Raw genomic sequence first — 121,896 nt, 5'->3', positions numbered from 1 at the left:
TTTATCTTATCCTCACAAGAATTGTGGAAGATAAGTATTATTACTAGCCCTTTTTGAAAAGATAAAGAAGTAGTAACATCTAGGATCACACAGCTATTAAGTGTTCAAAGCAGGGTTTGAATTCATGTGTCCCTGATTTGGAGTCGGTAGGTGGTCAATGGATAGAGCCAGGTGGGTGGAATCAGGAGGATTCATCTTCATGACTTCCAATCTTGCTTCAAATATTTACTATGTGTGACAATGGGTAAGTCATTTAAACTTATTTTTCTCAGTTTCTCATCTGTGAACTAGAGAAGGAAATGGCAAACCACTCTAGTATCTTTGCCAAGAAAACCCCAAATAGAGTCACAGAGAATAGGACATGACTGAAAAATATCTTAACAATAACAACTTCCTGATATTAAGTCCAATGTTCCTTGCCACCTAGCCCAAAAAGCCAAGAATTAGAAGTATCCCCAAGAGTGATCCAGGTGCCTATAAATTTCAACCAATTGAATTACAGCCGAGGTAGGAGAGATTGTTTTTTATGCTTCAGAAATAAATTGAGGGACAAAGATGGAATTTAGATAAGATTTAGGATAAGAACAGCAGGTGCTGAGGACTGAATGGCTTAAAAGAAGAGGAAATTAAGCAGGGTCTGATGAAGATAATGCATACTTTTTGGAAGACAGCCTAATGTCATTTGGAAAGCTGATAGTGAACTCAACAGATTTGTGACCAGTGCTTTCTAACTGTAAGTCAAAGCCATTAAAAGAGACTGAGTTTATCAAAAGTGGTCTTCAATAAGGTTATTTTTATGTATCCACTCCCTGTATTGTGTAGTTTGTATGTGGCAGCTGAGGAAAACCAAGATGGAAAGTTAAAAGGTTTGTAAGTCATATTCTTGGAGCAACATTCACATTTTGCAATTTGAAGGTGTTGTTCTGGAATTCTCCCATTCCTGTTCTCCCTCCTGTAAAGCACTCAAACCCTGGGCCCTAGATTAGCTTATAAAAATTACTAACATAAACATTTTCTAAAGTCATTAAGGTATGTGTAGATTTGCTAAGCCCACAGAAGGATCATTTGCCCAGTAAACTGTTCCTTGAACCCAGGTAACCAAGTTGCTATTTAAGCTGTTTTTAACAGATCCTGTGGCTATGATGAGATCTAGATATGATGTACCTAAATGAAATTAGGGCTTATTTGAGGTCTAGTGGCAGGTTCGGGGTACAGGGAGTCAAATAGAGTTCCCCTGCAACCCCCTTGGGTTCAGTGCAAGGATACTGAGTTAAATGTAGTAGTGGTGCAAGTCCCCAATAAAAGCATTTATTGGCCCGAAAAGCTAGATTGATAAAAGAGGTTTATTATGGGGTGTGGAAGTAAGGTTAAAGTATAGTTAAGGAAATAGGTGAAGGTAGAGATAAGAAGGGCACCAGACACAGAGTTCCAATGGACAGAGGGGGTCCCAGTGTGACCCTTTTATAATGGGAGATTTAGCTAGAGGGGCCTGTGGATGTAGCCCCAAGTTGGCTCAGACCTGGTGGAGCTGGGGCAGATTCAGATCTTCTATTGGAATTCAAAGAGACCAGGATTTGTGAATCAAAAGGTCCTTCATTGATAATTATATCAACTAGGAGGGGTTGGAAATCAGAAAGAAAGGAATGTCAATTCTTAAAGGGACCACACTGGCATCAGCTAAGCTATTGTTTTCAAAGATTCTGATTTTAGCAACTTCAGAATTCTGAACATGGCAGAGTCAGAATTAGGCATGGAAGCTTTCTTCCATCCATTCTAATTGCCCATTAGTTACCCATGTTATTTGGCCTGCTTTTCCTGGCAAAATAAAGCTTCAACTTAAAGCAAATCCTATATGAGTGTTCAAAACCACAGTGCTCTCCCATAGCACTCCTAGTTAAGGATGATATTTACATATATACAGGAGGTTCCAAGACTTACTCTAATATCACTTAAACACTTTGAAAGTATTTTGCAAGGAATGGAAGTAAGAAGCACGAGATTATCCCCATTTTATAACTGAATAAAGTTCAAAAGTTTACATGATTTATCCATGGGCACACAGCTAGTATGTGTCAGAGATGAAACTTGAAACTCAGATTTCCTAACTCCTAGTCTATTTATTGCTCATTACACTATAAGTCCCAGATAATTAATCACGGATGGCCTGGCACATGATAGACATTTAAAAAATATTTGTTCGTCTTGAAAATTCTAGGAGATGTAGGAGTGGGTAGTACTTCAGTGATGATCTTTGTTGGTTTGGACTTTTTAGGGCACTAGAATCTTAGTTTCTTTCCAAACTAAGCTCAATGTTCCTGAGGCCTTTTCTTATTCCCACAGATGCTACAGAACCAACCTGAAATCACCTTATTCAGGATATCACCTGTATTTAGAATTAGGATTGGACTTGTGCTTTGTTTGGCATCTGGGGCTGTGCTGATGAATATTTAGCTCTCCAGGAAGGTGGTGGAATATATGCAAGATATATATTTTTTAATTTAATTGCATAATCAACATTTTTCTCTACTACTTTAAGTCTAAACAGACAATAAATCAAGCCCTTATTTGTAGAGTTTGTAGAACATCGAATATGTTCTGGCTCCAGCACAACTCTTCAAGCACAGCCATTCTCAGGCTTTTTGGATTTAGGAGTCCTTTATACTTAATAATTATTGAGGGCCCTTTGAAAAGCTTTCATTTATATGTATTATATCTATCAGCATTTACTGTTTTAAAAATTAAAATTTCTTCTTATTATTATGTTACTATTATTATTAGTAGTAGTATTATGTTACAATTGTTTGGACCTTTCAGACCCTCTGAAAGATTTTGAGGATCTCCAGGGGTTCACCCTGTGAGAACCACTGCTATTTAGAATTCCCAGGTGAAGAAACTCCCCCATTATGGAATATAGCACCATCTCTACATTTTAAGATTTTCAAAGTACTATCATATTAAACATATTTCCACTTGAGTTATATTGTGAAAGAAGAAGCAGGAAAAAAGGGGGAACCATGAAAAAGAAAAAAAAAAGAAGTGAAAATAGTATGCTTTGATCTGCATTTAGACACTATAGTTTTTCCTCTGGATAAGAATAGCATTTTTCATCAAAAATCATTTCTTAAACTGCGGTCTATGAATGTATTAAAAATTATTTTTAAATTAAATAACTATTTCATTATAATTGGTTATCTTTGTAATTCTATGTATTTTATTTTGTGATTTAAAAACATTATTTTGAGAATATTGTTCAGCAGATTCCCTAATGAATTCATGACTTTCAAAAAGAGTTTAAGAACTTCTGTTCCTTTGAAGAAAGAAGTAAAGGGTCTATATGGACAAAATAATGATAGCAGCTCCTTTTGTGATAGCAAAGAAGGTTTTGAGGAGGTGCCCATGGATTAGGAAAAAGTTTGGGTCCAGGAATATGATGGAAAACCATTGTGCTGTATAAAATGATGAAAGGGACAATTTAAGAGAGATCTGGGAAGGCTTATGTGAACTGATGCAGAGTGAAATAAATAGAACCAGAAGAATGCTGTATATAACAACATTATTTTTTTAAAAACTGGGAAAGATTTAAAAACTCATATTAAGACAATGACCAATCATGATTTTAGAGTACCCACACCCTCCTACCATTTTCAGATGGAAAGATTATACATAGTCTCAGAGTGTATATTGAGATACATATATATGTATTCACAAACACACACACACAGACATACACACAGAGGCAACTAGGTAGCCCAGCAGATAGAATGATGGACCTGTGACTCACTTACTAGCTGTGTGACCCTGGGCAAGTGACTTTACCTTGTCTGTCTCGGTTTCGCCATCTGTAAAATAAGCTGGAGAAAGAAATGCTAAATTACTCCAATATCTTTGCCAAGAAAACCCCAAATGGAGTCACAAATAGGACATGATTGAAAGGAATGAACAATAGCACACACATATGCATACACACATAAATATTTGGATACAGTAGGAATTTATTTTGCTTCCCTATATGTGCGTGTGTATTTGTTAAAGGGGCTTTGTTTTTGTTTTTTTTTCATCGCAAGTAGAAAGATTTTGCTTAATTAAAAACATAAAATTTAATTTAAAAAAATTATTCATTAGAGAACCTGAAAATCACCAAGAGATGAATGCAAGAAATAGGAAGATGTAGAACAAGAATCTCTCCCACCTCTTACATTTCACCAAATTGAGCAGGATTATTCTAGGAATTATGATTAAAGTGAATTTTAGTGATTGAGAGAACATCTAATATCTAGAAGAATAATCTGGGTAAATGTTGTGCCACAGTTCCTTTTTGATGTCCTGACCTAGTTTCCCCATTGTCCTATCTGCCTCTGATTATAATTTTTCCCTCTTAATGTTTGATAGGATAAAAGTCTTATATCTTAGACCTTAGACTATACTTATTCCCTCTTAATGTTTAATGGGATAAAGGTCTTTATTCATTTACATCATTAGAATATCAGGAGCCTTTCCAGCTACTTATGAAACTTCATACTATTTTTCTGATAAGGATCCTATTAAACCAGGAAGTGGACTTATTGAAGTGGAATGGATATGTGATGGGTACTTAATATGGTTTTATCTATTAAAAGTATGAGTACCTTAGGTTTTTCTTTGCTTTTAACATAGTTCTTTTTGTTGTATATCCTGAGTTACCAAGAAATAAGTTAATATGATATTCATTATTATCACCTCTTTTTGTACTTGAGGAAATCTAGGCTGAGACTGATTACTGACACGCCCAAGTTACCCACCTAATAAGTCTGTGAGATAGAATTTGTTTTCTTGTTCCAAGTCCAGTGCTCTAGCCACTAGGTTTCATAGCTGACTTTTATTTTTTTAATAGTATTTTATTTTTCCAAATACACATATAGTTTTCAACATTCATTTTTGTAAAACTTTATGTTCCAAAATTTTCTCCCTTCTTCCCTTCTTCCTTCTTCCCTCTTCTTCCCCATGACAGCAAGCAATCTGATAAAGGTTAAATATGCAATTCTTTTAAAACATTTCCCTCTTTGTCATGTTGTACTAGAAAAATCAGATCAAAAAAACCCAAAAATACAAGAAAGAAAAAAAAGCAAACAAATGACAAGAAATAACAGTGAAAACACCACGCTTCAATCCACAGTCAATCTCCATATTTCTGTCTCTAGATGTGGATGGCATTTTCCGCCTGAAATCTATTGGAATTGTCTTGAATCACTTCATTGTTGAAAAGAGTCAAGTCCATAACAGTTGATTATCATATAATTTTGTACACAATGTTTTCTTGGTTCTGCTCATTTCACTCAGCATTAGTTCATGTAAGTCTTTCCAGATTTTTCTGAAATCAGCTTGCTTGTCATTTCTTATAGAACTATAATATTCCATAACATTTAAATTCCATAACTTATTCAGCCATTCCCCAACTGATGGGCATCCCCTCAGTTTCCAGTTCATTGCCACTACATAAAGAGTTGCTACAAACATTTTTGTATATGTGGGTCCTCCAGATGTCTTTTAAAGGGTTGCCCTGGACATGAAGAGAGAGCTGGAGCAAGTTCAGCAGGTGGACCCTGAGAGGAAGGAATAAATGAGACAGGATTCTAGGGATTGTGGTCCAGGACAGGTCAGCAGAGAGTTGTGAGAGTCAGAAAAGGTAAGTGGAGAGAATTTAGTTTCCTTATCCAGGGACCCACAGTTTTTATGTGTCTGAGGATTGAATCTAGTTCCTCCTGACTCCAATTATTCAATCAACAAGCATTTATGAAGCACCTATTATGTGCCAGGCTCTATGTCAAGGGCTGTTGCTGTTGTTTGTCCCTCATTCTCGAGAATGACCATGACATCAGGAGGTGATGCTATAACATGCAAGGGACTTGGGATTTCATTGAGGGAGAGCTGTGCAAGGTCACCTGCCTCGCTTTCTCCTCGAGCCATCTGGGTCCAGGGGCTAGATATAGACCAGGATGATTGAAGATGGCCCTGGATGTAGTGGAAGACCTTAGACTTTTTAAGTTAAGATCATTTGGGGGGGAGGAAGGGGAAAGAGATCACCCTGGATAATCAAAGGAGAAACTGAGCCAAAAGTCACACTTTATTAGAGGAATCTGACTTCCCTCCAACCAAGCAGCCCTTTTGAGGCTTTATTTTGACAGGGTTACAAGTATGCTTAAAAAATAGAACATTTCATTGGTTATCATATAATGCACCCTCTGGGTTGAGCATTCCAGTGATCATGAGATGGATAAGCCATTCTTTAGATTGGACAAGCAGAAATAGTGCACCCCCAAGAACACTTCTGGGGGATTTAGGGGCTTTCCATCATATCAGCATGGAATGCTACTAAGCAGGATAAAGATACTTCCTGTCAGTGTTCTTTTGGTGCTGTAGCTGGGCTTCACGTCTGATACATAAATAACATGTAGGTCTGCAAAAAGTCTATCAGAATCTATATTTTTATACAAACTATGAATTACTTATTCTTGTTCTTATTATTGGATGATTGACTAGATAAATATTACTAAATGAATAAGTATTAAGAATCATTGCCTCCCCCCCAAAAAAAATCATAATGGATTAATTAATACTCATTAGAATTTGATCATCAAGTATCTGTTTCATTGAAACCACACCCATTCAGTAATTTAGGGAGCAAATGAGGCAAAGAATGGCTTTTTTCATCTAGTCCAAAAAAAAAAAAAAAAAAAAAGGAATCAGTTTGGAAGGGAAAGACAGGATACCAAGAAAGGCAAAAAACACAAAAGCAGTTCCTACCTTCAAGGATCTTACTTTGTGAGGACATAGGAGGCAATAGATATACAACAACAACAGAAGTTGTCCTTGGAGAATAAGGAACTGGGAGAAGAAGGGAAGGAACCAGGAAAGGCTTTCTGCACAAAGAGGCATTTGAACTGACTTAGGAAGAGAGCTGCAGATTCTAAAAATTGAGGATGATGTGAAAAGAATGTTCCAGGCATGGGGGGGGGGGGGGGGAGAGAAGAATATTACAAAGTGCAGAGAAGCGCTACTACAAATATTTTTGCACAGAGGAAAGGACCTCTCTATTATAATCTCTTTCGGATATAGACTCAGTAGTGACACTGCTAGATCAAATACTATGCATAGTTTTATAGCCTTTTGGGCGACTGGATCAGTTCACAACTCCATCAACAATGTTTTCCCCGTCCCCTCCAACATTCATCATTATCTTTTCCTGTCATCTTAGTGTGTGTATATAAATCAGAAGAAATCATATCCATGATTGTCCTTCTTTTCTTTACTTCTTTGTATGTAAATTGTTTTTTGTTCTCTGCTATTCACCTTATTTATTTTATTCTTTTTTCCCCCTTTCATCTCCTCCGTCTCCCAAAAGGCTATAATTAAGAAAAGACATATTAATGTCTACATATGTAGATTTATACATATATCAACATACATATCTCCATACATTTATCTTTCTTCTCCCTGCTGACCCTTTGCTTTAATTCTGCTCCTAACTTGCTTTGCTATTACTTAAACTCTCCCCATGCATGGATCCCTCCCCTTTCTTCTTCCCTTACCCTTTGCTTCCCCATTTACCCATCCTCCCTTGTGATACAGGAGCCACCGGCCAGCGGCTGCCGGAGGTCTGACTCAGACCTGTAGAATGGATCTCTTCATGTGAGCAGATGATGATGATACAAGGAGAGGCTATTGTGTTCTCTGATCTCTCAACTGAGAGGCTGTTGCATTGTCTGACCTCTTCCCTCTTCCCTTCAATTTATTTCGTTCCCAATTCACAAGGAATATATGCTAAAGCTGCTTTGCAGTGCCTTCAAGTTTATGATTCACAACTGTGGAGGCTCTAGGAGAACTGACCTGCCCCTTCTCCTAGGCATAGTCCTTAACATTCCCTTATTTCTTTATAGATTTTGGAGGGTGCTATACCTTTCATAGTGTAAATGTAGTGTTGCCAATTTAACCCATGTCAATGTGAGGTTTTCAGAACTATAAGCTCTCCTTTCCCCTCTAATGCCTCTGTCTATTCTTCCTCTGAACCTCCTTTGTATGACATGATTGCTATCTTTAACTCTGCCGCAATCTGTCTTTTGAGCTATACATATAAAGAAAAAAAAAAGCATAACAATTTGTCCATGTTGAGTTCCTTGAAATTGATCGTTGATATTGACTCTTATATGTTAAATTTTCTATTAAGCTAGATTTTGGTTGATAGAAAATCCTGAAAATCTGCAAGTTCATTGAATGTCCATTTTTTCTCATTCAAGATTATAGATAATTTTGCTGGATATGGTTTCTTTGGCTGCAGGCCTAGTTCTTTTGATGGTTGATAGATATGATTGCAGGACCTACAGTCTTTTATAATTCTAATTATAGCTCCAGCATATTTGAATTTTTCTCCTTGTTTCTTGCAACTTTGATCTTCTCTTTGATCTAGGAGTTTTGAAATTTGGCAATAATGCTCCTATGTACTTTTTTTTCATTCTTTAGAATCTGTTTTGTTATTTCTTGGTCTTTCATAGCTTTACTGGTACCTCCTTGCCTAATTCTAATTTTTAAAGAGTTATTTTTGTCTTTGAGACTCTGTATCACTTTTTCTAGTTGATTAACTTTTTTTCCCTCATAATCTTGTTTTTCTTGGATGGTTTTAATTTTCTTTTTAAGTTTTTCTTCAATGTCTCTCATTTAATTTTTAAGTTCTTCTATAAATTCTCTCTGGACAGGGAGCCATTTCACATTGCTCTTTGCGGTAGAAGCTTTTTTTATTTCAGTGTCCTCTGTTACCACAGTATGTTTCTATAGTCATTTTTTTCCTTCTTTGCCAGTTTATTATTATTTTTTTTTAATAAGAGGCATTTGTGTAAGCATCTCTAATCCTGGGGTGGTGGGATGGTGCCTCAAGCTTCCCTTCAGCTCTCCCCTCTGATCTGGAACCCCATAGCAAGAGTTCCACTCTCCTGCAAGTGTCCACAGTCAGCAGTGCCCTTGCCCCACTGCCCCTGCACTTCTGGTGTGCTGGTTCCTTCTCACCCAGGGCATAGCTGGGCCTGGACTTCTCCATCAACAGAGGTTCCCTTAGTCTTCCTGGAGCAACCTGACTGGACAAACAATTTGGGAGGTGGTTCCTGCTGAAGCTCCAGCCACCCCCAGCTTGCCCCTTGGCGTTTCTGAGGAGCTAGCCTGAGATGTGTGTATTTCATATGGATTAATCTTGGCCCTGGGTGGTCCTGGATCTTTCTTCAGATTTTCTTGGGTTGTATCAGGAGGACTCCTATTCTGCTCCAAATCTTGATTTTTCAGCAGTATATGTTCACCCTGAGGGGCAAATTTGTTCTGTTTATAGGAGAAATCTGGAAAGCTTGAAATTTACCAACCTACTTCACAATCTTCCCGGAATCCTCCTTTTATTTTTAAAATAATTTTTTATATAATAGCTTTTTATTTTTCAAAATATATGCAAAGATAGTTTTCAACATTCGCTCTTGCAAAACCTTATGTTCCAAATTTTTTCTCTCTCCTTTCCCCTCATTCCTTTCCATAAATAGCAAATAATTTTTTTAAATAACTTTTTATCGATAGAACCCATGCCAGGATAATTTTTTACAGCATTATCCCTTGCATTCACTTCTATTCCAATTTTTCCCCTCCTTCCTTCCACCCCTCCCCGAGATGGCAAGCAGTCCTTTACATGTTGAATAGGTTACAGTATATGCTAGATACAATATATGTGTGTGCAGAACCAAACAGTTTTCTTATTGCACAGGGAGAAATGGATTCAGAAGGTATAAATAACCTGAGAAGAAAAACAAAAATGCAAGCAGTATATATTCATTTCCCAGTGTTCTTTCTTTGAATGTCCATCTTTGATCAATTGAAACTGAATTAGCTCTCTTTATCGAAGAGATCCACTTCCATCAGAATACATCCTCAAACAAGTATCATTGTTGAGGTATATAATGATCTCCTGATTCTGCTCATTTCACTTAGCATCAGTTCATGTAAGTCTCTCCAAGCCTCTCTGTATTCATCCCACTGGTCATTCCTTACAGAACAATGATATTCCATAACGTACATATACCACAATTTACTCAACCATTCTCCAATTGATGGGCATCCTTTCATTTTTCAGCTTCTAGCCACTACAAACAGGGCTGCCACAAACATTTTGGCACATAAAGGTCCCTTTCCCTTCTTTAGTATCTCTTTGGGGTATAAGCCCAGTAGAAACACTGCTGGATCAAAGGGTATGCACAGTTTGGTAACTTTTTGAGCATAGTTCCAAACTGCTCTCCAGAACGGCTGGATGTGTTCACAATTCTACCAACAATGTATCAGTGTCCCTGTTTTCCCACATCCCCTCCAACCTTCCGCATTATCTTTCTCTGTCACTCTAGCCAATCTGACAGGTGTGTAGTGGTATCTCAGAGTTGTCTTCATTTGCATTTCTCTAATTAATAATGATCTGGAGCATATTTTCATATGTCTATAAATAGCTTCAATTTCTTCATCTGAGAATTGTCTGTTCATATCCTTTGACAATAATCGTTAAACATGTTAAATGTTAAACATGAGCAGTTCTTCTAGATATATTTATATAATTATTTTGCTGCACAAGAAAAATCAAATCAAAAAGGAAAAAAAATGAGAAAGAAAACAAAAAGCAAGCAAACAATAACAAAAAAGGTAAAAATACTATTGTGTGATCCACATTCAGTCCCATAGTCCTCTCTTTGGTTGTAGATGGCTCTCTCTTTCACAAGACCATTGGAACCAGTCTGAATAACTTCAATGTTAGAAAGAGCCACATCCATCAGGATAATCTTGTTGTTGCTGTGTACAACATTCTCTTGGTTCTACTCACTTCATTTAGCATCAGTTCATGTAAGTCTCTCCAGGCCTTTCTGAAATCATCCTGCTGATTATTTCTTACAGAAAAATAATATTTCATAATATTCATATACCATAATTTATTTAGCCATTCTCCAACTGATAGACATGCACTCAGTTTCCAATTTCTTGCCACTTCAAAAAGGGCTGTCACATTTTTGTACATCAATATTCATTTTTGTAAGATTTTGAGATCCATATTCCCTTGTCCTTTCCCTTCTCTCTCCCCAAGACAGAAATATAAGTTATACATGTGCACATGTTAAACAGATTTCCATACTAGATACACTTCATATCCTAAACTAGTCAAGTTGTAAAAGAAAAATCAGAACAAAAGGGAAAGACCAAAGAAAAAGATGAAACTAGTATTCTTCAATCTGCATTCACTATCCAGAGTTTTCTCTTGATGTGGATGGCATTTTCCATCACAAATATTTTGGAATTGTCTTATATCACTGTATTGCTGAGAAGAGCTAAGACTATCATAGTTGATCATCACACACTGTTGCTATTATTGTGTACAATGTTCTCTTAACTCTAGGGTCATGGCTCTCCCCTTGGCAGTGCTGTAGACTCCTTTCCAAATAATGTTTTTACATGTATCAACTAAAACATATAGGATTACCAAGGGAACTAATATTTTGAAAAACACTGTCAAAAACAAACCCTTGATAAATTCTTCATTCATTCATCAATGTATTAAAAACACAAGCTCATAGACCCCAATTTAAGGATTTTTGCTAAAACGTGGTTCATAGTTGTGGACTCCAGAATTTATACACTTGGATGTGACTCTGCCAGTCTCTTCACTTTTAGGTGTCCAGGTTTTCTCACTTAGAAAATGAGAAATTGGATTTGATGACCTCTGGGACTTTTTATGGCTATAAATGTTTGGTTCTCTGACTCAAGGATAATAATATAATAATTAAAACCATAGATTAACTGATGATGAAACATAGTGTGGTGGTAAAAGGCTTGAGTTAGGAAATAGAAACTTGGTTAAGATTCTGCCAATTGCTAACCATATGACCTTGGGGTCTACAACTGGCAAACCACTCATTTAAAATTTTTTGAGTATCTATTTCCTCATCTGGAAAATGAGTACAATAAAACTTGCTTCATCAGTTTCATGGGGTTTTTAAAGAGCAAAAGAAGCAAGGGATACGAAAACATTTCATAATCTATAAAATGTTATATTAAAATGACAGGAATAAAAACTTGTAGGGTGAGGTGGGGCAGACTTTGGGCTCTGGGATTCTATCCTCCCTTTAGCTTGTACCACAGAGAGCTAAGACTACATTTTCCATAAAGTGCCCATTTCAGATTAGCCTCATATGGAGTGCCTGCAACAATCCAAGCTGAAGACCAAAAAACGTAGATTGGAAGGGAATTGGTGGTATCTTCTGAGATCCTTAGAAGATTCATACCCTCAAATTCCAATTCCATTTAAGCTTTGCAGTTTCCCCCCATAATTCCTATTTATCTTGTTATGAAGGAGATATGGAGTTATTGAGCTCCTGGTCTCCTGATTCTTATTTCAGGGTGCTAACCACTGGACTGCTGACTCTCATAAAATCAAGATAATGCTATTCTTTGAATCAATCATGGGACTGATAGAAAGCCCCATATGAGGCTACTCATTTGCTGTAGGAAGAAGATTGCTCAAGTCTTACATGTGAGTCTAGCCCAAGGTTTTCAGATCCATAAATCTTTGTAGCCTTTCCCAATGTCACCATAACCTGTTATTTTACTAATCCCCAAGTTCTGTTTTTAGAGTTATCTTGGGACCAATGCCTAAGGTCACACAGATAGCATATGGTAGATAGTATATGGCAAGATCTTTTAGTTCCAGTCATTTGAACCAACAATCATTCCTGAAGCACTTGCAATACTGCAGGCATTGTCATGGGCTCCAATATATTCTCAAATGGATTTTTGAGTTCATCCATTTGGTAGTAGTTGCTTATCAAGACAAAAATGAGACAGGCCTTTCACCCAGGATCCTACAAAGAGAATACAATCTGTCCCCAAAAAAACTTAAGCAGTATATTTCCAAAATAAATACACAGTGACTTGGTGGACACACTAATCGCTATGGGAATAAGGAGGAGCTTCCTGAAAGAAGAGGCCTTGGAGTCAAATTTTAATGGGAACTAGAGGTGCCAAGAGGCAGAGATGGGGAGATAAGACATTCTAGAAACGGAGAACAGTGCCAGTCACAGAGGCAAGACATAGAATCTTGGTTATGGGGAACACCAAAAGGACCATTTTATTGGGAAAGAAGAATACTCCAGAGGGAATAATGTGTGATCATGCTGAAACATTACAGAGAACACTAAATACTTGAGATGTTATTTTGTTCTAAAGGTACTGTGTAGCCACTGATATTTCTTAAGCTTAGCCTTGATTGATTCCAAGACTACTCTTTATCCTGTCAAGCTTCATACTATAATGATATGGATTCTCCATTTAAAAATAAAGAAATAGAAGCAAGAAGAGGAATAGTTGATTTATTGAGTGAAATTCTGAAATCTTGCCTCTGACAAGTATTGGCTCTAGGATTCTGAGCAAGTTTCTTAACTTTCAAGTACCCTAGGCAATTCTTTTATTCTATAATTAAAAACTAGTTCAGTTATTTCCTGGGAGAGATACCCTCTATAAATTTTTTTCCTGATTTATTTTTTCACTTAATTAAAAAAAATTTCCAATCAAATGTAAAGATAGTTTTCAAAATTCACTTTTAAATGTTGAATTGAATGTTAAAGATTTTGAGTTTCAAATTTTTTTCTCTCTCCTGTCCTTCTTTTCCTTCCTCCTCAAGACAGCAAGCAATCTGATATAGATTATATATGTACAATCATTTAAAATATATTTCTATATTAGTCACGTTGGAAAGAAAAATTAAAACAAAAGGGAAAAACAAAAAAAAAAATGTGAAAATACTTACTTCGATTCATATTCAGTCCCCATAGTTTTTTCTCTGGATGTTGATGGCATTTTCCATACCAAGTTTTTCAAATTATTTTGGGTAAATGAGAAGAGCTAATTTATCACAGCTGATCATCATGCAATCTTGTTGTTACTCCTATTACAATGTTCTCCTGGTTCTGTTCATTTCACTTAGCATCAGTACATTAAAAAAATTTTTTTTACATAGTAATGGGTTGAAATGGTTAATGGGTGGCATTAAATCACCACTACCTGAACCTCATTTGACTGTACATTGGCTTTGTATAATGGTTGCAAAATTGTAAAAAAGCTGAGGCAGCTGGAGGCACAGTGGATAGAAATTATACTTGGACACAGAATTCAAATCTTGTTACTTGACCTCTTTTGGCCTCAATTTCCTAATAAAACAGCTTCTTATAGGGTGGTTGGGAATATCAAGATCATGTATATATGCTACTCTAAAGCTTTACATAAATGCTAGCTGCTATTATTATTAATTCCTGCAATGATTTAACTCTGAATCTAATTTTTGTAAGTAAAATCCTATTTTTAATGCTTGGGGAGGGGGAGATGTTGTTAGTTAATAAATCCCATCCTAAATCAATTTGTAAAATAACCGTCCTTTTGTAAAGCAAATAACAGATTCTTCATTTTCTCTTTTGTTAAAACCAGACTTTTTGGGGGGAGGGGAGGGGGTAGAATCAAACATATAATGCCTTGGTTATTCTTCTGGGTTTTGGCAGGGAGATGATACTGTTAGGTTTGAAAATTAAGATAAACTGAGAGACAAAGGTCCAAGCATGATCAATTTATATTAGACTAGCTATAAGCAATAAATTATGTCAATGGCCTCTCTCAATGACCAAATTTCCCAAGAGGCAGGGCTCACTAGTCTTCATATGGTTTGGGGAAATACAAGAGAACAAGAGCATAAAACAATATGACTGGTTACAAAGTCTGAAGTATCATAGTTGATGGAAAACAATATAACTGGATGGAAATTTAACAACTAGCAACAATCCCTCCTTCCATCTTGTTACAGAAAGATCCTTAGTGGTGTCCATCTGCATGGCTAACAGTCCAGACTTTTTTGAAGAACAGCCAGTCTCGTAGAGATAACAGACTTCCTGGTGCCCACCTGCTTCTTACAAGGCTTGTTAGAGATAAGAGTTCTCCCTTCATTGTACCTGGGGCAGAAAAATGTGTAGAAACAATATATTCCTTTGATTGATTCCTTTGATTCTTTTAAATTTATTTCAGAGAGGAAAGCAGTTTCTGAATTTAACTCAGAGATAAAGAAATGGGCTTAAGCAATTTTACAGTATGGTGGATTCCATGACAAAATGGCATCAAAATCAATGTCAATTGCTCAATAGGAAAGAAGGGAAGTTTATGATCTCTGTCCTCGTGACTACATTCTCACTGAGAACATACTTGGAAAAAAAGGACAAATGGAAAAGTAAATAGGGACAACTCAAAATTACAAGCAATGATAGTAGCCAGCATTTACGTGGCATTTTAAGCTTTACAAATATCTAGATTGTCATCACAATGATCTTGGAAGGTAGATATTATTTATTCTAATTTTACAGGGTAAGAAATTGAGGCAAAAATGAAGGGTCACAAAGCTAATAAATATTTAAAGCTGGATTTAAAGTCAGGCCTTCCTGACTCCAAGTTCTAACACTTCATCTACTTTGCCACTCAGCTTCCTCAATGAGAAATGAAAATAGTACCAGTAACTTGGGGGTGAATACTCGATCTGCTGAAACATTTAGCTGCTCAATAGCAAGTGACTGAATTTGTCAGGTGAGGGAGTGTCAAGAGCTGAGATTAATGCCAATAGATTCAGAAGGACAATGGTACTCTCAAGAGAAATTTCGATATAATCGGTTCAGTTTCGTCCAATTTTGTGACCTGATTTGGGGAATTTCTTGGCAAAGATAATGGGGTAGTTTGCCATTTCCTTCTCTGGCTCATTTTACAGATGAGGAACTGAGGCAAACAAGTTTGGGTGACTTGCCCAGGTGATATAGCTAGTGTCTGGAGCCAGATTTGAACTTGGGTAAATAAGCTTTAATTCACTGTGCCATCTATATGCCCTTCTCAATAGAAATAGAGAAGTTCAAGGAATAGGTTTGAGAAGGGAAGAAAGGGGGCACATAATGACTTTGGCTTTAGATATGTTGAGTTTGAGATGTCTATAGAATATTCTTTTGACATTTTGACATGTCCAACAGGCAGTGACTGTAGCTTAAGAAAGAGACAGCAGGGGCTGTTAGATGTCCAAGTGGACAGGTCACCAGCCTTGAAGTCAGGAGGACCTGAGTTCAAGTCTGACCTCAGACACTTAACAGTTCCGAGCTGTGTGACCCTGAGCAAGTCACTTAACCCCAATTGGCTACGCAAAAAAAAAGACAGCAAAAGTCCCTGTAACTAAAAGGTAATAAAATAATAATATGAAGACTATCAATATATGCAAAATATCTAGAAAATCCAAGGTAATTTCAGGGAGGGGACATTTAGTCTTGGAGAGTGGGGGAAGAGGGTTATGTTCTATGTAGCAAGCATAGAATGATTTAGTAAGTAAGTGGATATGGTAAATTAGATTATTGTGAGATTCATCTCATAAACAGCACGTCTTACTGGATAAGGCCATAGACCTGAAGTAAAAAACACCAAGGTTCAAATCCAGCATGTCTGGACTGTGATTCTGGTCAAGTAATTTGTTCATTTCCTATCTTTAAAATAGGGAAGGGAGGTGGTGGTGGTGGTTAGACTTTATGATCTCTTGAATCTCTACTGACTCCAAATCTATGATCTGTTGAGCTTTTCAGGAAAAAAAACAATAAAACAACCAGAGGCTTCACATAAGTGTCTCATAGTAAGAAGCTAGTAGCTAGATAAAATGATTTACTTGGCTAGTCTGTACTGGTATTGACCAGCTTCCCTCTTAACAATATTGGAATTACTGACTTTTTGTCCTCTCAGTCAAGTTCCTTTTGAGATACTGTGGGATTCTTAACATGGAGTTTACGAACTTAAAAAATATATATATTTTTTGATGACTTGTTCAGCTGTGCCCTACTTTTAATGACCCCACTTGGGGTTTTCTTGGCAAAAAAAACTGGAATGATTTGCATTTCCTTCTCCAGATCTTTTTTACAGGCTGGGAAACTGAGGCAAACAGGATTGAGTTTCTGAAGCCGGGTCTGAAGTCTTCCTGACTCCACGCTCAGTGCTCTATCCACTGGGCTACCTAACTGCTATATTTTAACTATTTCAATTTAGTTTCCTTTGCAATCTTATATATTTCATGCATTAAAAAAAGGAAACAAAACCGACCTTCTTCTGAGAAAGGGTCCCTAAGTTCAGACACTGCGTAAGAGGTCCCCGCTATCAGAGAAGTGAAAAACCCCGTTCTAGCTCCATTTCTCCCTCCACATCCTCCGTCTCACGATAGCCCACAACGCCACATCCACACTCCCTGACAAGACTGCCTGGAAGGTTCTGAAGAGACAGTAGTAGCCAAGACATGTTTTAGAAGGAGTAGATAGAAACGCCAAGTGCTATAATAACCCAGCCGTTTACATGGAAAAGAGACTGGTTTAATTGGGGAAAGAGAGGCCCAGGGATCAGCCGGGCTACAAGCATTTATGAAGTGCCTACTGCGTGCCAGTTGTGCTGCGTCCAGGACCGTCTGGACAAGAAGCCCAGTTCTGGACTTTTCTTTTGGCAAGTGAAAGAGTTATCTAGACCCCCAACATTCGCCCTTCTCTCAGCTTTAACCTTGCTGTGCAAGGGTGGAGCCCGAGTGACTAAGATCTCTGAAGATGAGGAGCGCGCTGGATAAGCAAAGCAGGGAGCCCCCAGGAAACATTTTACAGGCGCGCTTTCCCCTGGGGAGGGTGTCACATGTCCCACGTGCAGCTCCACAGGGGACAAGAGAACAATCCCCTCCCAGCCCCCTCCCGCCGCCAGCCCCTGGGCCTGCGGGGCTCGCCTGATGATGCAAGGTCGGCTGACTGGGGCCGGGGGTATGTAAGCAGCCTGGCTCGGGGCGGCCGCGGGGACTGGGTCAGAGGAGGAGGAGGAGACTCGCCAGGAGAGGCCGACCGCAGTCAGCGAGCACTCAGGGAGTCGCAGCGGGCACTGCCGCCCTAGCGGACTGCGCGCACCACCGGGCCCGCGTGGCCGGGGCCGGGGCTCGGACATGGCTCACCGGGCGCTGCTGTGCTTCCTGCTTCTGCAGCCGCTGCTCTCCGCGGCGGAGCTGGGCGTGCAGGTAGAGAGCTCGGAGGGAGGGGCCGCGGGGGCCGGGACTGGGGCGGCGGCGGCTCGTGCCCGCCGAGCAGCCCCCTCCTACTCGCCGGTAGGTGTTCCGGGACCCCACGCGAAGGGTCGGTCTGTCGCGACGTTCGTGCGTGCTTGGCCAGGACGCAGCGTTCTCCTAGCCGGGGGTGTATGGCACGGGTTGGTTGGTGTTGGCGTGGGGCTGCCAGCAGATGCTGTAGCCGGGTGCAGAGGACTGGCTCGCTGCTACCGGCTGCTTCTGGAGACGCGGCGCTCCCAGGTGAGCTGCCTGCTGGGGGCTGGGCCCTGGCCACTCTCCCCCCCCCCTCGGAAAGCTAGCGGGCCCCCACTTCCCCCGACTCTCCGCCGCTTGGTCCCCGGCCGAGGAGGGTTTTGTTTTCTCCCCGCACTCTCCTGCGCCACGGGCAGCAGTTGGGGTGGGGGTGGGGAGATGAGGGCGCGCTCTCCCGCCTGGGGCCTGGAGGAGCTTTGGGGGGCTTCCTGGGCAGAGCTTCCCCTCCGCTTTTCTTTCTTTTCGGTGGGATAGGGCGGGCTATCCAGCCCGGGGATGGTCCTTATAGTGTTTATATTTGCGGAGTTCAGCGCGGGCTTTTCTCTTACGTAGGAAAGATCAGTCAGTTTCCTGGTTGGTCCCTGGGGCGGCTGGGCTGGGAAAAGGAAGTGGGGGTCCCTGTAGCATCTTAGGCTCCCCGAGCCTTTGCGGAAGTCGGTGGCTGGGGCCCCCGCAGGAAATTCTCATCTCCTAGCTCATGGACTAGTCAGTGCTACCCCAGGGCCAGCGTCTCCTTTTACAGATGGGGAAACTGAGGCCGGAAGCCCGCCTATTTCCGCCCAGGCCCCGCTTGGGCTTGCTCGTTTCCCTAGTGGGTCCTGCCCATCTTTGTCCCAGAACTTCCCTGACAAGTGTTCGAAGTCCCTAATCCCACCTCCCATGGCTTAGTTCTTTCAGTTTAGGAGCAGAGTAGCCGGCCTCGCTCGCCATGGTTGGAGCAGGAGTTTTTAGGCGGGTGACCAGATGTGGGCCAGCCTCACCCAGAGGATGCTAGGATAGGCTGCGAGGGCGTGTCTGCTGTGAAAAAGTGGGGGTGAGGGGGATCCGAGGCCCCTTGAAAGCACAGGCAGCAGCCAGCGGCTACTTGGGCTTGTTAAACGCCTTGGTCGTTGAGTCATCAGGTGGGAGATGAAATGCATTACTGCTTGTGGATGACCGACTGCAGGCCTCTGGGATGGAGGCTGGGGAGGAGAGCGTTATCCGCCCACCTCTTGTTGGAGGATGAGTGGGTGAAGCACAAACTCCCCCAGGCTTTGCTTACTGTCTTTTCTGGGGGAGAAGGTGGAAGAATTCCTTAGCCTGCAAGAAATGGGATTTTTACTTTGAATAAAATTCACCCTTTGATAATTATTCAGGACATCTCTCATACTCAGTTTAAAATGTTTAATTAAAAGCACAGAACTCTAAAAAGGCAGTCAGTATTGTTGGGTTTAAAAAAATGGGCATGTTTTGTAAAATATTCCAATTGTTTAAAAAAACTTTTAAACCCTGGAGTCACATACCCAACATCTGAGTTCAAAAACGTGAAGCCTTCTTGATTCCAGGGCAAGTGCTCTATCTGCTTTTCTACCTGGCTTCCCCTAACATTCTTTTTTTAGAATTTTGAATTCCAAATTCTCTCTCTCCCTTTGCTTCCTCTCCCACCCATTAGTTAAGGCAATGAATATGTTATTGGTTATACAGACGGCAGGGATATTGAGAGAATTTTTTTTTAGACTGAAAAAATCTGGAAAATATTCAAGAATTATTTTCCAAGTAATGGAGTTATTAATTTGGTGTCCTTGGATAGATTTTTAGCGAGAACATGGATGTATTTTGCATAAGGAAAAAAGTTACACGTTTATTTTCACTGATTTCGAATAGAAATTTAATATTTCTTTGAATTATTTAAAAACATTGTGAGAAGGGGTCCATAGGCTCCCTCAGAATGCCAAAGGGGTCCGTATCTTTGGCTAAGGGAAGAGTAATTTAAAAGTTGTTTGCCCAAATAAAATCAAGTGAGATAATAGTTATAAAGGTATATGCCTGGCATATACATTTTTAAAATATACATATTTTTGTTTATAAAATTGGGTACCTAGCTTGGTAGATACATGTGTATATACATATACACGTATATACCCACACTTATTTATAAAAGCATATGCCTGGCACTATAAATTTACATATATTTATAAAAGCAGGTGCCTAGATTAGTAGATGTGATATGTAGAAATACACACACACACACGTGTATATTTATGAAAGCACATGCCTGGCACTTTAAATATATATATGAGTACATACCTGATACTATAAATGTGCATTATATATATTTATAAAAGTACATAACTGATACTGTAAATTTACTTATATATATATGTTTATGAAAGTAGGTACCCAGCTTGGCAGATGTGATATGTGTGTATACACACACATACATACACATAACTACATACCCACACATTTATTTATAAAAGCACATGCCTGGCACTGAAAATAATTTATATATAAAAGCATGTGTGTGTGTGTGTGTGTGTGTGTGTGTGTGTGTGTGTGTGTGTATGTATATATATAATTTATAAAGCCATATCTTGGCACTGAATTTTCTTTTTATATTTTTATAAGAGTATATACCTGGTACTATAGATGTGTGTGTGTGTGTATGTACCTGGCAATAAATGTGCATATATATTTATAAAAGCACATGCCTGGCACTTTAAACGTGTGTCTATTTTAATTTTATATGCACATTTATTTGTTTATATGTACATCTATATTTATAAAAGCACATGCTTGGCACTTTAAATGTATGTATGTATCTGTTTTATATACATTTATTTATAAGAGTGCATACCTGGCTTGTAAGTGTACATCTATATTTATAAAAGCACCTGCCTGGCACTGTAACTGTCCCCTTGGACAGGCTTATCTGGGGGCCGATGTCTGTGTGTATGGACACACACATATGTTTATGGAAGTAGGTACCCAGCTTGGCAGGTGTGATGTATGTATACACACACGTACATACACATAACTACATACCCACACATTTATTTATAAAAGCACATGCCTGGCACTGTGCGCTTATGCCCTTGCCCCCCATAAATCCCCATGTAGCCAGCTCAGGCAGGTGAGGCTCCTGGAAGGTGTCTTGGGTTTCAAGGTACAAGAGAGTGATTAATTCTAAGGTCCAAGGCACTTTTGCTATCAGCAAACCCGCAGGCCCTGTGAGTACAGGTCATGTGACTGCTGGGAGTTGGCTCCTTAATTCAAGTTTTCCTTTTTTATCTCTTCTTTCCAGATCACAATCACTCCCTCCCTCTTCCCCATTTCTGTCCATTCACATATAACTCCTTATGATTTCAGTATAGGAAAATCTTGAGAACCGATGGTCCAATTTTTTCCTTGGAATACTCCCGTTTACTTTGGGGACATCACGGGAGCAGCATAGTGGTGGAGGGGAACCCTCCTCTAATACAAAAAATGTATTTTACAGATGAGGAAACTGAGGTACAATCAGGAAGTGTTAAGTGCCTGCTCTAGGTGAGAGAATATGCAAGTTGCCCAAGAGCAGATGGGTTATAAGGTCATAGATTTAGATCAGAGAGGGTGTTTAAAAGGCCGTCTAGTCCATCCCCTTCAGTTTACAAGGAATTAACTGACATCTGAGAGTCATCAGTAGTGTCTGAGGTGGGATTTGAACTCTGCTGCTCCCAATTCCAAGCGCTGCATTCTGTCTCTTCTCCCAAGTAACTGATGGCAGGTTGGAGCTGAATGATCCGATTCCAAATCCATGGCTTTTCTCTCTGTACATGAGGGAAAAGATTTAGGTCCTTATTCCTTGAGGTGCTAATAGACCATAGGAGGCAAGTGTAGAGAGCCCTGTATCATTGGTAACTTTTAAGGTATCACCCTTGCTTTGAATTTTAATCAGTAATAGTAATAGAAGATTTTTTAAATTGGAGCAGTTGGGGTTACGTGACTTGCCCAGGGTCACATAGCTAGGAAGTGATAAGTGTCTGTGACCCCATGTCTTGGAACTCTATCCACTGCGCCACCTCGCTGTCTCAATAGAAGGCTTTTTAAAGGAGGTTTACAAATCACTTTTAATTACTGTTTTTTCCTTTCAGCGACCTTGTAGGGAAGGGTGTGTAGTGAGTTCTCTGAGCTGAGAGAATTGAAGAGATGTGTCCAGGGTCATACAGGTAGCAAATAGCTGAGGTAGGATTTGAATCCGAGTCATAGTAATTTTAAGTATAATATCCTCTCTCAGCCAGCTATCCATCTTCCCAAAGGGTCTGTGAGCCTCCTGGGGAGCCAGCAGGGCAGTACAGGAGTCATTCTGACTTTGATTCTAGTAGGCCTCACAGGGCTCCTTGTACTCCCGCAGCCTTTCTGCTGTGTGTGTGTGGGTGTGTGTCTGTGTGTCTGTGTGTGTCTGTGTGTGTGTGTATGTGTGTCTGTATGTGTGTGTGTCTCTGTGTGTGTCTGTGTGTGTCTGTGTGTCTGTGTGTCTGTGTGTCTGTGTGTGTGTGCATGTGTGTCTGTATGTGTGTGTGTGTCTGTGTGTGTGTGTGTGTGTCTCTGTGTGTGTGTCTGTGTGTGTGTGTCTGTGTCTCTGTGTGTGTATCTGTGTGTGTGTGTGTGTGTCTGTGTGTGTGTGTCTTGTGTGTGTCTGTGTGTGTGTCTGTGTGTGTGTGTGTGTCTGTGTCTGTGTCTCTGTGTGTGTGTCTGTGTGTGTGTGTGTGTCTGTGTGTGTGTGTGTCTGTGTGTGTGTGTGTGCCTGTGTGTGTGTGTCTGTGTCTGTGTCTCTGTGTGTGTCTCTGTGTGTGTGTGTGTGTTGTGTGTGTGTGTCTGTGTGTGTGTGTGTGTCTGTGTGTGTGTGTCTGTGTCTGTGTCTCTGTGTGTGTCTCTGTGTGTGTGTGTGTGTCTGTGTGTGTGTGTCTGTGTGTGTGTGTGTGTCTGTGTGTGTGTGTCTGTGTCTCTGTGTGTGTGTGTGTGTGTGTGTGTGTGTGTGTGTGTGTGATTTTTCACTGAAAGTTCTCTGCCTGCTGCCTCTGTAAGTTAGGTAGGGGAGGGTAGGACCTGGGCAGATTTCCTACCCTGTAGGGGAAAGGGATACTTGGATGTTGAAAAATAGCTGACGCAGGTTCCTGGTTGCAGGCAAACCCGACCTGAAGGCATCTCGGCTGGACTCGAGCTTAAAGGACCTGCTGTCGTAAGGGAAAGTCGAGACAGACTTGGAGCAGAAACAATGATTGCCCTCAGACAGCTGTCCCTGGAAGCAAAGGCCGCTTTGGCGGCGGCCGCGGTCTTCTTCTCCATGATGGTCTCCCGCACCTACCTGTCGGGGAACCTGGAGATCGGGGCCCGGCGCTGGCTGTTCAGGCTGCAGTTGGCCCTGTTCGCCAACGCGCTGATGCTGATCGGCTCCTTGTACATCTGGAGGAGCACGGTCACTGCCCTCTACCGCTCCCCTGCCGCCGAGGGGGTCTGCTTTTGGCCCTGGAAGGCGGCTATCTTGACCTTCCTGGGCCTGGCGCACGCCAGTTTCTTCACAATGCTCTTCCTCGTGGCCGAGGAGCCCTACTTTTTCTCCATGGCGGCCTACTCTAGTCTCGGCGCTTATATCATTATGATTTTCTTTCTCTTCATCCTGGGCTGCATGGAGCAGGGTTACCAGCTCTTGGCCTGGAGGGGGGGCAGGGCCGGCGGAAGCCTCGACAAGAGCAGGAAGTCGCTGCTGAAGCCGGTCCTGGCTGTGCTCGTGACCGCCGTGCTCAGTGTGATGGGGCTCCTCAACGCCGCCCAGCCTCCGGCCGTGAAGACCGTGGAGGTGCCCGTTCCCCGGCTGCCCCCGGCCATGAACAATCTGAAGATCGCGCTGCTCTCGGACATCCACCTGGGCCCCACGGTGGGCAGGACCAAGATGGAGACGTTTGTGCGGATGGTGGGGGCCCTCGAGCCGGACATCACGGTGATCGTGGGGGACCTCTCGGACTCCGAGGCCTCCGTCCTCAGGACGGCCGTCGAGCCCTTGGGGCGGCTCCGTTCCCGCCTGGGCACCTACTTCGTCACGGGGAACCACGAGTACTACACGTCCGACGTCAACAACTGGTTTGAGCTTCTCAAGTCCCTGAAAGTCCAGCCCCTTCACAACGAGAACGTGAAGGTGACCGCCTCGGGGACCGCGGCAGCCGGGGGAGGGGGGGACTGGCTCTGCCTGGCCGGCGTGGATGACATCGAGGCGGACGTCTTGCATTACTCCGGCCACGGCATGGACCTGAACAAGGCTTTGGACGGCTGTAGCCCCGACCACGTCACCGTCTTGCTGGCTCACCAGCCCCTGGCGGCCAAGTGGGCCCTGCAGGCCCGGCCGGACATTAACCTGATCCTTTCCGGCCACACCCACGGGGGGCAGATCTTCCCGCTGAACGTGGGCGCTTACTTGCTGAACCCCTTCTTTGTGGGGCTGTACAAAGTGGGGCAGAGTACCTTTGTGTATGTCAGCCCGGGAACGGCCTATTACGGGATCCCAATGAGACTGGGAAGCCGGGCAGAAATTACAGAGATCATCCTTCGCTCTCCCTGAACGGAGACCTTCCTCTGCACTTCTGCCTCCATCCCCATTTCGGAGTATTTTGTCTGCCTTAACCTGTGCTAGTCTACCCCTTTAGCTTTGCAAATAGACACTGGGCTGCTTGCCCAGGTGGAATTAGAATTTATAATGGATGTGATGTGAAGAAATCAGATTTCTTATTTTTCTACGTAAGTGGGGAGAGGCATTTTGGTGAAATGTTTATACGGGAAAGTCATCTTTTCTTATTTATTTGTTCAGCTGGTAATATAATTTATATGGGGTTTGTTAAATTTATTAGGGGGAGGGAGCTTGGAGTTCGGAACAGACTACTATGGTGTTTTACAGAGATTTCTCGGTGATAGGGGAATGTTGAACACTTGGCAATATTTTATTTTTTCTCTCAGGACTTTGCTTTCAGCATTTAGCTCAGGCAGGTTTCCAAGGACTTTTTGATTCAGGAGCTTTTTTAGAAAGGCAGTAGGAAGGCAAGTTAAAGAGGAAATAAATGTTCTCTCTTTTCAGTTCCATCTATGTTTCTCTCAGCCACTCTGGAGATACTTTCAACTAATGCATCCTTATTTTCCATTAAAATCCTGACAGCATCAGATTCTGAATTCTGCCATAGAGACCTAGATCTCGTAATCCTTTGATGTACTTGGCTGAAGTAATTAATCACTAGCCACCTGTCCTAGAGAGATGTCACCTATTTGACCCTTATCCTTTCTGCTTTTGAAGAAAAAATACATATAACCTTGAGTATTGCATTTGAAGTCTGTTAATAATAATAATAATACATTTGTAGAGCACTTAGTTTATGTAATGGTTTTGCATGACCTTTATGGGTTTGGTGGATGGTAGTCTCTGCATTTTAAAATGTCACCTACCTTCCAGAATTGGTTGTTAGGCAGATAAAATGAAATAATATTCATAAAATTCTTTGCAAACCTTAAAGCACTTTGTAGATCCTAGTTATTATTATTATTATTGTTTTGCAGAAAGAGACTGAGGCTCAAAGAGGCTCAGATACCCAACCAGGGTCACATGCCTGGAACAGAAAAAGCAGAACTTGGGCACATTGGTGGATATTGCTGGGAGCTCTTTCCATGATCTCGAGCTGCTTTGGGACACCTGGTTAATTCCTATGTAGTATTTGATTTTAGGCTTCCTTCCTTGGGACACCCTTTAAAGGTACCAACAAGCTGATTGATCTTGCCATAGCTTATATATTCATTAGTTCCAGGATCCAGAAGTAGGTAGATATCTCGTTTTTCAGGGGCATGGCAATCTGAGGAAGGTGACCTCTTTTACCTTCTCTCCCCCCTTAGCCTTCCAATGATTATTAAATCAATTCTTGAATATGGTCCTTAGTCATTAGACTTACAGCTAGAAGGGAATTTGGGACATGGAGTAGGCCATTACTCTCTTTACAGATGAGGAAACAGGTGCAGGAAATTTAATCATCAGAAATGGGATTTGAACCCAGGACCTTGGACTCCGGAATCAGTGTCATGCTTCCATTCTGGCCACTCATGTTAACCTGTACTGCCCAGTATGGTCTCTGAATCACCCAGTAGCAACTCTGCACATGCCATTCATGGGGCCTTTGCCTGCAAAAGCACCCCAAAAGGGTATGCTGTGAGCTTGGAAGAGCCCTCTGCAGTGATCCTCTGCCAGAGGGAGTCTTTGCCAATACTACTCATATAAGAAATAGCTAGTTAAGGGTCCTTGCAGTTCTAAAATACTATGATCGCATCCTTTCTCCTTGTTTGCATTTAGTAGGCACTTAATAAAGGCAGATTATTTATGGGGTGAAGATTCAGACATGACTGAACAACACACAACAATTAATCGGTGGACAGTTAAGTATTGAAATGAATAGAAACTAGCCACGCAATCCTGGACAAACCATTTAACCCTGTTTGCCTCAGTTTCTGCCTCTGTAAAATGAATTGGACAAGGAAATTGTAAACCATGTTAGTATTTTTGCCAGGAAAACTCCAGATGAGGTTAGGAAGAGTTGGACGTGACTGAAGTGACTCAACAGAACAGCAAATTAATTGATCTATATGGCTGTCATCCTTCCAAAATGGCTAGAATGACATTATTCTCACTTGAACTTGGCAGTAAAAATGATTACTTGCAGGGCAAACTTGACACTATCCATGTCCTTGTAGAGATAACTCTTTCAAAGGGAGATTGGATCTACAAAAGGATATATATATACTAAACATAAGTGATTTTAGCTATAAATACATTTATCCATGTGGATTTTTTTAAAAAGATAAAGGGATTTATTACTTGGTTCTTTTGGGATGATCTTGTCTGGCAACTTCCTGTTAGAAATAATGAAATGGAGAACTAAAGAGATAAAACTAATAGTGATAGTGTTGGCACCTTATCCTTATTTTTTATCTATTCTCCCTCATAGGTTGTTCCTTTCCAAGCTTCAGTGCCTGATTCAGTGTCCTAGGAGTGCTCAGTTAATTGTGTCTCTGCTACTTCCTTATCTGTTCATGAATCATGGTTTTACATGTGGAAGGACACCAGGTCTTTTAGTTCATCTTTATACATTCAGGACAAAAACTCACCCCCCAGTCCAGTGGTCAGCTCAGTATTCTGCCTACTACTTTTTAAAAAATTATTAAAAAAAAAATTTTAAGTCTAAATTCTCTCCCTTCCCTTCCTCCACTTAATGAGAAGGCAAGCAATGTGATACCCATGATTCAGGAGAAATCATGCAAGATATGTATATTACTCACCGCTTCCAAGGTCTAGTCATTGTACGCTTGCCATCTGGCCTTTACAAGATCACCGAATTTCAGAATTGTGAGGGACACATAGTCCAACCCACACTTGAATGATAATTCATTCTCTGTCACCCCAATACACCTAAGGAATCTCACCTGACAAGTGCTCCTGATGCATTCCCTCAGAGATCTCCAGGGAACAGGAACTCTAGCTCCCTAAGCTGCTTTTTCAGTGCTGGACAGCTCTCATTATTAGGAAGCTGTTTCTCACATTTCACTTACTTTACACTTTTTTTTTTTAAACTATGTCCTCACATGGACTGTCTCCTGGGACCAAGTGGAAGAATATTTGAAAATGGCTCTTGTTCTCTCTCCCCCCGAATTCCCCATTTAAATACATTTGGTTGTGAATGCTCTTTCACTATTGCTGGTTCATCTTGTTCATCATTATAGCTTTTGTCCCCTGTCCTGAAAGGAGAAACATTAACCCATTTTCTTTGATCTTGATTCTGCTGCTTCCTTGTGCTCACAGTATAATTTGTTCTTTGCCTTTCAAATTTCTCTACAATCCTGGATTTAATCAATTTATCATTTCCCCAGTCATTACTATGTATATTGAAATGGGTTTTAGATGTTCACCTCAAGAGACCTCGGGAGTCTCTCATTGGTGGTCATCCCTTCAGCTGCATTAGAACATTTGCTCTGTACCTAATGGATTCAGTCTGATGGTACTCACTTCTTGGCTTTTGAATTTGTTTAGTAGTCGTGGGGAAATGCCTTTTGTCTGTGTCTTAGATCTGTGAGCCACATAATCTTGGCATGAATTCATTCCCTTCTGGGTCTTTGTGAAATTTCTACTAAGTTTAATACTGCCATCCTCCCTCCCTGGCTCTGCCCACTGAAATTCTATTCATCCATCGATGACCATCTTAAATCCTACTGCTCTAACAAGCCTCCCCACAAGGGTCAGCTTGATTTCTTCCTCCTTGGTGGTTCTTCTGACTCCCCTGTCCCCACCTTTTGAGTACTTGTAGAGTAGTGCCTTGCATATAGTTGGTGCTTAATATTTATTGACTGACACTTCATATTTTCCTTATTGGTGAACTGGTTTTATCTTCCTTTCTATCAGCTTCTGGGGGACAAGTGTCTTGTTTTAATCTTTGCCTATCTCTCGGTATTTCCCTTGGGTATTTTCCAATATACTTCTCATAAATTGGAGGAATTATGGGATCATAATCTTACTAGATTTAGATCTGAAAGTACCCCAGCGGCCATCAAGCCCTACCTCTTCAATTTATAAAGGAACTGCTACTGAGTTTTAGAGAAGCGGTGGGGTCCTATAGGAGTAGGGGAACATCCTACCAGAAGTGGGCTCACTGTGGGGAAAAGGTAGAGATGGGATCATTGATCTGGAACCATCTTTTCCAACAAATAGGGAAACAGATCACGTATTAAGTCTCAGGTGAGATTCGAACCTTTATCCCTCCTTAAACTCCCTTCTGGCCTTCCTTAGCCTTAATGCCTTCCTTCTGAGACTACTCCTGATTTATTCTGTTTTTGTCTTGTTTGTTACCTCAAGTGGAATCGCAAAGAGCGAACAATTGAGCAGCAGGAACAGTTTTACCCATATTCTCTCCCTGTATTAGACTGAGAACAGGGACTGGATTTTTTTTTCTCCTTTTTCTTTGCCTTTTTTGATATCCCCATCACTTGGCATGGTGCTTGGTACATAGTTGGTGCTTAATAAATGTTGGTTGCTTGGAGTGACTTTAGAGTCAATGCTCCTTTTCCTGCACTTGATTCCTTCTTGGCTCCATTGTGAAGGGATCTTTGGGATCACTTGACATATCCTGATGGTTTTGAACCCCTTGTGAAACCCTAACACCCCCCCAAATCTTTACTCTGGAGTATTGAGGTGGAAGCTAAAGGTTGTTGGGGAGATTAGGGAAGCCAAATATGGGAATATGCACAATCGGCATGTTGGCCAGTAGGTGTCAGTGTTTTGTAGCTAGTGGTGTTTGAATTACATCCCCATTGCTGGCTGCTTTATGATTCCTCATCTGTGAAATGGGAATAATGGGAAGAGCAAGAAATAGGTAATAGGTTATCTCCTAGGGTTCTTACAAAGGTTCATTGAGATGACATATGTAACACACTTTGCCACCCTCAAAAAATGCTACTAGGGGTTCATGACTAAACCAACTCATATAGCTTTTTCTTGTTAGAATAGTAACCCATCAGCAAGCTTACTGTGTACGAGGTCCTAGTTTTTTTTTGTTAGAGTAGTAGCCCAGGTTCTCTATCATCAGTAAGCATTTAGTGAGTACCTGCTGTGTACCAGGCGCTAGGTTCTTTTTTATTAGAGCTAGTAGCCCAGGTTCTCTATCACATCAGCCATATACCAGGCACTTAATACTCTTTTTTTTTTTTTTTTTGGTTAGAATTGGCAGCCCAGGCTCTCCATCGATCATCAGCAAGCATTTAGTGAGGGTCTACTATATACAGCCACTCATTCTTTTTTTTGTTAGTGTTAGTAGCTCAAGTTCTTTATCAGTGATCAGCAAGCATTTAGTAAGTGGTTACTATGTATTATGTGTGCCGGGGAGGGAGGGGTAAGTCATAAAGGAAAAAAAAGACTGCCCCTCTCCCTTCAAGGAGCTTCCATTCCAAAGGTTTCTTCAAAATCTTACAGCTGAGAAGGTCATTCATATGAGGAACTCTTACTGCAGTCCCAAGGCCGTGGGAAAGGGCATTTATCTAGTACATAATTGTGGAATTTAAGGATGAGGAGGTTCCTCATTCCATTAAAGAAGCCAAAGTTGCTGCTATTAATATTGTTCATATATGCTCTAGAAAATATCTGTCGTCATGATATTGTGCTATAAACTGTTCAGTTCCTGTTCCGTTTTTTCCTAATCCTGAAATGTACACAAATAATGTAATAAGAACGCGAATTGGTATGAAGGGAAGGAAAGCAAAGGGAACGAATCTTCACAGATCCCTTTATGTGAATTGAATGTTATATGCAATATTTTGAGTCAATTTCAATGACCATAGGAATGTTTCAGTAGGAGAGAGAATTTTGAAAAAGACAAGAGCAGTTAATAAGCATTTATTTCAAGTCTGTGCACTGTGAATTTCCCATCTTCCCTTAAGCAATATTTGTATTATATCCATGTGAGTGATAGTGATGGGGGCCATGGTATTTATGTGGTTTACTTTGAATTGAATTATTTTTGTATCCAATTAGCTTTTCTAAGATCACTTAAGTTGTAAACACATATTTCAGCAGCACCCACACAACTGCATTCTGATTATGAAATAAAAATATCACACTTGGATATCATTTCAGTGCTTGTGCCAATTTATTAGAATAATATTTGCCCAGGGCAAACAGTCTGCAGGGGAACATTCTGTTGCACCGAGCCAAATTCATCATCTGCTGGTCTAAATCCCTACCACCTCTCCTTGAGTTATTTCTGACCTTCACACCTTTTTTTTCCCCACCCATAACCCAGACTTGGAGTGGATTGGTCATTTTTTTAATGCTCTTTCTCTTTCCATCTCATTCCTGATGTGTCATAATTAATACCATACTGTATGTAGACCTGTAAGACTTGGCTTCAAATCCTCACCTTGGCCAGTCACTTAAATTGTGTAAACCTCAATTTCTTCACCTGTGAAATGGTTGTGCTAGGTTCTATCTTACAGGTTTGTTATATAAAGAGTTCTGCGAACTGTGTGTGTGTGTGTGTGTGTGTGTGTGTGTGTATGTGTGAATTATTTTATTAGTCATTTGAGATTTTATATATGTCTTCCCTTCCTATTATCACCATCCTTTTCTACCATCCAGTTCACCCAGTATTTAGAGTATTTAATCCAGAGTCCCAGCTTCCATTATCTCTTATTCAGAAATGAGTGGCTCCCTTTCAGCAAGGGACAGATCCCTTTGCTTGATATCCAGACTCCTTCCCCTTCTCCCTCTGCCCCTAAACTAGCAGGATTCTCCATTCATTCCAATTTCCATAGTGGGAGCCCCTCCTTCCATCTGGCACCTCTGTTCATTTCTCAAACACACTTAATTCCCATTAGATCTGGATTTCAGTCCTCTGGGCCCTTTTTCAGTCCAAATATTGCTCATCTTGAGGTCCTGTGGTGAAGAATAAAGGACATTTTGATCTACCCTTTGTGGTTACGAAGCATTTTATAGATGTTAGCACAGCTGATCCTCAAGAGCACGTTCAAGGTAATGGGTGCTGCAAACAACCTTATTTTTATACTCAGAGATCACCTCTTCTAGGAAGATCTCACCTTTTTTGTGGCCTGCTTCCTTAATATCTGTAACTCTGAGCACATCTTCTTAACCTTTGCTTTCCTCATTTGTCAAATGTTATTGTCAAATTTTAATTTGTTATATCCAATTGTAAATGTCACTTATCAAATCATTAGGTTAGATAGAACTTTTTGGAAATTTGGTGAATGGAGCCTGTGGATTCCTTCTTAGAATAATGTTTTTAAATACATAGGATTACACAAGAAAACAAAGATATTGAAAAGGCAGTTATCAAAATATTTTGAAAAATAAGTTCATGGTCCCCAGCTTAAGAACCCTTGATGGGATGACAGCAAAGTGGTCCAGTGGATGGAGCACTGGTCTTGGAGTCAGGAGGACCTGAGTTCAAATGCAGCTTTAAAAGACAATTAATAGTTGTGTGACCTTGGGCAAGTATTTAAGCCACATTGCCTCCAAAAAAAAGGGGGAAAAAAAAGAGAATTAACTCTTGATGTAGCCAATACCTTTATTTTATAGGTAGAGAAACTGAGGCCCTGAGAGAAAAAACAACCTGCCCAAGATCATAGTAAGTAGCCCAGATGGAGTTTGAACCCAAGTCTTCTGACTTTCTTCAAGGGACTGACTAGAGCACAACATCACTTGCTCTGTGGACCAAGTATTCCTTCAGCACTTAGCAATATATTTTGAGTTCTTCCATCTTCATGTGTGAAGTGTAAATACTCCAGAGCCGAAGTCACATCTTATACTTCTCTCTTTGTCTCTGTCTCTTTGAATGTCTGTCTCTCTGTGTTTCTTCCTCTCCCTCTCCCTCCCTTTCTCTCACTCTCTCTCTGCCTCCCTCCCATCATCCTTTCCTCTCCTCTTTCTCTGTCTCTCTCCTCTGTCTTTTTCTATCTCTGTCTCACTGTCTCTGTCTCTGTGTTTCTTTGTTCTCTCTGTCCATCTCTCTGTTTCTGTTTCTGATTCTCCCTCTTTCCCTCTCTCTCATTCTCTTTCCCTCTTCCTGTCATTCCTCCCTCCCCTTTCTCTGTATCTCCTCTCTCTCTATCTGTCTTTTTGTCTCTGTCTCTGCCTCTCTTTCTCTGTCTCCATCTCTGGCGAGCACTTAAAGCCCACCAAACCCTGGTGCACATAGTCATTCGGGAACGGCGCAAGGAAATCTCTGCAGCCCACTGCATTGTGTCCCCATAAGTTGTCAGGCTTGGGGAAATACAGCCACCCCCACCCAGACCCAGCAAGGCCTCCAGGTAGCCTGCCGTTGTCAGAGGCAATATTGTGGCTTTATAAGGGAGGTAGAACACACCAGTCTGGGCTTACATGAGTCCTAGTATTTGTCTCATTACAGTCATAAGTAGGTAAAATGAAGGATGAGTAGGATTCCTTTGGAGGTGGGGGCTGCACTCAGGGGCAATTCTGCTCTTCACGTCCCCCCTGTTCACCATCCCAGGGCAGTTGCCCAGTCCAGCCAGCCCACAAGGTTATGAATTTTATTGTCCCTCATGTTATGGTGGCTTGGAAGCCAGAGCACATGTGTCCGAATTCTACTTATTAAAAACCTGTTAATACGTGTGGTACATCAACTGTGCTGCGGGTGTAATTTGGAAGTGATATAACATCCCCAGTCTAATGCAGGCCAAACATGTGCTCCTCTATGGCCAAAGCTCAGAGAAATAAGGTCATATTGCCTTTTTTGGGGGGAGGGGTTTAAAAATCTACAAACATCCCAGGGATACTCCTCTAAGTGGTAGAATGCAGGAACAACTTTGAAAAATCATTGCCGTTTGTCAAAGGGTTTGATGGTTTTTGACTCCTCCTCTTGGTCTAATCGACCATTCTTGGAACAAACACAGATACTGAGACATCATCTAGTTCCTTCTCTGTAGGATGTGGCAGCCAAGAAAGTTATCTGATCTGGACTGAAGTTGAGAGGTGCATTTGATCCTCTTAAATTTAATATATTTTAAATAATAAATGTAACATTCAATATATTCAATAGTTATAGACAAGCTTCTTTTTCTTGTTATGGAAATGTTGAGGTCTCTTGATTTAAGTTCATAATTTTAAAAGGGGAAAATAGAAAGTAAAAATTAATTTCCAAGAATAAAAAGGTGATCACTTTCCTGAGCTTTTTGACTCGTGTCGTGTTCTGGGGGCCATAATTTAGGAAGAACATTGACAAGCTTCTAGAATAGGGTTACAAGCATGGTGAAGGGTCTCTGTTTCATGCCGTATAAAAATTGAACAGAGGGAAGACTGGGTGGACAAGGATATTGTGGCGGTCTTCAATTGTTTGAAGGGCTCTGATGGCAAAAAGGAGTCAGATCTGTTTATTTTGGTCCCAGACAGCAAGAGCCAGAAATGGGGTAGAGTGGGAAGTTGCCAAGAGGTTTGAAATAAGGCCTCTCAAATACCTAAGGCACAGACATAGCCAGGAATGGAATGGGGCAATTAGGGGAGGAAGTCTGGGGTTCCCTTCCTTTTGAGGTCTTTGAAACAAAAGTTAGATGACATTGGTTACGTAGGGGACAGGGGATTCATGTTTGGTTATGGATTAGACTGGAATTGGGGGACTCATAACCTCTGGTCTGTGAACTTTAAAAAATAATGAGTATTTCAATAATTGAGTTTCCTTGGTAATGTTGTGTGTTTTATGTTGTGCATTTTAAAATCGCCAGGCTGACTGTTCTAGGACTTAAGAAATACTCAGAACTCTTTTGGGGCCTCAGGTTTTGGGGATTCTGCAATTCTGCTTTTCTCCATTGGAAGTCGATGATAGCTTGATTGTATTCCCTTGATTTTAGGGGGAGCAACAGGGTATATCTCTTTCATTGTCATCATTTTCTCCTTGGGCAATGAGAGCTGTTCAGTGGAAGTCTTAACCTTGTATGACAAATATATTTGCACATAACTTTCTTCTCATAGGTTATATAAGATTTGAAGTTGGAAAGGATCTTAAGAGATGAAGAAATAGAAGATTTGAGTTCATATCTTGCCAGTTTCTACTGTTCTCCACCTGCAAAATGAAGGGGTTAAACCAAAGTCTAGTCAAATTTAAATAGGAATAGATCTCCACAGGCAACACATCGACCTAGAAAACCACAAATTAACTTTGTGTTGGGTTGTATTTTTATTTATTTTATTAAACATCTCCCGGTTATATTTTAATCTGGTTCCTTTCACTGTCTGAGGTCCCTTCCAACAAGAAATCTCTGATCCTATGACCTGCTGTCCTTTTTATAGCTCCTTACATGCCCGAGATGGAATTTGAACTCACATCACTTGATCCTAAGTGCATATTATGTGCCTCTCTGTCTGCAGATAGATCCCACAAAGGATGAGAAACCTTTTTGTGCTTTGGTCTCCTTTTACTGTCTTATCATTCTAGTTTTGTATTGGTGGCAATGGGAAGAAGCTATAGAGGGAAAAAATCCTATTGTTTAGCTAATTATTTGTATTGGTGGCAATGGGAAGAAGCTATAGGGGGAAAAAATCCTATTGTTTAGCTAATTAGGCTTGTTGTAAATCACATAAATTTAATATTTTTATTTATTTTTTTCCTGAGACATTTGGGGTTAAGTGACTCGCCCAGGGTCACACAGCTTGGAAGTATTAAGTGTCTGAGGCCAGATTTGAACTCGAGTCTTCTTGACTTCAGGGCTGGTACTCTATCCATTACACTAACCAGCTGCCCCTAAATTTAGTATTTTTAAGTAAAGGTCCCTATATGTTTTTATTCTAAGCTGCCAGTGGCTTCTGTCAACTCCAGAAAGTTGAGCAGCAAGCAGCGGGGCAATTTTGACAGAATTTTGTTTTAGAATGACTGCAGATTCACAATGCGTTCTTTTGTTTTGTACAGCCCAACAGAACATTTAAGATAGACTATGAAGGGGACCAGTTCCTCAAGGATGGCAAGCCATTCCGATACATCTCTGGGAGCATCCATTACTTCCGCATACCTCGGTTCTACTGGAAAGATCGTCTTTTAAAGATGAAGATGGCAGGCCTCAACACCATCCAAATGTGAGTCACAGGGATTTCCGAGGTTGGAATTGGGAGTGACGGCTGGCCTTGGGATCCCATCCCACTAGCAGTCAGCACTCTGGAAGTTACCCCATCAGTGCTTGAAAAGAAAAGAGTTAATTGGTCAAGATACAAATAGGGATAGTGTTTTGGGGCGAGGTACGTTTTATTTTTTGTCAGCCCTCTCTCCTTATCTCAAACTTTAATAACTAGACTTAAATAATAATGGTTATTATTGTTTTGGTCCGGACTTGATGGTCATCACCTCTGGAGAAGACTACTGTGAAGATATTGTAGATGTTGCTTTCATCCCCATTAATTACTCTTCCTCCTCTTAGAATGGTGTTTAATGGGGCAGGAAGCTCAGCTGAAGCACCTGCCCTGGCTTTTGCAGTGCTGATTATCAGCATCTATGATTTTTGAGGATATGACGTATCCTCAACCAGAGGATGTTGGTAATTCACTGAGCAGAATTCGCTGGGGAAAGCCCTCCATCTGATCCTTGTACAGAGGCAAAAGGCTGAATGACCTCACTTTCTATCACCATAGGGTGCTATGTGGTTTAGGCATTTCTTGGCCAGTCTCTGCATCCCTTAAAATACATGTGCTTGAGAGGTGGAAACACAACAGAAACAGTTCTCTGAAGTGCACAGAAATCCTAATGTTCTTATCCTCATTATTAGTAGGTAGGGAAACTATAAAAAAAAAGATTTAGTCTGTGGCACAAAACTTTAAAAAATGTGATTTCAGTAGTTCAATTCACCATTTATTTATTTGGCACTGTACTGAGTTCTGAGAATACAGATAGTAGCAGAAGGAAAGTTAGTCCCTGCCTTCTAAGGAGGGAAGGTAACACATGAAAGAAAGCTTAAAAGGAGGGGGAAGAGGTAAAGATACCCAGCACAGGGACTTGATTAAAGTTTGAGCCAGAATGATCCAAAACAATTCCAAAGAACCTATGATAAAAATTATTAAAAAGTCTAGCTACATCTACTGATGAATTCTGAGTGCAGAAGGAAGTATGTTTTCTTCACTTTTATTTTTCTCATAGGAAGTTTTTTGCACTTTTTTGCAACATTGCTAATATATAAGTTTTGCATGACTTCACATATGTGATATCACGTTGCTTGCCTTTTCAAGGGGTAGTGTAGAGATGAGGAGAGAATTTGAAAAGAGCTTAAAATTTTTTTTAAACTGTAATTAAGAAATATATATCAAAATAAATAAAATAATATTAAGAAAATAAAGTTGGGCACTTCTTTGCTGACACAAATACCTTGTCAGAAGTCCTTTCTTGTAAGATCCTAATAAACCCCTTTTTGCTTTTTCTTAAAGAAAAGAAAGGAATACTTGTTAGAGAGGAGTGATTATTAAGTTAAAATATATCTTTCTGGCATATTCTGAGCCAGCCATGATTTCCCTCCATCAAAGATTTCCTTCTAAGAAAATGATTCATCCTAATTGTTTCAAAGACAGATTTCAGATCTCTTTTCTTCTTCAAATCCAGAACCAAGGAGTAAGAAATACTCTCAGGAATTATGAAGACTTGGAGTTCAGAAGAAATCAGTTCAAATCTTGTCTCAAACTTTCAGCAAGTCATTTACCACTCCCAAATTGTATTGTTCTCTTCTTTTTCTAAAATATAATGGTTCTCTGTGGGAGCAGGTTTCTTGGGGAGGTTTTCTGGAGGCCGCCTTAGTTTTGGTTCAGAGTAATAATCACTCCAAACGCAGCCAGGAATTAAAATCCAGTCCTTTATTGTATCCTTCAAAGTCTTGAGCTTCAGCCCTTAGCTCCCTTCGAATGTCTCTAGCCAGCACAGGTGGAATATGGAATGAATCTGTCTCTGCCTCCGAGAGTGGACTTCTGTCTCTGGCCCTGAGAGCTTCTTGCTTATATACTGTACACTGAGTACCCACCAATCATTATATTACCAGGAAACCATTATTTGTTGTAGCATTAAATCAATGCTAAACTAGATTTAAACATTGTCTTCTCAATTCCATTTAGTACCTTGTTTCAAGTTCTGGCCCATAACATCTCCTCTTAGGATCAGATCAGTCATACTCAACTATGCTAACTTGGATAATTATTATCTCTATCAATTCTAATGATTTAACACTTTGTAAGGATTCCAACAAGTAATCTGTAAAGTGGGCATTATAATAGCACAACATTCTTGTGAGGACCAAATAAATAAGGCTTGAAACCATATGTAACACTTTGTGTTACGTTAAAAGTATTATGTAAATGGTAATATTATTACTATTACCAATAATAATAATTTCAGTTTTTTTTCAATTGTGTCTGATTTATGACCTCATTTGGGATTTTCTTGGCAAAGATATATTTCCCTCTGATTCATTTTATAAATGAGGAAACTGAGGCAAACAGGGTCACACAGCTAGTAAGTATTGAAGGGTAGCATTGAAATAACATTTGAACTAATAATAATAAAAAATTGTCCTCATAGGGAACATATTAAGTTACACTTATATAGAACCTTGAAAGATATTTGCTAAAAAATACTAAAATCTTTCAAGACATTAAAAAAAGACAAAAACCCAATAAGGTCCCTATTTTTCTCTATTTATGTAGTAAGTTGTACTAACCATTGTCTAAAGATAGTTCTAGTTCTAAATCCTGTGATTCTAAATCCTGTGATTCGGTGGAATGAAGGTGAATTTGCAATATTCAGACATCCTCTGTTGTTGGCAATTGTGTAGACATTTATAATTTTTAAGATTGGCACTAGGTGGCAGCATTTTGTGTGTATGGTTAATTTTTATTTTTCAGGAGAGATTTCCCCCCCCCCCATTTACATGTTAAAAAAAACATTTTTGATTATACATGTACCCTTTTTTTTTTTTTACTTATTACCTTATGAATCATGTTGGTAGAGAAAAATTGGAACAAAAGGGGAAAACCATGAGAGAGAAAAAAAGACAAGAAAAAGGAAAAAAAAAGTGAACATAGCATGTATTGATTTATATTTCAGTCTCCATTGTTCTCTCTTGGAATGTGGATGGCATTTTCCATTCAAAGTTTATTGGGATTGCTTTGGGTCATTGAACTGCTAAGGGGAACCAAATCTGTCATAGTTGATCATAGCACAATCTTGGTGTTGCTGTGTACCTTGTTTTCCTGGTTCTGCTTGTTTCCCTCGGCAACAGTTTATACAAATCTTTCCAGGACCTTCTAAAATCAGCCTGTTCATCATTTGTTATAGAGCAATAATATTCTATTACTTTCCTATACCATAACTTAATCATTCCCCAGTTGATGGACATCTACTCAGTTTCCAGTTCCTTACCACCCCAAAAAGAGCTGCTACAACTATTTTTGCAGATCTGGATCCTTTTCTCTTTTTTATGATCTCTTTGGGATATAAGCCCAGTAGAAACACTGCTGGATCAAAGGGTATGCACAGTTTGATAGCTCTTTGGGCATAGTTCCAAATTGCTCTCCAGAATGATTGTACCAATTCATAACTCTGATCAACAATGCATTAATATCCCAGTTTTTTCTATCTTTTAGCCAGTCTGAAAGATGTGAGGGGGTACTAAGAACTACAAGACCCATTGAGTTTCAGTGCTATAATGCTCTGAAAAATAATCATTGAGATCTTTCCTTCGGCAAATAACTGATAAAATTGAGTGCATTTTGGATGCTTCATCTAGGTTTGCAATCTTGTAGACATTTATGGATTTCGTTTAAGAAGTCATTTAGGCATTTAGGCATTTCAGAAGCATGCACAAAAATAATAATATAATAATAGCTAATATTTATGTGATGTGTGCTTTACAAACATTGTGTCATCATAGCTTCATAGCATCCTTCATTTCTGAAGGTGCTATCATCATACCTATTTTACAGAGATTAAATGACTTGTCTATGGTTAAATAGCTAATTAGTATCTGAGGGAAGATTTTAACTTGCATCTTCCTAACTATAGGTATAGCACTCTGCCTATTGTCCAACCTAGGTGCCTTCCAACTCTGAACAAACGTACTGAATGAATGATGCATCTCTGGCAGTTTCCACTTCTAGAGCTCATCTAGTTTCTTCCTTTTAAAGTAAAGCTTTTCTTTATAAAAGCTGAATTACAATATGGAGCAAGATTAAAACATCTACAGTCACTTTCAGGATCTGGATTCCTTCTTAGGAAGTTTTAGGTTTCTTGTTTTGAATATAAAATTCCTCTCCAATTAACCATTCCTTTTCTCTGTTCTTTTTTTTTTTTTTAATTTACTAAGATTTAAGCAAAAGTAGATATGAAAAGGTAGTCATTTCTTAAGTATTTTGTCAGATAATTTTTCCAAATACATGTAAAGGTGGGTTTCAACATTCATTTTTGTAAAACTTCATGCTCTAAATTTTTCTCCCTTTCTCCCTTACCTCCTCCTTTCTCAAGACAGGAAGCAATCCGTTAGAGGTTAAATTTATGAAATTCTCTTAAAACATATTTTTATATTTTTCATGTTGTACAAGAGAGATAAGTAAACACCAACAAAAAAATCAAAATGCTATGTTTTGATCCATATTCAGTCTCCATAGTTCTTTCTGTGGACGCAAATGTTTATTGGAATTGCCTTGAATCGTTGAAAAGAGGCAAGTCCTTCACAGTAATCATCACATAATCTTGTTATTGTTTACAATGTTCTCTTAGTTCTGCTTATCTCAGTATCAGTTCATGAGTCTTTCCAGGCTTTTCTGAAATCAGTCTGCTCATAATTTCTTAGAACAATAATATTCCATTACATTCATGAATATACCATAACTTATGAGCTGATGGGCTCCATCTGATGGGCATCCACTCAGTCTCCAGTTCTTACTACTTCAAAAAGGGCTACTATAAACATTTTTGCTCATGCGGGCCCTTTCCCTTCTTTTATGATCTCTTTAGGTACCTACAGCAGTAGATAGGATAAAGGGTATGTATCCTTTTGGATGTAGTTCCAAATTGCTCTCCGGAATGATTGCATCAATTTTGTCAAATCTTAAGAATAAAATGTTCTTTCCTTGCCAGCTATGTGCCCTGGAACTTCCATGAACCCTTTCCTGGACAGTATCAGTTCTCTGGTGAACAGGATCTGGAATATTTCATACAGCTTGCACATGAGCTTGGATTATTAGTTATTCTGAGGCCAGGACCTTATATCTGTGCCGAGTGGGACATGGTGAGTGATTCCTGCAAAAGATTTCTGTCCTTTCGTGCTAAATTACATATTTAGGGATCTTTTTTTTTTTTGCACCATAGCTAATATGGAGATATCTTTTGCATGACTACATAATTTATAATGCTTGCCTTCCCAAGGGGAAGCTTAAAAATTATTCTAGAAAAGCAAATACTTGTAAGAATTTATCTTATTGAAAAAATTTTTCTCTAAGAAAGTCTATTAGTTTTAAGTTTACAAAATGGGTATTGAAATGATGACTAAAATGATGTTTGTAAAAAGAACAGTAAAAGCAAGCTGAACTCTGACTTTTTTAGGTCCTGGAAAATAGCTCATGAAACTTTCTCTTCCCTTCTTAGCAGAGGGGTGGGGGACTCATGCTTTTGGTTGTTTTGATTTAGCTATTTATCTTTGTTTCTAGAGAAACATCAGAACTTGGGGCTGGTTGGTAGGGGTAGGAGAGGAGGGGTTATAATCATAAAAGTCTGTGCTTTTAAAAACAAAACCCATCTTTTTTTTTTTTTTAAATAATTTTCTTTTCCCCCCTCCCATCCCAGGGTGGCCTACCTGCTTGGCTTTTAGAGAAAGAATCAATTTTACTCCGTTCTTCTGATCCTGGTGAGTTGCTACTATTTGATAAACACAGATTTGTTGACAGTCTTGATAATAAAAATAATTTTAATATTTTGATAGAGCGAGGTAGCATGAATCTTTAAGTTGAGTAAATTTCAAGTGTTATTTGAGTTGATTATAACCAGGCTCTAAATTCACTCTAGATATGGGCCTCATCATATTTCTATGTATGGGTCATGGAACCCACTGGTAATTTGGTGACACTACAGACCCCTTCTTGGGATAACGTGTTTGAATGCATAAAATAAAAATGTAAGATTACAAGCAAACCAGCTATATTGAAATAGTTTTTTTAATAGCTTATATGCAAATTCCAAATTTTTTCTTTCCCCCATCTCCTCCCCTAGACAGTAAGTAATCCAGTATATGTTAAACTTGGAAGTTATCATGCTATACGAAAGAAATCTGATCAAAAAGCAAAAAATGAGAAAGAAAATTAAATGGCAGCAAACAACAAAAAGTGAAAATACCATGTTGTGATCCACACTCTGTTCCCACAAGCCACTCTCTGAATGCAGATGGCTTCTCCGTCACAAATCTGTTGGAATTGATCTGAATCCCCTCATTGTTGAAGAGAGCCACGTCCATCACAATTGATCATCATATAATCTTGTTACTGTGTACAATGTTCTCTTGGTTCCTACCCACTTCACTTAGATCAAATAGTTCATGTGAGTCTCTCCAGGCCTCTCTGTATTCCTCCTGTTGTCATTTCTTATAGAACAATAATATTCCATAACATTCATATACCACAAGTTATTCAGCCATTCTCCCACTGATGGGCACCCACTCAGGTTCCAGTTTCTGGCCACTACAGAGAGACCTGCCACAAACATTCTTGCACATGTGGGTCCCTTTCCCCTTTTTATGATCTCTTTGGGATACAGGCCCCATAGAGGCACTGCCGGGTCACAGGGGATGCACAGTTAGGTGGCCCTTTGGGCAGAGTTCCAAATCACTCTTTAGATTCATTGGGCAAGTTCACAACTCTACCAACAATGGAATGTCCGGTTTTCCCTGAAATGCAGTCAATAAACATTCACAGAACAAGCTTGGAGATCCTCGTTTGAGAAATCCAACTCTGTTTCAGACAAAGAGTAGACTAAGTTTCACCAGAGAGAATACCTACAAGGTTTGGCTAGAGGCCAACGTGGAAACTCCCACTCCCTCTGCCTTGGTAGAGGCACCTGTGGTACTCGGAGAGATTGGCTCAGGACCGCGCAGTGGCCCATCCTCCAGTGGCGAGAGGTGAACTCTTGGCTTCTTGACCTCAAGGTCTCTACTGCAGACCATGCCAGCTTGCCTACTGTCTAACATTTGCATTTACTCTTTATCATGAATCGATTTTTTTCCCTCTCTGTCTCTCCCTATATATCTCTCTGTCTCTTGTTTCTCTTTGTATCTTTCTCTGTCTCTGCCTCTCCCTGTATCTCTCTCTGTCTCTGTCTCTCCCTGTATCTCTCTCTGCCTCTCCCTGTATCTCTGTCTCTTTCTCTGTCTTTCCCTGTATCTCTCCCTGTCTCTCTGCCTCTCCCTATATCTCTCTCTCCCTGTATCTCTCTCCATCTGTCTCTCCCTGTATCTCTCTCTGCCTCTCCCTGTATCTCTGTCTCTTTCTCTGTCTTTCCCTGTATCTCTCCCTGTCTCTCTGCCTCTCCCTATATCTCTCTCTGTCTCTGTCTCTCCCTGTATCTCTCTCTGCCTCTCCCTGTATCTCTGTCTCTTTCTCTGTCTCTCCCTGTATCTCTCCCTGTCTCTCTCTGTGTCTGATTTACCTCTCTCCCCAGTGCCCATTTCATTCAGAGGAGGTGCTTTTCTAGGTATTGGCAAGATCAGGTTAATGAAGTCAGTAGTGGAAACTTACGTAGGATTGATTTCTGTGGTCGCCACGGTACCCCCTGTTCCTTTGACAACAGCACTATTTGAGCCTGTGATACTATTTCTCTTCCTTCCATCTGACTGGTGATAGTTATAGTGATCAATTCTCAAATGCTATTTGGCTGCTTTTTCATGCTTAAAGTCTCAAATGACATATTAAGGATGAGATCTGACATTTATATATCAGTTTATGGTTTACAAAGCCCCTTTGTATGTTATCCCATTTAATCCCTACAATAACTTTGGGACAAAAATACTATTCATCTCCCAACTTTACATAAGGGGAATCTTGGTTATTGGAGGATTTTTAATATATTATGTTTCCAGAAACACTAATGCCATTCAACAAAAAGCTTAACTTATCCTGTGAGATAGGTAAGGGTTAAGCCCCCTTCTTTGTCCTGATTATTTCCCCCTTCCCCATTAAATTTCAATTAATATTGTTTTCCCCCTCATTTTGTCCTCTCTCCTTATCTGTTTCATTCCTCCTCCTCTTTCTCTCTCCTCTTCACTCCATCCCTTTCTCTCTCTCCTCTCCCACCATATGTGTGTATATACACATATTTAACAACCAGCTCTCTGGGGAAAAAAAAAGGTAGAATACACTTAGGTTCAATCTGCCTTATTAACATTTTCCCATCACTTTCTTAAGTCTACAGTCAAATAAAACATAAGCCTCAGTTTTTAGCCTTTATAATTTCTGAAACTTAAAAGCTAAATGGCTCGGACTGAAAATTTAAGTCAGTTCTTAGCAAGGATCTGGCTGCGGTGTGTATGTGCACAATATATGTGCATGTACCTAGGTGGATGTAAACACGTGCACAATAGGTGCGTATGCGTTTACAATATAGAGAGAGCTAACAAAGGGGCACAATGAGTAGAATGTTGGATTTGGAGTCAGGAAGACCTGGGTGACCTTTTGCAGTCTGACCCTGAGCCCTCCGAAGCTGTGCCAAAGGGTACAAGTGCTGGCAGATGTTACCCAGAAGTGGAAAAGCTGGGAGTAGGGGCCCCACGATGGACTGTGTCCATTTCATTCATCACCAGATTGGCCACAGGCTGATCAATTTCATTTAAAAGAACTTTGTTAATACTTCTCTTTTAGGATATAGAGAACAGGAAGAAAGATAATATATAAAATGATGAAATTCCATTTTTTGTTATATTTTTGTAAAAAATAAAAATAAAAAGTGGTAGTAACAAAAGTGTTCTCCATGTCTATGTCCCCTTTATGAACTTTCTTTTGCTGTTTTCTGTGTTTAATATCATTGTTGATCTTTTTCCATCTTTTCTCCTTTTACTTCCCCTCCTCCCTTCCTTCTTATTCCTTCTTTCTTCCTTCTTCCTTTTTTCTTTTTCCTCCTTCCTTTTTCTTCCTTTTTTTCTTTCTCCTTTTTCTTCCTTTATTTTCTTTTTTTGCATTATAATCACTACTCATCAGTTCTTAAGCAAAACAAATCTGCACCTTCATTGGAACTGAAGATCCCCAAGTCCTTCTAGTACAGAAAAGGTGACAAAGAATCTGAATTGTAGAGGATTTCATTTTTTGGTGGAGTACCTAGATGGTGCCATTATGCCCAGAGTATCAGGCCTGAAATTAGGAAGATTTGGCTTTCTGAGTTCAAATATGACCTCAGACACATACTAATTGTATGATTCTGGTTAAGTCATTTCATTCATTTTGCCTCAGTTTCCTCATCTGTAAAAACAAGCAGGAGAAGAAAATGGCAACTACTCTGGCATAAGAAAACCACAAATGGCGTCACAAAGAGTTGGATCCAAGTAAACATTTTTTGGAATAAGATTTTGGAAACACAAGTGCTAAGCTGTATGGGTCTTCCTTTTGTCTCTCAGATTACCTCAAAGAGGTGGATAAGTGGTTGGAAGTCCTTCTGCCTAAGATGAAGCCTTACCTCTATCAATATGGAGGGCCAATTATAACAGTCCAGGTAAGGAGTCAGGAGGGCTTCCAGTCCCACCCCTACCTTCATCCCCAAAATGCTGCCTTACATTTTCATTCTTTCTACCATTTTAGCTTCTTATTAGATGCAGTTTTTGGCACAAAGAAAAAAACTTCTTTCTTTGTATTTCTTTATCACTTATAAAAATACAATGTCATAGTGGACAGATAGTCCTGAACTTGGACTAAGGAAGATCTGGATTCTTTCTTCAGATTCTTTCTCTGATGCTTATTAATTAAATGACCTTTCTCTGAACTTCCATTTCCCCATCTGTAAATGGGGATAAAGGTATATTATCTACCTTGCAGAGTTGTGAAACTCAACTGGGATAGTGTATGTAAAGCACCATAATGATTATTATTGCTCTCCAAAAACAATGTCAGATTGCTTACAGCATGTTGCAGTAATAATCATAATTATCATAGAAGCGCTTTGTATATATTACTTCATGATCCTTCTAGTAATCTTGTGACAGAAGTACTAAAGTTAAAGGATTATTGCAATTTTATAGATAAAGAAATGGAAATTCAAGAAAGTGAATGTTTGAGGGTGGAATTCATAAGCAGACCTTCCTTTCTCCCAAGTATATACTACACTGCTACTGCTGTATAATTTATTTAATCTCTCTGGTGTTCAGTAAAGGAATCGGACTAAATCATCTCTTGAGTCCATCCAAATTCTAAATTCTAAATTCTGTGTGATCGGGGAAGAAAGTAGAAAGGGATAAGTGACATTTTTTTTTCCCTCGTAGCTTTTAGGATTTAGATATAGCATGGAGTCCATTCCCCCCAAAACTTACGTGAGTTGCATTAATAGCAAAATTTGAAGCTTTAGAAGCAGAATTTGAACTAAGACATTCTTACTTTTTCTATTTCCCTAAAATTCTTGCTTTCTATAGGAGCCTGTCTGATGAATGGTTTTGGATAAATTGAAAATTGGTAAGGATGGATCAGAAACGACTGTACATTTAAAAAAAATCCCCACATTATTTTCAGACTGTAAACTCATTAATACTGCTGTGGGCAAGGTCATAATTTGGTGAACATCGTTGTCGCCTCATCAATCTGTAGGATCTAGTTTACATGACTAAAATTGAGGGACTTTTTGGGGTACTCTTCCGCAGAATCTCTTCTGTAGTCTCCCCTTCAGTGTCTTACTCCCTCTTACTTTCTCTCATCGTCTGGCTTTCTTTATCTGTCCTTTTTCTTTAGCCCATGCTCCTTCATTCACTTTCAGTTTCTCCCCACAGTTTCCCCACCACATGGTTATTGAAACCCTAAGTGATACAAGTCATTAGCTCTACAGAATCTGGTAGAGGTTTGTGGTCTCTCCTTGAAATTTCCTCTAGAATTTATTCATCCCCAGCAGATTTAGGGTGATAGATAGCACTCTTATCAGAGGAGGCCAGAGGCTGTCAGATTTGATGAGGGAGATTTGGGGGGAGAATTAAAGGGGGATGTTCCTGGTGTACAGGATGATGGCAGGTGGCTGATTCCAGTTTTAGACTTTCACAAATAGGACAGCCCTTTCAGATGAGGTAGCTGAGCAGGACCACACTGTCTTTTTTACTCTGAGAGTTCAGGGCTTAAGTTGCCCAAGAATACAAAGTCTTTGTGATTAGTCTGGTGATTAGAGACTGTCTTTCATGGTAGAGCATAGCCAGAATTGAGTCAGATCAGAAAAGTCAACCTAGTGGGATTAGGCAAACATATAGCCCACTAATTCTGTGGTTGTCTTATCAATGGTGCAGGAAACAATTATGATTAAACTAAATTTACTGAAATTTCACCTCTGAGACTATGGTTGGTAGAATCTATTCCTGGTTAGAATTGTTGTCAACGTCATCCTTATTATTGTTATTTTGGAAAGTCCACTGATGTCTTGCTGGTCAATGGTCAGTAAGTCTGTCAATAAACATTTATTAAGCACCTTTTTTGGTGCCAGGCTCAATTCTCAGTTCTTGGGATAAAAAAAGATTTTAAATAGGTCACAATCTGATGAGGAGACAAGAAGCAAATATATGGGAAAAAGCAAGTTATCTACAGGAAAACAAGTAAGAGAGGTCAAGAAAGGCCCCTGGATTTTACTGAATTGGCTATTGGCAGATTAACAAAATACCCCCTTACGGCAATTCATTGCTCATCTCAATCCTTCCATCGACCAGGGTCTCTTTGAAAATCCCAGTTTGTTTCCACATTAAGACTTGAAGTTTATAATTTTCTTAGATGCTAGCAAAGTGTTTGACATCTCAAAAAAAAAACAAACAAACCCGGGCTCTTCTTGTAAACAAGATGTAGAAATATAGGCTAATCAAAAGTCTGATCGGAAGATGTAGGCTAGATCCAAAGAGTAGTCATGAATGATTCAGTAGCCCCCCAGAAGGAAGTTTACAGTGGAGTATCCCAGAAGTCTGTGCATGTAATGTATGACATTTTAACCAGTGTCATAGAAAAGGTGTAAATGTTGTAACAATTATTAAAATTGTTGATGACATAGAACTGGGAGGAATAGGTGGATGATCCTAGATGATGGAACCAGGATATAAAAAGATGCTAATGGGCTAGAATGTTGGGCCAAATCTAATAAATTATAATTGAATAGGGCTGACCATAAATTGCATTTGGATTAAAAATTCCTATATATAAGATGGGGGAGATATGTTTAGAGAACAGTTCTTTTGCAAAAGGTCCAGGAGGGTCTTAGTGAATTGCAAGCGTAACATGAATCAACAGAGTGATAAAGCAATCAAAGCTGATTCAATATTTTTTTCCAAATTAATAAATATTTATTTCTTCCTCCTATTGAGAAAAAGTCAGGTAAAGTAAATTCCTACATGGATCATATCTAAAAGTTAAGGTCTTATTCTACATTGAAGACCATCATTTTCTCATCACTCAGTGGATAGCATAATTCATCATCAGTCATGTGGAATCATTAGCAGAGTGATGGTGTCCAGGAGTAGGGAATTAATAGTCTTGCTCTAATGTGTACTGGTTAGAATTAGTTTAGTTCTTAGATCTGTATTTTAAGAAAAATATATTTTAGCTTGAAAACATCCACGGAAAAGTAGTAAGATTGGACAAGGGTCTCATATTCATGCTATAAAGATTGATTGAAGTTACTAGAAGACATGGGGTGGAATAATGGGAATAAAAATGAACCCTTCGTTTTTTCAGTTTCCATTAATGTATTATCTTTCTCCATTAAAATGTCAGCTTCTTGAAGACAGGGGTTGTTTTTTTGCTTCTATTGGCATTCCTAGCACTTAGCACAGTACATATGACAAGGTAAGCCCCTAATAAATGGTTATTGATTGGACTTAAAATTAAATAAATGCTTAGAATTATTTTGGACTTAGAATTGTTTTGTTTGGCCCTAGAGTGCAGAAATAGAGACAATGAGTGGAAGATGCCATAGGCAATTTTAGGTTTGGTATTGGGAAAAAGTTCTCAAGTTACGCAACAATGGTATGGACTTTCAGGGGAAAGTATGGCTTCTCTGGGATTTCTTGCTGTATTTATGGGTTAGATGAGTTGGCTTCTTTCCAATTTTGAGACCTCGATGATAGGAGATCATTTCATCTGACCCAAAGGTACCAAGTGTCAAGAAATGATAAATCCTTTTTAAGTCTTTGGGATGGAAACCTGTCATTAAAAGTTGGGCTTTTCATTTCATCAAAATCATTGAGAAAAAACAACAACATGTCATTGTCTCTGAGAGAGTCTTAATATCCCTTTTTCAGTGTCTATGTGTGTGTGTGTTCATTCCATGTCCCTTACCATTGTCTTCCTGCCTTTCTTGTGTCATTCATTACTTTTTTCCCTCATTTTTTTTCTCTAATCTTCCTCATCTTATGGTCATTTCCCTTTAACTAGCCATAGGACAGGACCAAAACATAGGACATGTTTTTCAAAATTACTTTAGTCTGTAAATTTTATGTCCTCTTCCTAATTTGAAGAGTAGGCAAGTGTAGAATTATTTTATATTTTCTCTTAAAAATATAAAGACTTATTTACTAAGGAAATCCTTCATTTTGGGGGAGGTGGATTAGTGGTCTTCCAGAGAGATGCTTTCTCCTTGCTATAATATATCAAAAAAAATTTTTTTGTATTTGTGTGTGTCAATGGACAGTCTCTTTGGGGATCTGGTGAAGCTTATGGAGCCCTTTCTAGATGAGTATTTTTAAATATCTATATTTATAAAGGAAACCACTTATTTTGAAATAGGTTTTGAGATTTTTAAAAAAATTCATAGGCCTCAGATTTTAAGAAATCCCCTCTTTAGAGATACCAATAATAAGTGGATTCACAGATTAGGAAAAGAAATAGCCATATTAATGATGGACTATAAGAAAACGCACAAAGCTAATGCCATTCTGTCTTTGCAGACCTCTTATCTTTTCTCAGAGCAGAAGTTATGCTTGAGAATGTTTCATAACTTGTATTTCAAAAGTTGTATTTCATGTGGCAACTTTTGTGTTCTTGGATGCATCGAAATATGAAGTATCTGCCCAAGGACTCGTTTCTTTAGGAAACTGGCTACCAATGAAACTTTTAGAGAGTTAAAATGAAAGAAAGGAGAAGATAATTTTAAAAAAATATAGAGCCTGAGGTTTTGAGGAAATTGGATGCAAATGGAATTGATTAATATGGCAGTGTTTTCCTGGCTGTCCAAGTTGTAAAACCATTATCTTCCTATTGGAAGTCTGCCTTAGAAAGTCCACCCAACCTGCCATGGGCCTTCTTCTAGATAAAATGTTTCAAACAATTTTGCTTCTTAGCTTTCAGTAAAACTTCATGCCCCGTATTTGATATGAAAGGAAATTAATTCTAAAAGTTATCAATTATGTGCTCATAAGAAATTGTATTTGTGTTAGAAAAAATTTTATTCAGACAAGCAAATTACTTTTTCTTTTAGCAGCATAAAGCTATTAAACATCAACTTTTTTCAGAAACCCCACTAATTTTAGAATATTACAATAGATTAGGACAGTTATTTGCCAAAGTATTTATTCCCCATACTCTCAGGGTGGGGCATTTAATTATTCCATTAAGATTTCTGGATTATCAGTGGAATACTGATTTCCCTCACAAAACAGTGTGATTTGGAATGTCTGGGCCAAGATGTTGCATTTCTAGCATAATGGGTCATGAGTGTGTTTCTCTTTTCACATAATTCTCAGGTTGAAAATGAATATGGAAGCTACTTTGCTTGTGATTACAACTACCTCCGTTACCTCCTGAAAGTCTTCCGCCAGCATCTTGGAGAAGAGGTGGTTCTTTTCACCACTGATGGGGCCGGAGAAAACTATTTAAAATGTGGAACTCTGCAGGATGTTTATGCGACAGTAGACTTCGGTTCAAGTGAGTGGTCATATTAACAAGCAGGACGCTTCTGGGATGTTTTTTCTAACATCGCGCAGCTCTCCCTCTTTAGTATCTCTCCCTCTTCCCTTTGAATCCCTTCCCCTTTTCTTGTTCCCTTCCCTTATTACTCTTTTTCCTTCTCCCTTTTTCTCTCCTACTTTTTAATGAAGTGAGAGAAGAATCTGTGTAAAACAAATATGTCAATTGTTTCCTCTTTGAGCCAACTCTGAGAGTAGGATTCACACAATGTTCCTCCCCCTCTCTAAGTTCCCTCATATATGATAGGTTTCCTTTGCCTCATTGTCACATGTAGTTTCCCTCTTTTTATCTCCCCTCTTCCCTTTTTCTGACACTATCCCCTTTCCATTTCTGCTTCCCTTTTTTATGTTATAGCAGTAAAATCAAATTATACATATGGTTTTTATGTATATCCACAACAAATTAAACCGAATTAACCACCAAGTGGAACAGTTATTTTGTGGGGGTTTTTTTTTTTTTTTGGATGCACAGCAAAACATAACTTTTCATTTGTATTTTTGAGAATGAGCTAAAAAAAAAATACAATTAAAATAAATAATAAAACAATGCATTATCTTCCTCACTGTTTTAGGGTTTACATAGTGCTTTAACATAAATCACCTTAGTTATTATAATCTCTATAATGCTCCATCTGGAGTCAGAAAGGCCTGAGTTCAAATGTGACATCAGACACACATCTCAACAATTCACTTAACTCTGTTTACCTCAGTTTTATGGTGCTCATTGTGTGTTTGTGTGTATGTATCTACATATACACACATTACACACATATATATGTATATATATAAAATATATATACTGTATTCAGTGCTGCAAAGATTTTGTTATCTCATTTGGTTCTCACAACAAACCTTGGAGGTATATGGCATTATTATTTTCATCTTACAGTTGAGGAAACCAAGGCAAATGGGCTTAAATGTCTTGCCCAGAATCACACAGCTAGCAAGTTGAGTGCAGATTTAAATTCAGGTCTTCCTCATTGCCCAGTGCTCTCTCCACTACACTGCCTAGCCAGTCTCGGATATTTTCTGTGTATCCTAGACAAATTACTTACTGTACGTCGAGTGAGTCCAGAGATAGCATCTCCTTCCCAAGGTTGTGAGGATTGAATGAGGTAACTGATGTCTACAACAGGAACGAGATAGCAGAATTGTAGAAATCAAGTGAGATTATGTGCATGGATGTCTCCATGTATAATATACACAGACACACACACATATCATCATTATTATTATAGCTCCCTTAATTTTCTTCCAAACTAGGACAAGTAGACCCCTTAGGATATTTTTCCCAACCATTCTGGGGATATTTGGTGAATTTTTTACACTGCCTGTCAGCAAAGAGAAGAAAGACAAAAATAAAAGCAACTTCTCCCTCAAGAAATTTATTGTCTATCAGAGAAATAACTTGAATATATAAAAATTAAAGTGTGAAATATATGTTAAATAAATACAAGGCTTTTTCATGGCAGTTCGCAGGAGCAGCAAACAGGGATTGGCTTAGCCTCCTCTAGAAGGGGAAGCTTAATTAAGCAAGCTTTGGAACAAGACAAAAGCCGGAAGTTGTCTGACTCTCACTTCAACCTTAGTCATCAGATTGTTAGCTCTTTGAGTTGGCAGATGTGATCTTGTACTTCCTCTGTCATCTATCATAACACCTGGTTTTTACTTTGGTTTTGTGACCGATGAAGGCTCCATCAGCCATGGATGCTCCTGAAAACAAAGTTTTGTAGCTGAAACCATGAGCCCATGAGGAATTTTATCAGAGTCCTTGGCTTTCAGGGACATGGTCCTCATTTCATTTCAAGACTTTTTGTTCATGTTGCAAAAAATATACATCCATTTTATATATAGATATGGATATGGATACATTTATGCACATATTTATGTATTTTTCTCTCTCTAACGATGTACCAAAGAATATCCTGATATATCATATTGAAAGCCACTTTGAATAAATTTGGAGGTTTTGGGGAGTTTTTATACTAATATGATTTTTATGTATTATAAAAAATTTTAGGAAGAGAATTTGTTTGGGTCATGGATCTCCACAGCTAGTTAGTTGCATAGGAAGTGGTGATGCTGATTTCCTCCCCCTGTTCTGAGACGCCTCCTTCTCCCCACAAGGAAAGGACAATTTTTTTTCTGCTGAGAGGAGTCCTTGGTCAATGATATACTTTTGTACAATAGTAATAACCATGGCTAAACATTGCTGTAGCATTGTAAAGTTTGCAAGCGCTTTGTGGGTGTGTGCATATCAATATGTGTATTCATTTATTGTGTGTATACAGTATTAATATAGAGCAGCATACAAGTATGATACATATATATTCTGTGTGTATGTGTGTGTGTATATATATATGCATACATATATAAATATATATATATATATATACACACACACACATACATACACATATTTGTGTCATTCCATGTGTGTATTATAGAACAAATTTATGGTGTAACATACTGTATGCATAACCAATTAGGTATAAGTTATATTCATATAATGCAATATAAATCAGTAAAATATTCTGTCTGTGTGTGTGTGTGTGTACATACACACAGACATAAATGTGTAGTCATTTGATATAAGTTTTATTTGAAACTTACTTGAAATAAGTTTTATTATTACCCCCATTTTGAGGTGAAGAAACTGAGAACAGCTAACTGACTTGCCCAGGGTCACACAGCTGATGTCTGAGGAAGGATTTGCACTTGGGTCTTGGACGGCAAATCCAGTGAGTTATAAACTCTGCCATCTAGTTGCTTATATCAAAGTCCAGATAGATTACTGTTGTAGGAGCCAAGACAAAGCCCCTTTCCACTCTGGAGTCTTCAAGGAGGAGACAAAATAATTATAAAGAATTTGCTATCAAAGTTCAAAGGACAGTTTCTGCCTTGGGAGAACAGGGACAATTTCATGGACAAATGGTATGATTTTAAGTCAGTACCATTCTTTACACATTTATTAAGTATCTACTGTATGCCAGATACAGATGGGCTTTTTGGATAGGCATGGACAGGGCATTCTGGATGGTTATTTGGACATTCTCTTTTTGACACTTTCTTTTTCTAATTGCACATGAATGCTCATAGTCTCTTTCCCCCCACACTTCGCAGGTTTCAACATTACAGAAGCCTTTATGAACCAGAGGAAGTTTGAGCCCAAAGGACCCTTGGTAAGCTTTCATTTCTTTTATGCTCAGGAAGGATGGGTGCCAGACACAGGTGACTGTTGTAGGGGCCATGAAACATGTAAGACAAAGAATCCCAGAGGTTGCGTGGTCTAATCTACACTCAGAAATCTACTCGTCATCTTCCCTGGCTCCTGGCCAGGAAGACTTCCAGTGATGGGGAGAAAATTATGGGTAGCTCTTTCACTTTTCTTGACATTGAGCCTCAATCCACCTCCCTGCCGGTTGTACCCATCAGTCTGGTCCCTAAGACACCCCTTCAAATAAGACCATCATATCCCTCAGTAGTTAGCTCTTTTCTAAGCTAAATAAACCTTGTTTTTCCACCTTATTCTGTGTCTATGTGCCTGTCACATCCTCAAATTATATCCATTGTTTATTTACTTATTTAACGCTTTGAAAGTTGATTTCCCCTCCTCTCAAAAGAACATAAGCCCTAGAATTTTCGGAGTCTTTGTGGGTCCATACTGTTTGGCAAGAATTTTCCAAACAGAGAAATATAAAAAAGGGGGTTGAATTTTAGGGGCATAAATACAGATTTTTCTCCTCTTAAGCAAGTTGGAATCATAAAAATAATATAAATCATATAAATTAAACATAAATTAATCAGAAATTGATCATAAATATAAATTGATCATGGTTGGATTAGTTGGGTTTTTTATGATCAATTTAGCTTTCTATCCTAGTTCTTTGAACATGATTAATGTATGAAATTTTGATTTCTAGACAACTTTTTGATACCTGGCATAGTATCTCTTACTTGTCGTTGTTGCTCCGTGAGTATTTAGTAAACAGAGACAATTTGGTGTAAAGAAAAAGATGCATTGAATATAGAATTAGAGTCTCCATGCTAATCCTAAATTTTTGCTTTTTAATAATGATTCCCTGAGCCATCTCTCTGGGTCTTTGTTCACTTATCCCTAAAATAAAGGTCCCATCTGGCCTCGTGATTGAATGAGCCAGTATACACTTCTCAACAAGTGAGATGTACTGAGTTCCATTGGAGATACACTCTCATGTGTTCTTTAGGGTCCATGACCCAACCTTCATAACAGAAGGGCGTTGGACCAGCGATGATATTTCATAATCCCTTTAGTAGAAAGAGATATTTGGGGCTGCTAGGTGATACACAGAGTATTGAGCCTGGAGCCTAGAAGGTTCATCTCCATGAGTTCAAATCCTATCTCAGACACTAGCAATGTGACCTTAGACAAGTAACTTAAAACCCTGTTTGCCTCAGTTTCCCCATCTGCAAGATGAGCTGGAGAAGGAAATGGCAAACCAAGAAAACCCTAAAATAGCAAACCATCCTGGAATTTTTGCCAAGAAAACCCTAAATGGGGTCATGAAAAATTGGATAAGACTGAATAACCATAGGAAAATGCTTTGCAAACCTTAATTTGCTTATTAATTAAAATTTGTTTAATTTGCTACTTTTATAATAAAATGTGCTTAATTTGCTAATATAATTAAAATAAATTTGGAAGAAATGCTTTCTAGCCCTCTCAAAAAGACTCCATTAAGCTTCATCTCTTGTACTCTAACATTCTTCCCTTCAACATATTTAAAAAATGAATTTTTATAGCATCTTAATTTACCATCCCTTCCATTCAGAGAATCATCCATAATAACAAAAAATTAAAAAGAAAAAGGATTTCAGCTAAACTATTTACAGTGTTTCACACCCATAGTCTGCCATCAGTCAGCAAAGAGAAAAGCGTTTCAAAGTCTAACTTTATGTAACACCATGAGAAAATAGTAAAACCGTGTCATTCTGCAACTTTTTGGAAGTGGGACTAGGGCACTGTTAAGGCAAATGGCTTATAAAATATGACGCACTTCCATTCTGTGGTGGCAAATGTTACAAATGAGGTTCTTCCTTGTTCACTTTCAATCCCTTTACCTTTTTCTTTTGTAGATCAATTCAGAATTCTACACTGGATGGTTAGATCACTGGGGTGAATCTCATCAGACAGTCAGCACCAAAAACATTGTCGCTTCTCTCATTGACATGCTTTCCCGTGGTGCTAATGTTAACCTGTAAGTGAACTTGGGGAAAGAATTTTTGTTTTTACTTATTTTTCTAGGAATGTAAGTAACTCTCTTTGGAGGAATGTAGGGAACACTGATTTTTCATGGTTGCAGATCATCTCCAGCTCTTTTTTTATAATGTATTATATTGATTTGAATATGGAATATTCCCTAACTTAGGTCTTGTTCCTAACGTGAGATCTCTTTGAAAAGCAAAAAAAAAAAAAAAAGTGTCGACATGAATAAATGAGAAATAGTGTACCTTAATAGACAAGAGAGATGGCTTGGAAGCCCCATGAGTCTTTAAATTATTTCTGTGATATATATTGGCACATATAATAAATACTTTTTGGATTGAATATTTCTCCAGATAGCATTATGTGATTTTTTTTTTCCTGCTTAAATTTTCTGGGTTCTGAATTAAAGTAGTACTTCAAATATTTAATTTTGTTGGTTGTTACGATAAATTTTTTTTAAAAGTTGTAACCTTATCTGGGGGGGAGAGGGGAAGGGCGCGCGCAGACAGTTGATTTTTGTGGCTTTATCTTTTGCTCTTCAGCCTTGCCAGAATCAGTCATCAGAGTCTCTTTCCTGAATTACTAAGGGCTCCTTTTCATTCAGCAGAACTCTGACAGTTCCCTTTTTCATTGTAGATATATGTTTATTGGTGGGACCAATTTTGGCTTCTGGAATGGTAAGAGTTCATTTGATCTATGAGATTTTCATCTTTGGTTTTTTTTTTAAAATCTGGGTGTTGCAGCAAATTATATTTTTATTTTATAAATTGAGTTTCTTTTAAAAAAAATATAACTAGCCACTATTTTTGCATTTGAAGGAACAACTCTGAAAAAATGACATAGTGCTTCTCTTTTGTGTTTCCTTTTTTTTTGAGGAGGGGTCACCCCTTCTTGTGTGCCCCACCCTTTCCTTTTTATTCTGACTTGCCCACATCAAGCATAATTTCATTTAGTGAAGAGTTTCTCTTCATAAAATGGGGCTCAGTCTCCTAGGTCTCAGATTCATGCTCGCCAATTCTAAATGACTCCAGGGCTGGTGAAATTACTTCTGTGGTTTTTTTTCTTTTTTTCATTATGAGAATAAATGCATGAATCACCAACTTGTTGGGCAAGGAAAGGGAGAAGTTGTAAAACTTAAACAATACCGCATATAGACCTCTAGTAGGATCAAGGGTGAAAATAATAACAATGGTTTGGTCATTGTTTACACATTTGATTTATCTGTGTATACCTAGTTCTCCTTACTTCTGGATGAAAGGTGACCAGTCACTACAGGGTTGGACCTGAAGTCAAAGGACTTGAATTTGCACCCTGACTCAAGACACTTAACTAACTATAGGGTCCTGGACAATACTCCTAATTAGACACTCTCAGTCTTAGTTTCATGATCTGTAAAGTGAAGTGAGAATAATAGCCAGATCTACTTGTTTTTGACAGGGTTGGGGAAAAGGAAGAAAAATCTATGTGAAACAGCCAATTTATAAACACATAGTTTCGTGTGTGAGAGGAACAGCAATTACGCTAAGTTAATGAAGTTGTTTTGTTGACAGTGGTTTCAGGTTTGATCACCTCCTTGCATTTATTACCCCTTCCCCTTCATGTAGCTGATCCTGAGCCAAATTTTCTTTTCTTTTGTTTTTTTAAGTTTTGCGTTCCAAATTCTTTCCCTTTCTCCCTTTTATGACCTCTCCTCTCCCTTGGACGGTAAGCAACCTAATATAGGTTATACATCTATACAATCTATAGGTTATACATATATCTGCTACCATTTTCTTAATTTGGTGGCTTTGGATGAATGGATCGAATCTTTTGCAATAATGAACATCATAAACCTATTGAAGCCTTTTAGAATAGGGAGAATTTGAAGGAGTGTGAGAAGTTCCAAGTATTTCAGCAGTCTTGTAGTTTTTTTTTTTTAAATTTTTGATGCTTTTATATTTTTAATTCCTTAATTTTGCCCTCCATTGCCCAAATCATTCCTGTAACAAATAAGTAATCAAATAAAAATAAATTAATACATGGGCAGTGATGCAGTGAATAGAGTGCCAGCTGGGAATCAGGATTCCTCTTCATGAGTTCAAATCCAGCCTTATATTCCAGGAAAGATATTTAACCCTATTTGCTTCAGTTTCCTCATCTGTAAAATAAGCCAGAGATGGTAAACCATCTCTCTTTGTCAAGAAAACCCCAAATGGGGTCACAAAGAATTGGATACAACTAAAAATGACTAAACAATAATAGGTCTGATAATACAGGCCTCATTCCACATCTTTAGCTCAGTCCTAGTAAAATGACTGAAATGGTGTAATCCTGAAATTTTTAGTTTATCGCTTAGCCTCTTTTAGGTTATCTAGACTAAAGATTCTAGGGAAATTATACTTGTTTTTCCCCCTTTTTGAGGGGATAGGAAAAATCACCCACAGGATATATTGAGTATTTTTCCTGAAGATTAGAATTATTAGAAGGACAATGTCTCCAGATCATAAACCCTTCAAGATGAAAGACATAAGAGGTTATCCCATCAAAGAGGAGTCCCTTCAATGCTATTCTTAATTGGTGGTCATTTAGCCCATGGTTGAATAAGATATGATGATGGAAAACTCAAAAAAGTTTGCAGATTAGTCAATTCTGGGTTTAGAGAGCTCTAATCATTAGGAAATTTTATTATATTAAGAAGAAATCTGCCTTCCTGTATCTTTTAACTCTTTTGTTCTAGTTCTTTTCTCAGGACTGATATGGTATACATCTAATCCCTTATCCATTTCTTAAGATATTGGAAAATAGTTCTAAATCTCCCAGAAATCATTTTTTTTAAAACTAATAAACATTTCTCATTTGGCACATATTCAGGTCTACTCACCATCCTTGTCATCTTCCAATTTCATGGGCATGTAAGCATGAACATGATAATACTCCAGATGTGTTCTAGCCAGAATATAGTAAAAATGAGACTGGATTTGCAATTTATTACCTTGAAAAAGTCACATTAGCTTTTCACTACAAAAACTTGACTAATTTTTTTTTTAAACGTGAACTATTCTTAAATTGAATTTTCTGTTGGTGTTTTGAGCCTAAGTGTAGGATTTTATAGCTACTCTTTTTACCTCTTCTCTATCCTTTAGAATCTTACATTCTAATGGGGGCAGAGTATGGTGTTATATGTGGTTGCTTTATTATATTTTTTCTCTGGGGTCAAACTTGGTCCTTGTAACTTTATTGCCTTAGAATTTTAGTTGTTTAGTTCTAATTCTTTCCATATGTAATTTTTTCTGGTTTTGTCTATTTCACTGTATCTGTTCATATCACTCCTCAGAGCTGAACAATTACTCTTATTCCCACTTTCAGATGAAGAGTCTTCCAAATGCTGTAATTAAATCACTTCTCATTGTTTTTGTTTCTTAGGAGCCAATATGCCTTATTTGCCACAGCCTACTACTTATGACTACGATGCCCCGTTGAGTGAAGCAGGAGACCTCACGGAGAAGTATTATGCTGTGAGGGAAGCTATTGGAAAGGTGAGTTTTGTATAAGAATTCAGGCCTCGAGGGTCCACTTTAGGATGAGATTCCTAGGATTTGGAGTCAGAAGGGAAGCTCATAATGATAGTGATGAATAATAAGGCTTTCCAAGTGCTATATTTGATCCTCACAACGACTCTGCAAGGTAGGTGATAATTATTATCCTCATTTTACAGAGTGGTTAAATTACCAAGTATAGTACAGCTAGTAAAGGTTTAAGGCAGTATTTGAACTCAGACCTCCTAACTTTAGGTCCAGAGCTCTATCCACTGTCTGTAGAATGACTAGATGATTTTTTTGATCCCTCCCTGCTCCAAGATAGAGATATTTTGCACACATGCTTTGTTTCAAGTATAGCAGGAAAATTGTTTTCCATTGATGGTCAAAAGTCAAGTCATCTTTGAGATTTACTTTGCATTCTGTGCCTTGGACAGATGCTAGCAGCTTAGAGCTGGCCCAGTGCTGGTGCCTGCCTCTGAGAGCGTGACCTGAGCCTTCCAGGTGGGGTTTCCTGTCTCTTCTGTGGCTTTTTACAAATCCGCAGTCTTTCTGCTCAGTCACTTGAATTTTTTTTTTTAATTTAAAATTTTTCTCAATACCTGTAAACAAAGATTTTATTAAATTTTTTTTTCCATTTTTTCTTTGTTAAAGCTTTTTATTTTTCAAAACATGGATAATTCTTCAACATTAACCCTTGCAAAACTTTGTGTTCCAATTTCTCCCCTTTTCCCATCCTCTCCTCTAGATGGCAAGTAGTCCAATATATGTTAAACATGGTAGAAGTATATTAAATATAGATTTTTAATTTTTTTTTCAAAGTTTGAGTTTCAAATTTTTGTCCCTATTCTCCTCCCTCCTTTAAAAGACAAGTAATTTGATTTGAATTATACATGTACAGTCTTATGGAACATTTTCATATTAGCCATATTGAAAAAGAAAATACAGACCAAAAAACCCCCAAGAATAATAAAGAAAGCTTAAGAGAGCAAGCTTTAATCTGCATTCAGTTTTTTCTCTGGTGGTGGATAATTTTCGTCATAAGAGTAGTCACTTCAGTTTTGAAATAAACTTGTGTACATAGACTTTCCACCTGTAGGTAGGAAATGCTTGTGTAATTGTTTTTAAAATAAAATTTTCTTGTATTTTTAATATCATGTACAACCTTTACATTTTTTTTCATCTTTTGCATTTAATTAATTATGTTTTATTTTTTCATCTGTGCCCTGCTGGAGAAGCAGTGAATCCCCCCATCCTTTTTTTTTTATTTTTTCTTTCAGTGACTTTAGTTATACAGTGTTGGATCCCTATACAGTGGTGGATCCCAACATTCCTGTATTGACCAGTAGTCCTTTTATTACTAGGGTGGAGTTTTGAAAAATATTTTAATTTTTAATAACTATTCTAGTCAAGTTGTTTTCATTGATAACCTCTTTATGTATTTAAGATTGCCAAAAAGTCCAGGATATACAAAAGGTTAGCTGGTTCTTTCTAGCTCCAAAATTTCTAGACTACTCATCCCTGCATCCTCTGAAAACTCTAAGCAAAATCCAGAGATTTAACAACTCTTTGTCTCTTACTACTGAATAGGTGGCATGGGCATCAGAAAAGTGTCCAGAGGCTTTACCTGATTGCCAAAGGGGGCATCCAAAAGTTAAGAACCCATCTATCTTCCATGGAGAAATATAGAATAGGATTTAGGCTTTGGCACCTTTGTCCCTGAATTTCTTTCCTGTTCTCTAAATTCAAGTTCCTGCCATTTCAGGAGGTGGGGGAGATGCTGCTGGAGTGTTTCTCTGTTTTCAGAGGTTCTGGTTCCTAAGTCACATGCAGGAAGGTCCTTCCTCCCTTCCCTGGCTTTGCCATCCTGTGCAGCTACTTTTGGCCTGGGGTTCTGGTCAGTGCCCTTCCTCATGTGCCCTTACCCCTCAGAATCTGATAAGATCCAGAGCGCCTCACACTTGTTTTTATCTTTGCAAAGGTGAGAAAGATGTGGGGATGAATGGTTTGCAGCTGCAAAAGCAGCTCCTTCTGGACAGATCACATGGGTGTCCACTCCATCTATTCAGTACCAGGGGACAAGTAGTTAAGTTGTTAAGCCCCTGGTTTTGCTTAGGGCATTTTCAGAGGGTATAGAGCTTGAAATTTTGGAGCTAGAAAGAGCCAGCTAACGTGGGGTTCGTAGGTTTTTGTGTTTCCTGGACTTTTTGGCAGTCTGATGCCTTTGGAACACTTTTCAGAATAACATGGTTTTTTATTATAATATAATTGAAGAAAATGCTAAATTTTAGAGGTTAGTGAAAATAAAACTGAAATTTCTTCTACCATGTTCCCAGACCCTCAGAAATCCATCTATCCAGGGATGCCCTCTTGGAGTTCTGGGCACTCCAGATAAAGAACTTCTAATTTGACCTGAAGCATCTCTCTCTTCTGAATCATTCCTGGTCCTTCTCTTGTAGCATCTGCTCCAAGAACAGAGAGCTCACTGCTTCTCCCAGGTTGATGTTCATGCCATTTTTGAATAGGACTTTCTATCCTTAGATGGGACCAAAACCTGCTTCTCTGGCCACATGTTGTACACACCTAGAAAGCACTTCCTCCTCCTCCTAACTTGCTCCTCTTTTTAGGTGTCTCAGCATCCTTCAAGGCCCAACTCGGGTGTCATCAGTATGTTCTAATGTCTGGAACCCTCCTAATGGGTCTTACTCATCCCCATCTTCTCTCTTGAAATATGTTACTTATTAGAGTCAATGTTCTAGCCCCCTTTTCTCCAGCAAGAAGAGGCAAGCTCTTTGCTGCCTAAGGCCATTTCCCTCTTTGTTGCTAACAGTCTTCTTAGAACCTCCCATAGTTCCTTGCTTAAAATATGGGCTTCATAAATGCTTGATGAATTGATGGGGCTATGGTCCAGACCTGTGATTTCATTAGTGAAAGGGGCAGGCTGGCCCTTTGGCAATGTCTAATCTTGGGGATTTACCTGGAGCATCGTGAGGTCTGTGGTCGCTTGGTCAGTGGTCTCCAAAGCAGGATTGGTGTCGTGGTCGTTCTGGCCCCAAGACCGGCTCCGGGCCAGCTTGTGTTACCTCCTTTGAGGAGTTCAGCTGCATCCCGTCCCCTGTTCTGGCTAGTCCTGCCTTCAGGGGCCAGCCAGTTTTCTGGTTACTTTGTTTTCAGCCTCTGCCTCTGTTCAGCACCGTGTTCTGTCTGAGCCTCTTGCCTCTGCTGCCTTCCAACTTTTATTAGCTGTCTCAATTTTAGAGTCCCTGACCCCTTTCTCCAAAAATGGTAAAAGAGAAAAAAAGGGAAGAAACCGCTCCAGAGAGTCAGCATTGTTGTGATGTCTCCATCCTTACCCCAGAGCTGGAGGAATCGCTCTTTGGGGGTGGGGGTTGTCCCCTGCAACCCTTTCCAGCAAAGGCAGCTTAACCAAGGCCAAATAATTTGACTAAATACTTATTTATGCTTCTTAATTTATGTTGGTTACCAAGTTTCCAGAGCGGTTTAATCTTCAAGGATTTCTGTGGAGAACACCGTATCCCGGAAAGGGGTTTGACCTGTTTTACAGAAGCCCCAGTGATGGACTATAATAGTGGGTGTGAGAATGATTAATTCATAGGCTTATAAACTCTAGGATTGGAAACACCTTAGAGATGCTCTTTTTTCAGCCTCTCCTTCATCCCGTCCCTTGTTCTGGCTAGTCCTGCCTTCAGGGGCCAGCCAGTTTTTCTGGCTACTTTGTTTTCAGCCTTTGCCTCTGTTCAGCACTGTGATCTGTCTGGGCTTCTTGCCTCTGCTGCCTTCCAACTTTTTTATTAGCAGTCTCAGAGTCCCTGACCCCTTTCTCCAAAAATGGTAAAAGAAAAAAAAAGGGAAGAAACCGCTCCAGATCTGTCATATAGACAAATCACTTAACTCTCTTTCCCCACCAAAATAAAAAATATATATCCTGGGGTGTGGGCTTTAGTGGATAGCAAGATCAGTCCAAGTTACCGTAATTAAAATTTGGAAGCCCAAAATGCTTAGGGCAGCCAGTGGTTTCACTGGTATGTAGGTAGGAAACTTCTGGGGAGGCACAGGGGCTAGAGGGGGGTGTGGACACTGAGAGATTAAGTCACTTGCCCAGGGTCACACAGTCTCCTCCTACAGGGAGACCTTGGTCTCTTTAAGCTAAGGTCTCAATCTGATGCGCTTAAGGCTGGGTAAGAACTGAGGGACTTAAGAAGTCACCTCTTCAAACATTTCCCCGATCCTTCTCCCCTCCCCCAGGAGTTAATTCAATAGAGGGAGAACCTGAGACCGATTCTGGACCTCATAGGATTTTGAGTAGAATTGGCTTCTATCTAAGGCCATAAGCTTTAGTGAATCAGAGTAGCCTATTGGTCTGCTTACTATGTGTTTGTTTATCGCTTAGTTTGTTCTGTTCTTTTGAGAACAATGATCATTCTCCTCGATTGAGGAGAAAATAAGAAAAATCCAGATCAAGTCTTCCATTATCATTATCATCTCCGTCCTTTGGAAGTGGACCTATCTCCTTCCTGATTCTCCTCTTTTACCCTCATTCTAACTAAAAACAAAGCTTTATTCCTCCTGAATCTTTCTATTTTGATGATGACTTTCCCAAGAAGCAGAACCCGGCACTGAAAAGAGTACCCAGTACACAGCAGGCACTTGATGAATGCTTGTTGATTGATTGCTCTATCCAGGACAGAATAGAATTTCATTTTCCTTGAGCTGCGTAATGAGCTTCCATTAATGTAAGTGTAAGATTCTGGCCATAATGAACAAGTCATGTGGTCTCTGTTGGCCTTAATTATTACTTCATCTGTAAAATGGGAATAGAACCTACTTCCCGGATCATTTTGAGGATCAAATCAAATGAGATAAAAATCTGTAAGGCCTCATGACTATGTAGAGCTATATAGAGCAGAGTTAGTGCTATATGGATCTCAGCTGTTTTTAGCTGTTATTATTAGAATTGGATTACAGCCCAGACTGCCTCTGATGCTTCCGGACTGTGTGACCCTGGGCAAGTGACTTAATCTCTCAGTGTCCACACCCCCCTCTAGCCCCTGTGCCTCCCCAGAAGTTTCCTACCTACATACCAGTGAAACCACTGGCTGCCGTAAGCATTTTGGGCTTCCAAATTTTAATTACAGTAACTTAGACTGATCTTGCTATCCACTAAAGCTCACACCCAGGATATATATATTTTATTTTTTGGTGGGGAAAGAGAGTTAAGTGGCTTGCCTAAAATCACACAGCTAATAAGTATCTGAGGCTAGATTTCAACCCAGGTTTTCCTGACGCCAGGGCCAGTGCCCTAGCCATGGTGCCATCTAGGTGCTCCTGTACCAAGATTTTTCCAGATGAATTACTCCATAGCCACAGTCCTCCCAATTTGCAATAGGTTTTTTTCTCCTGATTCTGACGAGGCAGAATTTTGCAAGGTAGTAAGTGGTTTTGTCTTCAGCACTCTATTCCTTCATATACCTTGTTGCCCAACTTTTATTTCTGATGTGAGTAAAAATTCAGTTTGATTCAATCTGCATTAAGTATATACTGTATACTAGGGTTGTAAGAATCAAGTGCTATATGAATTATTAATATTTTTTCTTGGGAGAATATAGGATTTACACAGATAAATAGACATATGCAATTTTTAGGAGAGAAATTGAATTAACTCCTGGGGGAGGGGAGAGGGATCGGGGAAATGTTTGAAGAGGTGACTTCTTACGTGCCTCAGTTTTTACCCAGCCTCAAGAGCATCAGATTGAGACCCTAGTTTAAAAAGACCAAGGTCTCCCTTTGCATCCGGTGCCATCTCTAGTCGTCCATCTGGCCACTGGACCCAGATGGCTCTGGAGGGGAAAGTGAGGTGGGTGACTTGCTCTGTGCTCGCCTCCTTCAATCCAATTCATTTCCACATCGTGATGTCCCCTCCCCATGAGGCCCTCATTGAGACAACAACACTTTCTTAGCTGAAACCCAAGCATTCTTCTACCTTGTCATCGAGTCATTGCAGTCAGGTCCGACTCTTCATGAGGCTATTTGGGGTTTTCTTAGTTATCAGCATTATATTACTATTATTATAATAGTGATCATTTTTTAGTTATTATGACGACAACAGAACCATTATCATCTTGTGATGGTGATGCTATTGATAAGCTGTCATGGAAAAGCACAAGGGGAGGAGAATTAACAGATCCCGAGGAGTTGCCTGGGGCTTCTCACTATATCTCACAACTATAAAATGAGTTTTAAAAAACCTGCCCTCTTCCACAGAAGCATGTAAGATAGTAAAAATGGAAGTACTTTGAGGTCCATCTTTTAGGCAGAAAGAATTTAACAAAGCATTAACAGTCATACTTGAAATGTCTACAGCTCCTTGCCACCCACATCAACAGTAAATTAATTGGGGTGATTGGGGAAGGGCTTCCCAGAAGGGAGTCCAGGAGAAATTGGACAGGCTCGTGTCACTTAGCAGTTTTCTGTCTTGGAGATATTGGTACCCCAGGGCTTGGTGGGTTACCAGTGCTGAGCAGTGACTACTCTAGGTAGACTTATTTGCTTCAACATTTCAAGGTGCCGACTAGCTAATGGCATCTGAGTTTCTAAAGAATGCTCTTTCGTGTGGGTGAAAATCTGACTAGACATGGTTAACACTTCAGCCAGAGGTTCAGAATTATTCTGCGTAGAAGGTTGTAGGAAGTAACTTTTTGTATGTGTCAGTTTTCAGTTTAATTGTAGATAGTTATTTTGGGGAGGGGAGTTCTCTGCAGAACAGGTTTTATTCACATGGCATTTGGCAATAATTGTCTCTTTTAACTGGTCACCAAGTTTCTGAAGAATTACTTTTGAGATTTTCATTTTAATAAGGGACCCTGAATTCTGGGTCTCAAAAAGATGCAAAGAATAGGGAATAGGACCTTAGGATTACAAACTTAGACATGTCCAACTCATTAACTTCAGTTTTCCCCATCTATAGATGAAGATAGTTGTCCCATTGGGTTGTAATAATTGCCTCAAATTAGATAAAATGTAAAATGTTATGTAAATTTTGAGGCACCATGCATACATAATCTCATCTTCCTTTTTGCATAGGGTCTGTCCTTTCCTTCCCCTCCTCAAATGCTCTTCCTCCTTACTCTCCTCCTTAGAATTCCTAGCTTCCTTCCAAGGTCATTGCAAACACCACTGGCTTTTCCTGATCTCTCCACCTCCTAGAGCCTCCCCCCCCACCAAAAAAAAAAAAAACCTCAATTATTTTGTGCTGGATATCTCAAAAATCTTAATGCAGCTTAAAATTTTGTTAAATTGGTTTAAATTAAAATTTTGAATTTTGGTTAAATTGCTTAAACCTGCACTAAAGACTTTTGAGACTATATTTTGTTTATATTTATGTGCATGTCTATAAAATGCAAGCTTCTTGAAAACAGGGATTATTTCATTTTTCTCTTTTAAAAAACTTTGTTGTCATGGATGCCCATCAATTGGAGAATGGTTGAGTAAATTGTGGTATATGAATGTTATGGAATATTCTTGTTCTGTAAGAAATGACCAGCAGGATGATTTCAGAGAGGCCTGGAGAGACTTACACGAACTGATGCTGAGTGAAACGAGCAGGGCCAGGAGATCATTATATACCTCAACAATGATACTGTATGAGGATGTATTCTGATGGAAGTAAATTTCTTTGACAAAGAGACCTAACTCAGTTTCGATTGATAAATGATGGATAGAAGCAGCTACATCCAAAGAAAGAACACTGGGAAATGAATATAAACTGCTTGGATTTTTGTTTTTCTTCCCAGGTTAACTCTTCTGAATCCAATTCTCCCTGTGCAACAAGAGAACTGTTCGGTTCTGCACACATATTGTATCTAGGATATACTGAGACATATTTAACATATATAGGACTGCTTGCCATCTAGGGGAAGGGGTGGAAGGAGGGAGGGGAAAAGTCAACAGAAGAGAGTGCAAGGGATAATGTCAAAAATTACCCAGGCATAGGTTCTGTCAATTAAAAGTTATTTAAAAACTTTGTTGTCTAGCACAGGGTCTAATACCCAGTAAGTGTTTAGTGCTTGTTTATTAGTAGTTATTAGCTGTAGAACTCTGGGTCACTTGATTTCCCAATACTCTGTGAGATTCTCATTGATGATTTTCAGTTCTTTATTGCTACAGATAATTTCTTTCTTTATAGAGTTCCCTATAGAGATCATAGGGATCGCAGAGATGTGGGAATTTTGCTGATGAGCTACAATATTTGCGTGTTCCATAATAAAGAGATGCCCAGGAAAATGAAGTACAGAAATGAGGGGGTTGAACTAGATGATCTTTTCCATTCTTTCTTGATGTAAATAGCATCCTTTGAGCTTTTGACACTTTCTCATCAGTTTCTTATCTGTCTCCTGGTCAGATTTGGAGAAGGGATCATAGAATCAGAAATTAAGAGCTAGGAGGGAGCCTCACATATCACTGAGTCAAATGCCATCATTTTCTAGTGTGTGAGGCTGAACTTTGCGCTTGGTCACGTAGATCACAAATGTTAGAGCCCAAAACTGTCTGATCACATATAGTAATCCCCAGTTCAGACTAGGCTCACAAGAATACAAGCCATCATTGGTATCACTAAGCATCTTTCACCCAAACTTTATATTTTCTGTCTGGTGATGAGAATGTTGGAGAAATAAAGTAATTCTATAGCCCTAGCTTTGAGGAAAAGATAATTAAAAATCAGGGCTTCCTTTTCCACCATATTTCTCCCACTTGAACCTTCATACTCAATAACAACCACACAATGGTAGAACTGAAAGGGACTATTGAGATTATCTGTTCTAACCTATCCATTACGTATTTGAAGATCGGATGGCTTCCTTACCTTCTGTATTTTCTCTTGCTTTTGTGGCACTCATTTCTCCCACCATATTTCTGTTGTTCTGCTTAGAATTGTTTGTCATTACAAAAAAGTTTGTACAGCATCTGGAACTCTGTAGAGGAAATGAGTTAGAAATAAAACTTGTTTTTTACCTTCTCTTAAAAGAGTGTTTCATTTCAGAATGTCTTCTAAAAAACATCACTGTCACTATATTTATCATACTGCTGCTGGGGTTTTAACCTGGTTTTTTTTTCTTCTTCCCCTTCCTGTTCATAGTTTGAAAAACTACCAGAAGGACCTATTCCTCCATCAACCCCCAAGTTTGCCTATGGAAAAGTTGCTATGAAGCAGGTAAAAAAAAAAAAAAAAAGCACAATGGATAATAGCAAGAATGTGGAGGTGTATCTCATTTAATTTTATAGGAACAGTTTTTTTCTAGGGGAATAATTGGGTATATTTAAACTTGGTTTCTATGAAAATAAAAGTAGGGGATTTTCAAGGGGAGAGCAGGGGCATAAGCATATATTTACTAGGAGGATGGGCAAATGTTGGGAAATCTGAGGGTAGGGAAATAAATGAGAGTGTTTAAAATATGTCTGATGCCATTTTATTAGCAGAATGTATATGACAGGTTGGTGTAGTAGAGTAACCATTGTTCTTGGAGTCAGGAAAAACTGGATTCGGGTTTCTGATGCTATTGGCCATGTGACTGTAGACAAATCACTACCTGTGTCCTAGACAGCTTTCCAACACTTTGTTGCAGAACAATTGTCCATCATATCATTAAAAGAGGAGTTCCTATATTTATGAAACATAATGGATCGGGGGAAAAAAAAAGATATTTTTAGAGTCTCTAGTATTGTAAATAGCATGGTATCAGATAAAAGCTTTCTATGTCACTTAGCTAGGAAGGAGTCACAGAAACTCAGTTGTTTGCATCTGTCCCCTTCTTAAGACTCCAAAAATGTATTAAACTGAAATAAAACTTTTCAAGTTTGTTTCTTTTGCAAAATTTGACTAGCATTCCACCACCTTAAAACTGTGTTACATATATGTGTGTGTGTGTGTGTGTGTGTGTGTCTATGTGTATAGTCATTCATGACTCCTATTGATTTCGAATTGCCAAGCCCAGAGAGTGCTTGTCACATTTTCCATCCCTAACTTGCATCAGATATAAGAGCTCAACATACTAGAAGGAGTGTGGTTTCTATAACTGATAAGAATCTTTTTAAAAAAATTTAATCTTAAATCACACTTCTCAAGGGGCTTCTCCAGTTCATCGTTTTGTATAATTGTTAGCTTAGGAAAGGTTTTGTTGCTTCCAAACATTCTATTTCTCGTGAGGGAATTACCCTTCTTCCAGATTCCCAAGTTTAAAAATTACTCCTTACCCTGACTCCTCCCTCCACGTACCTGCTCAGTTGCTGAATCTCCTTTGTCCTTCCATACCATCTCTATAGTTGCCATTACGCACACAACCACCTTTCCATTCATTACACTCCCTTTACCTTTAGCCTGGACTGCTTCAATAGCCTCTATCAGTTTCCCACTTCAAGGCTCTCTCCACCCTAATTCATCCTCCACACAGCTCCCAAAGTGATTTTTCCCAAGTACAAGTCTGACTGTAACCTTCAGTGGCTTCCTATTACTCTTTGGTAACACAGCTAGTAAATGTCTGAGGCTGGATTTGAACTCGTGAAGATGAGTTTATCTTTCTGATCCCAAACCCAGCACTCTATATACTGTGGCACCACCTAGCTGCCCTAAACTGCCTTTCTTTTATTTATATTTATTTTATTCCCTCTGTGTTTGTATATGTCCTTGTTAACTTGCCCATTAGAATATAAGTCTTTCAAAGAAGGGATGGTTTCTTTCATTGTCCTTCTATCCCCAGCACCTGGACATAATTCCCAGGACGTAGTAGTCTAGTAATTGCTGATTGACTGACAGTACCTGTATACATATTCTCTCTGTCAGCTTTATTTTTTGTCTTTTTATTTCCAGTACCTAGCATAGTGCCCGGCGTGTCATAGGTGCTTAAGAATGTTTATTGCTTCATTGATAGATCAATTTTTGACACAAAATGGAATTTAGATTTTTCTTAAAGATCCATTGAAACTATGATGAGTGTGCTTAATAGTTTATCCTGACTATTATTATATTAATATTCTATCTTAATATTGAAAATCATTTGCCCCAAAGGGAAGAAAAATCAGTTTAAGAAAAGTGGAAAGTAGAAAAAAATTACATTTTCTGATTTCCCCCTCTTTTTTAACCTCCTAATCTAGTAGGTAGAATGTTTGGTCCATTTTAGACAAGTGTTTTCATTTACATTTTTTAGTGAATGGTGGTAGGTTTTAGTAACACAATTGGGAAGTTGAATGAATTCTATGGCTTGTTTTATGTTTGGAAATTCTGTCATATTCATTGAGTTCTTTGAAGGCTGACTTGGGTATCACTTATGAAGATGAGCAGGCATTAACTGGATATCTGTTTCTGTTTTTTTTCCCCTCCCCAGGTAAATACAGTGCAAGATTCTCTTGATATTTTGTGCCCTGCTGGACCATACAACAGCACTTACCCCTTAACATTTGTTCAGATGAAACAGGTACGTTTTCCAATACATAGTTACTTATTAATAACACTTCAGAGTATTGCCATTTTGCAGTTGTAGTCTGTGTTGCTTCATTTTTTCCTGTGTTTGGCTTTAATGGAGAGCCAGATTTTGGGTAAAGTAATCATATAAATTTTATTTTTAGAATAAAATTTTATTATTGTTCTATTGCTTAAAATTCTCTGTGTATCCTTTTCTCTTCCCCAGAATCATCCTTTATGACAATTTCTAGGATTTCTTTTTTGATTCATATATTTCAGAGTGCCTTAGAGTTTTTTGTTCATCTCCACCCTTTCCATCTTCTTGAGTGACTTCACTGTTCATAGGATTGATACCTTGTTATACTTGACTTCTCAGGTTATTGAGCCTTATTAATTCCTATAACTTAATGTTTCATTCTGATCCAAGGCATCTTTAAGGAGCGGTGACTTAGTGGACCTCACCATCTTTTCCCATCTCTTCCCATCTACCAGACACTGGACTTTTAAGATTCTCCCTTATTGCTACAGTCTTCTACCCCTCACAAAACTATTTCTTTTCTTTATCATTTCCTGCAGTTCCCTGATTCCCCCATGTTTTCCCAGTCTGTCATCCCATTCTGATTTCAGTGCCCTCTCATTACATGTTTGATCCTAGAATTAGCTGTTTTCATCTTGCGTTAAATCCCTTTGCCCCCAGTCACAGGCATTTATGTACTTTTTTGATTCTTCTTCAGAAAATAATGAATATATTACTAGAGGAAGTCATGAATCTGTGCTGAATGGATCCCCTATAAATTCATGCTAACTCACTTCCACTAGGTAGGAAAAGTGACAGATTTAGAGCCATAAGTGGCTCCAAAAGCCACTTTTGCTACTACCTGTGAGATCTGGGGGTAAGTAAGCCTCAGTATTCTCATTTTTAAAACGAAGAGATTGGACTTGGGGGGGTCTTTCTAGCTCTAAATCCATCAATGGATGATCTTGTCATGCTTTCTACAGTGGCAGCTCGAAATCTCTTTTCTAGAACCCCCAACTCTTATCATGCTTTTCTCTATGTTTATTGGGAACCTCGAAACCTTTTTCTGTTTTCATTTATATTCTTTGCAGCTTGTCTCAAAGGACGAAGTGCCTTTCTTCCTTTCCAGATTAACCTTTCCACTTATATTCTTGATTCCATCTCATGTTGTCTCTTTAACATTGCTTGTTATTTCTCTCCTTTTTATTTTCTTTCTCTGTAATGGCTTCTTCCTCTGTACCTAAAAAACAACTGATCAATTAAATTTTTTTTTTAAATGCTCAGATCTCTCCTATCCTAAAAGCAAGAAAAACAAAATTTAAAAAACACAAACCCTTCCCTTGACTTTCCTACACCTTTATAGTATCATCTTTGTTCCCCTTCACTATAAATATTGTAGGTAGAGTAGTCTAGACTTGCTTCCTCCACTTTTCTCACTTCCTACCTACCCCCTCCTTAACCCTAGGAGTCTGGCCTTCATCCTCATTGATCTTTTGAAAGCCCCTTGTCACGTACCACTGGCCGTTGGGCTTTTTTTCTGGCCACAGACCTTCGTGACCTCTCTGTAGCATTTGATTCTGTCTCTTTCCTTCATGCTGATCTCTCATTCTTTCATTTCCATGGTCTTTTCTTCTTCCTTGATTCTCCTCTTGCTCCTTGTTTACATGAATGGTTGCTGACCTTCTTTCACTAAATTCATTTTCCAGGTCGGTCTCATCTATTTCCCTAGCTTCAGTTATCCTCTGTTGGCAGATAATCCCTAATTTTGTTCCATGATGTCCATTTTCCTGCCAGACATCTCCATACTAGATACGGATATAATATCTATTGATATTATATGTCAAAATAAATCTCACCTCTTTCTCCTAAACATATTTCTACTTCACTAAGGCCTAATTTGAAGTCAGATCCTCCTGACTCCTGAAGTACCTGACTGTCTCTCTATATGTTTCACTTATTCAGAGACAAAGGGGGAACATTATTCTTTTTAAAAAATTAATTTCTTAAATTAAAAAAAATTTGTTTTGTTAAAAAAAATTTTGGAGGAGAGTGATTTTTAACATACCTGGATGTATGTGTCTAGGAGGTAGGGCAATGCGGGGAATCCTGGCTTTGTTTACCCTTTCAGGAAGAGCCCTGGTAACAATAGTATGGTCTTGTGTGTTGGTTCAGTGCTGTTGACCATTCTCAGTGCCTTCATATCATCGATCTTATTCCTGTCAAGACTGAGATAAACAAGCCAGGCCCCTCTTGATCTGCTCTGTCATTGCTTGCTTGTGTGACTTAATCTCTTGTTTCCCCACTGGTAAAATACTTGCCCCAGTTTCCTTGATGACCTTTTATGAAGATCAGGTGAAGTGGTGTCCTAACCACTTTGGGATAATATAGAACACCTTCTAATAGCTATACACCGTGCCAAGCTTAGATCTTTTCCCATAAAACTGTGATGCTTTTATTTTATTAATAATAGCTTTTTATTTTTTTAAATACATGCAAAGAGTTTTTAACATTCCCTCTTGCGAAATCTTGTGTTCCAAAATTTTCTCCCTTCTTCCCCACCACCCTCCTCTCTTAGACAGCACGTAATCCAATATAGGTTAAACAATTCTTCTAAGCATATTTCTACATTTGTCGGGTTACACAAGAAAAATAAGATTAAAAAGGAAAAAAACAAGCAAAAACAAGCAAACAATAGCAACAACAAAAAAGGTGAAAATACTATATTCAGAGCCACATTCAGTCCCCATAGGAGACCTCTCTCTGGATGCAAATGGCTTTCTCTATCACAAGTCTATTGGAATTGGCCTGAGAAAATTGTTGAAAAGAGTCATCCAAAACTGATACTATTAAATTATTGGACAAAAATGGAAGCTCTCAGGATATGGTTTTAAAGGGACTCTCTGTAATTTACCATGTTTCTGAGGTCCTCTACAAGTACTTTTGATCTCAGTGGAACCCAAATCACAAAAATGGCTAGTTCTGAGTGGGAGCAAAAATACAAAACTTTGGGGTAGGAGGAGGCATCCTGGTGCAATAAAAAGAACATTAGAATTGAAATCAGCAGACTTGATGGAAGTATTTATTCCTGGTAAATTGGGTAAAATTCCTTTTATCTTTCTGGACTTCAGTTTCCCTTTTTGTCAAATGAGAGTGTTGATCTCTGAGATCCTTTCCATTGAAATCTATGACATTTCTTTGTTTCCCCCAGTACCTAGCACTATACTTTAAATGTGGTAGATGCTTAAATATATATTTGTAGAATTGAGTTAAGTAAGAAATAAATGCCTTTAGCATAGTCAGTTCCTGTGCCCTCTGCCACAAACCCGAAGGGACTTCCCCTCTTTGTCTCTGAGGACTGGGTTATGGCTCTGCAGGTATTACAGCATCTTCCTCTCTGTGCCAGAAGTCCCTTTAGACATTGTTCTCCATCAGTGCGGTTGGAGTGTTGGCGGCTCATTTTAATGTTGTGACATATTTTGTGAATATGACAAAAGAATTTTGTAGGGTGACGGGCTTCTTCCCCGCAAGCCTGAGAAGCTGGCTTTTGATAGATTTTTTTAAAAAAGATTGTAATCCGTGTGTTATTTTATACATTTTAAAACATTATTTTGAGAAGAGGTTCATAAGCCTCACCAGAATGTCCAAGGAGTCCACAACACAAAAACAGTTAAGAACCCTTAGTCTCGGAGGAAATGTTCATTCATTTTAGGAGTTTGGGAGGACTGGGGGAGTTGATTTGGAGGTTTGTTTTCTGCACTTTTCTGTTGAACCAGGATATGTGTAAAATGTTTAATTTGCATATAAAGTATCCTGAAAGTACAGTTTTAAGCTACTAGAGCTTGAGATACCCTGGATAACAAAGCAGTCATAAAACCATAGCTTCTTAAAGCTTCCCTCCTTTTCCAAATAGTTTGTTTCATCAGATAATGCCTGGATGTGTATGTCTAATCTTGAACTCTTAAGACGCTTCTCTGCCTGGAGATGAGTAAACTGATTCCTTATCAGTCTTTCAGAATCAGAGTTGCTCTTCGCATTGATTAGAATTCTTAAGTTTTTGGAAATTTTTCTTTATAATGTTATTGTATGCATTGTTTTTTGGTTCCTGCCCAGGTTTCCGTGAAACCAAGAAACATCACTTTTATCATTTCTTAGAGCACGATAGTATTCCGTTATTTTTCCACACCATCATTTATCTAGCTACTGGGCATCTTGGTTTCTCAGTGCCCTGTGGTAATAAGATGGGTTGCTAGGAATATTTTATTATACAGTCCATTTTCCTCTTTTTTGGATCTCTTTGGGTATAGATTTAGCCATGATTTTGTTATGTCAAAAGGGATGAGCTATTACTGACTTTATAAGTATATTTTCAAATCGCTTTTGCAAATGTCTGGATCCATTTACAATTCTACCAATATGTGATTATTATGTCCATCCCTTCGTATCCTTTACAGCAGTGATCATTTTCTTTCTTTGATATTTTTGCCAGTCTGAAGGATATAAGATAGAACTTGAATTATTTTAATTTGGATTTCTCTCATTCTTAAAGAGAGACAGCTAGATGGTATGGTAGATAGCATACAAATAAATTCAATTTTCCTGAGTTCAAATCTAGTCCTTAGAGGTTTACTAGCTTGTGTTGACTCTTGGCAAGTCACTTAACCTCATTTGCCTCAATTTCCTCATCTGTAAAATTAGTTGGAGAAGGAAGTGGCATTCCAATATATTTGCCAAGAAATAAGGTTGTGAAGAGTCAGACACTACTGGGAAACATTTTTTTCATTTAAGTGTCAATAGCTTGCCTTCTTTTGAGAATTGCTTTTTAGTTAATATGTGAATTTGGCTTCCGGACAACATTATCTTTTCACCATTAGACTGGAAATTGGCTTGTATTTTTGTATAAGTCTAGTTCAATTTCTACACAATTCTGTCTTATCAGAACTTCTACAATGCAGAGAATAATTCGTTTTTTGCCTCTTCTGCTTTTATTCCTAAACTTGCCATATAAAGAACCTTTCACACTAAACCAGTAAGACATCCCTCTTTCAAATTCAGGCTGAACCTCAATAAAATAAAAGTGAGTCCCTAAGGAAAGGATTAAGATTTTGGTTAAAGCTGTTGGTCTCCCCATAAAAACTAAAAAGGCCACACTAACTTACTTGTATATAGCTGTCTGTGGACATGTATCCCCTGATGATACATAACATAAAAGTTAAATATTTAGTGTCTCATATACAGTAAGTTCCTAATAAGTGCTTATTGATCGGCTACTTTTACAATACATTATGACTCAGTGTTAACTTAAAATTCATTGCAAGATTTATTGATTTTTCTCTCCTTTTCCTCCAGTATTTTGGCTTTGTGCTGTACCGAACAATACTTCCTAAAAATTGCAGTGAACCGGTGCTTCTTTCTTCACCCTTAGGCGGAGTCCATGACCGTGCCTATGTTTCTGTGAATGGGGTAAGAATTGTGCACGTTTTTTCCTTGTTGAGATTTTGCTGGATTTATTCTTTCTTCCATTTCCTGGGCTACGAAGATGAGTGAAGTCTTCTGCACAAAAAAAATGTAGAAGGAATTTTAGATAGATACTCTTAGCCTTTATGGATTCACCTGCCCCGTTGCCACTTGGATTCAGCATTTTCTAGGATTAGAACTCATCATTCACCCCCCACCTAAACCCATCCTTCCTGGAAGCTTCCTTATTTCTATCGGGGACATTACTGTCTTCCCACTCATTCAGGTCCCCAGCTGCCAAGCCTGATCTTTCCTGTATCCACTCATATTCTCCTTCCCGTCCCAGGCCAGGCCTCCTTACCCTCCTGCCTGGACTATTGTTATTAGTTTGTCTGCCTGCCTACCTCAAGTCTTCTTCTTTTCCAATCTGTTCTTCACATATTTGTCTAAATGATCTTCTTAAAATCTAATTGTGTTATTCTCTCAAAATCCTTTACTGTCTCTCTTAGTTTCATGTTAAAACTCTATAATTTGATGTCAGCTTGCTTTTTTTTTTCCTAGCTACTCCCACTTTCTTAGTCTTGAACACAGTTAATCTCTCTCATAGAGAATTCATCATTCCTTTTTTCATTTCTATATGTTCTTTAAAAACTATTCTCTATACCTAGAGGTTTCCCTAGTCCAACTTTAATTAGATACAAAAAGACTGATTCCTGCAACTGGTATATTTGGAGCTCCATCTTTAGCTAACTCTGCAACCATGGGCACCTCATTTAATTTCCATGAGTCTCGGTTTTCCTGATCTTTAAAATGGGAATATTTGTTATGTCCATCTCATAGTAGGGGCATTACAAAGCTCATGGGGGCTTTGTATTGGTCATATGCTTTGCAAACCCATTTGAATTGTTGTCCTTAAATCAAGTTTGATGTTTATATTATTTGTGGGATTGTAGTATTCCGTATTTTAGAGAAATTAGTCTATTTCTGTTTTTTGAATTAAACCTAGGAGTGCTTAGGTCTGTTCAGCCACCTGTTTCCCTAGAAGAGTGACTGAAAGGTAGCAGCTGAGTAGAATACCAAGAAGGGGGGAGGTTTGGGGGATCCAGTTGGATCTTTGTGATTGAGTTATTTCTTAACTGACATTGAATTTGTAGGTTTCCCAGGGAATTCTGGAGAGAAACAGGGTGCTCTCTATAAATATCACTGGGGAAGCTGGTGACATCCTAGATGTGCTTGTAGAAAACATGGGGAGAATCAACTTTGGAGAGGATATCAATGACTTCAAGGTAATCTTAAAAGCATTTGAGGAACTTGTTTGGTCATTCAAGGGGGAACAACCATTCAGTCATCTTGTGACTCCATCCCAGCACTTGGCACAGTGCTTGGCGCATATTAGATGCCTAATAAATGCTTATTGACAGATTCAGTATCTGACTGAATATCTGCAGTGGGTCTTTTGTTGCCCAACTCTTGTGACTGTTTTTGCCTTAAGAGTTCTAGGGTGTGACATGGCCCATCCCAGAAGCCGCACAGACCTATCCACACAGCGATAAAACTCCAGGAGGTTCAGAGCTCTAGGATGTGTTCACAGTAGGAGGGACAGAGTTTCCTGATTGACACGGTTAAAAAGTTCATTCCCTGGCAGCTAGCTGTTAGGTAATGAGCCTCCTGTCTTCAGGGAGCGCTGGTCATACACTCACTGGAAGTCTTTCCCTTTTGACAGAGCCAGCCTGGGCTCTCCCAGGCTTCCACACCCCAGGACTCCATGCTCATCCTGGCCTGTGAGTAATGGGGGCAGAGTGAGGATAAAGAGATCATCCTAAATATCCGTAATTTCGGTAGCATAGGAAATCCTCAGCTGAGGAAACACCTGAATAATTCAACTGGGCACCTTCTCTGCAGCTTAAATCCATAGCTCAGGTCACATAGCCAATATCCAAGCTTGAACCTAGTTAGGAAAACCCAAACTCCAACTTTTCTATCCATTAAACCAAAGCAAAGATAGTCTTAAATGACAAAAAATAGTATATCACTAACATGCAATTCCTTAAGGAAAATGTTTTATTTAAACATGACATTATTTCCTTTTAAGTGTAATATTTTTAATGAACAAAAATCTATTTTCTCACCTTATTTTTCTTTATAAAAAAAAAAGTGACTGCTATCTTTCAGCCACTATTTTTTTTTTCAAACATTGGCCATGACCAAGACATATACGTCTTATTCTGTGTCCCCAGTTGGTCAACTTAACCTTGTGAGAGGGGTGTGTGTGTGTGTGTGTGTGTGTGTGTGTGTGTATTAATGGTCATGACACAAGGCCATTTACCATGCTAGCGATAATGAATCTTCAGAGGCAGAGTTGGGAAGCTTAATTAAATCCACACCAAAGGAAATCCTAGCTGTGTTCTCAGACTTATGGAACGGGTCAAAGAACAATAGATTCAGTACTTCACGCCCTACCTTCCTCATTTTTATAGAGAAGAGACATGAAACCCCAAGAAAGTGCCCATCTTGAAGGCACGAAGTGATAAACCTGGGCTTTGAACCCACAGCTGTTGACCCCAAATCTGCTGCCTATCTAAGACTCAAAAGAAGCTCTTGCAGATAAAGGTTAGGTTTGCAAAATCATCTAAATTTGGGAGAACTTGCTGAACCAAGTCAACTGGCCTGGAGCTGAGAACCAAGATGGAAACGAAGATGATTGTCCAATCACTCATTCTCCAATATGGCCAGATGAGCCTAAAATGGGGGTGGTCTTCCTTATTTTTGAGTCTCAGTAGCAGCAATGTACTCCACTGGATTTTGCCCCATCTCAGTTCTTGTCTTTAAGCCCAATCCATTTTGACAACATTGTGGTCCATGCCTGGTAACTTGAGGGACACTAGCCTTTGGATATTTATTTGGTTCTCTGACCAGAATTGAGGGTCAGGAGGTTGACAGGACATTCTGGACATCCTCCAGTTACTGAGCATTAAAGAATCTACCTTCTACCTTTCTTTCCCCGGGGAACATCTGTTTTTGCCATTTTGAAGGTGTGTTTCTGAAATTTTTATTTTGCTCTTGAGATAATAGGAAAGTTGAACAGTGAGTACAGAATGTCCAACTTGTTTTTGAGTTAAATTTTAGGGTGGAAGGAAGCAAAGGGAGGAAGCCAGTCCACTGTGGTTGTGTCTGCTAGTTAGTAAACCTGAAAAACCTGAAAACCTGAAAAACAATGGCTTTCCTGAGTTGCTTAAAGTGCTCTTTTTTGTTGCACCATGAAGGACCTTGGTGTGGTTCCTAAAATGCTGGTTTGTAACCAAGAAGGGTTCAACTGCTGATTCAGATATTTTCTTATTATGTGAGTGTGAGCAAGTCACATCATCCTACCAGTCTTATCATTGGTAGGATAGGGATGATAATAGCATCTACCTCTTACAGGGGTTATGAGAATCAAATGAGAGAATTCATGTCAAGTGCTTTAGGAACCTTTAATTATTAAAAAATATTAATAAAATATTTATATAAAATAAAAATATTTGTAAAACTTAGCAAGCTCTGTGAATGTGAGTTCCAGCAGTCTTGATAACCTATATTCTTGGAAATGAGGAATTGTCTTTCTTTGCATTCTTGGAAATGAGGAATTGTCTTTCTTTGCATTTGTATTCCCTGCCCTTGGCATGATACCTGATAGATAATAAGTGCTTGTTGAATGACAGATTACTCTCACTGACTTTAAAATACCATAGAAATGTGGTATTTTTTTTTTATTAATAAGTATGATGTATTCAGTGCACAAGGAGTTTGGGCTTAGGAAGATGACCAAGATAGTCCTTGGCCTTGAGCTTACAGATAAGATATATATTATTAATACATATTTGTTATTTATATATTTTGTTTGTATATATTCATATCTATGCATTGTTGTTTCTCTTAATATTGATAAATATGATGAATTTATAAACATGACCTATATTTATAATATACTTACACATATAAGTAAATGTATTATAATACATTATGTATTCTATTCAGATGTATTATTTATATATTTTGCATATGTTAATATTTGTATATATTTTGTTTCTATTATAATTAGAAATGTATTTTTATTTATACTTTGTGATATGTTTATACTGTAATACATTTATATTGTGTAATAGATTTTGTAATTATATATTTTGAAGTTATTATTATGTATCTACTTTATTTTGCATTTTATTGATTTGCATATTAGTTTAGTGCCTTTTGCAAGAAAGGGAAGTAGTAGATTTTAGATTTTTAGGGGATAGAGTGGGCTAGTGAGGTCATTGATTTAGTGGGCTTCCAGAGGAGGAGACTTCTACTCAGCCTTGCGCTTCAGCACGATGAATGACTTGCTCACACTCACCTTTTGAGGTATATAATTCTAGAGAAATGCCTAGAAGATCTGAGATTAACAGCTAGTGTGCTTCAAAAGACTTGAACTCAAATCTTTCTGGCTTCTCTATCAATTGTACCACATGGCAGAAATTCTAATTTATCTTGGACATCATTTTGCATATGGACTCAGTCATGCGACTCTTGAGACTTTTAACTTTTTCCTGTTTCATTTTCATATACATTTAAATCAGTTCCCTAGATAGCTTTGAAATGAGACCATTATCAGAGAAACTTACTATTTTTTTTTCCCATTTGCCTGCATCTTTTTTTTTTTTTTTTTTTTTTTTTTTTGCTATTCTAATTTTTTCTTTAGGGTCTGATTACCAATTTAACCCTTGGGTCAGATGTGCTCGAAGATTGGTTGATGTTCCCATTGGATCTGCAGAATGAAATGCTTTCCTATCTGGAAGAGGTGACATCCAGCAACGCTACTTCCAACTCAACTCTCCCATCTTTTTATGTTGGTCATTTTTCCATTCCTTCTGGAATTCCCGACTTTCCTCAGGACACCTTTATCCAGTTTCCCGGCTGGACCAAGGTATGATCAACTTGGGGCTTGGGCATTTTCCTTTTCTGTTTAAACAAAGCTCCATATGTAGCCTTTGAAGTGTGTTTATCTTGTCAATATTGGTTTAAAACGGATTCCTTTTAAAATTACATTTTATTTTGTTTTCATATCTGCACTATTTTTCCTCTCATTCCCAATAAAAACTTTGGTTATAAATATGTATAGTCAAACAAAACAAATCCCTGCTTTGGCCATGTCACACCATTCCCTCATTCCCCATTCCCACCCCTAAAATATGCGTTTCGGTCTTTCCTCTGAGTCTGTGACCCTTCTATCAGTAAGTGGGTAAAAGGTTTCATCTGGAGTCCTGACGCTATGGTTTGTTGTTGTGCTGAGTTCTAAGTCTTCCAAAGTTGTTGTTTTATCCATTGTTCTCTTATTTAACTCTACTTTGGTTCATGTAAGTCTTCATGTGTTTCTCTAGAGCCATTCTCTTTGTCATTTCTTATGGCACAGTGGTATTTCATCCCAGTATAGATTGTAACTCGGAGGCATCTCCCCAGAAACTGCAGTAGTTCTTTGCCACCACAAATGGAGCTGGATAAATACGTATAAGTCCTTTTCTTCTTTCTTTGATCTCTTTTACATATAGAACCAATGGTAGTCTTGCTGGGTCCATGGGTGTATAGACTTTAGTGACTCTGGAGCATAATTCCAAATTGCTTTCCAGAAGAGCTATATCAATTTTCAGGTCTATCAACAGTGTATGAATGTACCTGTTTTCCCAGAGCTCCTCCAGCATTCTTTATTTCCTTTTTGCCAATCTCAGAGTTGTGTTAAATAGCATTTCTCCAATTACTGGTAGGTTTAGAGCATTTTGTCATAAGGCTACTGGTATTTTGGATTTGTACCTCCCAAAACTACCTCTTTATATCCTTTGAACATCTGTCCATTGAGGAATTTCTCATTCATATGTATTTAAATCAGTCCCCTAGATAGCTTTGAAATGAGACTGGTATCAGAAAAACTTGATATAAATTTTTTTTTCCTATTTACATTCATTTTTTCTTATTTTAAAAGTATATGCTTTTATTTGTACAGAAACTTTCTAATTTTATGTAATCAAAATTGTACATTTTACCTTCTATGGTCTTGCCTATCTCTTCTTTGGTCAAAATCTTTTACCCTATTCATGGATCTAACAGGTAATTTTTTCATGGATATGATGTCACTCTTAATACCTAAGTCAAATAATCATTTGGAGTTTATCTGAAAGATATTGCGCTCTCTTTCCCTCCTTCCTCCTCTCTTTCTCTCTCTCTCTTTATGTCTGTCTCTGTCTGTACCTCGTTTCTATCTCACCACTTTTCATTGTAGAATGAGTTCTTGCCCCCGAGATCGTTGGGTTTGCCAAACACTAGTTTCTGGGCTTGTTTGCTTCTATATATATTTTGTACCTTATCTGTCCCATTGACTAGCCTCTATTTTTTAAACTAGTACCAAATGGTTTTAATGATAACTGAAAATTACAGATTCTAAATGGATTCTTGAACTTGGATGGGGAAAAAAAAATTAAATAGGAAAAAATACTTTTAAAATGGGGGGTGGGGGGGCTAAATTTTGACTAAATTCAAATGAAATTTAGAATTTCCCTCAAATATTAATTTCTTTTAAAAAATTCTGAGGAGAGAGTTTTACCAGATTACTAATACTTAACAACTTGGGTCATAAGTTATTGCTGATTTGACCTTTGATCCACAGGATATAAAAAAAGTTAAGAACCCCTGATTTAAAGAATGAGAAATTATTGTTAAACTATTATGTGAGGTGAAAATGTGATAGGACGCTTAATGTTGACTTTCCCACAGCAGACTTTGCCTTTGTTCCTTGAGTGTGGATTTAGTAGTTAAGCATTTTTGAATTTGTAAAACTAAAAGGTAGAAGAAGAGAGGAGTTAGATCACGTGCTCTCTGAAATGTTTTATGTATAAAATTCTATAACTCTTGAGGTATGTCATCCTGGACACATAAACTTGTCCATTTACCCTCCAAAGACTAGTCAGACAGATCCAGTCCTGTTGCTGCCACTTCCCCTCTTCTGGCCCCTCCCTGTCCTGTCCCCCTTCTCCCCCATCTTCTGCATCCACTGGTTCTAAAAAAGTAACTTTGATTTAATGAATGAAATAACTGATAAGGATGAACAGTGAGATAAACATGAAGGCTAAGATTTATATGGGTGATTAAGCTGAGAAAAAGAATCGATTGTTACTAAAATGTTTTGCCATTTACTGTTTTAAAGTTGCCATGTTTTAATCTTTCCTAAGATACCTAAGGGCAAAAATACTTTAGAACATCCCCCATTTGTGATCCTGTGGCCCTTGGCACTCGTGTTATGGTGTGGAGGTCAGAAGGTTTCCCCCTGTCTCCATCACCTCTTCAGAAAGGCGGGCATGCGTGTGAGTCATGGAGGAAGAGCTGGAAGCTCAGGTCCTGGAACTCGGCCTCCTTCTTTCACAGAGGAGTGAACGGAGACCTAGGCCTCTGTTGTGGGAAGCCTCCAGATCCCACAGGGAGGCAGCTAATGGCAGAACCAACCTTGAGCCCAGTCTCTTTCCTCCGACGTAGCACTCACCCGCCCGTGGTCGTTATTTTCTTTTAATCCAGAGTTTCTATTCAAACTCGTTTTCTTTTTATCCAGAATTTCCATTCAAACTTGCTATTTTCTTATCCAGAGTTTCTGTTCAAACTTAGTATTTTCTTTTTATCCAGAATTTCCAATCAAACTTATTTTCTTTTTATCCAGAATTTCTATTCGAACTCTATTCAGACTCCCCAATTTTTGAGAGGTAGGTGATGATCTCGGAAAGGAAGTTGGACCAGGAAGGAGAAAAAATTTGTTAGCGGCTTCTGCCCACACACTTGGTGCTTTTCCAGCTTATCTTGACGATCAGCATTTCAGATGGGGCAGATAGAGCTGGGCCCGCAGGTGGAGGCTTGGAGCCCTCTGCTTGTGGTTTCCCATGCCTGGTGAAGAATACCTGCCGCCACTGGAGGGCTCTTTGTCTTGGCTTGGGGCAAGCGGAGTTCATCTCGGCTTTGGGCACCTTGCAGGGCGTCGGGGAAATGAGACCCGAGATAACCCAGCCCCCCAGCTGTCCTGGAATTTCCATTCTGGGGGAGTGGGGCTTGTGAATGAATCCCTACATATAAATAGGCTCGGACAGGATGTGTCTGAGTGCCTCTGTATTCACACGGATACATGTGTGCGTATCCACACAGTTACACGTGTACGTTTGTGTTAGGATGCACGTAAAGAATGCACGCGTGCACTTACATGCTGTACACACGACGCTCGTGCGCACACATGTGCCATGTTCTTGTGCGCGCGTGCACGGGCATTTGGTGTATTGTGGATATCTGGGTTTATGTATGTTTAGGTTTTTGTACACGTCTGCACATATTCATGTTGTGCCTATGGGCTGTCCGGGTGTGTACAAACGCCCCCAAGCACAGCGAGCGTGCCCACGTGCGCGAGCGCCCGCAGGCGGTCCCTGCACCCACGCGCCGCCGCAGGAGAAACTGTAACCCAAGGCGGGGAGTGAGGGCCAGCAAAGGCTCAGAGCTTGGGGCGAGGGTTTCAGGGATGGGTGGGGCTGCAGCCACGTGTTGGGGGAGGGCCCAAGGACAAAGGGAAGCGGGAAAGCTCAGGCCCCGCGTGGAGGCGGGGGTAGGGGGAGTTCAGCCTCTGGAGGAGAGCGGGAGGGGGTAGGGGGAGTTCAGCCTCTGGAGGAGAGCGGGAGGAGTCGGAAGTGTGGGAGTGGAGACAGATTGGGAAGGGTCTCGGCCAAGCGGCACGGGAGACGATTGGGAAGCCAGTAGTGATGGTCGGACGCCCGCTTTCATCAGTGTAGGGAATTTAATCTAGAATTGCTGGACCACCTGCTGCTGCCTCCCAGGGAGGACTTGTCTTTTCTGACAAGCTTCTACTCTCTGTCCCGTAGGCCTTTGACTCTGTTAGTCAGTTGGACACCTTCCTGGCTGTGTGACCCTGGCCCGGCCACTCACCCCCAAGGGCCTGGGAGGCGTGGGGGGCGGGGAGAGAACCGAGTCTGGTGGTGACGGGCCCAACCGGGAGAGGCGGTGGGGAGAGCGGGGAGCGGGCGGGCGGCAGCAGAGCTTCAGGCCCAGCCCCAGGCTGCTGATTGATTGGGCCCGGAACCGTCTGGAAGCGGCTCTAATTCTGAAAGGCGCCTGCGCGTTCTCTGGCCGACGTGCTAAAGGCGGGGGAAGCAGCGGGGGCGGAGGGACCATTGGCTGAGGTGTTGCTTCTAAGTGCCAGAGGGACGTCGAGGCTCGGGCGCCATGTTGGAGCTCGTGCTCTGCGGCCCAAGAGGCGTCTTTGTAAGGTTCCCCCCCATTTTTTCTCCGCTAAGGAGTTATATTAAAACTAACGGGAAAGCGGAGCCAGGGAAGCTGTGGCGCCGGGGGAACTGAGTGACCCTGTATGCCCGGGTCATGTAAAAGTGTCTCAGGTGCAAAGGGGTCACGAGAAGGAAAAAGCCTCAGAAGCCGGCACTGTGAGGTCTCTGAGGGCGGAGATGTCGGCTTGTCTTGTGTGTCCAGTGCTTTTAGCACAGGGCTTGGCACCGAGTACCGCTTGTTAATAAGTTCCCTTATATTCAAATTAGCCCTAGACAGTTCCAAAGGACCCAGGATGGAAAATGCTGTCTACTTTGAAGGTAGAGTGTACTTTTCTCACCTTCGTGTGTGTGTGTGTGTGTGTGTGTGTGTGTGTGTGTGTGTAGTGGTGGAGGGGGAGAAAGGGGGGGTTGCAACATGGCTAACATGGAAATGTTTTGCCCAACTTCACGCGTAGAATCAGTATCGTGTTGCTTGCCTTAACTCAGGATGGGAGGGAGAGAATTTGGAACTCAAAATATTAAAAAATGGATGTTAAAAAAGTTATCTGTAATTAGAAAATATTTAGTAAAAGAAAATAGATTTAAGAAGAAAAAAAATCAATAGTCATCAAAATACTTTTAAAAGCAAGTTCATGGCTTGAATGGGTTTTAAGTCCTTCCAGCTGTGACAGTGAACCTATGATGATATTTTATGTTAAGTGAGGTCATTGAATCTATGAAGATGAAATGAAGAATATAAAGTTTTACAATTGGATTCAAAAAATCACCTCCTCAAGTGAAAGATGTGGTTAGATGGGGTGGGTTTAGTGGATTTCAAACTGAATATGAAACAATAGTGTGATTTTTTTTTTTTAATCTGACTTGTGATTTTTATTGATGTCACATCTGCTAAGGCAACTGCCTCTATTTTAAAACTTAGAAATATTTTTCAATTTGCAAGGATTTATTTTCTCACTTCCACCTCTTGCATTCCTACCCTTTGTTAAAAGAGAAAGAGACAGACAGAGGCGGAAAAAAGAAGAAAGGAAGAGTGGGAAAAAAGGGAGGGAAAAGGAGGAGGAGGAGGAGGAAGAAGGAGTAAAAAAAAAAGAAGGGAGAGAAATCAATCCCATTCAACTCATTTTATCATTGAAGAAACTGAAGGCAGTTTAGCCTCAGTTACTGACCATAGACACGGGCAAGCCCTTTCAACTCCTCCCCTCAGTCATGAGACATTTCTCTTAAGAATTCTTCCAGTTCTGAAATGCATGATTCCCAGGGGAGGGACAGCATAAAACCAAGAGATAAAATGCCAGACCCAGACTCTGCCCTTAGCCATCCCTGGCTGCCGTAATGGCAAAGACAGGTTAAAGCAAAGTCCTCAGTCTTTGTAACCCAGAGAAGATGCCCCTCATTCTACTCTCTTGGACGAGGGCATTTCCAGTTTGTGTCTCCCTCCCCAGAGGTCTTTTCCTCTTGACCGAAAGAGTGGGGTGACTGCTCTTTCTCCTTTGCACCTCCACCCTCCACGAATGCAAAAACAAGCCACAGGCAGATCTTTAAAGTGATAAAAACTATCAGTGTGCACACCTTTTCAGCATGGATCAAGATAGCACGTTCTCCTGCAGAAGCAAGACAAATACTTCTCAGAATCCTCACACTGTGAAACTTAATTTTTTTTCTAAATGACTGAGCCCCAACAGCCAGTTTCTAATCACCAATTTCTCAGCCCCCATTGCCACGTAAATAATGAGATCATTGACTCTCATAGGACAGGTAACCATGGTGATAGATGGTATTTTGAAAGATGTGTATCCTCCTCCACTCCTTGTCCCAGCCTAGGAGGCAGATGGCAACCCTTCCATACCTTCTGCTTGGGGAGAAAGAATTCACGATCTGGAGTTTGAAGAAAATGGAGATTGAGGCCTGCCTCTGACACTAGTCACCCCACAGGTTTTTATTACGAGACAGTAATATAGTTGTATTGATAGTAATATACAAGGCACTAGGGCTATGAAGGGAGAAAGTATCTGTGGCTGTAGTGAGAGAGCTTCCATTCTTTTGGAGAATCCAACATGTGGACAGTTATGTATGGGATTGTCTGAGAAGTATAGAACACGTATTGTGCGAAGAAGAATGAAATGAACTTTTGAAGGGAGGTTATGAAGGCTATATACGGTCCGTTTGTGCCATGAAGAAGTCACTGAAAGTTTTTTTCCAGAAAATGGCAAGATGATACTTGAACTTTAGAGAGATCTTCTTATTAGTTATGCTGAGGAAAGATTGGAAAGGGCAGGATCCAAAACCAGGAGTCCTATTAGGAGACTGTTGTCTTGGTAAGAGGTGAGGATATTTTGAGCCATTTGGCTGTGAATGGAGAGGAGGGTGGGGAGAGAACATTTCATTGAAGATAGCGGAATCGACAGTTTTAGCAATTGATTGAAAGATGAGGGAAGGAAAGGGAGTTGAGGATGCCCGAGATTGCAAACCTAAGTACTGGTGCCCTCAATAGACACAGAGAAACATGATGGAGAGATGCTAATGGGAGATTCTCTTTGGACATGTTGAGTCTGAGATGCCAACAAGACATTCTATTTGAAAGGATCAAACATCTGGTAGTGCAGGATTCAGGAAAGAGCCTCCGATTGGATGCAGGACTGTGGGAGTTATCAGCATGGAGATGATCATTGAACCCAGGGCAGCTGATTGATGAAAGGCGTACTTATTCTTTGGCCATGGATCCCTTTAGCAGTTTGGTGACGCCTCTATACGCCTTCTTCGGGTTATGTTTTTAAATATTTAAAATAAAATATGTAGGATTAAAAAGGAAACAATCTATATTGAACTAGTTATTAAGATAGTTTTAAAATGAAGTCACGGACCTCAGGATAAAAATACAAATTGAGAGGGAACATACATAGAAAGAAGAGAAAGTATAGGGGGGATTCCTATAGTTGAAAGGTCAGCAAAGGAAATTGAAAATCTAATGCATTAACAAAATGTAAGTTGCCTTCCCTGATAGAGGCTAGTCAACAATAGTTATCGTTTTTGAAAACTTGGGAGAATCAGACTAACAGGGGGGAGTAAATTGTGTTAACATTCTTCCAGGGAGGGATGAGAAAGGCTATTGGATAAAAGGATAATACAATAATAGTTTATTTCCATAGTGCCTTCTGTGTGCTAAGAACTCTGCTAAGTGCATTACAAATTGCATTTGATTCTCACAACTACTGTATGGAGGCAGTTTTTACAGATTTTACAGATGAGAAAATGGAACGAAATGGCAATTATCAGATGACTTGTTCATTGTCACACAGCTGATAAGTGTCAGAGCTTGGATTTAAATTCAGGTTTGCTCCAATTTCATTATTAAAATTTAGCATTTTAAATGTTATTGAATGTATACATATATTGGATTTAACATATTTTAACATTTAACATGCATGGGACTACCTGCCATCTTGGGGAGGGGATGGAGAGAAAGAGGGGAAAAATTGGAATAGAAGTTTTCGCAAGGATCAAAGTTGAAAAATTACCCATGCACATATATATGTTTTGTCAACAAAAAGCTATAATAATGTAAAAAAATAAATGATATTTATAACATTGGAGAGGGCAGTTTAAGTGGAGTGATAAATTTAGCGGTCAATTGCAAAGGACTGAGAATGAGTGAAAGGAGAGGAAGTAGAAGCAATGATGGAAGGTGTCTTTGTGAGTAGGTAAAATTGGCTCAGTCTCAATCTTCCTCATCTGTAAGAAGGGGATTATAATACTTGTCAGCCTTGCCTCAAAGGGATAATGGATGGACCTCCTTTATAAAGGTGTGCCCAATCAGCTCTTCTAGGAAGGGAGAATAGGAGGTAAAATGTCTTCTCAATCAGCAAGTTTGACTTGGGTCTTTCAAGGAGGCAGAGTTTCTGATCTGTTTGGACACAGAAAAGTCCAGGAGAGCATCTATCCCAGTTCCTGGGACAAGGGAGTAACTTTCAGGAAGATTGTTGAGGGTGGCCTTGTATCTGGTGGCTCAAGGTTGGCCACGAACCATTGTTACTCTGAAGTCGAGGTAACGCCAAATGCATTCACTTATTTTTTGGTGGAATGGCTCCGGAGTTCGTGCCTTCAGCGGGATACCTTGCTCACAGCCTCATCCGCCAACCGGGGGGTGGTGCACAGTTGGAGTTCTTATCGCCCTCAGTTTGAATCGTCTCATCAGGAAGAAGAACTGCGTTTGGCTGCTGAGAGATGGCCGCCAGGAACAGCCTCATGGTCCTCATGAAAGCCAGTTCCCTTCTTGAGTAGACTTTGACAGTGCCTATTCTCTTTTTTGCAGGGACAGATATGGATCAATGGTTTCAACCTTGGCCGCTACTGGCCGGGCCGGGGCCCCCAGGTCACTCTTTACGTTCCGAGACACATCCTGGTCACGTCTGCCCCGAACAACATCACTGTGCTAGAACTGGAGAGGTCTCCATGTGAATCCCAGCAGAGATGTTTTGTGGAGATGGTGGACAAGCCGGTTCTTAATGGACCACTCTTCTCATCGGAGAATCCCTAGAGGGGAAGCGATTCTTAGTGAAAGCTTGGATACTTTCAGAAGGACTTTCCTTTTAGAATCTTGATTTTTTTATAGAACCTAATGAATTTAGCCTAAAATCAAGTTTTACCCTGGCTGATTGGAAAATTGTGCGTATGCTTGTGTGTGTCGTGTGTGTGTGTACTTGTGGATATTAATTGTTAGGGTCGGTTTTACTTGTTGCCTTGTAAATTACAATCACAAACTCCCTGAGGGAGAGAACCAAGCCTACCCAACAATGACAAAACCCTGTAGTGCCTGTTGCCTCTACAGGGGCTTGCACCCTGTGGGCGCCATATGAATGTTTGCTATCGCTGATCATGGTGTTCGAACAATAAAGCACACATCCAGATTATTTTATTTTGCTTGAAGTATTTTTTTGATTTATTTGCAAAGGAAATTTATAGGGAAGAATTGTGTTCCCTGAATAAAATTTATATTCAATTTGATCAATGTGTCTGAAATTGTCTTCCTTTAAAGTGACAATTTGGAGTTTTTGTTCCTTTAGCTTCTATTCAAAGCTTCACCAAGTGTGTTTCCTATAATGCCATCTTTGAAGGACTTTGTATTCATTAAAATAGTATTTAAGAGGCACCTAGATGATGCAAAGGATAGAGTGCTGTCCCAAAGACCAAGTTCAAATCCTGCCTCAGGTACTTGTAACATTGGGTAACTCCTAAATTTCCCCATGTGTAAAATGGGACAATAATAGCGCCTCCCTTGCAGGATTATTATGGGATTCAAATGAGATAAATTATGTTGAGCATTTTGCAAAAGCATTTTCCAAATGATTATGGTAAATTTTTTTGTGACATATTAAAATCACATATTTATTTTGTGACATATTAAAACACTTCTAATTGTTATTCAGTCACGTCCATCTCTTTGTGACCCCAATTGAGGTTTTCTTGACAAAGATTCTGTGACCCCAATGGAGGTTTTCTTGACAAAGATTCTGGAGTGGTTTGCCATTTTTTTCTCCCCCTCATTTTACAGATGAGGAAACTGAGGCAAATAGTTAAGGGACTTGCCCAGAGTCCCACAGGTAGTGTCTGAGGTTAAATTTGAATTCAGATCTTCCTGGCTCTAGACTTGGGGCTCTATTAACTGCTCCACCTAGCCAGCCACTTTATTCCTTTTAAATTATCTTCATGCCTAGTATACATTGATGACGCTCTACAATGTATACATATACATACATACATACATGTAGGGAAGGGAACATGCATTTATTAAGTACCTAGTATGTACTAGGCACTATGCTAAGCACTTATTATTCTATTTGATCCTCACAACAACTCTGCGTGGTTAAGGCCAGATTTCTACTTAGATCTTCCCAACTCCAGATCTAACACTCTACCCGCTTCTTCACCTAACTGCTTCTATGAACTTGGTAACTGTCATCCCTCTACCTTCATGGTAAGGAGACTGGGGTGATAGCTGTATCCCCCACTATGCACCTCATTCTGTATCTACCAGATCTAAGCAATAGCAACTTTCCCTGATCCTTCACCTCCCTGTCTTCCCAAAAGATACCAGAAATCACAGGTGAGAGGCCCCTAGAGTCTCTAACCTAAGATTTCACTTCCTTGCCTTGGGAATGTGAGCGTGGGCTTCTTAAACTCCTCTGAATTGGCCGAGAAGGTGTGGATAAACTCACTGTGTGTATGTGTGTGTGTGTGTATATATGTGTATATATATAGATATTAGTGGTAGTAATAATTGTTAATGCAAACACCTGTAATTTACTCAATGTGGATACTTCACTAATTGCAGATTGGAACTCTGATGTAATTTAATAAGATTCTCTTTGTATGTTGCTAGGAAAATTCATAGGGGCAGATCAGTGGCACAGCGGATAGAGTGCTGAGTCTGGAATTAGGAAGGCTCCTCTTCCCGAGTTCAAATGGAGCCTCAGACACTTTAGCTGTGTGACCCTAGGCTAGTCCCTTCACTCTACCCAAGTTTCGGAGAAGGAAATGGCAAACCACTCCAGTATCTACCAAGAAAACCTCAAATGGCATTACAGAGTCAGACACGACTGAACAACAATCTGATAATGACATTGAGCATCAGCTGTGTGCCATGGCTGGTCCTCTGACAACAAGCATCATGTCTATTTCCAGAGCCGCATATCTTGCTTGGTGAGATCTTCCAGGCTTTCGCCACGTAGACAAGGACTTTGAGAAGCCAGGAATACCTCAATAAGACACATTCATAAGCTGGACTTTGACCAGAAAAGGTGCTATAAGAGTCTCAGTTGTAGGATATGGGAGGCCTTTGTCTTACAGAAGAGTTAGCCTTAGAGAAGAGGTCTTGGTGTCTTAAAATATTGTAAAGGGCTGTCATGGACAAGGGCAGAACCATCAGCAGTTATATTAAAACAAGTAGCCTCAAGGAGCCACCTGGAAAGGTTTCTCTAAAGCACCATATATGCAAATTGGAACTTTCTCAAAGACTGTATCAGTGATTCCTGCTGAGCAAAACTCAAAAGAATTGTAACTCCCTCGGCACCGTGATTTAATTATCACTGTTAATGGCATGTACTTTGCGTGTATGTTTACTGGAGACAAACTAAAACTAACTAGGGATAGTGGGAATGAGAAATACTCTGAAGCCCAAGTTTCACACTGACTTACCCAAAGTTACAGACATTAAGGAGCAGAGCTTGGATTAGAGCCCAAGTGATCTAGCTCAAAATCTACATTCATTCCACTATATCAGTCTCTAACAATGATTCTGACAGGTTCACTAACTATTTAATTCTTCTTAATTGTCCAAAATAGTAGAAAGGATTGAGGAAGCAGTTTCATGAAGATGGTAAAAGAGTTTATACAAGACTCCATTAGTTACTGTTGTAAGAAAAGCCAACCCACAACTCCTGAACTAGGAAGCTGGCCATGTGAGTAAAGAGAAGGGATTGGAGGAGAGAAATATGAAGGGAAAATCTTTATTTTCTTTTAGTTTTTGACATTCATTTTTAAAAATTTATTGAACTAAATACAAAATGAGAAAAAACTAGAAAAAAGAAAAATAATTAAAAAACCAAAATATTGTCATGTGCCCAATAAAACATCAGGGAAGATTTCAAAATATATAACAATATTCCATTTCACGAAAGCGCTTATAATAATAGGAGAAATTATATTCATGAGTGTCCATTTTTTCTTTGCTTCTTTGTAGGTTTTTTTTGTTCTCTACTGAGCAATGTTTACCTTATTCTTTTTACCTCTTTCATTCCCCACTACCTTTCCCAAGCAGGCTACAGTTAAACAAGGATATATTTATATATACATATATAGAGAAACACATATTCACCCCCACCTACAGGCCCGCATACATATACATATATCTGTATACACACATACATAGAGCTACATATATATATACTCAGACATATATTATGCACATGCATTTGTGTTTAAAAATGCATCTAAAACAGCAATATAGCTGACATTGCAGATTTCTCTCCTGATTGAATCTTTGAGTTTGACTTTGTTTAAGATCAATTATTAGTAGCCCAACTTTTTTTCTAGTAAATTCTACCCCCAGTCCTTGAGTAATTTCTGTATATCTCTTATTTTCTATCCTTGCTAACTTTCCAGCTTTAATTCTTCTCTTTAACTTGTCTTGCTATTACTTAACTTCCCCTCACCCATGGATCCCTCCCTTATCTTCTCCCTCCACCCTTCCCTTCCTTTTCCCATTAACCTACATACCATTATCCCACTATTAAACATCTTTCTGCAACCCCACTTTATCTTATGTTACTCTTCCCCTCACTTTGTCCCTTTTCCATTATTCTGCACAGCCCGTTCCACTGCTATTACTCCCCATGCCCTTCTGTACCCCACTTTATCCTATTATCTTTTGCCCATTAATCTACATACTTTGTCCCATTGCCATGAATCTCCACCCCCTTCTATACCGTACCTTATTCTATTCCCTCTGCTTCTTCCTCTCCACTTCTTTATAGATTTTTGGAGGGTGCTGTATCCTTCATGGTATATATGTAGTGTTGCCTGTTTAACCTATTCCTGATGTGAGTAGGTTTTCAGAAATATGAGCCTTCCTCCTCTCTAATTCTGTGTCTATTCTTCCTCTGTATTTATTTGTATAACATAATTATTATTTTTACCTTTTTTCTAGATAATTTTGCTTTTGAGAGTCAGATTATACTCAACTCTGTCCCAGTCTTTCTTTTGAGCGACCCAATTATTGATGTCAATCTTAAACATATGGTAAAAAACATAAACAATTTGACCACGTTAAGTTCCTTGAAATTGATCTTTGTTATTGGCTCTTCTTATATGTTAAATTGTCTATTAAGCTTCGGCTTAATTGAGAGAAAGACCTGAAAATCTGCAAGTTTGTTGGATATCCATTTTCCCCCCATTCAATATGATGGATAATTTTGCTGGATATGATATTTTGACTAGTTCTTTTGATTGCTAGTATATATGATTCCATGTCCTGCAGTCTTTTATTGTGGCTCCTAAGTCTTGTACAATTCTAATTATACTTTCAGCATATTTGAATTTTTTTTTTCTTGTCTCGTAAAATTTTCTCTTTAATCTGGGGGTTTCAAAATTTGGCAATAATATTCCTATGTATTTTTCCAAAAGGATTTCTTTGATTGGTGGATTTTTTCTATTTCTACTTTCCCCGCATGTTCTATCACTCCAGGACAATTTTCTTGGATTATTTCTTGCATTATTGTATCATACTTCATCTTTTTTTTTTTTTTTTTTTGGAGGAGTGTCACAGCTTTGAAGTAGTCCATTTTTTTTGTTGCTTGTTTTTCCTCAGTGTGTCTCATTTTCTGAGTTCTCTCTAATTAGGGAGCTATTTAATATTACTTTTTGGGTTAGAAGCAGCTTTGCAGTGTGCTACTTTTGTTTCCTATTCTTTGCTACCAAAAATTGCTGCTACAATTCTTTTTGGTTGTCATCTTTTAGAGGTAAATTCATTTTGGAAGAAAGACCCTGAACTATGGCCAAAGGGCTATCAAACTGTGCACACCTTTTGATCCAGCAGTGTTTCTACTGGGTCTCATTTTGTATTTTGTTCAATAAATTAAAAAAAAATATGATCCCAAAGAGATCTCAAAAAAGGGAAAGGGATCCACATGCATAAAAATGTTTGTAACAGCTCTTTTTGTTGTGGCTGAGAACTGGAAACTGAGTGGATTCCCATCAGTTGGAGAAAGGCTGAATAAGTTATGGTATATGAATGTTATAGAATATTATTGTTATAAGAAACAATCAGCAGGATGATTTCAGAAAAGCCTGGAGAGACTTACATAAATTGATGCTAAGTGAAGTGAATAAAACCAGGAGAACATTGTACACAGCTACAAGAAGATTATGTGATGATCAGTTTTGATGGTTGTGGCTCTTTTCAACACCGAAATGATTCAGGACAGTTCCAATGATCTTGTGATGGAGAGAGCCATCTACACCCAGAGAAAGGACTGTGGGAACTGAATGTAGATCACAACATAGTATTTTCACTTTTTTGTTGTTGTTTGCTTGCTTTTTTTTTTTTTTCTTTATCATTTTTGGTTTTTTCCTTTTTGATCTGATTTTTCTTGTTTTGCATGATATTATGGAAATATGTATAGAAGAATTGCACATGTTTAACATATATTAAATTACTTGCTGTCTAGGGGAGGGGTGAGGAGAAAGGAAAGAAAAAAATTTGGAACCAAGGTTTTGCAAGGATGAATGTTGAAAACTGCATAAATTTTGAAAATAAAAAGCTATTAATTTAAAAAAAAAAAAAAAAAAAAAAAGGAAGAGAGATCCTGGAGTACAATTCCATAGAAAGAGATCCTAAATCCCCAAGCAACTGCTCATAAAGCCGCCATGTGGGGGGAAATAGGGTAGGACCATGTGGAGAAAGGAGCCATCCTGAGAGCAAGAGTTGGGCATCATGCTGTCTGGTAACTTTCTCCTTTCACTAATTTTTTTGCCAAGCAGGAGCTACAATCAGTAGTTTCTATGCTGTTGGAAGAGTATATGTTCTACTAGCCCTAAGAGTTTCAGTGGGTAAGGCAGAATCCCAGTTCCTCCTTGCAAGTCTGTTTTTCCAGGCCAATAATGTGACTCAGACTGAAGGATAGATGCCTAGGAACACAACGTGTTGTAAAGAGCTGTTTTTGTTCTCCCTCTGTAGAAACTCAATTAGAGCGTGGTATTCTGTATTATGTCAGGTCTATGGAACCTAAAAAAAAAAAAAAATCACAAATTCTAAATTTCAAAAAATCATTTTTGAGAAAAGTGATTACTGAAATAATCTAGGGTTCATCATGATGTAATAGAACTGTGTCCCCCTGATCTTTGGGGGAATGGACCTGGATTAGAAAAACCTTGAATCTCAACCCAAATCCCTCTAGTCAATTTCCTCTAGTTAAGTCAGGGGTTCTTCATGTTTTTTGTGCTTTGACTCCTCTAGCAGTCTGGTAAAAACCTATGGACTCTTTATCAGGACAAATTTAAAGAAAAATAATTGAAAGAAATGTTAAATTTCAGTTTGAGGTTACTGAAAATATAATTTTTTTCATCCCCACCCTCCTGTTAGGTTCCCAGGGGAAACTCCCACAGTAATCCTCACCTACAAATGACTGATTTGGAGATCTTGACCTAGGGCATAATCACCACCCATTATTGACCTAGAAATTAGTCCCTCAATTCATCTGGAGATTGCTCCCTAGCCTCGGGCCATAGAAACCTAAAAGTTATCCAGACTCCTGTATCGCAACCCTTGCTATCTTCCTAATCAGAAACTAGCTCACTGAGAGACCGGCTCAGTGAAAATAAACCCATTTTTGCCAAAAACCTCACTTGGAGATTGGGCCTGTGAATTCTTTTGCACAACCTGCGACACCGGCCTGGGGATCCCCATCCCTGTTAGGGTATTTTCACCCCTCAACAATCATAGCCTTCCTTCCTCATCCCTAAAAAAGATGATTCCCTTTTTTTCCCCTTTTTAGTAGAAATCCTGTATGTGTATTATCACCAGCAGTCTGAGTTTGGACATTGGGCATCAACACTCGTGTGTTGCCTTCTCTGGCTCTTCCTTTTGAAAAGGACAGTCATTCTGAAAACCCCTCTTTTTAGTCAATGTGGAGGCCTTTTCAGATTTGTGGTACAAGAGATAGTCAGTATGAATATTCAATAGCACATAAACTGGTAGGAAAGCGGTTAATTTCCAGACAATTGATTGAAAACTTTGATTTTAAAATAATTCTTGGTTTGAAAGCTGAGTCCTATCTTTCCATACCCTTTATTGGCCTTTGCTGTAACAATCTGGTCTTTCTGTTGTGTCACAGTTCTCTTTTAATGTCCTGACCCAGTTTCCCTAATTGTCCTATTCAGTTACTCTGCCTCAGGTTATAACCATTCCCTCTTAATGTTTGATGGGATAAAGGTCTTATATCTTAGACCTTGGGCTATAATTATTCCCTCTTAATGTTTGATGGGGCAAAGGTCTTTATCCATTTTAGACACCATTAGAATATCAGGAGCCTCTCCAGTACCTCCCTCCATTATGTCATCCCCATCCAGGTACCTCCCCCATTATGTCATTGTTCTTGTTACTCTATAAAAGACTCTTGTATCTGACATTTGCTGCTGGATTCTTGGTGACGATAGTCTCATTCAGTTCTGGGATCAAACCATGGGTCCATTTGGTCCCAGTAAATCTCTCCCATTTAATAAATTATTAAATACTCTCTAATCTCTATCTTGCCCAGTTTCTCCGGCATTACATTTCAAGAATTGATTGTAATTTGGGGGCGTGTCATGGCAGGGATTGCTCATAGTTATTAGAAAATAGACCAAAAAAATAAAAAAAGATTCCAAAGACAAATTCCTTGCACTCTGTCAAACATTGCATGAAGAAGCAGTTGCAAGAACTCCCAACTATATAGTTTCTATATTTTACCAAGGAACTAGGGCTTTGTTTCTTGGGAGCTTTTTTCCTGGGGGATTGAGTCATCCTACGTCCTAAAGTTGCTATCCATATTTTCTCTAAACCAGCACATTGGTGCTAAGCAGGTGTAGCAAATAAAATTAAAGGTTAAATGAGATAGCGTTCTAATCAAAATCAGTTTCTTAGCAGTGACCTTATAACTGTTAACAAAGAGAGTCCAATGACCCCAATGAGAAAAACTAGAAAGATTTTTGAGAAGATGGGATGTCTATTGACACACAAGAAAGAAAAAATCTTGGTAGGTGTGGAGAAAAAGCCATGGATTTGGGGCAGAAACCTCATGTTTGGCTATACTAAGAAAAGTGGGCTGGCATTCATCTCCCCTCTCTAACAATTAAGAAGTGTTCATTGTCTTATGGAACTCATCTGCATCTTGTGATCTTTGCTGTGGGATAGAAACTACTAGACTTACTGTCTCTTGGGAAGAGAGAAAAATTCTCCTAATTGCACAAGCATGGGAAAAGACAGGTGCTAGATATTTTCAGGATGGCTGACTTGTTAATCTAGTTAAGTTGTGTACTTAAAGATAACCCAAGGGTTACTGGATGAGGAAAAAAAAAAAAAAACAGCTTTTCTTTTAATTATAACTTAAGCTAAATATCTGAGCAAAACTCAGGGACATACAAAAGTGACTTTAGGCAGATGCAGATTTGATTACAAGATAAATTCAATATGATATAGAATCAGATTAGCATTAATTTAATTTTCTTCACAGGGGAGGACACTTGTCTGACAGCCCACAGGGTTAGGAAGAAGCAGCAGGTTCAGATTAGATAACCCATCTCCCCTTCTCTGTGTCATGTGGTGTTGGTCCACCCTTAGGCTTAGAAAGCACTCTCTTAAGGAGGAGCATAGAGAGATTGCGAGACCTTTGGAGTGAGGTGAGACAGTGGGCAGAAACTCTATGGAGTAAGTGTTCTTACAAGGGCTTCTTCAAACAGTGTTTGACAAATGGTTAGAAATTTCTCTTTGGATGTTGGGTTGGGTTGTTCTATTTTCTGATAACTATGAGTAAGTAACTTTTGCCATGATACCTCCCCAATAACAATGAAGCTTTAAAGACCACAGATTGCTACAACAAAGGCCTACACAGAGGGGGAAAGCATCATGAGTATGGGGAGGTGGAACTTCGGCTTTCAACCAGGAATTATTTTAAGATCAAGATATGAATCCATAGCTTGAGTCCATGAGTGTTTGTGTGCATAGTTTGAAAAATATTTTGAGAGCTGATTTTCATTATCATCACCACAGTTTCCTTGTCTTGGGAAAAAGGATAATAATAATGAGAGTTGTTGTTGAGAGCATGTTGCTTTGTAAATGTTAAAATAAAACACAAATGTGAGTTGTTATTCTTCCTGGAATCACAAATTTAGAGCCAAATGAGCCAAAGAGGTTAACAAATTTATCTAAAGTAGTAACTAGTAAAACCAAGATTATGATAGAAAATTCAGCATGATTTCTCCTGAAGGATGATTCTTCCCCTAATAACCTGCTCACATTCCTACCTACGATGGGATATGGATACAACCTTTCATTCTCAAATCCTATTCCAGGAGAATACAAACATCAGTAGTCTTGCCAAAGCTTCAAGAGTGGGCCTGGTTTTAGACTGTGCTAATTTTATGTGAAGACTTTGACAAATAATATTGACATATTATTGATAAATAGGAATTTCTTGGGGATAGTAATTCATGACGATTGTCTCTTAATGGCATCATATGGTCTTGTGAACAGAATCTTATAACCAGGAAGACCAATTTTCAAATTGCTGACATTAGTTGTATGGCCCTTAAAAATCTCCTAACCTCTCCAAATCTCAGTTTCCATGTCTGTAAAATGGGAATAATCAAGTCTTGCCTCCTGAAAGAATGCCTTTCTGGTCCCTCCCACCTTATCTCAGTTCCTACTATTGCTTTCCTTTCTTAAGGTCACCTTCCAAATTTTCTACATACCAACTTATGAATTTTTTTTCTATCCTATTAGAATAGAAATCCTCTGAGGGCAGGGAGTGTTTTTGCTTCCTGTTTTTATCCTCAATTCTTAGGATAGAGGTTTGCAGTAGAGTGAGTCCGCATTAAATGCTTCTCCTTTGATTGATTGTAATTATTTTAAGAGGATTGTTGTGAACTTAAAAGAGATAAAACTGCAAACTTTATTTAAAAAAAATACTTATTAAAATAAAATAAATCAATTTAAGATAGATGAAATAAAACAAGCATTTCCATAACATAGTCATATTAAAAATGATGATTGCACATGGAACTGCAAATCTGTTATGTACAACTTGCTATTTCCTTTTGAATATATAATAACTTATCATGTAACTTCTTCCCCCTTTTTTCCCTTCTCACCTTCCACTCTACCCTAGAGATGACTACCAGTAGACACAAATATACATGTATTTACTTACATATGTATAAATACACACACACACACACATACACACACACACACACACATATATATATATATACACAGACTTTAAAGAACTGTAGAAAGGTCTGTCAATATTATTGTTGTTGAAGGAAGTATTCAAATGAAATCATGGGTTCCTGAAATACAGAGCATTGGTACTAAGTTTATTGTAAAGTATCCTATGTATCACTGCTATACAGTGACACCGGCAGAATGTTGGTATTAAAAAGTTGAACCTTTGTTTCTGGAGAAAACTTGGAGTCACTAAAAGAGCTGTACAATTTCTCGGATGCAAGCCATTTCACTCTCCTCCTGTTCAGCTCCGTGCCCAACTTATCCACATGTGCTTTTCATACATGGACCAACTTTATAGTTTATCCATCGAAATTCATGTCATAATGTTGGCAATATATATTCTTCATTTGTTGGTTTTTCTTGTGTGGATGGTCAGACCAAAATCTTTGAATAGTAATTGATCTCTTCCAGAAAGCTCTGAAGTTTTTCTGGTCTTAATGCAAGCAGTATAATATCTGAAAACAGGAACATCTGGAGGATTTTACCAACTTCAGTTTGCCCTCTGCTCTCAATTTTTTCCATCACAACTTTGTGGAGCATACTCTCCTTGTTTTATTCATTGCTTAATGTTTCTGATAGGAGATCTGTTGAGCCAGATTGTTTCTGTTGTCATGTTTTTCATGGAATAATTTTGCTATAATGATGTGAGTGGGCTGCAACATATAATCAAGAAAAATTTTTTTTTTTTTTTTTTTTTTTTTTTTTTTTTTTGTTGAGGCAATTGGGATTAAGCAGCTTGCCCAGGGTCACACAGCAAGGAAGTGTTAAATGTCTGAGATCAGATTTGAACTCAGGTCCTCCTGACTACAGGGCTGGTACTCTATCCACTGCATCACCTAGCTGCCCCTCAACAAGAAATTTTTAAGAATAGTAGGAGTAAAATATGTCACCAGAGAAATGTATGATAAAGAAAGAAGATGGGTTGGTCATGTTTTGAAGGCGTGAGATGGCAGATGGATATTTAAAGTACTGGTGTCTTTAAAATGGCAGGAGGAAGGAAACAATTCCTCTAGAATGTTGGGGGGAACCACTTTGGTGGCTTTATGGGAAGACTTGGAAAATAGTTGAACATCCAGGGCAAGGATGGATGAATTGCTATCTGAATCCCTGAAAGCAACATACAAGAGTCTGAGACCATATATCCATTAAATTATTATATAGTTATCAGTATTATCAGTGTATATAGTTATCAATCACCAATCCAAGGTCTTCAATTTGATTGAATTTGTGCCTAGAACATTGACTAATCTGGCTCAGTGTCATACCTCAAAGCCCAGTCTAGTCTGGCTTCTTCTCTTTGCTTTTCTTCAGTGAAAGCTTTTGATCTGCGCACTCGGTTTCATGCTCTTCCCAATTTAGTTCAAACCAACACTTCCTCAAGTGTTCAGCTTTTAAAGTATAAGCTTTGTGTAGTGAAGTTTGAAATAGAGATCTCTGAAATTATCTACTTGTTTGTGATGTGATAAAAAGCTGACCGATATTTGTTAAGCATCAATCACATGTCCAACACTAGCAGGCAGCAAGGATACAAAAGACAAAAATGAACCATCCCTGCCCTCCAAGAGCTTCCACTTTACTGTTCGGAAACAACATGGTTGTTTTCAGCATTTGAGATGCATCCTTAATACTTCTCGATGAGTTATGGGACTCAACAATTTAAGCCGATGGTTTCCAATAACACACTGGAGTTGAGTTGAATGAAGTCTTTCTCTCTTTTTATGCCCTGTGCCCTGACCATGGCTCACGTATAATGCGGGATCTTTAACAGATGGTGGATTCCCAAGGAACTACTTTGGCAAGTTCAACAAGTAGATAGTCTGTCTGAAAGCAACAAGTGGGTGGAAATTACATGAGACAGACTTAGAAGAGTTATGACTATCTCTCTTAGGTGGGGTCTCTCCAGGGTAGAACAAGTTGTCCAGGGGACACGAGGGAAGTGAACATTGCCCTCCTACAAAGTCATTACTTAAATGATTTTCAGCCCTGGAAATACCCCTTGATGCTTGATAAGGACAGCATTATTTTCCTTGTGGTTAATTATCTTTTTAAAAAATTTTAAATCCTGCTGCCTTCTTTGTATCATACAAACAAATTATACTCTGATTTCAGAGAAATGAAATACCCTAAGATATATTAAGTGCTAATGTAACTTTATCTATGATGATTCAGAAGGGAGCTTTGGGGTCATTGGTATGACTACAGTTACCATTTCATAATAATATCTATTAACTGGAACCCGATAAATATGATCTCCTAATAATTGTATTTTTGCTAACTAACTCCTCTTAAAGAATGATTTTTCTAAAAACTATTCAGATTATATCCTTTTTGTGAATTTGGGTTTATTATAAATTCATTGTAACTCTTTACATTTTTAAATCTGCAGCACTGAGTAAGAAAACTTTTCATTTCTGAGGGACTTCAGGTACTGTATTATTCAATGATGTTTGGTACAGTGATAACTCCATTTATTCAGTAGAATCAGGAATGTTTCACTTCGAGAAGAGAAGACTCAAGTGGATATGTTTGAAAGACTCTGAAGGAGATATTTGGCTTATTCCATTTGGACCTAGAGTCAAGAATCAGGAGCAATGTATAGAAGTCATAGAGGCAGATTTAGGCTAGATGTCAGAAAGAACTTCCTAACAACAGTCAGAACTCTGTAAAAGTAAAATGGGTTATCCCAAGAGATGAGTTTACTACTTTTTTAAGGTCTTCAAGTAGAATCTTGATGACAATTGGTTGGCTTCATTTTAATGAGAATTGATGTGTTTCTGGGATGGACTAGAAATTTTAGGAGTGAGCAAACTTTGGACTGTGGACCAAATTTGACTCTTCAGTTGTTGGGGTTTTTGTTTTTTTAATTAATTTTTTTTTTTTTTGCTGAGGCAATGAGGCTTAAGTGACTTGCTCAAGGCCTGTCACAGCCAGGAGGTATTAAATGTCTAAGATCAGATTTGAACTCAGGTCCTCCTGACTTCAGGGCTAGTGTTCTATCCACTACACCAACTAGCTGCCCCCTCTTCAGTTGTTTTTATACTATTTATGAGTTAAAGTTTTTTCTTTTTTACATTTTAAATTATAGTTTTATTGTTTTTGTTCTTAAAGTATTTTATTTTTTCAATTACATTTAAAAATAATTTTAAACATTTATTTTTTTTTAAATTTGAGTCTCAAATTCTCTTCTCTCCCCCTCCCTACAAAAGAAGATAAGCAATTTGATATAGGTTGTACATGTGCAATCATTCAAAAGACATTCCCATATTAGCCATTTATTATTTTTAAGAAGTAAAAACCATTCTCAGCTCACTAACTGGATGTGGTCATCTGAACCATGGTTTGCTGATCATTGTACTAGATGGCTGCTCAAGTTCCTTTCAATTCAAAATTCCGTGATTCTTTAAATTATGTTGCAGTGAAGATGTATGGTAGCAAATCATGAGATGCCAAAATAATTGATCAATAATTTTTTTTTAATCCTAGATATGTATCATGTATCAGGCACTATTCTAGTCACTGTGGATATAAAAACACAGATTCCTTTGGGAAAATAATATAAGTAAATAATATAATTTACATATAAGTAAATACTTTTGGGCATCGGGTCTTTGATTTCACTGAAATAGAGATTTCCAAGTGAGAAAATTCTTTACCAACACATATTAGCAACACATGTGATCTGTCATTTATAGTCCTAGAGAATAACCTGTATGGCTCAAATAAATTCAAGGTTAATTTTTAGGTGAGAAGAAAATCATCAGAGCAGATGGAGAAGCAAGAAAGGCCTTATGGAGTGACATTTAAGCTGCATTTTATAGGAAACTAGAGATTGAAAAAAAGAGGAAGAGGTGGGGTGGGAGCACATCCTCAGAATTGGAGCCAAAGAGTAATGACAAGTTATTCTCAGTGAAGATTTATGTGCGTGCTAAAATAAAATATATGATCAAGGACAAGAGTATGACCAGAAAAGGAGGCAGAATATCCATATATGAAATATGAGTGATAGTAAATGAACTGTCCAAGTGCTACATAGGCACCCTTGAAAAAAGAACCAAGTAAAAGTCCCTAATACTTTGGAGGGGGGAATCCTCTATGGAAAATTTCCTGAATTTCCTGACTTCAGGTCTATCATTCTATCCACCACGTCGCCTCGCTGTTACTCTTCATTTTTGTAAGGTAAATGACTCTGTTTCTTCTAGTCACATAATATCCTTAAGGGTGTTTTTTATATCATATATTATTGCAAATCATCATTGGTAATAGTAGTAATAGGACTACGAAACATTTCCCATTGCTTTATAGTTAATTTTACTTTATTTTGAGGTTGCATAATTTACAAATATGATATCATTAGGAGAACATTGGTGTTAAACATGGTGTGATTTTTGGCAGCAAGTAGTTTGAAATAATTGACTGAGCCACACAGTTTGTAAAAAGTGACTAAACCCATTCTCTTCTTTTTATTTCTGGGATGAGATTGTGGCCCATCTGCAATACCTGTCCAAGAGAGAAAAAAATGGTAATAAGTTAACTCACTGGGCCACTCATCCAGTTATATGTCATAATGTGGGCAATATGGATTTTTGAACTGCTTTATTTTTCCAATGCATATAACTTAACCAATCCCTTGAAAATAATCATGGATTTCAGGCAGCTAGGTGGTGCAGTGGATAGAGCCCCAGCTGTGAAGTCAGGAGGACCCGAGTTCAAATTTGGCCTCAGACACTTAACACTTCCTAGCTGTGTGACTCTGGACAAGTCACTTAACCCTAATTGCCTCAGCAAAAAGATAATAATAATAATCATGGATTTCTACCAAATCCCCTGTGTAGTATTCTAAAGCTAAATTGAGTTAGCACCATACCATTGGTGAACAAAAATATCCAGAGAATATCATCATCGATAGAAAATCTATCTTTTGTGTGAAATCTATGCAGAATGTCTTCCATTATTCTAGCAAAGAGAGTTTCACAAACTCATTTTGAGTTATTTTCCTGGCCTGTCCTCAGAGGCCATTTCTTCCAATGCTAAATGTCCTCAGTGTTCTGTGATTTTTTGAATTTTTATATTTCATTTTTTTCTGCCATTTTCAAATTCCTTGATGCTATCAGTTTATCTTCCTCTAATAGTTCTTTCTTTCTGATTTGTGGTTTTTCATCTTCTGTAGGAAAGAAATCAGATATAGAAAACAAAATTGATAGAGATTGTGAGGGAGCACCTGAGGAAGTGTTCTAGAGTTGGGGAGGAGATTCTTAACCTCTTGGGTGTCCGAGATCCTTTCACAATCTGGTAAAGCTAATGAATCTCTTCAGAATAATGCATAAAAGAAAACATATAGAATTACAAAGGGATCTAATTATGTTCAAATCAAATTATATTCAAAACATATATTTTTTAAAAACCACTTTCTTGGACTCCAGAGTTCTAGACAAAAGCCATGAATCCTGTGCATGAATTTGATGACACATATTTCTCAGCAATGACATTTCACCTGTTATCTCATGCCTTTGCACGGGTTATATTCCATGTCAGGAAAGTTTTTCCTTCTCCATGTTATCTCTTACAGCCCCTATATCAAGGCTTTGTGGCTTAGCTCAAGTGCTATCCCTTACAAGGGGTCTATGCTGACTTTTTAGTGTCCATCCAGAAATTGCTTCATTTAAAAAAATACCTTTTCTGTTTATTTATCTGTGTGCATGATTTTTTTGAGGACAGGGAATGTTCTGCACGTGTCTTTGTATCCTTACACATTGCCCAATGCATTTAATAAAATGCTTGTTAAATTGAATTGGATTGAACTTCCAGATTCTTTTAGGCAGGCAAAGTTGCTAGATTCTTGGTTCTGCTTACTTCATTCTGCTTCAATTCCTGTAAATCTTTCTGTGAGTTCCTCCTATTTGTTGGTTCTTATATTCTATTATGTTTCTGTATCAGAATGTTAAGAAAATGTAGCTATTCTCTAATCAGAGGAGACTGACGACTTTGTTTCTAGTTCTTTGACAATCCACAACACTTTATTTTTTTTATCCTTTTACATGTATTTTGTATTATATATTGTAACAATAAGGGTTTGTATCTTATCTGTCTAGTAGACTGTCTAGGAATTGAGGACTGGGTAAATCTATCATAGTTCTGGGAATACAGTAGGTGCTTAATAAATGTTTTGAAATCACGATTAGTGGTGAAAGGATTATGGGGAAAGGGTCTTAAATAACACTATTGGTAAGGTCATCATTATGATTATCTGTTAGATCCCTGGGGGTCTCATCAAAATTCTAAATTGCATTTTTCTTGACTTTTTAAAAGCAGAATCATTGAATTCTTTATTTTTAAAATCATTTTGTCAAAATCAGTGGTATATCAAAATTTTTTGCTGAAGACCTAGAGTGACTAACACCTTTCGTTTCTCATTTTCTTGTTACTATCTTGTTTTTAATAAAACTGAACCATAAGCTGTATTTGCATTTTACCATTTGGGAAAGAAACAGTGAGTTAGAGAAAAATATTCTTTCTAGGCTAAACCACAGTGCCTTCAAGAATCTACAGACATTACTCATAAATGTCTGGTCAAAGATCCAAATGGTCACCTGCCTGAGAAAAAGGTGAGACTCAAAGGTACTGTAAAAACAAGACTATAGCGGAAGTTTTTCTTTAGCAGCATAATTCATTTATGGTTGCTCATTTGGGTGCAAAGTAATCTAAATCAATACGGGCTGGTTCATATCGGAACCAGAGGAAACACATACGTGACTTCCCTGGCCACTTTCCCTATGATCAGTTTACAAGGAGAAGAACATAGAGTTGAGAAAGCTTCTGAGAATCCCAGCAATTCAGACCCATCCAGTTGGGCCCAAGTCTGCCATTAAGATAATGATTTTGACCAGGTTAATGATTGTTCTGATGAACTTTTCATATTTTGGGAGAGACTTTGATGACCTGGAAAGTATCAGGGAAGGACAGCCAAGATAATAAAGGACTTTTGGATCAGGCTAGACAAGGATCAGGCATGGGGAGTATTGAGGCTGGAAAGAGAAGATTTGGGAGGGAGGGAGGTAAGGTGTTACCTGTCTTGATTTTGGTTTGGGACGATCTATTTTTGTGTGAGAGAAAGATCGCCCATCTCATTGCTGTTTCTGTGTCTGATACTCTTCAATCATCCCCAGAGAATATAGTCTCAGACAAGCACCATGTCAGTGACATTGCCTAAGCAATTTTGTACCACAAACTCACATGCTACTAGCCAAGGAGGTATAGACTAGCCACAAGCAAGGGCAGGGGGGAGGAGGAAAACCACAAATACACATGTAACAGGTATACTTGAGGTCTGGGGTCTGAATGCACTCGCTCTGACCACACTCACTTTTATGACACCCAACCTCAGCCTGCCACTCGATTCGTGGACTTACTTAATTTGTTAGTGAGCTTATAACAATATTGAATAATTAATGTTGCATGAATAAATATGTGATCTTATTAACTAATTAGCTTGTTTCCCACTCCAACTCATTAAATATTGATTATTCAATGAACTGAGAAAAACCCTTCTTTCCCATTATTATTTTTATTTATCTGTATTTAAATATTAAAATCACTAAATACACAATTTGTTGATAAACAAGAACAATAGCAACATAAAGACAAACACTACACGTGTGCATATCTATGCATCTATATATGTATAGTTATAGCTACTTATATCTATTTATTACACAATATTTTGTTGACCAGCATCAGTGCTAAAATTGCTTCCAACTCTTAATTTCAAGAAACTGATTCATCTTCAATTATCTGGAAACACAGTTCTAAATTATTCAATTCATTTTGGGTAATGATTAAATCTCTTAAGTATCTTCTTAATAATTCTCTTTAGGATTAGTTTTTTCTCTTTATTTTCCCTTCAATAAGTATAAGTAACAATTTCTCTCAAAATATACTGTGCTGCTAGAAATCAAGCTAGGCTTACTGGACTACAGGTTAAAATCCAGTTCCCCTTAGTGCAAAAAAAAAACCAAATGAAGGTGGTCTAGCTGTACCTGATCTAAAACTATATTATAAAGCAGTGGTCATCAAAACCATTTGGTATTGGCTAAGAAATAAACTAGTTGATCAGGTTAGGAATAGGATAGGTTCACAGGACAAAATAGTCAATAACTATAGCAATCTAGTGTTTGACAAACCCAAAGACCCCAACTCTTGGGATAATAATATACTATTTGACAAAAACTGCTGGGAAAATTGGAAATTATTATGGTAGAAACTAGGCATTGACTTGAACTTAACACCGTACACCAAAATAAGATCAAAATGGGTTCATGATTTAGGCAAAAAGAATGAGATTATAAATAAATTAGAAGAACATAGGATAGTTTACCTCTCAGACTTGTGGAGGAGGAAGGAATTTATGACCAAAAAAGAACTAGAGATCATCATTGGTCACAAAATAGAAAATTTTGATTATATCAAGTTAAAAAGCTTTTGTGCAAACAAAACTAATGCAGACAAGATTAGAAGGGAAGCAATAAACTGGGAAAACATTGTTTTACAAGTTTTAAAGGTTCTGATAAAGGCCTCATTTCCAAAATATATAGAGAATTGACTCTAATTTATAAGAAATCAAGCCATTCTCCAAATGATAAATGGTCAAAGGATATTGTTGGAATCTTTACAAAGTGTTAAGTCATTAGAATTGATAGAGACAATAATTATCTAATTTAGCATGGTTCAGTATGATTGATCTGATCCTACAAGGAGATGTTATGAGCCAGAACTTGAAACAAGGTACTAAGTGGAATTGAGGAGACGATGTTTAAATCTAGTTTAGAACTGATTTAATCCTGCAACAAATAATGGTTTCCCAATGATATAATGATTGGTGTGTACTCAGTGTACAGCATATAAGCAAGAAGTTCTCAGGGCCAAAGAGTACTCTGGGAGACTCAGAAGCCCACAAGCCCACTCTGAGAGGCGGAGACAGATTCATTCCATATTCCACCTTTGTGCTGGCTGGAGAAGCCACGAGTAGAGTTGAGCTAGAGGCAAAAACTGGAAGAGCTAAAAGACAAGCTGCAAGAGCTCTTGGAACCAAGGAGGGAGAAAGAACTCTAAGAAAGCTAACCAGGTCCAAGGAAAGAGATAAGACTTGGAAGGAGAAAATATGTTTGGATTTTATCAGCTGGCTGTATTTGGGGTGATTATTACTTAGAACTGAAACTAAGGCTGCCTCCAGAAAATCTCCCCAAGAAACCTGCTCCCAGAGAACCATTATAGAAAAAGAAGAACACCACGGGATATGAACAGACAATTTTCAGAGGATGAAATTGAAACTATTTCTGCTCATATGAATGAGTGTTCCAAATCACTATTGATCAGAGAAATGCAAATTAAGACAACTCTTGAGATACCATTACACACCTGTCAGATTGGCTAAGATGACAGGAAAAGATAATGATGAATGTTGGAGGAGATGCGGGAAAACTGGGACACTGATGCATTGTTGGTGGAGTTGTGAACGAATCCAACCATTCTGGAGAGCAATTTATGCCCAAAAAGTTATCAAACTGTGCATACCCTTTGATCCAGCAGTGTTTCTACAGGGCTTATACCCCAAAGAGATACTAAAGAAAGGAAAGGGACCTGTATGTGCCAAAATGTTTGTGGCGGCCCTGTTTGTAGTGGCTAGAAACTGGAAAATGAATGGATGCCCATCAATTGGAGAATGGTTGGGTAAATTGTGGTATATGAATGTTATGGAATATTATTGTTCTGTAAGAAACAATCAGCAGGATGAATACAGAGAGATCTGGAAAGGCTTATATGAAAGGCTGAGTGAAATGAGCAGAACTATACACTTCAACAACTATACTATATGAGGATCAATTCTAATGGAAGTTGTCATCTTTGGCAATGAGAGGATCCAAATCAATTCCAATTGATCAGTGATAAACAGAACCAGTTACACCCAGCGAAAGAACACTGGGAATAAGTGTGAACCACAGCATAACGTTTGCCCTCTTTCTATTGTTTGCTTGCATTTTTGTTTTTCTTCCTGGTTATTTTTACCTTCTTTCTAAATCCGATTTTTCTGGTGCAACAGGATAACTGTATAAATATGTTTACATATATTGTATTTAACATATACTTTAACATATTTAACATATATGAGACTGCCTGCCATCTAGAGGAGGGGGTGGAGAGAAAGAGAGGAAAAGTTGGAACAAAAGGTTATGCAAGGGTCAATGTTGAAAAATCACCCATGCATATGTTTTTTCAATAAAAAGCTATATTTAAAAAAAAATTCAGTTCCCTTTCTTGAAAATTGGGATCATTGACCTTTTCCAGTTCTGTGACACTTCTCCTGTTAAACATGATCTTTCTAATATCACTATCTCCTTTCTACTAGTTCTTTCAGTACCCTGAAAATACTTGGGGGGATTTTTTTTTCATCTGAACCTAGTGTCTTGAGCTCAGCAAGAAAAAACTACATAGTCACTATCTCTCTATTTTGGAGCTCACTTTGGTCTGAGTTACCTTCCAGAAATAAACTTGAACACTGCTAAAAGTCTTTATAATAGTAGCAAGGCTGTTACTATGATTGGTAAGATCTATTTCCTCCTCCTTATATCTGCTCCCCCATCTCCACCCTAAGCTGTTCCTGTGCTGCCATAATGTTGACAGAGCAAAGCTTAACTAGAAGTAGTTCAGCATCCTTCCTTGCCACTGAATTGGTTCAGATTTTTATGCCATAGGGTACATCACTTTGGACAGCTACATAGGGAAAAATCTGACTACCTATCCTACCTCAGACCCACAGGGGACAACTAGTTCAAGGTTCATGGGGTCATCTTCGCTGGGATTCCCCAAGAATTACCCTAAGTTAATCACTCTAGTGTTTATTAAGATGGGAATCCCCATTGAAACAGTGACCCTACAGGGTTCTCCCTAAATAACTAAGGTCATCCTTTCCTATTCAACATTTACAAGTGCCATTACTAGCTAGGAATGTCATGGGGGCTCATCCTGGAGGCTTGAGTTTCTGAAGCACTTCTAGAAGAAGGTATAGGTGTGTGTATGGGTCTAGGTATGTTTATGTTTGTGTTTAGGTTATGTGTTCAGAAGGTTTTTTAAGCCGTTTCTGGGGCACAAAATTGGTACCTGTTGAACTTTGGTAGCTGATGGTTTTGTGGCTGATGCTAAATGATTTATTTGTAAGCATTTATTTGTACACACTATATTAGGAGAAGGTAATAAACACTTCCTTAACACTATATAGAGCCAGGTACTATGCTAAATATTTTTTCCCAAAAATATTGTCTCATTTGATCCTCACAACAAACCTAAGAGGTAGGTGCTACTATTATCATCATTTTACATTGAAGAAACTGAGGCAAACAGAGGTGAAGTAAATTACCAAGGGTCACACAGCTGGTAAATGTCTGAGGCCATATTTGAACTGGTCTGCTTGGCTCTGGGTATGGTGCTCTGCCATTTGCTGCCTCATTAGACTATCTATGCTAAGTATACTATATACCATCTTATACTATCATATCATCATTGTCCCCTGGCTATTTTGAATATGCCTGTTTTTCTTACCTAATTTCTTACCTCCTTAAGGACAGGAACTACATAGTTCCCTCTCTTTGTGCCTTCCATGTTGTCTTGTGAGATGCAAGTTGTGGGACTTAATAGAACTGGAAATCTATTCAATTCAACAGACTCAAAAATATATTATATTGGTATCTTTTGTTTTTGTACAATTTCATTTTCAAATTTGTTTCTCTTTTTTGACTTCCCAGAAAGAGAGAAAAATTAATAATTCAGCAAAACTAACCACATGTCATGTGAATCTGAAAGTTTATTCAGTGACCCATATCAATAATTTTCTCCTCCCTGCAAAGAAGGGAAGAAGGTGCATTTTTTTCCAACTTTGCTTCGGGGCCATGCTTGGTCATTATAATTACAAAGAATTCCATTTCATTTTCTTTTGATTTTTCCAACAAGGTGATCCAGTGGAAATAGAATTATTATGATTATTTTGAGTGTCCACTCCCCTATTTTCTGAATAATAAAACCAGAGACATTGAGTCCCAGATCACCCAGAAGAAGATGCTGGCTCCAGCCAGCACTCTTTGTAAGCTCTATTTTAGTTCAGTGTATTAGATATAGGCAACTAAATCATGAATAGGAAGCTGGACCTGGAGTCAGGAAGACCTGAATTCAAATCCTGTCTCAGACATTTCCTAGCTGAGTGACCTTGGGAAGTCAGGTAATGTCTACTTCAATTTCCTCATCTGTAAAATGGGGATGACAATAGTACCCACCTCACAGAGTGGTGGCAAGGATCCAGTGAAATAACATGTAAAACACTAATGTTAGCAATCATTCATTTCCCTTTTTAAATCTTAATGGTTATTGTTTTCCTTACTTTAAATCAGTTTAAATAAATCCAGCCTTGTTTTTTTTTTAAATTTTTATTTTTTATTTAATGATTACTTTATATTGACATTATTCCTTGCACTCGTTTCTTTTCCGATTTTTTTCCCCCTCCCTCCCTCCACCCCCTCCCTTAGATGGCAAGCAGTCCTTTATATGTTGGATATGTTGCAGTATATCCTAGATACAATATATGTTTGAAGAACCGAACAGTTCTCTTGTTGCATAGGGAGAATTGGATTCAGAAGGTATAACAGCCTTGTTTTTTTATAGTCTCTATATAATTTCTTAAAGCACAAAAATATCAGTGGGTGATGATTTGTTTGTCTATTCCCTCATTGAAGGACATCTACTTTGCTTCCAGGTATTTTCCAAATACAAAAAGGTGCTACTATAAAAATTGGAAGGAGGAATGATCTTTCTGTTTTTAACTTATTAGGGTTGTACTTTTATAATGGACTTTCTGGATCCCTTCTTAGTATGATTTCACAATGTTTTCCAAAAATGGGAAGCAAGTACTTCTTTGGCACCTACTGTCTGAGAGACATTGCTCCTTAGGAGAGACTAGGAGGGGAAGATGTTCAGTTTTCATAAGATAGAGGTCCTGGTTCTTATGACTTTTAGTGTGTGTGTGTGTGCATGTTAGTGTGTGTGAGTGTGTATGTACACACAGTTTCTTAGTGGCAGATGAGATGTAAATACAAATAAATCTGCCATACAATTCTATATGACAAGTGCATTTAGAAAGTCCAAAACAAAATCACATGGGAGGTCTTTAGGAGAGGAATTATTAGGAAAAATCAGGGAAGTCTTCATGGAAGAATTGAATTAGTCTGTAAAAGATGGTCAGGAGTTCAATAGAAGAAGGTGGTTATTGTCCTTTGTGCTCAAAGAGAACCAAAATGACATCACTGATGTCAGGATACGGTGTGTCTGACTGTGTCTGAGCAAACCAATTCGAGTTTGGAAGCCTCTGCCACTTTGATGAAGGCATCTGACAACATTGCTAAAAACATCATGTGAAAAAGCATGGGAGCAAAGCATACAACCCTGCGCACATTTTAAAAATTTTTTTTGTGTGTTTCAACAGCAGAGAAGGATCCTTGCCTGCCAGCATTAGGTAAGATGAAGCAGATAATTTTTAAGGTTCCTTCCTCATATCAGGAGATGAGTAGTATGGTCCTTAAGGAAGTCTGCTTAAACTTGCAGATGGCATAGGGGAAAATGCCCAATCCCATTGGGCTTCAGTCCAGTGAGAAGTTGACCTTATGGCCTGGACTCTCTGTGTGCAGGATGGTGACTACAACTCCCAGTGTAATCATACCTGCTGTTTCATCACTTGCCCATTACCACAGCACTTTGAGGTAAGTAAAAACAGCAAAATGTTATAGGTGATGTCTTTTGACTCATGAGTAAATTGGATTTAAGTGAGACAGAGTTGCAACAGCCTCACTCTCTGTCTTCCGAAGTCACCAGAGTCCAGGGGCAAGACAAAACTCGAGACAACTGGAGATGACTTAAGACGCAGTGGATGATCTTGGTATCTTCAATGTCTAACCAAGCCCTAAGAGCTCCACAGTGCCTATTTCTGCCATTTCCATGGCCCATTGGAATAAATTGTTCACATCCGCCCATTCTGCCAGGGAAGTCTTCACATACTTGGGAGAGACACCCCTTTGACTCACCAACAGGTTTAAGTCTCCTTGTCTTTCCTCAACCTGGTGTAGCCCTTTTGTCAAAATGATTTACTGGGACGTGCAGTATGCTATGCAGGCTACTTCAGCTTCTTGGAGTCACAGGCAAGAGATGGGTGGACACCACAGAAGGAAGCCCTGAAAAGGGCTCACCAGCCCTTACAGCAGAGAAACTAGCCTTCCCTGAAAACCCTTACACCCCAATAGGAGGAGAATGAGAGAATGAAGACTATAGGGGTCAGGAACAATCAATTAATTAATCTGTACAAAACATATACAGGGTGAATGGGGGTTGAGGTTGGGGGAGGGAGACATCATGAAAGATGAGTTTAGCCTTGAAAAAACTCTATAGAAGGAGTAGGAAGAGAGATTAGAGAGAATAATCCATTTATAAGTGAAAGCCAGTACCAAGGCACCAAGTCATGTATGAGGGACAATAAGGACAGTTTTGTTGGACTGTATGTAGAAATAATAATAATTATGATATATATGTAGATAGATGAACAGATGGATGGACAGATAAACTGACAGGATAGATAGATGAATAGATGCATGGATAAATTGATAAGTGGATGGATGGATGGATGGATGGATGGATAGATGGATAGATGGATAGATGGATAGATGGATGGATGGATGGATGGAAAGAAACTGTTTTCAAAACTGTTGTTTCATCTAATGGAATGTTTTCATATATTCCACCTTGAAATATTCTGTGGGAGGAGATGGAATAGACCTGGAGAAAGCTAAAAACACAAAGTCAAGAAACATGGGCTGTGAGTTCTTATTGCATTTCTTACATCATTAGACAATAAGTCCATAATACCATAGTCACAAAGTGGAGCAGAACAACAGGGAATGGGAGCCCAGAACCTTTTAGGCGGGGAGCAGGGGCCGAGTCATGCTGCTACCTGGCAATGAGATGACATTGTGCATTTAATAATGTATTGACATTATTTTGTAGCTATCCCATACCTTGCACTGTCCAGATATCTTGCATTTTTACCTTTAGTTAGTCTACATCCTCTCAAAATAAGTCTCCAAAAGGTAAACTGTCAGACCCCCACCCTTGGGAGATTTCCTTAGGGATGATACATGAAAAAGCCATGGGGATGAGAGTATCTAGATCTTCAGTGGTCTTACAGTACTGATCAGAAAAAGTTTACATGAAATATATACAAGTTTATTTTATATTTTGTATACAATGTAATCTTGCATTGAAGAAGATAGTTCAAAAAATAAATTCTTACAATCCAAACACTTACTACAAAGAATCAGTATGAAAACATTAAGTAGATTTCCTCAAATGAATATTTCCTCAGTACAATGATTATGTTAGTAGCATTTACATAGCCCAAGACTTGGATGGCGTGACTGTCTAGTTTTATTCATTTGGTTTACTGAGTAATAGTTATAATTTCTCTGGAACTATGTAAATTGACTATATAATTAAAACACCATATATTAGACTCAATTAATTGATTTTCTGTGTAAATCAAGAGGAGAAAATTTGAAGCAAAAGTATTAGAAGTGTAAGTGATACATATATTCTTTAATGAAAGGTTTTATTCCCAATATGAGATGACATAGTAACAGTTCTTTAAGGATACAATGCTTTTAGGAGAGTGATCATAACACCAACTGACAGTATGGATTTTGGAAAGATTAGATAAGTATTGCCATTCTTCTTTAGCTGAAAAAAAATGTTGTTTTTTTTTTTTTCATTTAGATTACAGTTAATAATGGGTTAGGAAGTCTTTGTTTATGAGTAAGTTAAGAACACTTAAAGGTACACTATTAACACGTAATAGATTTAAGGTCCTATTTCTGTTTCTATTTAATCTTCTTAAAGTTAGATATACTTTGATTAAAACCATTAGCAACCAAGGGTAAATGAAAATATGTTTGAATCTCAGTGTGTAAATATTGATTTTATGTGACTTATAATTTATATTGGTAATATTATCAACACATGAGGTCTTAATAAGATATGTCATTTTAGTAAAGTTAAAAATATCTTTAATTAATTTGCTAATTGAGTTTATCTGGTAATTCAAATCAGTGGTGTTATATATATATATATATATATATATATATATATATATATATATATATATATGTATATATATATATATATATATATATATATATATATATATATATATATATATATATGGAACATGCTCAAGCTACATCAGGATTCTCAAAATTTTAGGCATGGAGCTGCTTGCTATATTCCCCAGATAGACCAGAGAAACCTTTTTTAGAGGTAATTGGATTAAATGAATCTTTGTGGAGAAAAAATAGGGTTTTCAACAGAAGTAGTGCAAGAAGAAGGGAGGAGTTATCAACTTAAAACAAGCACAAAATCTGAGTTTGAGACTACCAGTCTATAAAATGCATTATGTCCAAAAGATTTAAACAAGAATACCTGATGAAAAAACAGGCCAAAAAAAGGAAAAAAAGAAAAAGGAAAAGGAAAGAAAATAAAATGAATTGTAGTAGGTAGAGAACAATCAAAAAACTCTACCCTCCATTGACTTCTTACATACCAGGGATATAAATGAAGAGTCGCAGCCTGAACAATCTCAAATGTTCTGGGTAGTTTTTTTCTTTTTTTGCCATCTCCATAACCTTTGGCTGTCTAGTTAGTCATCTCTGGCCACATATTAATAGCATCCCCATCTTTGTTATCTGTCACCCTGTTGATATTCTTCACAGATAGGCTTTTTTAAATCATCACCCAGGATGCTATTCTAATTATGGGAGAGCAGAACAAGCTGAGGTTTCTTAACCCAGTTGAACAATGACTCGGTTTGGGAATTAAACACACTTTAAGAAGAAAAGCCCATTTCATGGTGAGGGACAGATTGATGTTCTGACTGTCTATTTATTGATTGGAATCTGAATAGGGACATCAAGGGATATCTCAGTTCCTCTCTCTCTCTTGAAGGAAGATTGTCTGCTGTTCTTTACAAAGCATCGTGGATTTCATGATCCATAGTAGACTGAGTGTGAGAAGAACTGGGTGTTTCTGAAGCATAAACTTGAGGAAAACTACAGTATTTGCAGAACCTTAAAGGCCTCCTGCAAGTTTTGAAGAGTTGCTTGATGTATTTTCGGAATTTTTCCCCTAGGAAGAAGTAGATGACTGGATTGAGGCAGCAATGAACAAAAGCCAGAGCTTCAGTGGCCTGGAGTGCATAGTCGAGCTCCATGCTAAAGGTACAGTCCTGGAAAATTTCCAATTCTACCAGACTCTCCAAGAAGAGCACAATATTGTATGGGATCCAGAACACCAGGAACACAACCATGACTGCAAAGATCATTTTTACTGCCTTATTCTTTTTGTCATTTTTGCAGCGTTGCAGGGTCTTGATGATCTTGGTGTAACAGAAGAACATGATTCCAAGAGGAATCAAAAGCCCCAAGATGTTGATTTCTAGAGAGCTTAGAACCTTCCATGTGGTTGAATTCCCAGGGTACTTCTCTTTGCAGTAGGTATTGTTATTCTCCGTGTAAGATGTGCTGAATAGCAAGACTGGAAGTGAGGCAAATATGGCTACTGACCATATAACTAGACTTGTAATAACCCCATAAGTCAGAGTCCTGGCTCTCAAGGCAAAAATAGCATGCACTATTGCCAGGTACCTGTCTACACTCATGAGCATGATGAAGAATATACCGCTATAAAACCCAACCAGATATACATAGGAAATGATTTTGCAAAGGGCTGTTCCAAAAACCCACTGGTCAGCAACATAGTAGGCCCAGAAAGGGAGGGAAAAAACAAAGAGCAGGTCAGAGATGGCGAGGTTGAACAGGTACACGTCAGTCATGGATTTAAGCCGCTTGTATTTGAGGAGGACCAGAACCACCATGAGGTTGCCCAGCAGACCAAATAGGAACACCAGAGAATATAATGGTGGCAGGAAGAGTTTTCCAAAGTCCCTCACTCCCCCTTTGCTGCAAGGACTGGGGAGGTCAAAGCTGTAGTAGTTGCTATAGTCCAAAGTGGTTTCCATTATCTCTGAGGTAGACCCAACTAGAAGAAGGGAAAAAGAGAAGAATGTATTTTAATCAATGACATCAACCAAGGTTACTCTGAATTTAAAAAAAAAAAATGCTTCATGAGAGGCAGCATGGTGTAGTGAAGAGAAGGGCTACCCGAAAGTAAAAAAGACCTGGGATTGAAACCTGTCTCTCATACTCTGTGTGACCACGGGCAAGTCACATAATCTCTCCATGCCCTACACGACTCCTTATGACTCTCTACTGCAGGACAATGACAATATGCAGTGAAAGGAGATTACATATCAGGAGTTGCCCACAATGGACCATTCCCCTAATACTCTTTCATGTTCATCCTCATGAACATTATCATTAGACATTTTACAAACTGGAAATTTGAATCTCCCTTGTGGTTTAAGCCAGTATATCGCAACATAAACTAAATTGCAGGCTGGTAAAATGTCTACATTTCCTATGAATTATTACTTCTCCCAAAAGCAACTCAGATTTTGGTGGCTTAGAGTTTGGGAACTGGGAAAAGGAGGAGAAATGAGAGAGGGGATACCAGGATCCAGGGGAAAAGAGAAGCTGCCTTAAAAAGCTTAGGCAAGTCTTAAACAATAAGGACTTTTGGTAGTGAAAGTTTTGAGGATGTCGAAAGTTGTCACTTTGATCAGTACTTTAAGGCTATAATTTCATGGTGGTAGGGGATATTCTTTCAACCAGCGCAGAAATCTCTCAATGACTTGGTCTTTAAGACTGTCTTGAAGCACAGATCTAAGCATGTCACCTCCCCTAGTCAATAAATTCAGTGTCTCCCTTTTACCTCCAGGATCAAATATAAAATTCTCTGGCTTTAAGAGCCCTTAATAACCTGGTCCCTTCCTACCTTTCGAACCTTCTGATTCTTTACTCCCTTCCATTTATTCTAGAAATCAGTGACTCTGGCCACCTTGCTCACATTCCTCACATCTTACCTTTTATCTCCCCACTGTGTCCTTTTTCATCACCTAAATATCCCACCTGGAATGCTCTCATGCTCTCCTTCTTCACCTCCACCTTTTTACTTCCTTGGGATTTCTTTAAGTCTTAGTTAATATCTTACTTTTGCAAGATGTCTTCCCTGGTTTTCCCCTTGACCTGCAAGTACATTCTCCCAGAGACTCTTTTCAATTTATTATATATATATATATATATATATATATATATATATATATATATATATATATATATATATTATATATATATATATATATATATATATATATATATATTATATATATATATATATATATATCTTGTTTGTAATTGGTTGTTTGTATGCTGCTAAGTTCCTTGCTTTTTTTTTTTTAATCTCTAGTACTTAAGATAGTACCTGTCATTGAATAAGCCTTGAGTAAAAGCTTGTCGATTTGATTTTTAGATCATGATTGTAAGTAATCCCAAAATTCATCCCTCTGCCACCATCCTGAAGATGAGTCTCAGATTTGCCACAGAAAGCCAGTTGAGAAAGCATGATTTTAGGGCATTTTGTGCCTCAGAACAGATTGATCTAGCAAAGGCTATTCAAGTTCTATGCCATCCCTGTTGGTGAGAAGGGCTGAAAAAAAATTCAAAATCTTCCAGCTAAAGGTGTTCTTGACAGAAAAATGAAGTCATGTTGAATTATGCAAATTCACAACTCATTTGGATATTCTCAGTTCTTAGATATACTTCCCCCTTACAAGTCTGTTTCTCTCCTCTCATCTCTGTTTGTAGGTGTTTATAATGTGGAAAGTTGTGTTGCAATGGCTCACTCTAGTGTGGACACCCAGGAGAACCTCCGTATCATTGTGAGGCAGCACAGAGGATCTTTAGTGGAGAGAAGAGCTACAATTAATTAGATGATTTTTTTCCCCCCTAAAGTGTAGTTTTGATGCTATCACCTCACCTGCTCAATGATTCCCAATGGCTCCCTAGTATCTCCAGCATTAAATATCAATTTTTTTTTGTTTGGCATTAAAAGTTCTTCATAATCTGGGTCCTTCTTACCTTTCTAGTTTTCTCCAACTTTACTCTCCTCCTTGAATTTTATGGGTACAGAGGATGGGTGCAGGTGGTGCAGCGGATAGAATGCCAGGCTGGAGTTAGGAAGCCTCCTCTTTGTGGGTTCGACTCTGCTCTGAGACACTTACTATATAACTCCGCCTGTTTTCTAATCTGTAAAATGAGCTGGAGAAGGAAATGGCAAACTACTCCAATCTCTGCCCAGACCAAAGGAGGTCATGAAGAGTCAAAACCAACCGAAAAACAACTCAACAACGAAGAATGGATTCTATAATTCAGATACTCTGGCTTACCTGCAGTTTCTCCATCACAAGACTCCATCCCTCATTTCCTTACTGTTACCTTAGTTGTCCTCCACACCCAGAGTATTCTAATCCGATTTCTGCCTTTTAGTTAAATTTATTTCCTTTGCAGCTCAACTCAAATCCCACTTACTCTACTTCCCTTTTCCCTTGCCTTTTGCCTACTAATGACTTCTCCTGTTGGGGATCCCCATCTACTTCAGATACAATTTAAAACTGCACTAAAAATTGGGATACACCCAGAATGACCTTGTTTCCATGTAGTTAGTTGCTATTGTTATGTTGCATAGGACTGAAGGAAGAGACTTTTTGCCTTTCATTGTGTCCTTAGCACTTAGCACGATGCCTAGAACATAATAAGCAGAAATAAATACTAGATGACTTGGTTCAGTTTGAAATAGTCCAGTGGACTCCAGAAGGAGGACAATAGGGTTATAGCTTTAGGACGAGAAGGGATTCTGGAG

General features: G+C 38.7%; 3 protein-coding genes across 3 annotated transcripts; 2 read left to right on the top strand and 1 right to left on the bottom strand.

The window, feature by feature from the left end:
* Nucleotides 1-17,445: 17,445 nt before the first annotated feature.
* GLB1 (galactosidase beta 1) lies at nucleotides 17,446-90,914 on the top strand. The gene is made up of 16 exons (XM_051961838.1): nucleotides 17,446-18,124; nucleotides 35,665-35,828; nucleotides 40,858-41,008; nucleotides 41,563-41,623; nucleotides 45,371-45,465; nucleotides 50,660-50,840; nucleotides 54,005-54,063; nucleotides 55,997-56,118; nucleotides 56,763-56,803; nucleotides 59,529-59,641; nucleotides 68,796-68,870; nucleotides 71,038-71,127; nucleotides 76,477-76,590; nucleotides 77,739-77,870; nucleotides 81,299-81,523; nucleotides 90,223-90,914. The coding sequence occupies exons 1-16, from the start codon at nucleotides 18,053-18,055 to the stop codon at nucleotides 90,445-90,447; spliced, it is 1,920 nt and encodes a 639-aa protein (XP_051817798.1). The 5' UTR covers nucleotides 17,446-18,052; the 3' UTR covers nucleotides 90,448-90,914.
* Nucleotides 23,363-30,860, top strand: TMPPE (transmembrane protein with metallophosphoesterase domain). The gene has a single exon (XM_051961840.1). The coding sequence runs from the start codon at nucleotides 23,442-23,444 to the stop codon at nucleotides 24,777-24,779; it is 1,338 nt and encodes a 445-aa protein (XP_051817800.1). The 5' UTR covers nucleotides 23,363-23,441; the 3' UTR covers nucleotides 24,780-30,860.
* A 26,315-nt stretch (nucleotides 90,915-117,229) lies between the features above and the next one.
* Nucleotides 117,230-119,413, bottom strand: CCR4 (C-C motif chemokine receptor 4). The gene has a single exon (XM_052000594.1). It carries the CDS (start codon nucleotides 119,096-119,098, stop codon nucleotides 118,046-118,048), a length of 1,053 nt encoding a protein of 350 aa, XP_051856554.1. The 5' UTR covers nucleotides 119,099-119,413; the 3' UTR covers nucleotides 117,230-118,045.
* Between the last annotated feature and the right edge of the window lie 2,483 nt (nucleotides 119,414-121,896).

Source organism: Antechinus flavipes, chromosome 5 (genome assembly GCF_016432865.1).
Source record: "Antechinus flavipes isolate AdamAnt ecotype Samford, QLD, Australia chromosome 5, AdamAnt_v2, whole genome shotgun sequence".
NCBI classification, from domain to species: Eukaryota; Metazoa; Chordata; class Mammalia; order Dasyuromorphia; family Dasyuridae; genus Antechinus; species Antechinus flavipes.
The sequence above is the reverse complement of the archived record's forward strand: the minus strand, read 5'-3'. Positions and strand labels throughout refer to the sequence as shown.

Bases quoted from the DNA above. Each gene is read 5' to 3' on its own strand.
- TMPPE (XM_051961840.1), top strand. From the start codon at position 23,442: ATGATTGCCCTCAGACAGCTGTCCCTGGAAGCAAAGGCCGCTTTGGCG.
- GLB1 (XM_051961838.1), top strand. From the start codon at position 18,053: ATGGCTCACCGGGCGCTGCTGTGCTTCCTGCTTCTGCAGCCGCTGCTC. The intron at 56,119-56,762 runs GTAAGTGAACTT...TTTTCATTGTAG, and splicing joins CGTGGTGCTAATGTTAACCT to ATATATGTTTATTGGTGGGA. The intron at 81,524-90,222 runs GTATGATCAACT...TCTTTTTTGCAG, and splicing joins AGTTTCCCGGCTGGACCAAG to GGACAGATATGGATCAATGG.
- CCR4 (XM_052000594.1), bottom strand. From the start codon at position 119,098: ATGGAAACCACTTTGGACTATAGCAACTACTACAGCTTTGACCTCCCC.